This window comes from Nyctibius grandis, chromosome 9, assembly GCF_013368605.1.
Source record: "Nyctibius grandis isolate bNycGra1 chromosome 9, bNycGra1.pri, whole genome shotgun sequence".
Taxonomy (NCBI): domain Eukaryota; kingdom Metazoa; phylum Chordata; class Aves; order Nyctibiiformes; family Nyctibiidae; genus Nyctibius; species Nyctibius grandis.
The window spans coordinates 9,698,562-9,802,530 of NC_090666.1; the positions used below are offsets into that span (position 1 = coordinate 9,698,562).

General features: G+C 50.4%; 1 protein-coding gene across 3 annotated transcripts; it reads right to left on the bottom strand.

Annotated features, from left to right (window-relative positions):
• Window positions 1-1,123: 1,123 nt before the first annotated feature.
• On the bottom strand, window positions 1,124-91,025 carry NRP2 (neuropilin 2). 3 transcript variants are annotated; one of them, XM_068407447.1, is made up of 17 exons: window positions 90,823-91,025; window positions 78,668-78,845; window positions 61,670-61,851; window positions 57,082-57,312; window positions 56,352-56,507; window positions 54,298-54,467; window positions 53,097-53,252; window positions 44,788-44,932; window positions 44,090-44,439; window positions 42,822-42,966; window positions 39,000-39,116; window positions 36,346-36,498; window positions 26,276-26,538; window positions 24,237-24,333; window positions 21,768-21,788; window positions 5,232-5,300; window positions 1,124-4,559 (listed from the first exon to the last, which is right to left on the bottom strand). In XM_068407447.1, exons 1-17 carry the CDS (start codon window positions 90,893-90,895, stop codon window positions 4,306-4,308), a joined length of 2,760 nt encoding a protein of 919 aa, XP_068263548.1. In that variant the 5' UTR covers window positions 90,896-91,025; the 3' UTR covers window positions 1,124-4,305. The 3 variants fall into 3 exon arrangements, with proteins under 3 accessions (XP_068263548.1, XP_068263546.1, XP_068263549.1); XM_068407445.1 differs by having other exon boundaries at window positions 1,124-4,610; XM_068407448.1 differs by lacking the exons at window positions 1,124-4,559; window positions 5,232-5,300 and adding an exon at window positions 12,769-15,694.
• Window positions 91,026-103,969: the final 12,944 nt, after the last annotated feature.

Here is a 103,969-nt window from a genome sequence, read left to right on the forward strand (position 1 = left end):
GCTTAAAGACCCTCTTTAACACACGTGCGCTTCGGGAGGCAGCCACCGCCTCGGAGGGAAGGAGATGATGGCAGCAAGATTTCATTTGCTCTGGAGGTGCCCAGGGCTTGATGGATCGGCTCACTTTTGTCAGGGCACCCGTAAATAAACACGCGTTTCCATGCTGTAGGTTCAGCCCCACTGCTGCTCCAGCCGGATCCCTACAGCCCCGTGCTGGCTCCCGGCCAGGGTGCTGGGACCCCTGCGAGATGCGAGGTCTGCCCCGGGCCGGGGCCACCATCAGGGTGGTGGGACAGGGTGGAGGGAGGGTGCAGAAGACAAGTGTGTGGGGCAGGCTTGGCTTTGGGGTTTACTGTGAGTCCCTGCTGCCGGCTGCCTCTCGTGACAGCCAAGGATGGGGCTGAAGCCAGACCACGGAGGCTGTGGGACCAGGACAGGGGCATGCTGGCACCTGCACTCTGGTGAGCTGGCCGAGCTGGGACAGTCTGGGCCCCTGTGTGCCCCCGTGTGCCCCCGAGGCTGGCTGGAAGAAGGCAGAGAGGGTGCAGGTTGCTCCCTGCGTGATGCCTGTGCGGCCGTGCTTGGAGTCATCCCAGCCCTGTGCGCAGCCAGGGTGTCCCCACAGTGTCCCCCCCACCCCTCATCCCCCCAGCTGGCCATTGCCGCGCTACGTGTTGGCACTGCAAAGCCTTGACTGCACCTTTCTGCTCAGCACCGAGTTGTCTTACTCCTAAATGACGTTTTTCTTAGCCTAAAATCGTGCTCCTCGCTGGGATCGCCGGCAGCGGCGCAGGGTGGCAGGAAGGGACCCGTGTCCCCTTTTGGCTTTGTGCTCAGGTGCTGCTCTTGGGGGACAGCAGCTTCCAGCTGTCCCCGGCTCCAGGGGCAGAGGCCGTGTCCGAGCGGGGGGATGCGTGTGTGCAGGGTCTGCGTTACAGCCCGTCACCCCGGGGTGGCCTGCCCGGGGACGGGCAGCGTGCAGTGAAGGAGGGTGCGGGCATGGCCCCACGCACCTCCCGCCCTGCCGCGGTTTCCCTGGGGCTTGCTGGCTGCCCACAGCCCTCCCAGTTGGGTTTTCTTCTTGTTGCTCCTTCACAAATAAAAAAGCCACTGAAACATAACCTCTACCATAATGTTTATTAAATAGTAATTTTAAAAGGTTTTTATACAAATCATATAAACACAGTTTGGGTTTGGTTTTTTTTTTTTTTTTTTTTACACCAAAGAATCACAGTAAAAGCTCTTTAAGTCCATAAGTCCTGGCTCAGCCAGTGAACGGTCAAATACCTTGATCTGCAAACCCTGGAGAATTTCCATTTCTGCATATGATTTCTTAATGGTTTAATTCCCATGCTCACCCCCGGCACCTTCCCCCAAAATGAAATCACCCAGCACTACAGCCTGCCCGGTGGCAACACGTCCTCGCCATGGGAAGGGTGTGGAGGCAACAGCCCATTTCAGCAATGGCATTAACACCAACGTCTTGTCTCTTTTTCCTTTCTGAATTTCACAGAGGGAATTGCGACCAGCAAACCTAATCTATCTGCAGAGGAGGATGCAACGAATTGAATGCACAGACAGCTTTTTTTTTTTTTCCCCTGTTGAAGTTACAATCAAACACAGTTTTCTGTAGAACAGTAAAGCACCCAGCAGAGGTAAGTGAGGTATCGGCTTTGCAGCATTTTTGGCCTGCTCCTGCCTGGCAAGCGCACGCACATGTGCCCGGCCCCGTCTGGAAGGGGCAAGTGGGACACGCAGGGTGGACGCTTCGCCGGGCCCATGCCAAGCTAGTGCCAAGATCAGCAGTACTCTCCTGCCCCCGATCAAGAGATATAGTAACACGAGTCAGTCCCACGGAATAAGTCACATACACGATACATACAGAGAATTCACGCGCGTGTGCAAACACACTGTTTCTGAATAAATGTATATACCAACTCTTCTCTCTGTACGCCTACTAGACACCATAACGTCACCTTTTTAATTATCTATTTTCACCTATTGTTTGCCTAAGTTGACTTTTCTACTGTATGGTCCTTTTCCATTCATCCTTCCCCTCACCTGTGATTTGAAGGGGACAAAATCATCGAGCGGCAGCAATCCAGCTTTGAAATGGTCTGGTACATTTCCTCTTACCGCCTCCATTTCTTTTGTACAGTAAAATAACACCCCTGTGGAATTTGTCCATGAAGAATGCAAAAAGAAATAAGGTGATTCGAAAGGAGAATCTGAGATACATTTACTGCTGTTTCTGTTGGGTGCACAGCGTGAATCAAAAAAATGAAGGTCTTTGTGTGTGCGCATCTCTGTGTGTTCGTGTGTCAACCGTGGATGTTTTGACGACACAGCTGCTGGTAGCTGCTTCCCCAGTAACACACGTGTCTGTCTTACAGTGGAGAAGGCTTTTTTCCTCCTAAAAGCTTACTGTCTGATGGAGCTTTTCATGAAACACTAAACAAATGTTCCTATTCCCACCACACTGAGGAGCAGCTGTGGCACTGTCCGTGCTCATCTCCTCTCCAGATGTTGCTCGTCTCCCCGAACACCTGGCCTCCTGCAGGATGTGTTTGCAGGGGCTGTGCAAACTGAGCTTCACAGCACATCACACCTTCGGCGCTCTGCAGTTAGTGAGGAAAAAAAAATTCATCCTCAACCCAAACTATTTGCTAGGCAAAATGTATAATCAGGACTTGTGAGGTCCAAAGAGCCCCTGGAAAAGCAAACTCAATGTGCTGCGAAGGTTTCTTGCTTATATATGTGCAAGCTGACAGGGGCAATCTGTCTGTACTGAACTGAAAATGAAGGCATCGGTTTGGGGCCCCGCATTTGAACTTTTTTTTTCCACTACCTTGTTTTCATAACACTCCTCTCCCATGGCACAGTGGTAAGTGGAGAGGTATCATCAGCTGCTAGACAATGTGGCCAGACCACTTGAAAGTAGAAGGATGACACTTCTTCAGCTGGGCTCTACCCGGTGGAGAGCGGTGAAGAGGAGCGTTTTGCCAGGGAAGGATGAAGGGCTCACTTCTTGTTTGATACAGCACTGATCATCAGATGGAGGAAAAATACTTCTTCTAAGGCACTTGTTCAAAGTAAAACAAAACACAGCTCATAAATAAAACTTCGGGGTTTTGCTGCTGGTCAGGAGCAGCGCAGCTTTGCTCTGAAGGGGATACTATGGCAGCCATTTGGTCCACTGGCGCTGGTGGCACCAGCTCGCGCCCACCAGCTCCAGGGAGAAGGGGAGCACCATGAAGGCCAGCAGGTGCCACGGCCAGGCTCCCGGGGCTCTGGGCATGGCTCCAGCCCCCTTCCCTGTTCATCTTCCCTCCCTGGCACTTCGGAGAGGCCTCGGCTCTGTGCCTCAAGTCAAACCCCGAGCGAAGCCCCCTTCCCAAAGCTGTCGCCTGAGTGACGGCAGCCTGACAGACTCTATCTTTTGTTTGCTGCAATTTTCCCATTATAGCAAAAAAAAAAAAAAGGGGGGGGGGCAGGATCAAGAGGCGTGGGAGATTCAAAGAAAAGCCTTCCTGATGAAGGACTCAGCTTTTGCAATCCAAGATCTGGATTTAATAAATGGCTCTTATTCACAAATCATGTTAAGGCTGTTGAGCTTCTCTCAAAGAGGTGCTTCTACACATAGGATTTCCTTTCTATTTTTTTTCTTAATGACTTCAGAAAGCGCTGCTGTTACCATTGACACTAAACCCAGTATTCCACCTTTCCCCCCTACCAGGAGAAGGAAAGTTGCAGGTAACAACAAGCTTCCATTTTCAGGACTGGAAACTGCACCTTCCAGGACTTAGTGTGAGGTGCACGAATCACTACACCAAAACGGTATCTGGACAGGGTCTAAAATGGACAGGGTCTCTGTGTGTGTGTGTGTTTGTGTTATTTCTAAAGACAGGGTGGCCGAAGAAATCCCTCAGCCTTCTCAGCAACTCACCAGAGAAAGGAGGTGGGAAATAACGATCAACATTTAGTTTCTCACATCCAAAAGGTAAACCAGTCTCCCTCGCCACATCCCAGCCACTCACATCAGCAGAAAATGAAGATGAACCAACAAACAAGGGTCTCGGTCCCCCCTCGCCCGGCACAGTCCGGTTTGCGGGAATGCCCACTTGGTCCTGGCGGAGTGCAGCCCGCCAGTGGGACCTGGCTGCAGGAGCAGCACCTCCCCTCGCTCCTCCTGTGCCCCTTGTTCCCCGTTACAGCATTCAGTTCCCATAGAAAACAGCAAAAAAGTAACCCCCTGCCAGCCCACTTCACTGGGCGCAACACCAAGGGTGATCCCCAGGGCACCCGTCAGGCCTCCGAGCAGCACTTCTGGTGGTTCATCTTGACCTTGTGCTTGATGCCGTCATACAGCTCGAAGTTGTAGTTCTCCAGCGTGGTGGAGCTCCGCGAGGACAGCCCGGCGTATGAACATGTGCAGTAGAGGAGCAGACTGGCGCAGATGGCCCCGAGGAGGACGCCGAGGGAGCTCATCGCTATGATGGTCACCAGGATGGGATCCAGGGTGTAGAGCCAGTTTTTTTCTTTGTCCAGCTTCGAGGTTCCTGGAGAGTTAGTAGAGAACAGTGTGTCGTTCCTATCCGATCCAAAGTAATCTGCAGTGGAATGGGCACTTATTACACAGGGATCACTTTTTTTTGCCTCCCATCTTTATGCATTTCTCACTTGGAGTTGTGATGGCCTTACAAGAGTAAAAGCCCCGCTATGGGTATATCTCAGCAGGATTCCCTAACTCAGGTCTAGAAGCAATGAGAAGCACTGAACTACCAAGAAAGGTAGGTGCCCTAATTCACTTTTACATCTCAGGCTACATAAATGGCATGCTAGCATTTTACACCCACTGAAACTCTGGCCCTTCAAGTGCCATTGGGTTCAAAACTATGGAAACAATCTGTCACAGCTCCCAGACTTAATTTTCTCCATTTACAAGTCAAAATGCCACACAAGCAGCAATTAATGCTTGAAAGATCAGTTCCACTTGTCCTAACACAAATACAATATATTGACTTTGCAAGGATGCTGGCTGTTGAAAAAGGGAAACAAGAAAAGAAAACTAATGTCTTTGTCCAGGCACTGAGCCACCACTTGAGTATGTTCTCAAGCGTATTCTACCTCCTAACTCCCAATAAAGCTGAGGTTTGTGAGTAATTGTAGCATCTGATACTGAAACACAAGCTCCCCCAGATAAATTGCCCATGTGGCATTCGGGTACCAACCTGTATCATCGTTGTCTTCAAAGTCTTGCTCAGAGATTGGAAAATCATCCTCCATTCTTGGGAAGTTCACTAGAACAACAAAATGGGAAGCACTGTTTGTTTAAAGAGGCCTTTTGGGGGCATTATTGCCACTGGTCACTGGATTGCAAGATCAGACAGAGGAAAGCAATAGTTGAACTACTGCAAGGCTCTTCCTCATGGAAGGAGGAAGAACTCTTCCTCTTCTTCCTTTGGCCAAAGTCAATGAAGACTCTTGCACACTCGAGACAACAGGATCTGCCCACTACATCACATTTCATGACCATAAATGACCAGCTTTTAAGAAGAAAAGAAAGCAAGTGAAAAGCAAAGAAACCAGATAACTTGAATAGCACTAAAATATTGTCATTGGTGCCTGCATAATGGCCGTAATTCACTATTAACATGCTCATGGGTATTATCCTTACAACTTTGAAAAGGATCTTAGTGCCTGTCATTACTTGTCACTAATGCTACATCCATTTAGCACACTCTACTTTTCACCTTTTCCCATACATCTTACTGGACACAGAGCTTCTATGACCCAGTTTCTCTTTGGGTTTCAGACAAATTCATAGTAATTTGAGGAAGTCATGTATCATCATTATATGTTTTAATGCAAAAGCTGGTTGAAATGGGGAGAGCGGCAAATGGGTGTCCATATCTAGGCATTTATGTTAACATTTCTCTGATCCAAACTCCTTTTAGTGGTGACATTTCTTTTTATCGTTCAGCACAGATCAAGCACTAGTAACCAAATGCATATGCTGTAATCTGAGCAGAAGCAAGTTATTTTCCTGTGCAGTCTTCCTAGCATTATCTCTATGTATAGTTACCATGGCTCTTTTTCAGTTTGCCAAAAGAGTCATTTCAATCTGCTTAGATTTTTTTCAAAGCTAACTGTAACTTGGGGCGCCCAACTGGGAAGGCACCTTGAAATGATCAGGAGCGCAGAAAATCAGGGACTACTAGAAAGCAGTAGAAGTCACACCCTTGAAATAGTTGTGGTTGCAAACCAAGGCTACTTCGCATCTTGTGCAAGAATGGCAAGAAGAGTTTAAAGAGGTTATTTATAAACAACCAAAACCAAAGCATGTAACTTGTGCCTAAAAAAGCCACGTGCAAAGAAATTATTCAAAACCTTATAAAAGTATACTTGTGCATATTTGCACAGAGATTTAGGACTTGAAAAGGCCTCCTGAATTGTCAAATCCGTTTTTTTGGTACCATGGGCAACAGTATCAGGCAACCCCCGCCAGTGACATTTCAAGGTTCACTCCCAGAGCAGGGGGCTCTGCTGAATGCCACGCTGCCCCACCACCACCTTACACCTGACTGCAGCGATCCCCTGTGCTGGTACTAATGATACCTTCCCAAATACCCGTTCTTTGGGCAGAATTGTCTTCTGCCCTCTGCACTCAAGGGATTTCTTTGAATTTTCAAGTGAACCTGGCAACAGGAACACATGAAACCCAACACTTGCCCCTTCTGATGACGAGCTCTGTGTCTAGTTAGCCAGGTAATTAAGCTGACTCCAGGCTGCTGGTAGCTTGTTGAAGAAACATAGGTGCACACCATCTTCTGTAAATCCTCACTTTAGCAGCGAGTTCACATAATTTCTCAACACTTCTGGAACTGACAGGCCCAGATGGCAACATCTTAGGGCTAGGAGAACTGCCTGAGGGCCTCTTGCAAACATTTAGAACCGAACATGTGGAAAAATAATTTGCAAAGCAGCTCACATGTGGAGATGTCTGCTTTGCTAGTCCTCCGTCAGAAGACAAGCAGTGAAATTTGCCACCCATGTCACCCACACAACCCTGCGGGAACTGTAGGTTGCTTGAACACGAGCAAAGGAGGAAACTGGACCGCAGTCTGCCCAAGGAGCCCATGTGTGGACAAGGCCATTGGAAGTCTTTTGCCTTTCCATATTGTAGCTCCTCTACATTTTGTGTGAGAACAAGCTAGCAATTTGGTGCTTTTTTATTTCCCGGGGTAGCCTTGAGGGAAAAGCCAGAAAAAACAAAGTATCAGTTAATCAACACTTTCAAAAGAACACCAGTTCTTCCAGTCTGAAAGGAAGCAGCGCTGGGAAAACTTGAAAAGAGAGAACATTTGCACAAAAAGCCGAGCCCAAAATCTATTTACTCTTCTAGCAATTTTCTCAATTCCCCATGCTAATATGACTCCAAGTCCTGCTTAAATGATATCTTGCTCCTCGCCCATTCTCCTTCCTCGAGCCTGTGGTAGGCCCTCATTCTTCTGTTCCCCACACACCATTTCATTGCTATCAGATCATATGTTGTCACGCAGGGCTCTACGCTGGCTTTGGAAAAATATAACTTGACGTTTCTTTTTCCGTACTGGGGTTTCTCGAGTCATTAACAAAATCAGCTCTGGCTGTGCGGCTGTCTGTGGGAATTGAAACTGGTGGTCTCAGTTCAGTTCCTAGTGGAGACGATTTCCCGTCCCAGAGACCAGCCTGCTATTTGTCATCAATTAGGCTCCTTTGTGACAAATCTCAGCAATATTGTCACAAGTGGAGCAGACCATGGAAAGTGACCCCCTTGGAAAGCGCTCCCCAGAAAAGCCCTGCAAGCTGCTGGGCAGAACAGGAGAAACATGCATCGTCCTGTGCTGTGGAGGGCTGCTTCCTTGAAGGGCAGCTTTCAAGCACAATTTACTTTGCATTTTGAAAGGAAAAAAAATATACTGTTAATATACAGTTAGGGGGAACTGTATCTAAACAGGAGGAGCACTTTCTCCTGAGTGAAAGGCCCTTTTTAAAGCGTGGGTGCTCAATGATGGCGGTGAGCACCTAGCCCGTCATGCTGAAAAGATGATGTTAGCGATGCTGTTGGGAACGGCCGGATGCCCAGAAAAGGCTGTTATCTGCTGGATCTGAGAGCACTGCCAGCTAAAAGGCTAATTTTTGGGACCTGAAAAAAGAAAGATGAGATTCTAATCAAAGACAAGGAGGAACTTAAGTACCACATTAGTATGAACTCACATGGAGGGAGAGCAGGAGAGAATTAGTATTTGCAGATATTAAGGAGCTTTAATGTACATCTGTTTTAAAATAGTAGCAGGGGCAGGAGGGATTGGGACAGGGAGGGGGTTACTGGAAGCAGGGGGTGATGTGCTCGATATGCCTTGCCAGAGCGGACGGGGAAGGCACAAGAGCAGACAAGGTTCCCTAGTGTTCCACCACAGACATACGTGTGCCTCTTGCACGACAGCCCTCCCAACCTGCCCACGGCAGCTCACCTCTGGAAAGCTGAGGTCAGTGCACCATATGGACTTCCCGGCACCACACACGCTCAACGCCAGCCTGCCTGCACGGGCTTACCAGCAGCGCCCACCGCCTCAGGCAGAGACCTTTGCACTAAGCCAAGAGCTATTGCTTTGGAGAGGGCACCCAGTCCCAATTGCTGGAGCCTAGACACATCCCTTCAAGGCAAATGACCACCATCGAGAGAAAAAACTGCTGTTTCCTTCTAGACTGACTTTGTCTGGCTTAACTCCGCTGCCTCCTGCAAGGTCCCTCCATCCCAGGGCAGAGCTCTGTCTATCACCACACCTCTCTGCACACAGGCATTTGCAGACAGTGGCTGTGGTGCCTTTTGGGCTCTTTCTAGGTGAACAAAATGAGCCTCTCAGTAAGAGGTGCCTGTCTCAAACGATATATCAAACTTGCAGCAATTTCCAGCCCTTTTTGTTGCCTGCCTCCAGCCTCTCTGGAACAGGGAGCCTGGCCTGGAGAGCACCTGGGATGTGCTCCTGCCTTCCCCGTGCTCCTGCTCCCCACTTCCCACAGGGGTCTGCGGGCTCTGGGGCCGACTGGGGATGCACCAGGTGATGGTGGCTTGTGGGCTTGGCTACCTACAGTCTTTTACTCCCCAGTAACATCTGCGGCTGTGCCCCCTGGTACAAAAGAGGGGTAGCCGGCTGCCCTCTGGTCCTTTCCACAGCGGGGCAACAACCGTGTGCTGCTCACTTCCCCCAGAACAGCAAGCGCCCTCCTATGTGCTCACCCCTCGCTTCTGCTGCCCCAACAGCCATCTCAGCTGGTGCTACCCCGCTCGGCAAGGGGACCGTCGGAGGGGCACCGCTGCTCTGCTGCCAAACAGAGCCCACGAGGGCCTGAAACATTAAACCCAGCAAAGCCCAGGAACACAGGGTCAGAAATTATCGCTCCCCAGCCTTGGCAGAGAGAGGCAGAGCTGCAGCTCTGCTCTGCTCCTTGCCTTTCTCCCTTTGCTCGTTCCCAGCCCTTTTCTCTCCACGGCAATAGCGTGACTCCAACACACATCATTTTGTTTTGACAGAGCAGAGAAGCTGCCGTGGCCTCGCCTCGACACAGCTCTGTTTGGCAATGGTGGCAGCGCAGCGCGGCTCCTCCGGCTGGGAGCCCCGGGGCTGGGGGCAACACCTCCCACCCTCGGTGAACAGGGAAGTGCTTCCCAAAGCACTAGCACAGGCACCAGGCACAAACACTCCCTCTGAATCCCCCACCGCTCTATTTCCAGCCAAAAATCCATCTCACTTCTCTCCTCCCCACTCCTCCAGAAACACAGAATGATTTCAGTTTACAAAAGGACTAAATCCCGGCCAAATTTCAAATTAAAACAGTGCTTTGGCTACAGCTGAGCCTTAAAGAAAGCAAACACGCAGCCTCTCCCCTGGTCCAGCCACCCTCCACAGCATGGGAACCCCAGGACCTTATCCTCAGATCGCCCTGGGGCGGCGCCGGCAGCGGGGCATGGTGCACACCGTGGCACCATCTTCAAACTGGGGGGCACTGGGGAGCCTCTCGGGCCTGCCGTGCGCAGAAGCAGCGTAGCTGGGCAGGTGAAAACCCCCACCGACAGCACTCAGGAGACATGAAGCCCAGGCTGGGTGCCTGTGCAGAGGCAAACGCGAGGAGGCAGCTATTTCCAGCCCCAGCACTGCCCTCTGAGGTGTGGAGCCCTGCCCTCGCCCCACACGCGGCACCTCCCCGGCATGTCCTGCTTTTGTGCCTGTCATCACCGGCACAAGGACAGAGAAATGGTGGTGGCAACGTGCAGGCGTACGGCCTTACAGCGGCATTACACAGCATGGCTTTCCTCTCCCTCTTCCTTAGCGCTGGAACACCCAGGTATGCAGCTGCCCCTCGGGTTCAGCGCTCCGTGCCAGAGCTCACCCGTCCCAAACCCAGCAGCTCGCTGGTGCCAGGGTAGCGCTGCCAGCCCATCGCCGCCGCGCGAGGGCTCAGAGCCCGGGGAGAAGCCGGCAGCTCTGCAGCACCCTGGTACATGTAACGCTCTCCCCGTTGTTGCTGTTTGTTTTTACAGCGGCGATGGCTAACGACACCATTCCTCACACTGGCACTCACGCCTGCAACGGCTGCTAAGAGCTGCCAAAGCCACTGATGGAGGAGCTGTGGCGGAGAGCCAAGAGGCTGTCCAAGCTTGCCTCGGGGCCCTCGCCTGCTGTCTGCGTGCCAAGCTGTGCTGCCCTGACACAGGGCAAGCTGCGGCCGGCCCCGATAATGGCAGCAGGTTTTCACAGGGTTTCCAGAGGGGCAAAAATCCCAGCACAGCCCTGTGCACAGTCCGGTTTGTACCTCATTCCTTCGCATTCAGCAGCAGAGGGATTTCAACCCTGCCCAGGAAAAAGCCAGCCTCGCCCTTACAGCCCAGGAGAAGCAGCTCTGGGTTCCCCGTGCCAAGTGTCATCTTGCAGGCGCTTGCCGGGGCAGGAGGCTGGCCAGACTGTGTGTCCAGGCCCCAGGCTGGGTGAACAAGCACTGTGCTTTGCAGCCTGTTCCTAAGCGACCATCCATCTCGGGCACGCTGACATTGCCTGGACATTGCAGTGCAGCCCTTCCCATGGCACCCTTTGCCTTCCCAGGTCACCGCTCCCTCTTGTACAGCCCCGTCTGCCACCGGCTTTGCCCCGGGGCTTACAGAGAGTGCCCATGGGCCCTCTCCTGCCAACCGCCATGGAGCTGCTTTCCCTACAACATGGCAGTAACGGCAGAGATGATAAAAAGACCGACACCACGATCCCACATACAACCAGGGGATCCATGTCCGGACCCTTCCCACGGCACACAGGAGACATCAGGCTTCCGCGACTAATGCCACTTGCTGAAACATGGAGCCCCTGCTGCTGCCCCAGAACATTTACCCCTTCTTTTTTTTTTTCAAGTAGAGTCTTAAACCTGCAGAGGAGGTTGCATCAAAATCACGCTAAGTTGCATTTATTTTTTCAAACAAAGCACGCTAATTTTAGCTGCTTTCTTCCCCATGATGTGCTACAGGCTGAGCAGCACCCAACTCTCCGGTCAATCTGGCGCGCATACGGAATAATCAAACACTGAATGATTCCTCCCTTTTCGTCTGTTTACTTAACAAAATTTTTTTCTTCCTCTTTGGGAAGCCATCAGCCAGTCTCTCCCTCCCTGTTTTTTGCATGTGCGTATTTGTTTTGAATTTTGCTTGGACAGTCACTGAAGTGTACAAAATGCAAATTACAAGTGTACGGGCTTTGCTGTACAATTAGAGAAAAATAAAAATGTGGCGGCATGGGTCCTCAGTTTTGCCTGTGTTTGAACAGCCAAAGTGAGGGACCACATTTGAATTATTTTTTTGCTGATGACCTGAATTCCTGGTAAAGCCAGGAAGTTTCATTGCAAAGCTGAGCTGTATGCCAGGGTAAAGAGTATGACAGAAGGAAAATAAATGCAGGAATGAAAGGAAAACCTCTCAAACTGGCAGGAAAATATATTTCACATGAAATGTGATGCTGCTGACTCCTCTAAAGGGGTGAAAGGTGCACCCGAAGAAGATGGGAAGGACAAATGCTGCAGCAAAGGCCCCTGTAAGAAGCTGGGAGGACGCGGGTGGAGGGAAGGCAGCGGACGCACACCTCCCCTAACCCTCGGTGCTGCGGCACCCGGGCCGCTCCTGCGCAGCTCTCCTCCGCAGCCCGATATGCCCGGCAAGGATCTTACAGAAGAGGAACGCATTAGCCAGTTTCATTATTAATTTTGGTAATGGCTTACCCGGTTTTTGCTGTGCTGGGGGACGGAGCGCACGGCTCAGCTGAGCTGGCAGCCGAGCTGGCCCCCGGGGCCCGGGAAGTCGGATGTCCTGTCTCCAGGGGCCCCGGCCAGAGAAATTCTGCATAATCACATTGGGCAATTTAGCACTTAAGCAACGTTAGCGAAATCCCCAAGCAATCCTAAGTGTCAGTCCAGCCGCCCAAAACTCCCACTAAGGACTGGTACAAACGTAATGGATCTAAAAGCCGCTGTTAATGGCTGGATGCTGAGGGCAGCGAGGCAGGGTGTGCACACCAGCTGTGCTGCCCGGAGCTGGGGTCTGCACGTAGCAGGAACAGCAGCTTCGCTTGCCTAAAGGATACAGCCCTGATGCTCCGAAAGGAAATGTGGAGCTCTGGAACACCACTTTGCTTCAACTGACAGCGTTCTTGTTAGCAAAGAAAGAAGAAGGAAGAAAAAACCCAGATATTTGTATAAAAATATCATCATTTTATTACATTCCACACAATACATCTTCAAAGAGTTTCAAATTTCCACAAGATACTTTTCACACACAGGCAACTGGGCAACGCTGGGGATGTCAGGACTCGAGGAGTGGGGGAGAACTGGGAATAAAAACCTCGAAGTGACCTTCTGTTTTGTCTTTGGTGATTTTGGTTTGAAAGACAGGGTGCCACATTCTCCTCTCTGACACACCGATGCACACTTGCTAAAGTCCATGGGGGTGAACCCGGTCGAAGCGAGGGGATCGTCTGACCTAGGGAGATTGAACTGACTGTGAAAACGTGACGGTATCATCTGCTGACATGGCTTGGGCTGACCTGCAAACACAGCGAGCGCAGGCCAGTATTTCACATCTGTTTAATTTGCAGCTGGCTGAGGGGGGGTGGGATTTCACATCACAAACCATATGCACCGTAGCACCAGTGCTGTGTAACGAGCAGGCTCGCGGAGAAAGCACCCCAGCCCTGGGAGCCCCTCTCTGGGGACCTCTGGGCGGCACTGCCCACAAGGTGACAGGAGCCCCCTCGGGTCCTTCACAGCTCTGCTGGGACAGGCACATCCCTGCCGCCCTCAAAAAGCTTGTGGGAGCCAGGCCCCAGCGGGACGCTGCCCTGAGCACCCACCACCCCTAACGTGCTCACCATGCCAAATCACCCTGGGTTTTCCTGCACTCCCTGCATGTTTTAGACACTTGCTCCTGCAGCTGAGAGGGTCCTGCTGAAATCTGTTGAGTAAACAGCACGAGGAGCTGAAACAGGCTGCATGAATAAAGGCAGGGAGGGAGGGGAGAGTGACACCCCCATCGACAGAGATCCCCTGGGGAGAGGGCTCCGCTGCAACAGAAGCCAATACCACGTACGCACAGCACCGTTTGTGTTTCTACTTTTTCCCTCAGACCAAAAGGAAGCTCAAGACTGCAGGGCAGTTAGCAGAGCTGCTCGCCTTGATTCGTTTTATGCAATATTCATGGGCACAGGAGGGGTGGGGAGCACTAGCCAGTTTAGGAGGGAGGAGGGAATCTGATCACTCATCACAAATGAACACAAGATGGAGAGCCTTGCTCACTGGAGGTACTTTTTTTGCCTGCAAACAGATTAGAGTTAAGGATTCAAACCACTTTTGCATGTCACCATTCAGTAATTTATATAAGGCATTTCCACTACAATACGCTGGGCCATTCAACAGTCGGAGGCATGCTGGAGGCTCCATCTTGCCTCCCCAGTTAAAGCAGCAGCAATAGCTGGGCCCCCCAGGCGCGCCTGCTAGGCTTTGCTTGCTAGATGTTACTGACGCTTTAAGAAGCAGAACATTAGCAAACGCAAAACTAATTGACATTCTAGAAAGTCAACTGGCAATTTTTATGATTCAGCAGCTATGAATTGGGCAGAGGAAAAAAAAACAAACCCAAAACCCAGAAAGGGGAATTACACTTGTCCTTTTAACATTTCTAGCAGAAAGACAAGGAGGAGCCCTCTCCCCCTTTCCCCGTGTAAAAGCAAAACCATCAGCACCCAGAGCGAGGATACTTACAAAATAAATAAACCTTCATTTCTCAAGAAACTACAGTATTTAGCATCCACCTTAGACCTGCTCAAGTCTATGTGTTACCCTAAGGCTGGCTTTAACAGATACAAACAAAACATTCATTATGAACTTCTTTGATATAAGGCAACTTTAAATAGATTCACTTGCGGGTGGGGGAAGAGGAGGGTACCACCCCCCCCCCCTTCCAAACAATGGCTGTGTTATCATGTTGGCTGCAGAAAGAATAAGATGGAGAGATCTTACTTTTTGGATGTCTATGAACCTCTCTGGATTCTTCTAGCCATCTGAGGTGGACATTCCTACTGTCCAGCCTGGCCTCCTCTTCTCATTTTGCACCCGAGACATTAACGCTATCAAACAAGAAACCCAGCCAAAGCTAGATAAGGCAACAAAAAAGCATTGCTCTCTTCCCCAAGTAAACAAATCAGGGCATTTATCATAAACGTGTCCCAGACCTTCCAGAGGGGAGGCGGGAAGGGGGGGAAATTTAAAAGAAAAAAAAAAAAGCGCATTCCCTGTGCAAGTAGAAGCAATAACAAGCAAATAAAAAAGGGGCTGTTCCTAAATATACATTCAGTCAGTCAGACGCACGTGCTCCCATGCACACTCGCACACACAGATTTAGCACACACGCGCACGAGCCGCGCACACAAGCTTCCAGGCTCGCCATCAGGTTTCCTTGCGGGTTGCCTACCAGGAGGAGAAAAAAACCAAACCAAACAAGCCTACCAACAAAAAGTACTCCCCAAACAAACAAACACAACGAAACAAAAAAAAACCCACTCGACACCCCAAGAGTCCTCGAAAAGTAATCGAAAGGGAGCGTTCACTTCTGAAGGGAAGGGGCGGTGTGTCTCTTCTGGCGATCCAAGATGCAGCATTAGTTTAGAGTTTGTAAAAGATTCGGGGAGGGCTGGGGGGGACGGAGAAGGGACGGAGATGTCTAAGAGTTCACACGTATGCTAGGTAAGGAAAAAAGTGCAAAACTGAGGCAACGTATCTGAAGTCTTAGTTTCTGTCTGTCTGTTTTGTGTTTTGTTTGCTCTCTCGTTCCTGTTCGGCTCTCAGCAGCGTGAGCTGGGGTCTTGCTCTAGTTTTATGGTTAGGGTGGGCTCCACGGCCACGGGGGCCCCGTTGGCATAGTGGGAGGTTTTGTAGGTGATGGAGTGATCGCTCTTCTTGGCCGCATAGCGGAACCGGTGGTAGTGGAGCACAAGGGCCAGCGCGACGGAGACCAGCACCACAACAGCACCTCCGGCGGCAATAACGTAATACCAGTAGGCTGGGATGGGCTGCACTGACACCGTGTCCACTGTGGGCTCGGTCCCTGGCAGGAGGGTTGCCCCTGCGGAGGAGACACAGAACAGGGTTGCTAGGTGGGAGGCATGCAGACGCACAAAAAGAAACACACATGCTTTCAAGAGTTAGAGCACGGAGTAACACGAGGTCCCGGGGCCACCTCCGGATGCGGGGTGTGCTCAGCCTGGGGTGTGCTGAGCCCGCATATTCAAGTGCCTTTTTCTTCCCTTTTAATTAATCAGGCTGCCTGGATCGCAATACAAATTCCATATGCATGCTATTATTACTGTTATTTCTGGCATCAACAAATGTTTTTTTCCCCTTTTTTTTTGGCCTTCTCCAGCTCAGCCCCCTGGTTTTGTCTCCGCATGGCAGATGTTGCCAAGCAGTGACAAAACACATCACGTTCCTAACTGGAGGAAGTGCATAATCTCAGATGGCCAAGGAAGTTACTGCAGGAGACTGCGAAAGAAATTACAGGGAGAAACATTTTGTTGTTCTTAAGGAAAAGACAGAGAAGATCTCTGTCTGATAGTGCTCTGCACACAGATCTGGTCTCACTAGGTGCCCCATTCACAGATTTACAAATCCCCTTATTATTTTTTAAAGCGAGAAAGGATGGTTATGATTATTTACATGGCACAGGCTGCAAAATTCAACCCAACGTTCATGGAAGAAACTCATGCTCTGCAGCTTAAGCAAGCCAGGACTATGAATTCATGCCAATAAAGCAAAAACACCTGGGGAGGGCTGTAAAGCACCTGCCTCTCTCGAATCCAAGGGCAGGCAGGGCCCAGGCTCAGCCCGGCGATGGGTAACCCTCCCTACCCCTGCAGCTGCAGCGCGTTGGGAGGCAGGGCACGGCTGTAAGGCACTGCTCCTGCGTCCCAGGTCATCCCAGGACAGCTCGGCACACATCTGGTGATCAGACAGGCGTGGGACCTCACTGACTGTCCGCAGGAGCACGCACACACCCACGCCTCCGGCAGGCACCGAGGCGAGGAGCACCAGTGTCTGTGCTGGTGCCCACGGCCCGAGAGCGGCTCTGCGCTATTCCTCCTGTGCACGCTGTGCCCACCTCCCCAACTCCGCTCGTGGGGCCGAGCTGCAAGTAACTCGGGAGAGAGGCACTTTTGCACCACATCTATTTAATGGCTACTTCAAGGGGGACAAAGTCCCTGGGGAAACTCTCTGAAGGGTTCGCTCTGCTGCTGGACACATCTGACCCCCCCACTCCGCTCACCCTCTCCCCTTGCCCCCAGCCCGCTGGCAGTTCTGCTAGGCAAGCAGAATTCTGGGGGCTCCTACAGTTTGGTGTCAGCATGTCATAGAGCTCTGCGCTAACCAAACTCCGTGTAGTTTCCTGAGCAGGCTCGGAGGATGCCAAGGGGAAAAAAAGAAACAGTGCAGGACGCACCCAGCTTTGCTAGCAGCAAGGGTGTCTTGCAGCACGGCCTCTGCCCTCCCCTCCGAACACTGCCCTGCCAGCAGAGCCATCGGCTGGCAGCTTCGGGATGGAGACGGCTTTTCTGCTGCCGGTGGTACCGGAGATGGAGCAAAATGACGCCCCAAAACCCGAACATAAGGAGTAAAAATAAGAATGCAACTGCACCAGATGCATAGCTACAACAAAAAACCCCTCAAAACTAAGAAAAAAGCCCCATGCAGGCAAGACAAATCCTGCTTTTACAGAGCAGGAGGCTGGGAACCATCCATTTGTCATTGTAGGCAAGAAGTTGGATGACTCAGGAGAAGCCTACCTGCTAGATATGCCGCCCTTGCCCTGTCTCACTCCAGGCGCCCCTCGCTGCCAGAAATGGGGGTGGCCCTGTCCCTCCTGCCCCCTGACTGCACCTGGGGAAGGGGGGTCCAGGCTGGGCTGTGTGTTGCAGGTGGCGAAGGCAGGGAGCAGGCAGCCCTCCGATGTCCCTGTCTACCTCCACCGGCCACACTGGCACAGGGAAGGAAAGCGGCGCATCCCTGTGCCTCCTCGAGCAGCTGCTGGCCCTCGTGTGGGACACCCCACGGGAGCCACTGCCAGCCCCCGCTGGAGTGAGCATGTTCAACATCACCCTGAGCTTCACTGATAACCAGCCACTGTCTCCCACCGCAGATCCAGCCAGCTGAGCCGCCCCAGACCCGTACGTGTCCCACTGCCAGCCCCAACAGATCAGCAACACCTCATCTGTGCCTGACAGCACCGGGGCACGGGGCTGACCCCCGGGAAGATCGCAGGGCTGCTTGTTGCGCAGAGGCCACTCGTGTTTACACTTGGTGACAGTCTCTGCTTACATGCCTTGCTCCAGCAAGAGATTTACAGGCGAACAGCCTCTCACACCACTGATATGCACTGGGACCCGCCAGTGGAAACTGGGGTGGGGAGAGGAGGGCAGGTGTCAGGGATGCCTGAGGCTCCCAAGCCTGCAGGGAAACTGTGCTCCCCTCTGAAAAACAGAGGGCAGGAAGGTTTCCATGGACTCCTGATGGCTGTACATTGCCTGGTGCAGCGCTGAGAGTATAAAGGGTGGGTCTGGCTGTAGAGGGGCACGTGCCGTGGTGTCCAGCCTGCATCCCCTACCCCTTCCCCACACACCTCTGCCCTCTGCCTGCCCGGCGATGGAGGGAGGCAGCGTGACGTGCCCCAGATGATCCTGCTTGTGGGAAGGATCCCTGGGGGATCTCGAGGCTGCTGTGGGTTCAAGAGAACCTCTGCTTGGCTCTGACCCACTCCAGATGTTCCCGTGCAGCAGCGAGGGCTGCAAGTGTGAGGGGTGGTGCAGAGCCCCTCCTTGGCCCCTGTTTCCACACTTCACAGCCCTGCTGAGGAGACAGCAGAAGTCTGGAGAGTTCACTTAGCAACTGAAGTCATTAAGGAATCACACTCAGTTGTCTCTAAGCCCTAACGAAGCCAATTCCCAACATTAATGATTGGTTTTCCTTACACTGTCAGCCACTAAATATAGCTGCCCATCCACTCAGCACACAGCGCTGATGTTATCTGCTCTGTTTTTACTGGCTCTTCTGCTCTCTGCAAGTTTTCTCTTATATCAGTGGAAAAGTTCTCTGCTCAGGGAGATGGAAAAAAAATCCATCTTCTTAACTTAATAATTTTTCCACTCCCCTTTGCCTTCCGCCACACACACACACACACACACACTTGTCCTTCCTCATGTATTCTCTAGGGCTCTCGTCTTAATAAGGAAATGCCTCCTGCTGCTGCTGTCAGGTTTGCGGGTGCTGTGTTTATGTGCGGCTTGGGACATCGGTCAGTGGAAAGCCAGTTTAGTCTGGACAATTTCATGTGGGTGTGCTGCTGCACTCACACCTCCAACATAGCCAGGTACAGTCCCCTCCTCTTCGCAACAGGGAATACTTTACAGGGACCAGTTTTAGAGCTGTGTAGCAGAAATTAGAACCCGAAAGCAGCAAGAGCAAAAGTCATCTGGGGAAAAAAAAGGAGAAAATCCTTTGCAGAGAGCCTCTTAGAGGGCTGCGTGCCTTGCTCTGCCACTGCCGTGTCACAGCTTGTGTTCCTCTCCAAAATCGCTGACGTTAACCACTGTGGACAAGCAACACAGCTGGACTTTTCATAGATGGCACAGATGAAAGCGAATATTACACTCATCTAAAAGGAATGCCGCAAAATCAGTGTCAGCCTCGACCCCTTAATTGCTACCTGTCATTTCTCCAGGAAGATATCCCTGTCTTGATTTCAGGATACCCAGTGTGGGAGAATCCACCAGTCCCAAAGCCAAATTCTCCCCACGGTTTGTCTCCACGCTGCTTGGAATATGTCTCTTATTTTTAACCTGATATTTATCTAACTCCTTGCTTCCAGCCACTTGTTATACCTTTTCTTTATGGGTAAGATGCATCAACTCTCAAATGCAGCACAGTTTAAGCACACTTGACTGGTCTTGTAGGATCCCGACCTCCTAGCTGAAAGATATTCCACCCACACAATTCTCTTCTTATTATTTGCTTTGTGATCCTGGAGCCTGTAAGGTGCATATTTTCAGCTTTGCTCCCAAGCCAGGAGAGGAAGGATTTGCTATTATTTTTAATGGCACCTGACTTTTTCAGCTCATTGTGTAATTGCAGGAGTGGGGGCTACAGAACATCTCAATACTTTCTGCACAGTCTTTCCTCTTGAACTCCCTTTTTTTCTCCAGCCAGGGACTTCTCCCCTTCCTTTTGCCCTCTCCTTCTGTTGGGCATCTCTGTCTTCCCCTCATTTGAATTGCTGAATCTGGCTTTCTCCAATCTTCATCTTCACTTCTTCATGTTTTCCCTTTGCATTTTGCTCCTTCCCTGGTCACTCCCTCCCTCTGCCCCATCTATTCCTGCCTGGCAGTCAGGGAAACTTTTTCAACCTTTTGCTGCCATTGCTCCCCTGTTGTGAGCAGTGCTAGGATGTCCTCCAGGGAGCTAGCAATGGGCAGGAGCCCACTGGCACAAGCTGGTGAGCTCCTGTGTGAAGGGGAGCTGTGCCTGCAACAGCATCTGCCTGTGGTGTTCAGGGACCTCACTGTGCTGGGCACAGCAAATGCTGTCCCTACCCAGCCAGCATGCCCTGGGGAATATGACAGGGAAATGGAGGCATACAGGCAGCAGGGTATGGGGTGAAGGGCAAAAGAAACAACACAACTTTGGGACAGACTCAATGTGAGAACTCAGAATAAGGTTCAAACTGAATATGACCCATATGTTACAAGCCCCAAAAGACAAGGACGCTGTTCGCAAAATAGGTACCAGATCAGGCCCAGGAGAATATAGAGAGATGGTGTAAGTGAGAAAGGGTTGTGAGGCTTTAACTGTCAGCTGAGAATATTGCAGCAGCTTTTCAGTAACACCACAAGCCTGAGTAGCAGATAAATAAGCAGCCTACAAACAAGCAAGCCCAAATTCCTAGTTGTTACACTATGGGTATGACTGTGAAATATGGTGTTATGCCCTGCGCATGTCCCTCCCGTTGGTAATGCTCCACAGCCTGCGTCACACCCCAGGGATGGAATCGGGCACGTGACTTCAGTCTCAGTGTGTACTTTCCTTTACCACTACAGCTCCCACCACACATACCTACCAGAGACAGCTTTGCCCTGCACAGAAATACAGTTGCTGCTAGGGTAGAGCCCAGCCATATCTCACAGCCCACCAGCAGAGCAGGGGATGGGAAAAGTACAGACATCATGTCCAAGTGAAAGCAAAGGGCGCATTGACTGAACTGGCAAAACAACTTTCAGAGTTAAGGGGAGCTCCAGGTTTGCTCTTCATCACAACACAACCCCCAGACGCATTCCTGAAGAGGCAGGCAGGACTACAAAATCCAAAATCAAAACAGGGGAAAAAAACCTCTCAAACAGACTAAACTGATCTTCCCCACAAAAGCAGATAGCTTCTCTCACCCCAGAGCAAGACAAACAGCATCCCCAGTGACTGCTCAAAGAGCAAGGCAGCTTTTCTGAGTTCCTCACCTTTTGTCTTACTCTGTAGGCTTGATCAGAGAAATGCCGGTTTCTACCCTTCAGGCTAGTATTAAGCTATTAAATGCACCATTTCACCTTGTTTTCCTTTTATTGACTGTCACCTTCAGAGCTCCTCATGGCAGTTTGCTCTCCCACTTCTACCTCCCAACTCCCTTCCCCTTCCAAGCAGTAGAGCCCCACCCTCCTTCACCAGCAGCTCGAACACCACCACTGCCAGAGTGTCTATAAACTAGAGAACAACCTTCCCCCATGCTAACGTTAGTCATTGCCACCTCATTTAATCTGTAATCAGCTACTGTATTTTTGTTTAGTCAGTTGATAACCACCCTTTGCTCCTCAGCCTTCCCATTTTTGGGCTCAGCTGCTCTTCAGGAGGCCGGGTGCCTCATGATGGCAGGTAATGCCCCAAGACAGTGGGACTGTCTGCCTGCTCGGTGTCACCTAGCAGGAGTCAGAGGGTGCCACCTCCTGCTCCTGCGGCGGGGGAGCTTTAGCACACGCTTGCCATTTCACTGCTCAGAACATTTGCTGTTTGTACAAGCACGCACATCGCCTTCCTTCAATGCAAAAGCCCATGCCAGCAGAAAGAAACCACCGAGAGAAGTGCAGTTTTACCTGGAAAGTAGTTCTCACCTGGGAAAGCTGTGATGGGTTCTGCAAAGGAAAAAACAAACCTAGTATTAGAGAGGAGAATATTACACACAAGGCCACAGTTCATGTCTTTGTTGATTTGCATTGGCCAAGCAGAGCAGGTGTGTGGCTGTGCCCCAAAGAAGGCATTTGCTGGAAACAGCACGGGGTGCCAGCCACCCTCACCAGGACGGGGAGACCCCCTGTCTCAGCTGACGAGTGACCACACGCAATAAGCTTCAACTCAGAGAAAAATACGTCTGAAGTTGAGGGTCATTTGGATTCAGCTGGCTGGCCTGAGTCATCTGAAGACAAAGCCCCACCTGGCCCAGTGATGAACCCCTGAAACCCCCTAAAATTTCCAAGAGCAGTTTGGTTTCTGGCTCAACTCAGACATCGTTATTCACATGGGAACTCTGTTACTCCTGGGCATCAATGTCGTGCTCCTCTCCTTCTCACAGTGCCAATAAACAAAGGCAAGTGATTTTTTTCTTCTTTCCAGACACTTTGAAGTAATCTATTACAAATTACTGGATCTGAAGAGCAATAATCAGTACTTATTACTGATTACTTTCTCGCAGAAGCAATAGACTTCTGATTATTTTTAGATTACTTCTGCATTATGCCTGTGAGTCACAGAAGCAGACTGGCTCTACTGAGCGCTATGAAATCATCACTCAAGTTCAGAATGCGAATGACACATCTGTCAAAAGAAAAAATTATTGTGACTTATTAGCGTTCTTTCACGCTAAAAAGGAATCAGATTACTTCTCAGGATTACATTTGGAAAAACAGTAGCCTGTGCTGGAGTCAGCTATTCTCATGGCCCTGAAAGAGAGAGCGCAGCACTGTATCTCTACCGTTTCATTATTATTTTGGTGACATTGGAAATGACCCGTGAGTTATGTTAAAGTTTGCAGTGGGAGTTCTTTGTTAGAAATTATCTGAAACAAACTATCCTTATCGGCTTTAAGATTCCCATTCAACTTCCTAGAATGGGACAAATAATTTTTTGTCCCAGTTTGGTGTTATTTTTAGGGCTGGCAACGCTTCAAACTTCGTAATTTATTAATGCTTTTGTTTTGAAACACTAAGCTTTAGGCTCATGAGGCCCAAGATACAGTAACGCTGGAGCTAGGTGACTTGCTGAGCTCAAAAGAAGTTAGATAGGAAATGCTATTAGTGTTAATCATCCAGTCTTGCTTCTCTTTAACGCCATAGAAGGCAAGGGATTAAAACACCACTGTCAAGCCTTAAATACAGGGAATTTGACATATGGAGTATTAGCTCCTTTGGCAGATGAGAGACTGGCAGAGTTCAAAGCATCAAAGAAACTGGGACCGACGGCGCTCAAGAGCATCTCTGGGGCAGACCCGGTACTCTGTTCTATTATTAATGCTGCTTCCTGCACCATCTTCACCATCTCCTGCCTACACAGGGTGGCAAGCCACATGACCAGCCCTTCCCAGGCACAATTTGGCCTATGCCTTCTCCCCTCCGCCTCGGAAGAAAGCATCGGTCCTGCTGGGCTAGCAGGCACTGGGATCCTTCCCCTCCCTTGGTGGGAGAAAGGAGAGCAGCTTCACTGAACGGGGCCTTTCAAAGCCCAAAGCGGAGAGAGGCTCTGCTCCACCTGACTCTTTCCACTAACTTCAGGATGGGTCAGACACTTTGCAGGTGTTTAACAGTGAAATGTGCCTCCCCCAGGTCACGCAGAACAGCAGGGCCTTGCTACTGTGGGCAGCTCTCAGCACAGACCCCACTAATTGAATACTGCTGGTCCCATCCTCAAGTGGGACGGCTCTAAATCCACATCCAAGCTAGATGGTGACCAGAACCACCAGAGTGTGTGCATGGATATGCCAGCTAGAGGAACAGGGCAGGGCAACAGCTCCACCAGCAAACTGCTAAAACACACTTTTTTCTCTTTTTTTTAAAGTCTTCTCTGCTTTCACACTGAATGAATCCACCTGGCTTTTGGCCTGGTTTGGGGAACGGTGAATTCTAGGACAAAAATTCCTTTTGTTATTCTGTTAACATTGCTGTAAACCCCCTCTGCTATTCTATTTCTTATTAGAGAAGACTCCTTTTGAACTCAACGGCCCCTCTAAGCGTGTAATACTGACTGACAGCTGGTTTCTTTTGTCCAGCACTTTCCTTTTAAATTTGGTGTATGTTCTTATCACATAGAATACTCCTCAGTAACCCTCAGCTGCTCTTTCAGCTTTGCACGGCAGAGACATGTGCTTCCTGCCTCTCACACCAACACGGTCAGAGCCCCCATCCCTCAGAGACTGTGTCCCCCTCGTTTCTTTCATGGGCAAGGAAAGTCCCAGTCTGGGAGATCCAGCAACTCCCAGTAACTCACGCAGGGGAGAAGAAGTGGCCCACTGGCAGCCTGCAAGCGAAGGCTCTCCAGCCCCGGCTGTCCCCGCCGCCATCCCCAACCCTGCGGCTGGACACAGCACGTACCCATGCAGTTCTCCAGTGGGATGTCGGTGCCTAGCCGGATGTCATCGAGGGCGAGCTCTCCCGAGTGGCTGTTGCGTATAAATCCCTCAAACACAATCTGTAAGAAATTGGGACAGAAATGTCAATGCTAAGCTGGGAGGCAGAGAGTGCCTGCTGCTCCCAAGGGAAAGGGCAGGAGATCTGCTCCTGGCATTCCCTGCACACCTGTGGATGACCTGAGACTAGTCCTACTTCCTTGCCTTCCACCTGCCACCCCTTCCCCAGGGAAAGCTGCTCTGCAGGGATGGGTTTGGCAGAAAGGTTGTTACCTGGCCTGGCAGCACTTGGCTTGCAATTTGTTCAATTAAATGTCTCTCACATGGAATAAAGACTCAGTGAATCAATGTTCAGCATCGCAGGCCACCCTCTGGCCCTTGCACAACTGATGCAAGTGGCGTAACGCTAACTTACAGCAGCAGCAGATTGGGCCCGTGGTATTAACTCAGCTATGATCAGAAAAAGGAAGGGAAGGACACAAAATGCACAGCTACATTAACTGTAAAGTGCTGTTCCCATCAACATTACATAGGAAGTATTGAAATGTTAGAGGAGAAGGGTCAGCTTATTCCTACTTAATCACAGGCAAAATATATTTACAAAAATAAATAGTCGTTAGCTCTAAGAACTGCTGAGTGGAGAGACTGGCATTATTTACATAATGATGCTGTTATTTAGCTAATGTCAGTATATTCCTGTTTAATGGACAAAGCAGTCAGCCAGTGCCCATCATTCTTATCTGTACACATATTGCATTTACTGGTATTTTATTAAAGAGCCAAAAACACACACATGCAAACTAGTCATGCAGCTCCAGTGTAAAGCTTTTGCTTTCTGTCTCCCTGACTACTCTCGAGGGTCCAAATAATTTCCTAGGGCTATGTATTTTACAAACCTCCTCTCCCCATTTCAGGCGCCCCCTTTCTCTCGGGTGGCTGGGCAGCCCCATCCTATGCCTGCCTGCAAGGAGACCTTACTGAAGGGCCGGGTGTCTGTCTGCACACAGGACAGCGTGTCAGAGCTGCTGGTCCCGAGCATGAGCCATCGACCCACGCAGGAGGCAGCAGTTTGGAGGGGTCAGTGGCCTGAAAGCACCAGCTCCCTGGGTCAGGGTCAGGGCTGGGAGCCAGCCAGAGCAAGGTTCCCTGCCAGGGTGGTTGTCAAAGCGCTGCCTCTGGCCTGCAAGTGAGTGTTTCCTTCTGCTTCGGAGGGTGCTGGATGCCGTGCTGATGCTCATTAACAAGTGACAACAGCAGCCCTGGCTCCCTGGCGAACGGTGGCTGCCCGCAAGGGCTAACCATGCCAAAGGCACTCCTGGAACCAGCAGCCTCTCTGCGGGACGCCAGCACGGCCGTGCCAGAGGGGCTCAGGCGGCTGCGGCGACCCGCACGGCTCCCTCCAGCTCATCCCTTCTCTTCCGCTCATCTCCTGACAGTGGGACAGGGCCTTGATCCCACAGCGCTGCACCCAGCTCTCTGATCTGGTCTAAAGTATCTGAGAAGCGGATTCACAAACGAGCTCGCGTTCCCTCTTCCTCCTCCCATGTCAGCACTTGCAGCTGAGGCTGGAGATGGGCTGTTTGCTGCCTACCCTGAAGAGCTGGCTGTGCCCCCTCCCAGCTTCCCTCTTCTCCTGGCTGCAGGGTTTGGGTTTGCTCCCTGGAGCTGCACACTTGCCTGTGGTCAAACAATCTGATGACCATCAGCTGGGGGGGGGGGGAAATGCACAAAATAAAATGAAAAAAAAAAAAGAAGGGAAAATATTTGCAAGGTGGGAGATTTGAGGAATATAAAAGGCAACAGGCTGAACAAAGGCCCAAGTCTGTGCAGAAGACAGGCACTCTCTGAATAACAAACAGTGTCGTTTAGTTACTATAGTAACTCGAGAAACACAATGAAAACAGCCACATTCCCTGATGATGAATGGGCCCTGGCTCTGAAACACTGGAATGAAGATGCTGGAGATGCCTGCCTGGCCCAGTACACCTTCCCCGAGCATCTTACCCGGTACTCCATGTCGTAACTCGGCAAGATGATGCGGCCTTCCCTCCACTCCTCCCCTTGGTCCTCCGTGATGACCCACAGCGCCTTGTGCTCCTGGCTGGCTTCCCGCCAGACCCGCAGCATCACCCCGTTGCTGCCCCGCGCCTGGTACTGGAAGACCATGCAGACAGCGCTCCGGGGCAGGTAGATGGTGGGGCTGATGAGCCGGGCTCGCTGGCCTTCCCTCCTTCTGCTGCTCTGCAGCTGCAGGTAATTCTTGCCGTCTGTTCAAAGAGGAAAACACCATTACATTATTTTCTGCGGCCACTTGCAACAAGTGTCTTGCCTCCTGCCAGGTGGCTTTGGCAGTGCTGGGCAGGCTCTCGCACCCAGGCCTGCAGGAGTGGGGTCTCACACCAGCACCCTCCGTGTGCACAGCAACCCGTGCCACTCCTGCGCCCTGCGCAGCCTGGGCAGGGCATCGAGCAGCATGCTTTCCTCACCAGCCACGACCGTCTGGCAGGAGACTGACAGCAAAACCAGAAAGCGGTAAGCCGAAGATGGATATAATTAGGAGAAGTTAAACTATTGTCAGAAGAAGCAACACCATGTTAATGACATTGGGGGGTGGGCGTGTGTGTTTATTCTGCTGGGAGCTTGCGCAGTGAACAAGCCTGACGTGGGTTTTTCTAACTGCTGGTGCTGAAAACTCATCTGGGGATCTCAAGCTGTGTTCATCCTGCCTCTTTTCATCCCCAGCGGTAAATACTCCACAATCAGGGTCTAGCTGACAATTTTGTTTCGAGGATACGCACGACAAAATGAAAGCCTGGCTCTCGTTTTTTCTGTAATGCAGCAAAACAGCCCCTAAAGCACAGCACAGAGGAAGCACATGGTCCCAGTGAGTGAAGTATGCACAGGTGACAACCGGGTAGCTGCAAACTTGAAGGTAGCTGGAATACATACAGCAGGGGATTCACTTGCTTTAATATTACATTTTAAATTGTGCCATGCTTTTTGTCAGTCCTCAGGGAGGAGATTTGGTACATTTGATATCCCAGGAGAAGTTCAAGGTTGAGACCGGAATTGGAGATACTTGAGCTGAATACCAATAGCAGCAAAAGCCCGTGGATACAAATCCCTGGGCATGGCTGATTTGGTCCGGAATCAGTGGTTTCCAGCCCTGTCTGATGAGAAGCCTCCTCAAGGAGTTCCCCATTTGCAGCTTGGATGCCTGAAGTCCCTTAGCACAGACTGAAAGCCAAGCGTGTAGCTGATCTGATCCTTACCTGCCCCCTCCCATCATGACACTGGTGGGACAGAGTCCCTTGGGTTGCTCCGACTGCAGCGCCTGCAGTACATGGTGACACAGACAGGCCAATGACAGATACTGCTGTATCTGGCGTTTCACTCAACAGAGGGATGAACGCGCTTGCTCTTGCTACATGGTGGGCAAGCGTCACTGGTGCTTCATGCCAGCACGTGCGAGCCTGTCTGCAGCCCAGCTGGGTTACCTCTGCCCCAGGACCACACCTAAGGGTCTGTTGCTTCCTTTCCCCACATCTTAGCTCGCAGCGCTTGACTGGCAGAGCTCTGACCAACAGCCTGCCTCCTGCTTGCCCTGCTCCCTCTGCGGCTTCCATGCCCACAGCAACGGCAGATGAGCAGCATCTGCACTGAGAATGTTTGCAAAGTGCACCCAGGACACCTCCAAAACTTAAACCAGAGAGACCTGAACTTAGAGCCCAGTTCCCAAGCACTGAAAGGCAGGTCCTACCCAGAAAACAGCAGCTGACCTCGCTGCCGCTCAGCAATCCAGTGACATCCCAGCTCACAGGAGATGTATCAGTGGTTGCACAGCCACTAGCCCTGCCGCAAGTTTGTCACTGCCAGAAAGCTGGGCTGAAACCAACCACCGTGAGCTACACAGCTTTCTAAAATAAATTTAGGTCACGACAGCAGAAAGATTTGCCATCACTCTACTCCTGGGATGTATGATCAAAATACTGCAAAAGCGTATCCACTCCATATGAACTTTCACTGATTTTGCTGCGTGAAGGACAAATCTGTCCCTGACCAGCTACATAAAGAAAGAGCAACATTTTCCAGCAATATTTTCCAGCACCTATGAAATGTAGTTGGGCCACTTAGCACTTTAAGCCAACAAACAGTAGCAGAAAAAAAGATGAAACTATGTTTGCCCACTCCTGCTTGAGTGAATCACTTGAAAAAGTACCATGCCGTTCTGTAATGTAAGTGTTCTTGTGATTTACCTTGGAGTGGTAGTGGTGGTGGAGGAGACGTGGGAGATAAACAAGTGGAGGAAGAAAAAAGAACAAGCTGTACTCCATGCCTAAGGAGCAATAAGGCATAGAAAGTCATCAAGGTCTCCTGAATTAAAATCCTCTTTTTGTAATTCACTACAAGCCTCTTCAAAGAAAAAAGCAACAAGAAAAAAGCAGCAACAACAAACAAGGCAGAAGAGCAAATCAGACTATGATCATACAATTATCTCACAGCTGAAATGATCTCACAGGCAAATCCTTAATAAAAGCACCAGCCAGGCTCAAGAAGGATCAAATCCAGATCCTCAAAGTTCAGGACTGACCTTTGATGCCAGCATCTAGGCAGCCTGATAGAGTGCAGGGATGCGAGCCACCCTTGGATCTACCAAAGCCCACAGCTGACCAGAGGGGACTATGTTAGTTGTGCAGCTGGACACCCCCCACGATCCGCACCCCTCACTGGGAGCTGGTGGTACCCAGCGTCGCTGCCTCTGCCGCTTCAGCAAAAGAGCCTGTGTGCCTCCGAGTCACATCCCTCCCACTAGCGATGACACTGACCTCCGATTTGTTCCCGTTCCTATCAGGCTGTGAAGTCAAAGAAACTCCTGAACCGCAGCCAAAACCAATGCCCTCCCCAATCACATCAGCTCTTTCAGAGCCGCAGGAGCCTTCCCAAACCCTGCATCTTCTGTGCTCTGTGCCCAGCGCTTGCTGGGGCCCACAGAGCTCTGGAGGACCTGCTGGCAATCCCCAGGGCTGAGGGCAAGCCCAGTCTTTGGGTGATGAACCCAGCTGCTCCCCTGCAAGTGGAAGTGGGTTTGGCTATCACATGCTCCTGCTCCCGGTAACAGGAGCTTCTGGAATGAAGAGTGGACTGCAAGCAGACACAACTTTCTGTGTCATTTGAAGATGAAATGGCTGGATCACTCTGATGGCTAGTTGGACCTTTTGAAAAGCCCCGCAAATTTGCTGAGATTGACTGAACAAGGGCACTGTGGAGCTAATTGTTGGAACAGCATGTGGGAGCCCCGTCATTCCAGTAGTTGCTCTGTTTGATACAGTAAATGGAAGCCTTTGGCACAGAAAGCACCTGAAAGGCTGATTTCCCATGCTAAAACACTTGAAGGGAGCCTTGCAACAATGAGCTGATCAATTCTTCCAGGATCAGAAATGCGTTTTAATCTCTTTCCCAGAACTTTGCTTTGCAGCCTCTATTCCAGCTAACACGGCAGCTGCATCCCCCACCGAACTGGCACTGGTAGTTCAAAGCGCCAGCTCAAAAAAGGCAGGACAAACCTGCTCAGGCATTTTAAACTACCGCTGTTTTTGCAACTGATGCTATGGCATAAATCTCACGGAAGATTTATGGGATCATCTGGATGTAGGGGAGCCAGAGGAGTGTGAATATGCAACCATCCCCAGCCAGACAATGGCAGAGTCGCTTGTATGTGCACAGCAGTGAGTCCGGATAAATCACCAGCCGGCCCCTGTAAACAAACCATCTGGCCAACGCGGTTTCCTCTTGGCATGTGTGCCCCCTCCTGCTAGCAAGCCATCTGAGAGGACATTACGGGCAGAAGGGGATGAAGCCTCGCAGTTCGGGTCAGGCTGCAAGCTCGAGCCATGGCAGCCGCCCCCTCTGCAAGGTCAGCCTGTCTGTGCTTGGGTCCTGCACGTCTCACTCCTCTCCCAAGAAAAGCACCTTCCCTCAGCGGTCTCAGCAGCACATCTGGAGGTTTTCCAGCAAAACATGTCAGGCAGGATGTACACAAGCAATTACTGAGATTTCAGATTCCCCCCACATTTCCCCCTCGCTGGATATCGTTGAGTTACAGCTGCTGCTCCTATGGAGGACCCATGCTGAACTGCCTTCACTTACATCCCTCCAAAGGTCACTGCAGTCTTCCTCATTGCAGAGCTTGTTTCATGGTGTGTTTCAGTGGCAGTGCCACAGCCCACCGGCAGCCACCTCTGGTCTGCCAAATCCCATAGGTGACATCTCTGCTCTGGGCCCTGCCTGCTGCCTGCACGGCCCCAAATGCCACCCCTGACTGTGCTGTGTCAGGGCTGGGGAGACGTCCCAGCGGGGTCAGATCCTGCCCTCCTGGGGCGTGTGAGCTGGAGGCTGCATCAGCCCTTTCCCTTCCCGGAGAGTGGATCAGCTCAGATCCCTCACGACTGCAGGGTGCTCTGGTAGCAGGGGGATGGCAGCTGTATGAATATGCAGATTGAAATTGGATAGTTATTATATTTTTTTTTTTTTTTAGCAAATCATGCAAATTCACCTCAAAAGGCTGCCGTGGTAATTTCAGTGACAGGCCTCTCCTCAATGACAGACTTTCATTTACGAAGGGAAATCAATCCTCCGTAAAACTAATATTTATATTAACTAGCTCACTGCGTCTGCTGGAAAATCCCCTCAATTTTGATTATGTGTTAATTAGCCTGCCAAGTCCTTGCCATTTCAGTCTCTAAATCAGTCCAGGAAAAGGCATAAAACCCCACACCTGCCCAGAACCAAGCCCTCCGCCTGCTCTCCCGAGCCTTTCTAATGGATGGGCCATTACATCCTCTCTCTTAATTAAGCCTCACGTCCTCAACAGCGTGGTGAAGTTGTGAGTCCCACTGCCCCCCCCGGGAGCGCAGGGAGGGCGCGGTGTCCCTGACAAACCAAATGCCAATTAGAGCCTGACATTTACGCTAAGTGAGCTGCTTGCCACCGCGCCGCGTCCACCGCCAGCCTGGCAGGCACCCTGCGTGCCCTTACATGAAAGGATGTGCGCAGACCCACCCGCGCCCGGCGTTTGTGCATGCACAATTAACGGCATTAACCCGCGGAGCCGGCGCTCCCACCGCACGGGCTGCACGTTGAGGCTCAGCTCGCGCACGCGCAGGCTTTGCCAAACCGGGCTCAGTGACTCACAGGCTGCTACGGCACCGCTGCGAGGCGATGGAGTGATGCACGTGCTGAGATTTGAGAGACAGTGCCTTGCTTTGCAGAGAGCATTCCAGCCCAGGGTTATAGGCAGTGTGTGTCACTGGCGTTTGGGTCCAAAAAGTGACTAAGGACCCAGACAGGCGAGCAGTGAGGAAACGGGCGAGCCCCAGAGGAATGGTTTCTTCTCTGCCTCCAGCCCAGCCCAAGTGAGCGGGAGCTTTGCTGGCAATGCAAGGACAGACCATGGCCGTGTCCCTTCTCTCATGAAAGACAGTATGTGCACAAGGACAACCACAGCCTGGCCTTAGCCTGTGGCCAGGGTACTCACACAGCCCAGCCAACACTCAGCAAACCTCCCATGATCCAGGTGCTGGGACATCCCAGCTCCACCGTGCTGTGGGCAGCCAAGGCATGAATGACTTTTTAGGGTTTGCTGTCCTCACTGTGCAAACGAGGGTCAGGAGAGCCGCGTATAACGTTGCTGAGAAGCAATCTGCACCACACATGGGGGGAGTGGGGAAAGACAGAGCTGGGTATGTAGTCTCCTTCCCACAGCATGCAGCTGCTCACGCATTGCACAGAAGTGCTTGACTTTCACACCACCCCACATGCAAAACTCCCTCCTACTTCAAAGGAGACAGGATTGACCCTTGAGGTCTAAATGTGACCCCAAGGCACAAGCCCTGAGAGCACGTCTCATGAGAGTTAAGTGCAGACCCAGTTCTGTCCAGCCCTGCTCCATTAACACCACGAAAACCTTTCTGTTGGTTTGGACAGAGTAGGATCAAGGCCTTCAGGCAGAAGTTCTCATGGATTGCAGGAAAAATATGAAACGTTCCCTTTAAAAGGTCCCATGGGAAAAACACAGGAATGGTAAAGGGTCACCATCAGCTTAAAAACAGCTCAACATTTGTTTTCCTTAAAAAATAAGCTCTTATGAAACTTCAGAGCACTACAGACATTCCTCTGCTGGCAACGCTTTGAAACAAATAAACCTTTCCCTGCAGCGCCTGCAACCCCAATGAGCAGCATTCCTGACCCTCAAAGCCAGCGAGGCCACGGCCCACAACACAGGCTCTCGGTGGGTTTTTGCAGCCCAGCCCAAGAGCTATGCGGTCAAGAGAGCTGCAAGGCTAAAATCGCTTCCTTTTCTGCGTGCCTGTGCAGCTTCCAACATCCGAACACGGGGTTCACAATGCTGCTGGGGCTCTGACCCTGCTGCCATGTCCACGTGAATGAGAAGCAGCGTGTCATAGAAGTGCAGACCCCACAGTGCTTTTCTAGGACCACAAGGTATTTACTTAATGACTACAAGAAAAGGGGAGGGGAAAAATGGACAAAACATACTGATTCCAGCTTTTCAGTGCTGGCTTATTAGCATAGCATCACTGAGAGCAATGCAACTGCACCTACCAGCTAAGGATATGACCCAGGATCTTTACACCCTTCAGGATCAAGACCCCAGTGAAATTCAAAGATGGTGAAGAGCTGAAGTGCCCAACTTACCCACCCAGATTTATTTTCTGGTCTTAAGACTATCTTGACACCAATGGCACATTGCCATTGCATGCAGCAGGAGGAGGGATGAAACCTCATTGAAACCTGAACTTGTTGCTCCTTGAAGCTTGCTAGGTGCAGTTAAGGGGAATCTTTCCACAGATGAGAAGCATCTGAAAATCCATAGAGGGAAAAATCCTGGCAATCTCTCATGGGGGGCATGGAAAAGGGAGCAACAGTATTTTTTAGGCTTGCAAAGGGCAGGGTAACAGCTGGAACCAAGCTGGGTTTCTGCTGAGTTGGGCACTTTGGGCCCGCTTCCACCAACGGGGTCCCCAGACATGTAATGGGAGCCTGCAAGAGAGGACGTGGAGCTAATCCATGGTGCGAAGAGCCCAAGGAACACAGGGCTAAAAAAAGAAATGCAGAGCTGCCTGAAAGAGTATCTTGGAAATAAAAATAGTGGAATGAGAGCAGTGGGTGTCTTGTCAGTTTTGAGAAGAAGTTCTCCACGCCAAAGACAAGGAGGAATTGCATGCAGTGCATAAAATGAATCTTGCATATAAAATGATATCAGGAGATATCTGAGGAATTCAGGCCTGTCTCTCAGCAGACTCTTCTCATCAAGGGCCTCACAGAGGATATTTCACCATGGTCATTTCCTTCCCCCCCCCTCATGCAGACTGAGCCAGGGCTCCTCCTTTCATTATTATTTTTTTCCCTTTTAATTTTAATTTTTGTTTTGCCATTTTCAGAAGAAATAGAAACACATCCCACACGGCTCTTAAAGGCACAGTGCATTTCCTTGCTACTGTGGAGCAGCTATGTCCTCTAGCCCAGGCCAGCACTTTAAAATCAGAGTAAATTGGGCTCCAGTGGCTTTGAGTTCCCGTTAGCTTTTGCCCTGCCCCTAAACCAAGCACAGCTGCTCTCCTTCACCCAACTGCTCACCCCGGGGTGGGGAATTCACAAGAAAAGACCACCCCGAACAACAGCTTTTCATTCCTTGCTCCCTGGAGTCTGAGGATGAATTTTCTAAGTAGAAACAAAGTGCTGGAAGGAGCGCAAGGAAAAGGCAGGGGAAGAATAGGGGAGTGTGAACCAAACAATGCTTCGATTCTGTCCCCGCCGAGGGGCCGGCATCGCCTCTTTTTCATGTTTCTTGAGTTGCTTTTAAAAGCTGTGCAGGGAAGAAAAAAGCAAATAGTTGTTTCCTTTTGTGTCATGTCTTCTTAATTTCTAAGAGCAGGACCAAAGCGAGGCGCCGCAGCGATGTCTTTGCATGCTGGCCCCTCTGCAGCCCTGTGCTGCACAGGCTGGGCAGTGGCACGGTCACCGGGAGGGCACATCCCCGCCCGACCCAGCTGGGAGGCTGACCCCATGGCAGTGCCAACAACCGTCCCTCAGCCTGTGCCTGGTGTCTGCTGGCTTCCTCCGCTGCCGTGGGCAATTCACTTCAAGCCCCTGGAGCTGCCACCTCCTGCCCTTCCTCTGCCCGTACAGCCCGTGACTTGCTGGCTGCCTGACTGCACTCCGACGGTGCCTCGGTGCCTGGCTCCGCACAGCGCTGTAAGGGAGAGCCCTCCACGCTGGCACAAAACCAGATCACTGAACTCAGCAGGAAAACATCCCCCAGGCCACATTGATGAGGTTTTTGCAACTCACAACTAAGAAAGAGAAGAAAAGGTAGAAGAACGGTAAAAACCAGAACTGTGTGCTGAGCTGACTGAGGCAGCACCAGGCTCTCCCGGGCTGTGCACGCACACACACACGCGTGCGCACATGCAACAGAGTCTTCTAAGAAACTATGGCCAACTAATTGTAGGGAGACTCGGGGGAGAGGAAATGAAATGAAAAATTGAGTCTGAGTTATAAAAATAAGTAATTTTTATCCTACTTGCAGGAGGCTTATATTAATTAAACATTATTATAGCGAATGAGATGGGGAGGGTTATTAAGTCTGGGGCTGGCTGTAAGTGTTCTCTCCTGTTGCCTGAGGCTCCACTGAGCTCCAGATATTAATCTTCTAAAGCACTCAAATACTGAAGAGATAAACACTTGAAATATGAAAATGTTTTTCTCCATAGCAGACACTCTGACCCTATGTCACGCCAAAGAATTTGTCAGATGTCCATATAGGCTGCACTTACAGCATTACTGTGTCTCTTAGAAAAATGCCGGGCACCTCAGGAGCTGAAGAGAAATGATGTGTGCATTTGTGTGGGGGTGATTTGTGTGTGGAGATGTAGCAGATTCTCCTCTTCCCATATGTTTCTGGAATACATATTTTCCTCTTTAGCACTGCCTACCAGGTGTTGGCTGCACGGCTTTCCAACTGGCTGGCGGCACTGCCAATCTGGCCAGCGCCTCTGCCAGGTGGCTAACAGGTTTGCCTGAAATGTTTGCATCTCGAAGACTCAACCTTACTAGAAGGAGGGCGAGGAGGAGCCTGCAGCATGCACAGCTCCCTGGGCGCACGGCATGCAGACACTGGAGTCACCTGGGCATCAGGGCAGAGCCAAAGCCAGGTTAAGATCAGCCAGCTCTCCCTGGGGGAGCCCTGAGTTTCATAAGCAATGAATGATAGTGAAGAGAAGGTGATGTAATCTGTTACAAGGAAACTGGCAAATGTTCTTTGTGCCACCAGAGCCACAAAGTCAACGAGGGTATGGAAAGGGCACTAGTCCCGGGGCGAGTTCCAAGATGTGAAGCTTAAGAACTTGATCCATCAACGACACTGCCAGAGGCAGGCTCCCTTCCAACCCATGCCAGCACATCTCAGTGAGGTCCTCCATAAATTAGGCTCTGCTACGCTCATGCAAATCTTCTGCTTCCAAAGCACAGAAGAGAAAAAGAGCAAAAGTCAAACAGCAAGAAGCTGGCATATTTCTGCATTCTTAGGGCTTAGCTCATCTTTCACTTGCTTGAGGCTGAAATCCAGCCTATGCAAGCGCAGAGTGCAGAATAGCTGAAGACTGTAAGCAATCTGAGCAACATACGGGAGGAAGAAATGCATCTCTAACAAAAGAGGAAATGCATTCTGGGGAAAACGCATTGGGCCCTACGGAGGACATTTGGATCAGGATGTGGAACAAAGCCTGGACTAACCTACATGGTCACAGGGGATTCAAAGCCCAGTGTTCGATCTCGAGAGGACAGTTAGTATAATTCAGTGCCAGCGGTCACAGTCCTATAAATAAGGCATGAATCCATAAAGCAAAGCATCTGAAATCTTCCACAAAAGAAACAGTTCAGCTCTGCACAGCCTTCACAACTCTTGATAGCTGTGCAATAATCAGTCATACTGTTCATACGGAGAAAGCCTCATCAGCTTCCTCTTCCCTGCTTTGGTATGGTATTAACTATCTTACCAGGCACAGTCTCAGGGCTTGCTTCAGAGTTGCCAATCCAGGTGCTTGTAGGCTGAAAAGACCACGTGTAACCTGTTGCCAAGTCGTGTGACCAACCACAGAGGTCTTCAGGGAGATCAAAGTTGCAGTTGAAGTTTGCAGGGAGATGAAAATCTTACAAAAAGAAATAGAAGCAAAATAAAGTTGGATTAAAAAAAGACCTAGCCATGAAGGGTTGCTACTAAAAAACAACCCAAACCCAAAATAGTTGGCAAGCCACAAATACTGAAGAAAGCATGAAATCTCACTTGCACTGATGCTTTTAACCTATCTCACATTTCATGAGACCCAGGGATCAGCCTTAAGTTCTGCATCATCAAAATGCTCACACCACGTCCTGCAGCTAATCCACCAAACCAAGCAAATATAAAAGCAAGTACTAAATGCTTCCATACTCTAATCAGCACCTTCTCTTCGTTCCCTAGAGCGGTCAACTATTAAACACCTTCTTAAATGTCAGGGAAGAGAGCTTCCTGAGTGCCCTATGCTCATCAGATCCTGCTCTGGCTCCAAAAGGAGAATCTCAAGTGCTCCAGAAACCTAGCTCGTGAGTGACAGATCTAGCCACTTGCACCAGACGGGAGCTGTCTGTCAACGTGGTGAGCTGTCATTCACCGCTTCCTACCTTCTCGTGGAAATGCTACCAGGGGAAACATGGGGCCACCATGAGTTCAAGCTTTTGGATTCTGAGTGAAAGGAGCCAGCCTCTATTTCTAGCTCCGCTACGGACTCACCACACGGTCTTTGGGCGGGTTATTTAACTTTTCATCTGTGAAACAGGAGCAGAGCTAATTCCTCTGTGTCAACAGCTTTAAAAGCTCTGGAGAGCCTTCCTGCAGAGACAGGTCTGTGGGCAGGAGGGCACATGCCAGGGGCTGCACGTAGCAGTGAGGCAGCTGCTGGCTCCTTCGGACAGAGAAGCAGCCATAAGGCACGGAGGCTGCAGAAATGGTCTGAGACCGTCCCAAGTACTCAGCAGACGTGCACGTCAGAGCCCAATTATAGGCTGGGTTTTTCCTGAGCAAAGAGGAAGTTTTAAATCACAGTGCCCACAAAGTGAGTGATAGCCAGAAGGAGGTGAGTGACTCAAGCGATAGGCATCAGGGGAACTTTGCTGCAAGGGGCAGAGAGCTTTCTTTACATGCTCCCACTTCGAAATATAACAATGCAGATCATGGATCCTTTTATTCCAGTCTAATCTCATACCCTGGAGAGCAGCATTGTTTCTATTTGGCTGTCATAAATCTGATTGTCCAGAGAAACACACTCATTGTTTACGGAGTATGAGAATGAAAATTGTTGCTAAATCTGAGGGAAGCTGACAGGGAGGCTGGTTCCACGCTCCACGGCATACTCCGCTCGCTCTCTTGCCCTGGACTGCACCCAGGAATCGTGTTGTTGCAGAGACTATTACTGGCCTAAATTTCCTCTCGGCAGCTTCCCAAGTGCCTCAATGGTAGCAGGGTTGCACAGGCTTATCACTGAGGCAAAGCAATGAGAATCAGTCCCTTTGAGCTACTTCTGCAACTTACATTTCCAGAACTGAACTACAGCAGAATCCCGACAGGAGGTGTGAAAAAGCCAATTAATTCTTTTTTTTAATTTATGTATTTTAAAACCCATTAATTTTTTCTCTGGGACTGGAAGCTGAAGTGACAGAAGTCCCAGGAGCTATCTCAAAGGATAGCTTTTCCTCCTGAGATTTCTTGTTGAAGTCCTTGTGTAAATGCCCACGCCCCAGTGCTGAGGCCCAGGCTCTGCTGTCATGCCCAGGGGTGTGCGTCTCCTGCCCACCCCCCTTAATCTGGACCTGTCACAAGCTTTAGGTGCTCACATCCCCCTTGCAAGAAGCAGAAGAATATGACATCTGCTTTTACAGGTAGGAATCTGAGGCAGAGAGGATTAGTCCCCCCCAGGATTGGCTCTTTACAAGCACAGCATGTAGTCGAAACTAACATTCAGCCTCTTCTTTACTCGGCTGTGGCAAGCCCCACAGCTACCAAACCATTCCCTGTACATCTGACAGCCATCTAAAACGAGGAGGGACGAATTACTGCCTGGAATTAGTGTTCCCCTTGCTCTGTTGCCTGCACAAGGAACCCACAGTGTCCTCCTAAATTTTAAGCAGCTGATATTAGGGAAGATGATCCTTAACAGATAGGTCTTCAGGAGATCAGCCTTCTCTACGTGCCGTGATTTACTCCCACAGTTGTGACCTCTGCAAAAGGAGCCCTGCATACCAGGCAGTCTGAATCTCTTCTGAATTTATGACACCCAGCCAAGGGGATCTGGAATGGAGGTGGCTCTAAACAGGACACTAAGTGAGTCGCTTCAGGTCACGTAAGGAAGTTGAGAGAGCAGCTCTTCAAGTCTCGTACCCTAGGAACTGAATTAGCTGCTATCTCTTGCTCTTGCATCCTTCCTTGATATAATTTATCAGATGTTGGCAGGTTTTGTTTGTTTTTTTTTTTTAATCTTGGCCTATCGCTAATAATATTACTCTAAGCTTTCCAGGAATCAGCCCCATGTATAGGAGCAAATGGGAAGATAAGAGTATTTGCTTAGTTCTTAACCCATCATTTATTGAGATAAAGATGTGCTGCTCTGATACATACCCTCCTCTTCTCCACAGCTATCACCACACTCGGTTGCCTCTTCATCAGTTGGGTATGGGGTGGTGGTCTCCTCACTCTTCAAAGTGGGCACCAGCGTCTCCGCAGTGGGCTTTACATCTGAAAAAAATGGAGTAGAGATGCTATTTGCAGCAGACAGTACAAAAAGCCCAGGTAGGGGGAAACAAAGCAAAAAATTTTTTTCTCATATTCTTATAATGGCAAGAAGACATAGAACAAGAATACCATAAAATTTCCATTTGCTACAAATGTCAGCATGGTTTGAACTTCAAGTGAACTGGCTATTTCCATATGGGAGTTCCTTTGATTTAGAGTTCCCATTGGTCAAGGCATGTATGCCTCCTCTAGACATACAGGCTACTTTTTCCTCTTAATTTTTTAATCTACACTGGTGTTGGCAATCTGCTTTGCTGTCATTACTGGATAAGAGAGATCACAGGCAGGACGTCTTTTTCTTTCATAAAGGCATATGACACGTTAAAAAAACACACAACATTCCCACCAATTGTGCCAATTTATAGAACAAGTCACTCAAACCCACAAATGACGTAACCGCAAACGGACCCAGAGGATCCCCTAGCGCGCTTTGGCTCGCTGCAGAAAGCATCTGGTTTCACACTCCAGGCTCCTGACTACTCTTTCAAAGGGTCTCTGTCCAATTTCCCTCTCTCCAACATGGCCCGTGTGAAACAACCTCCAAGCAGGTGTCAGGGGAAATTTAAGCAAGAAAGGGAAGGATATTAAGATCAACAGTAAACGACATTAGGTTCCAGCAGTCTCCCCTTTTATGAGTACGGCAGGCTTGATTCTTTCCACTTTTAAAAAGAGGCTGCTTTGCTCAGTTATGTGTGATTGTGTTTCTTTGTTGGCACCCTTCAGGATATCATTTAATAAAGCCAGAAGCAGGAGGAAATGGCTAAATACATTGAATATTTTCCATAGGCTCCTTTCTGCCCTTTTATTTTCCTGTTATTAAACATGTTGCACAGAAACTCTCAGGGTTTTTTTTTTTTAACCTTTTTTTTTTTTCCAGTGGCTGTCTTTTGTTCAGGATAAAATACCAAACAACCTCAAAGTCTTTTAATTTGTAAGTTCAAATTTGTTACAACCCCATAAAACTCCAAACGCAACCAAGAAGCAAATTGCAAGCAGCCAGGCACAGAAAATGTCATAAAAAGGAAAAGAAAAAAAAAAAGCAGCAGGTGAAGGCAACATATCAAAAGCTGCAAGTTATTTAGAGCTGGTACATTTTTTTAGTTGTTGTTCTTGTATATTGAGATTTATAGCTGAAATGTGACAATGTGGAAGGACCTTGAAAGCCAAGTCCCATACGGGACACAGATGCTGAACGGATGTAAATCAACAGTGTTGCATTGCCCTGGACAAGCCGCAGAAATGGATCTTGAAAAATCAGTTACCATGGCAGAGCCGCAACACGATGGTTACAAGAGATAATGAAAATAGCAGGGAGGACAGCGTGATGTGTGAAATGGAAAGTGAAAAAGAGAGGTCTTGCTTGCTCGCTTTCTCTCTCCCTGGCCCAGCAAGTGTCTGTGCGACTGGTGGTAACTGCTGATCAAAATGCAAAGTCACTGAGCAATTGAAACCAGATGTTTGGAACTTCAAAGGAGAGAAAACCAGCTGCAAGTGAACATTCATCAATCTCCACTCTTCAGAGGAAAAATTCTGGCAGGTCTTTGAAAGAAGTCAATTGCTGACTGCCTGCTTCCCGATTTTTGAGCTACTAGCCAACTAGTTTGTGAGCCCAGTTGCTGTTAAGCTACCTGTTTGACTCAGTAATTAAGATGCTCATTGTTGATAAGAAATAAAAGCAGCTGGGCAGGGTATACATGAGCACAGGCCCCCACTTGAAAATATTTTCTATCAGCTTGTTTTAATCCTTCTCTTAATCTTGTTCCCAAGCAAGTGCAATTGCCTGGGTTTTCACAGCCAGTTCTGTAATGTGCCTGGGTCCTCCCAGTAAAGGAGGGCTGTATCTTGGCATTGTCAAGGACTGCTGCATGGAGCCAGCCTGGATTTAGCATGCAGATAATGCCATGGGCTATCTCTGCTCCCCAGGCTGCATCAGGGATTTTTATAACATGGTGAATCCACGAGATTACAAGCCCTGCTCTGATTACAAATCTGAATGCCTCTAGATCAATAAAGCTACGAATATTTATGACTTGGCAGTTGAGTTTTAAACATTACAATGTGCAAATGATTAGACAGCCACACTGGGAAATGACCATAAAGCACCCTGCCTAGAAAAAGGATGGGCTGTTGCTGCTGATATTGAAACTGAACGTGGACATAGCTGTAAAAGAAAATTTGGACCAAAAATAGCACAAAAAGTTGAGGATGCCAAACTCCTCTTCTTCTCTAATTTGGAGGAGTGCAATGGAGGGGCTGACATGTACACGGTCGGAGGTCTTGTGCGACTGCCTCCCTTTGCGGCAGTGATGCAGCGCTGTGATGCACCAGCCAGCAACTGTCTGCGGAGATCTGGCAGCTGGAGATTCCTGGGAGCTGCCAGAAGTAGGGATGTGGGAGCTGCCTGACCACTTCTGCACGGAGTCTCAGCTCCCACTGCCTGCATGAAAGCCACGGCGCCTGCTTCTCCTACAACATCCCAAAGATGTTGTAAGATTTAAATTAAGATCTAATCTTGATTTAAAGTTTAGATCATTTACAAAGGATTCCCAGTCCAGGGGGAGATTTGCCATCGACTTCAAAGGTGACAAATTATCATTATTAATTGTGTGTACGTGTGTTCTGTGATTTGCTGTTAAGTGTTTGTAATGCATCTCACAGCACATCACAGGAGGAAAGGGTAGTAAAGACTCCACAAAAGGGTGGAAAAAAGCTCTGTGTCTTTTAAGTTTCCTAGAATGGGAATTCTTACAAGAAAATGCCTTCTACAGATGTGTTTATAAAATGGAAATCATACCTCTTTATCACTGACATCTGGACACCAGATTCAGATTTAAGCAGATTATTAAAAAATAAAATAAATTTTAAAAAGGGACAACTAGCCCCTGGCATTGAAAAGCTATCATCAGTCACAATGAGCTCTTGGGTGCATTTTTGGCTCTTGGGGATGAAACTATGGAGCAGTCAGTCACCACTGAGCCTCGAAAGGGTCAGAGGCACAACCTCTACTGATCTCAGTGAGTGTGTTAAGACAGTTTTCACCTCTGTATTAAAAGTAACGGTGACTGCAAGGCATACCACTTGTGAAAAATGTAGGGATGTTATAGAGTTGTTGTAGAGTTAAATCCCCAACCTTGTCTGCAAAAAGGATTTCCACATGGGGTTCAATGAGAGAGGAACAGTTGTTCTTACAGCAAAACCTTATTGTGGTAGTGGAAGATACCTGTACTGGTCACTGCACCCCTCTTCTGCACCTCTGCTTCTCTTCCTACTTTCTATCTTATCCATTTGGATTAAAAAGCCCAAATGTTATCTAACACGGTGAGTGGGAAAGCCTGCACAACATCCAGATAAAAGATCTGAAAGGAGGGAGAAGGGAGCTGGGGACAAATCCCACATGGGGCTCTACGCAAAAGCTTGGACTGGGGTCCAAACATTGCTGTGTCAAGGCCAGCTCTTTTTAAGGTGGAAATAAAAAGATGGGCTCAGGCCACACTGCAGGTCCTGCCCTCTTGGCTGCAGTCTCCCTTCCACAGTGTGGCCCTGAGGGGGGACAGTAGGGAGAGAAATAACCTTACACTTGCACCTTGCTGGTTTAGCGCCCACTGCAGCCCCGATGGAGCCGGTGGGCAGAGGCGCAGGGGCTCCTACCTGTCCAGTCACAGCCCAGCACCTCCAGGCGCATTCCTATTCCCGCTGGGGACCACCTCTCTGGGTGCACTCGGACATACTGGGCAGGAACAGGGTCAAACCTCCGGACTTCAGGGATATCGTAGTGGATGTTGCCTTCAAAAAGCTACAGAGAGAGAGACAGAGACAGAGTAAAGGCAAGTGATGTGTGCATCCCACATGCTCTCCACCAGACTTGATAATTTGGGTCTAGCAGGACACAGCCACAGTTTGAAATAGTTTAGCTGTCTGACTCCGGGCCATTAAGTCCAGCTGAGGAGAAACTGGGCTGTTCCTCCTCTGCTTCAAGAGGACCAGACAGGCTATTTCTAAGAAACTTGCACAATCGCTCTTGGGCTCTGCTTTATATCCAGGGGTCAGATTCTGATCCAAGCCACGCAGGGGAAGCCTGGGGAACATCCACTAACTTCACATATAAATAAGATCAGATTTGTTCTTTGGCAAATAAAGAAGCTACTGCATGTTCTGGAATAGTGTAAACGCTCAGTTTTCCTCACAGTCCAAGTACTGCTGCTTTTCAGCTTACGTGCACGAACTCAAGTCTGTGGGGAATAAACAGAGGGCTATAGATAGCATCAGGCCTTCTAAGACTCATTCGTAGGATCAGGAAAAATTAAAACTTACCCGAGTTTTCAGAAGCAGATGAGTTGCGTAAAAACAGAACAGGCAATAGCAGAAAATTCATTTATTTCTCAAGCCCCCTGCACTCCCATACTGCTAAGCTGAAAGATTATGGGGAACTCCAATGATACAGGAAAATCATGGGGAATTTCAGAGTCACACCAGTGTGGCAAAAGGGACTTCAGACATAGTAAATTTCCCACAAAGTAGTTGTGATTCATCTTCCTCCTCCAGAGGTGCAGGCCACAACAGCAACACCCTTCCCCTTAAAATATGTAATTAGTTTGCATCAAACATGATCGAACACACCTTCTTGTGGACTTCAACCTGCAGGAGCTGGGAGGAGCAGAAGATGATATCAACATCCCCAGGTCTGGTGGACAATAAGAAATGAAGGGAAATTGCCATCCCTGGGGCAAGGTGGAACCTACACCCTCTAGAACAGCTTAGGAGCAGGACCAGGGGACACAACCCAGGATTTCGTGGTGACAACCCAAACTCCCAAGGTCTCTGTGGGGAGAGACAGCTAATTTCCCAAGACCCCATGAGGCAGATTCAAGAGAGCCAGAAACATATCTCGTTTTGCAGCTGCTCCAGGCAGTACCTACCTTGGCTTGCATTGTTTTCGGGTCCTGGATGAAGTCCCAGTCCTTTCCATTCATGCTGTAGGCCACTTTAAACTTCTTCACAAAGGAGCGGGACTCACCGGTGGTCACACTGTCCCCTCCACGAGCCCCCTGGATAATGACGCCTTTGATATTCTTCGGGACGCCAAGGTCCACCTGCAGCCACTCCTCCCCAGGCTGGGCTTGGGGGATGCGGGGAAACCAGCCTGAGCGGCTGCTCACCAGGCGGGCCATGCTGGGAGACCAGTCGTAGCCTCTGATGGAAGAGGCCGAGATCTGCGAGTCAGGGATGAGGCCGGAAAGCATTCCCAGCAAGTTGGAGCAGGGCGAATCTGCAGGGAAACAAAGGGCATGAACAGCCATGGCGGCTGAAGGGAGTGCTTGTGTCTCTCCCTGCAGGTTTAAGCTCTAGGCACTAAACCAGCACCAGCACTGGGCACTTCCCCCTTGCCTCTGAGGCCAGGGTGCCTGTCCCCCCAAGTGCATCCCCCCTTGCCTCTGAGGCCAGGGTGCCTGTCCCCCCAAGTGCATCCCTTGGGATGGGTGCCTCCATGCTGCTCAGAGTGTCATCGTTCCTCCCCCCCAAGAAGCCATGACAGCTGCGGGGGACAGCACCCCGGGACAGGCTGTCGGAGGGACAGAGAGTAGGGCTGAGACGGAGGGGAGGAGGCGACCCTCACCAGTGATGCGGCAGCCATACAGCTCCAGCCTCAGGGCGATGCCATTGTGCCAGCTCTGGGGACGGATGCGCACAAAGCGTGTGAGCACTGGGCTGTGGATCTTGTTGAGAACCACCTCCGTGGCGTCCTCGTTGGCCTGAAATGTCTGCAAGGGAGAGGGGGGCACAAATATGGTTATGTCCTCTCAAGGCAGAAAGAAAGAACCAGATCAGCAGTCGAAATCATCTCAGCAGAGAAAACCCAGGAGAGGCTTTTTGGACAGGGCCATCCTCCAGCCAGGGCAAGCACCCAGGGGCAGGCAGGGAGAGCTGAGCTGCTGGCAGGACAGCATGGTGGATGGATTCGCCCATTAGGCAGGAGACCCAGGAGCTTGCTGCCCCGCTGCCTCTCACAGTACCCCGAGGCACCTCAGACTATCAGGTCACCGCTGCTTTGAGCTCGCCCCCAAACCCAGAGCCGCTCCAACACAAAAGGCCAGATGTCCCCAAATGCCACGCGAGATCTTGCCTCCCCTCCGCGGGTAAACGGGCTGACATCCTGACACATCCTCACACCGAGCTCCACCGGGCAACACTGTGCCCAAGCGGCGGCACGAGCAGGGAGGGTGCTGCCTCTGCCCGGGGTGACAGGCCGCTGTCCCAGCTAGCCCCTCACTCCTGCCCCTCCGGCACACACGCAGCCCACCACACAGAGACAGCTTTTCGGGGGAGTTTATGATCCGACATGATGTGAGAAGGCTGCTGCCTTACCAGATGGCCGTAATCAATAACCACCAGATGGACGCTAGATCTACCCCTCCTTCCCATTATTGTAATGGGCTGGTCCAGGACTGGATACTTCTGTTTCAGGCTGCAGAGCCACAGTGGGGAAGAAAAGGGGGAAAAAAGGAAATTTTCAACCCTTTCTCTGCCCCCAGCATAAAGCACTAAAGCTCACAGACTGAGGCTGCTGGCATTGCCCACTTTCCCTCCAAGCACGCAGGCTCTCAGGACAGGGCTAGAGCATCCTCCGATCTCAGCCAGGAGCTGCATCCACACTGAGATGTTGGCTGGGCTCTTCTGCAGGCTCCTGCCCTGCATATGCTGTGCTCGAGCACAGGAGCTCCCATTAAGTTTGTCTCAGAACAAAGCAGCAGAATGTAACCTCTGGCATTGATCTCCTTCTGTTGGAGGCAAGACTCAAACTATTCAACTACAGAGCCCTGTGATCCAGGACAGAAAAAGGGGTGAGGCTGAATCCTGGCCTCTCGCCTTGAATAGCAGTTAAGAAGCATTTTATAAGCCTCCCACTGCTCTAGGCCTGCAGACAGCACGTGTTTCAGCTCTCCTCCCAGGATCCAGCATGACAGGATGCACAGAGGGTGTTCGCAGAGAGGGACAGTGGCTGTTCGCAGCACCACAACCAGCACCGGGCTGCCCCTGTGCATCACCATCCTGCCCAGGACGGCGGCACTCCCAGCAGGGCAGGGAGCAGCCACCCCGCAGAGGGCTTTGGCTGCAAATCTGGCTGGTAATTGGGATTTGGGGTTGACGTGAACTTGAGCAGAAATGCTAATCTGGAGAATACACATCATGCTGCTACCGTTTAGCAACACAGCATGGTTTATGTGTTTTTAATATCCTATTTTATCCTGTCTGACCCCACTTCCCATCCTTTTCCTTGCTCAGCAGACACCAAATACCCTTTTTTCCAGCAGGAGGCCTATAAGAAGAGTGGTTACTGTGAAACCCTCCCCAGGCATGCGTGTGTGTGCATCTTGTAAGCCTGTGGGAACACACGGGCTGAAAGGATACATTTCCACACCACAGCAAAGCCTCCAGCTTTATGTCAACACAGGAGCTGACACACAACACCTTACCTCTGAACCTAACACCGGAGGACAGGAAATGTTTATCTGAGCTGCCGCAACTATTTTAGCACAAGAAGCAGCATGTCAGGTCAGCCCAAAGGTCCCTCTGCCCCAGGGGGCAGATCCTGATGGTGGCCCCAGCAGATGCCCAGGGGCAGCAAGCCCAGAGGAGTCTTCTCCTGGCAACCCCTCTTCGCTTCCCACAATCAGCAGTTTGAAGACTCCATGAGCCAAAGGTTGCATATGGACCAGCATGTTTAACAGTCACTGATGAGGTTTGCTGCTCTTTTTGGTTTAACATATTTCCAGTTTTGTTCTTTTTTAGCTCACTTCGCACATATGAGCATCAGGGGCCAGAATCCAAATTTACACCAGTGTAATTTGTTGCTGACTTCTGCAAAGTCAAGCTTCACAGAAAGCAGAAGCAGGACTGAGCCCAAAAACTTTAGCACTACCACATGCGTTGCTGAAAGCGTCTCTTACACGACCCTAGTCCCAACCACCTGCTTCCAAGGAGAGCAACCTCAATTCTGCTTTACATTTGTGACCCAGTAATTTCCTCAGACTAGATCACATTGAACAAGCTACGCAACTCTGAATCGGGGCCTTGACACTCTGGACTGCCAGTTTATGATGGCAGAAACAGCACCTGACTTCCAGCTCTAGTATCAGCTGCATTGGCAGGATCTGCCCCAGTGAACCTTGTTTCTGAAAAGCCCCAACTGATAGTAGAGTGTCATTGCTTCACACCCTGTTCAGCGTAACAGAAAGGGACCATTTTCAGAAGGCAGGTGCTTAGTGCTGTTAGAAAAGCGGGGTCCTCCTGCGTGCCTGGCCTTTCAGCCTCCTGTATCGTGAGCCCGCAGGTCCCGACGCTGCTGAGCAGGGTCCGAGCCTGAGCGTACGGTTTCTCTGCACTGAAAATGCCGACCCCAGAGCCCAAGCACACCGTGGAGAGAGTCCCATTGACTTGAACAGGCTCTACATCCTGCCTCAAATTAGCACTCATGGCATGGGAAGAACTAGCAGGAAAATGTGTGAAATTGGGAGCGCCAAGAAAGCAAAGATTTCTTCCCCCTTACCAAAATAGAACATTGCTATTCCTCCCATCCTATCTGCTTCTCATCCCACTCAGCACATATTTTGAGCCAAGTCTTCAAATGGTGTAAATCAACATATTGCCATTGAAGTATAAGAAGTCACAGTAATTTACACCAGCAGAAAAAAAAAAAAATCTGGCTGTGATCTAGGGAGAAAGATATATACACACTCAGCAGAGAGCACGCATGCACACGCACACGCACTGAAGGGTGACGGAGACAGAAGACGAATGGGAAAACCATTAACAAATTAAAAGCACCTTCCAAGAAGCAGTCAAGGGAACTCATTTTCACTGCTGCATCAAAAAGCTGCCCATCCCCTCCCCATACACTTTATGTTTATTCCCATTTTAGTCCAGTTGGCAGGTCTACATGTAAAATTACACTGATAATCAATGAGAGCTGAACTGCTTAATTAATTTGCTGCAGAAACCAAGTGGTGGGAGATCATGTCTAGGCTAAAGGAGAATTGGGCAAGCTTTCCATGGGCATACACATGCAGGCTCCACATTGACACTCACAAGTCGCATTTCTGACACATTGGAACTGTTGTGGGGTGATGGGGCTATTTCTGAAGCTGCATTAGTTCCAGTGGGTATGGGAATTGTGCCAACGGCAGAGTTTGGAGTGAAGAACAGGGAGACAAAAAGCGCCGTGAAGTTGCAGCAGTGAGTCGGGGAGAGGCAGGAGGTAACCTCTCTCCTGCTTTATTTATTGTGCTGCTTGGCTGCTACACAATTTCTGGGGGAGCTAAAGAAAGCTGCTGGGGGAGGCAGAGGAGAAGGCCAAGGATGGCAGCAGCCCTGCCTTCGTCCGTATGTATGTGTCTCTCTGGACCCACTAGATTTACTGCAGGATTATGTTACTCCCATGGAGACAGAGCCCTGGAACAGAGCATGCTAACAGGATTAGGGCTTCAGGATTTAGACAGAGAAGCATGAAGGAGAAAAGTAGGGGAGATTATTTTCCTTGTCAGATAGGGAAGGCATAAAATGGGGCATGTTTGATGGTGGGAGGATTCTGGCTCGAGTGGAGGGTGGATAGTTCTGGATTTATTAAATCCAGGAACAAGGAGGTAAAAGAAAAATGATACTTGGCAACACTCAACAAAGCACAGCCGTCTGGGCAAGGCACAGCATGCTGGGCTGGGCTTGCCAGCACCGTGTCTTTGAGAGGCTCCACTCAGATCTGGGAGTCACCAGGGACACGAGGAGTGGCACTCTGTTAGCCTGCAAAGGAGATACCAGGCCCAGAAGTATGAAGCTGCAGCCTCACTAGGAAAGCCAGGGCTGTAATTCTCCCCTGGTACTGCACCAAGGGTAAATGCCTGGAGCTGCCTTTCCCAAAGCCTGACATCTTTGTCCTGCCTGTGAAAGCAGCAGAAGCAGGCTGGGACCTGGGGATGCTTCTGGGCAAACCCTCTGTACCTTGATGTCTCTGTGCAGAAGCACTTGTGGCCTTCTGGCTGATTATGCAAGCTTTTCCAGATAAAGAGTTTTCCAGATAGAGCAGCCACAGGACTGAAAGCTTTTCTCTCCTTCCCCAGGTGAATGAAAACAGGAGACCTCATTAAGAACTGAAAGGACAGAGGAATGCTCCTAAGGGAAGGCACAAGGGTGTCCAAAGAGTCATCCTCAATATTCCCTGTCAGCACCAAACACCTTCGACGTCCCCAGCTCCATGCACAGCCGAGATATTCGGCTCTCCAGCAATTCAACCTGCCTTCTTGCATCCACCTGAAATACCACCCGGGAAGGTTAGCTGATAAGCACAAAGCCATCAAAATGAGTAGGAAATGGAAAACGCACATCAGTTGGATCCTGCTGCCATTTCTCATCCATTGACTTCTGCAGGTTCTCAAAGCAAATGTTTCAGTTTCATCCTTCCATTTTACACACAGAGCAATGGAGGCAGTGAGAGCACCCATCACATTCCCAATCCACCCCGAATCCTGAAACCCATCCCATCCCCCAGTCCCTTGTCACACTTGATGATCCCCATGGGCTGATCTCTTCAGTTACTAAGATGGAGAAGCTCAGACCACACAGGAGGTGGAACCCGAGACCCTACAAAGAAGGAAGTGGATCAGAATGGATGAGCACTTTGTTTTCCAATAAAATTCTCCTAGTTGAATTTGTCCAAAGAAAATGGCCAAAAACAAAAGGTCAAATCCTGCCAGGTGCTCTTTTCCTTCCTTAGGTTCAAGAACGAGTTGTTGTTTTCTAAAGACATTTGCAAACTGCTAGATAAGATCTCGGCACACACACCAGGGTCGGTGCCTGGAAGATAACCTCTGGGGCCATCCAGCACGGATGACACAGTGGGGGATGCAACAGGGAGGGCAAGAGCCAGAGCAGCCTTTCCAGGGCAGGGGTTGTTTGGCCCTGTCCCATGGGGATGCACTGGTGGGTAGTAAGGGGACAGTGTGGGGCAACACGTGGTGGTGGCTGTTCTCCTCCCCGTCTCCTCTCTCGGGGGACACACAGAAGAGAGCTCTGCACCTTTGGCCAGGTCACTGGGGTAGCCTCTCCCCCTGGTCCCACCCCCTGGACAGGGGGACATCCAGGGTGTGCTGGGCTGGGCTTTGTGGGGAGTGGGCTGCCAGGTACAGGGAAAAGCCTTTCCCATCTCCCTCACTGGGAGCACTAGCGGCTGAGGACTCCAAGGTGAACCATCATGTTTTGCAGGGAAACACCCTGGCCCCACTCTCCTCCAAAACACTGGAGGGAGAAGGTCAGAGCTCCCCATCCTCTGCAGAGAGCACGCTCCCCACCCCTCCTGCACTCACTCATCTTCTCTTGCTTTAGTTCCCTGCAGAAGATGTAGATGTTAGCTGACCTGCCTATAACATGGCAGAGCTTTGCTTTTGGCCCACACAGTCAGCAGAAATTCAGAGCAGTGTTTGATACACCCCATATGCCTATGTGTGCATGTGCATATATATATATACATACGTGTGTATATATATATATGTATATATATGCATGTATATAGAGGAATAGCGTCCCTGTCTGTTCACCCCCTCCCCTCCCTCCCCGCTCCGCATGGCACCAAATCAAGCTGCGGCAGACTTGACAAATCTATTTGGCACGGCTCGCTCCACCGTTGCAGCGTGAACCGCGCAGAGCGCCGCGCTGACGCAGGGAGGAACCTGCACCTTGAACACAGACATCTGGGAGCTTGCCTAACGCAGGAACGGCGGAGATGCCAGAGCCCCCCGGCACCAGGCCCGTGAGTGAGGGGCTTCGCCCTGGCCCCGCTGTGGCTCAGTGGCTGGTGGCCAGTTGTTTGGTGTGGGGGGGGAAGCAGTCACTCGGATGCAAGGGGTAGGCAAGCCACCAAAAAGCAATTACTTATCCTCCAGCCTCGGGAGGTGTCTGCTAAATTGAGGCCAGAATATGGGAATGAAGTGAGATTGGAATAAAGGAGTGAAAAAGGAGAGGTTTGATTTTTCCTCTTTTTTTATGGACAGAGAAAACAGAGCAGAAAAAAGCTGACAGGACTCAAGGGCCAAATCCCGAAATGGTGGCAATTCACGTGGCTATGGAACTGCTTTGGGCTGATACCAGTCAGGCTTTAGGGTCTTGCTGGAGCGATGTAAATTAGCCCAGCAGCACTGAAACCAGCTGTGCTGTACTGCTCCACCCTGGCTGAGGACCCAGTGTCCAATGCCTGGGACTGCAAGGAGAGGACATCTACTCTCCCCTGCCACTAAAACCACCCTCCAGGCCAGATTCCCACTACAGTTAGACTCCGAAAGGTAAATTTATTACCAGTGGTTATTCGAAACACTCAACTGTGCATTTAGCCCATCTCTCTGCCCGGCGTGTTGCCAATCTCCTGTCTGCCTCGGCTTGCAGTAACGGTCCCAGCGAGACCTCAAACTCACCCGTTTCCACAGGGTGCCCAGAGTGAGGAGAGACGGCCCTGGATCACAGAAAGGTCTGCCATGGCCAGTCGGTCCTGGGAGAGCACAGAGCCTCCACACCAGCACACAGCCACCGCATTAGGTTTATACGTGAGCTCTATCATGAGCTGCGGCCCCGGAGTCAGCCCACTCGAGGTCTGGGAGAGCCGGGCTGCTGACTCTCCTACGAGGTGTTGGGCTGCCCTGTGCCTCCATTTCCCTACCTCTAAAACAGGACTAACACCACCTCACTGGCATGCAAGGAGCTTAAATACTCCAAATATTGGAGGTATGAGACCTTGCTAGGGGCCTCTGCACAGAGGACACTCATTCTGGGAAGCAGAGTGAATTTGAACCGTGAGACACGCTGATGGGGAAGAGGAAATCACGCGGCCCGGAAGGGAAGGAAATGTCTGGATGAATCCTGGACAAGGCAGGCTACTGCATTTCATGCCAGCAGCATCTGTGCCAGCAAAGGGAGGGGACAGCTCATTTAACAGAGGCGCTGAGCAAGCAGAAATTGCTGGGACGTGTGTGCGGGGGGAGGTGTGTGGGACCCCAGCCACCAAGTTCACGCAGACAGATTATGGCACATCAATGGGGAGGATGTGAGCCATGGCAGCCGTGCTGGTGGGCACCACAGAAGAGTAGGGAAGGGCTTTCCCAAGGTGCCCTTAACCAGGGGACAACACAAAGCAAGTGACGGAGCAGGACCAGCCCGGCACTGTGGCTGCCTTAACCCCTATCCCCATGTGCCAAGCTCCCATGCAGACCACCTCGAGCTTGCCTTGCCTGGCTACGCAGCAGCACCTGCAAGGCTAGGAAGGGCTGAACACCCATATCTACCCTCCCCTCCATGCTCCCATCTCTGCGTGCCTCCCAGAAACACGGCGAGAGCGTGCAGCAGCTCCCAGCACTCAACGCATTCTTGCTGACCGCTCCTGCTAGTGCAGATCCCACAGCTCTGGCAGCCTGAATTGCTCCTCATTATTTATTGTTCATTTTGTTCTCTGGGATGGTGTGATCCCCTCTTAGGATTTGCGCCCTTTCATTTCCAGGCCTCAATAACTCCTGATCTACAGTTTCATGTGGTTTTGTGATTGTTAACCCAGCATGCAGACAGGGCTACGGCCATAAAAGCTCAATGAATCTTGTACGGCAAAACACAGGCTGTGAAAGCATTTTCTCCTTCATTTGCAGTCAAATACATACTCTCACCACCACGAAAGATGCAACAGCAGCCAGGTTTTCCAAGGAACAGTGTTTCCTCACTGCTGTGCAGAGGAGAAAGGACTATTTCTGCTCAGAGCATCATCAGTCTTCCAGCCCTCATCAGAAAAAGGGTCCCTCACAGATTAAACCCTCCGTGCCTGTAAAATCTCTCTGTTCTATTCCCTCCCATCGTCTGCAAGACTCGCCAAGGTGCACGCAAAAGAGACAAAAAGGCCTTTACCTTGTGGTTTTTCCCATGTCGGTACATCATCCAGTCCTCCCCATTGGTGCTGACCTCCAGCTTGTAGGTACGGACATAGTAGCCATTCTGGGTTTCTCTGGAGATGGCACCCTGTGTGGCAATGGCTGTGAGCACAGTCAGGAAGTGGAGGTCCACCTTTCCAGGGGAAAAAGGGACAAGAGAGAGAACAGTGACCACCTGAGAGCCCAGGCTGGCTAGTTAGTTCCTCCCTCTGTCTCTGAAATACAAAACCACACCAATTCAGTTTGTTCCACTCCATCTGTGGGCACACATTTCAACAGGCACAAACCCCCTGGGCTGACTTCAGCAAGACACTTGCAAATAGGACCACGGGACAAGAGTAACTAAGGATCTTGATGTTTATCCATATGGGATCATCACAAAGCCTTCTTCCTGCCTCAGACCAAGCAACAGGATCTGCACAGAAGCTCATGTCCATTAAAGCAGGACAGAGGCTGACTTTTTCCATGTAAAATAAAAGCATGATGTCCAATTAGCAAGTGCTGCAGTTCCTGGTTTTCACTTGCTCTTTTTTTTTTTTTTTTTTTTTTTTACAATGTGGGTTGAGAAAGGTCATCAGAGCTGGCTTGGTAGCACTGCCATGAATGAAGAATGAGACGTCTGCTAGAGGCAATGACATTCACCACCTCCCGTTCCTAATGCCCTTTAGCAAGCAGTGTCTCACGGCGATGTGACACAGCCAGAAGCCCTGTGCGGACAGAGACTGTGGATCTAACCAGCTCCCAGGGAAAGCCTTTGCTCTGTCAGTCCGCTACCTGACATTAGCCCGCTCACGCTCCCTGCATCGCTGATGAGATAAATATTATTCTAGTTGTCTTTCCACGCGCCTCCTGGAGGCTTTGGTCCTCAGGCCAGCGGCGGAGTCAGTGGCCCTTGTAAGTGGCAGAGGCCCCTCAGTCTCTGTCAGTGTGCTGGGAAGTCCATCAAGGTTTTGGGCAGGAAGGAGGGGGTGGGAGGGGGACAGCCCTCGTGCAGGCGTGCTAATGGGAGAGCCAGCCTGTCGCATTTCACGGAGGCACTGCAGCTCCCACGCTGCTCGCTCCCCATGGGCCACAGAGGCAATAAAAAATTCAACAAGCCTTATGGTCAAGGGTCAGTTTAACAGCGTGACACTCCATTTGGCGGGGGAAGAGGCGAGGGGGCTGGAAAGCGTGCGTACCTGGAGGTACTCTTTGTTGCTGTCTACATTGGGGGTCCAGCCGTTGTCATCACTGTTGAGCCGGCTCTGTTGAGGGGTCCATCGCCCATCAGAGTAGGTGGAGGAGGCACTGATCTGCATGTTGGAGATCCTGCCAGACTCCATCCCCAGCGGCACGTTGCACTGGAAGTCTGGAGAGGACACACACGCGCAGATCAGCTTACAGTCTCTGTACTTCACTCCCAAGTGGAAGGCAGCCCTGAACTATCCTCCCCAGCTAACCTCAAGCAAAGCTGCCTGCCTGGAACAATGAACAGATCTGCACCATCTTGCAGGTTGTCTGTGCTCACAGATGGCACTGGACAATTAAAGATGGGGCAGCTTTATGTTTGCATGGCCCTCTGAAAACTAAGACAGTCCAGATCTTTCTCCTTTTCTCTATCTCCTTCACCGTTGCACAGTTTTGACACAACTCTGTCCCTTCCCTCCCTCCATCTCCCCCAAGATGTCCCAAGTCCCCTTGCCACAAAGTTCCCCATCTTCTTGAAGGCTGGAGGTGAAATCTAAGCACCGAGAAGGCAAGGAGTATGGGCAGGCACAACGGGAGGGTGCTTACTGCTGTGCTGCTGGCACGAACGTCAAGGCCTGGAACGGGAAGGTCTAAAGGTTTTGTGTGTGTGTGATAGTATGGAAGCACGTGTGTATGTGTCTGTGTATATGTGCATGCGCTATATGTGATGTCAGACCCATAGGAATTAACCAGCTCAGAATATGAAAGACTCCTGTACGCTTTCATTTGGGTTTCCTCATTTCTAAGGCTTTAAAAGTCACAATTAGCTCAATCTTATTGCACATCTCATATATTTTATGGCAGTTGTCCTGTAAAAACAATAGCAAAGAAAACATTGATAGGAAATAGTGCATAGGCCCAAGCGTGCCGCTGCTGCAAATCAACGGGGCTCTACCAAACTGTCTGTGTTTTTTATGTGGCCAAGTCAACCCCGGTGGAAATGATGAGCCAAGTTAAGATCTCAGTGGTATTGCTAAAGTTTCAGTTTTACACCAGCACAAATCAAAACAGGCCTGGCCCTTTAACAGCTCTTACGCTTGACTTCTCAGGCTTTGTGTGTCATTAACATTTTATTTCCCAGTCCTTTTAAAGAACAGAATAGAAAAGGGATTAAAGAAGAGACCAGCTGAGTGTGGATATAGGTAATGGTGAAGAGCTCATGCTTGTCTGTAACTCTAACGGCCTCAGCAGAACACCCCTAACTCAATCACAGAGCAAGAACCTGTAACCCAGATGCCCTAGCACTGCACAACCCCTACTGTACCCTGCCCTCCGTCATGGCTTTTCAGTGTCGGGTCAGGGACCCTCTCTCTTTCTCTGGGACTGAGGGGTGTCCTGAAGGCTTCTGTTGTATCACAGGTTCACTGCTAACAGAGGTTGAGAACTGTAGCTCTGATGTAAAAATACCATGGGAAAACAAACTGAATCTTTCTTCGCCTGCAAGCATTATCACAAAAAATCAAAATGCTCTTCATTCTCAAAACACACATCTTACTTCCTCGCTCCACATCAATTTACCATCCTTAATAGGGGATCTAAAACAAATTTTGGTTTGAAATTCTTAGAGCTTTAGGCATTTTTTAATTAGACAGCCAAGAAATTCCAATTTGTAGTTCAGCGCTGCGAATTTTTGGAAAACCAGAGAGAGGGAGCAAGTATTTTCCCCCATGCTTTAATGAATCTGCTGCACCCGCCGGGCTGAAGTCTTCCCCTAAATCCTTTGGGCTGAGCACATACATGAAGGACTCTATCCCAAAAGGTATTGAAAAGACTTCACAAGCAAGTGAAAAGTCAAAGCAAGGTCAGAAAGCGTGATTCCTACTGAAATCTCACTTCTATGAGAAACAGAGAACACACCTAGTGTAACTGCTGTCTGCATGGCCAGTGGGGGACCAGCCCCTGGACACACTCCTGCCTGCCTCATTCTCTCATGTGCCAAGAGAAAGATTTGGGAAAAACAGGTGACATGACTGCCCAAAGCCATACACACATGTTTCCAACTTACTTTCTGGAACTTCCTGCTGGATCAAGTAGTACTGAGCAGAGAAACCATCTTTAGCCACTGCCAGGTCCGTGTGGAAGGTGAGCGAGAGGACGCCGGTGGTTGAGCGGATGTCCGACGGCACCTTGGTGCCACAGTACCTGCCTATCAAGGGGCCGACTGCAAAAGAAAGAGCAGCAAAGGTAATGCCTGCTTTTCCACCGGCCTCCTGCGTCACCAGCAGATTGGCATCACTCAGCAGGGATGCCTTAGCAGGACCGAATGGAATAAAAGAAAGGCTTTGGGGATGGGCTATTTTTTACATCCGTTGGCCCAGTGCCATGCAGTGCGCTGTGCAGAAATATCCACTGCAGCAGGCGTTGCTCTGCAATTGCTGGGAAATGCTCCAATCTGCTCTGTTTCTCAGTGTTGGGACGTGGTAGCGAGGTCCTCCCAGCACTGCATGAACGCACTGCCCTTCCCTGAGGGAGGCCCAGTGGTATCTTGGAGTGTCTCATGGGGCTTTTCAGATCAGTGGTTACAACAGAGCAGTAGTTTGGGGTTTAACGCATGCACCCTTCTGCAAGTGCACCATCCCCATAGCTGGCCACGGAGTACCCCGATGGCAGGCTGCATGCTGTAGCCACGTCTGAGGTTAGGCACCTTTGGTGTTCAGACACAGACTGCACAGTTTTGGAGCTTTGAGAGATGCCAAGAGAGGCTGAGGACAGCAGCGCAGCACCCCATGGCTTACCCTGAGGGATGCCATCCCAGATGTCCAGCCAGTCGTACTTGCAGTCTCCTTCCCCTGCCTGCAGTGGGTCGTGCTCGAGGTCGAAGAGCAGGAAGTGTAGGAGGATTTCTGTCTTTGGCTTGGCTATGATGGTGAAGATGCAGTCCAGGTTGTGTGGGTACTTGTCAGGGAAACCTGGAGACTCAATAGTGCCATTGGAGGCAGTGAAGTTTCTGGAGCAGTCCTCAGAGCCTGTAGTGGCAGGAAAAAACCCGCAGCCTTAGCAACAATGCAGCTTAATGCCAACAGCTTGACACTCTGTGGAAATCCCATTTTGAGCTTAGAGGGGTTGTCTATTAATTTCTGGAAATGTCCTGTAACCCAAGAGCTGTGTGAATTCCTGCAAGGACCAAGACAGGGATTTTTCACAGCTTTCCACAGGTGGAGAGACACGGTCCGTGCATTCACTGGAGTGGACAGCAAGTGTCTAAATCCCTCAGATATCTTGGCAAATGCAACCCATATGCCACTGCTGATCCCTCTGCCAATTACTCCAAAAACAGGACTAAGAGAGTGATCCCATCCAAAGCCACCCAAAGCCACAGCTGAGATTTGGCAGGTCAGCACCCTGCCGTGTCCCCTGAGGCAGTGATGGTGGCCCAGGTGGGGAAGGGAGGTCATGCCGAGCAGGGCTGAGCTTCCCCTGCCATCCCTACCCACTGTCTGCTGGACTTCCCAAACAGCGACCTGCCAGGAGACCCGTCCCCACCACTCCAAAGCCTGCAGAGGGGCTGGCCAGTGCACAGGGGACTGTCCTATGTGGTCCTCACTGCCACAGCTGCCACTTGATGGCCCCGCCGGCAAAGGGCCACAGCAGCTCCAGGTCTGATGGAGGAGCCCCTGTTCAGGGAGGGGGCTGCCTGGGAAGGGGAAGAGAGGAGTAATGGGGATGTCATCTCTTTGGAAAAAGCTGTCCCAGGAGCTGGGCTCCTGCAACCTCTCCCTGTCCAGCATGGACATCTGTGCCTCAGTTTCCTCTTGAGGGTATCCAGAAGCACAAATATTTACACAGTGAAAGGGCCCGGGGGAGGGTGCCAATGTCTCCACTGTTAGCTGGAAACCCTCGGAAACCCTCGGGAAGCACGCAGTTAGCCTGCAGACCCCTGAGTCCCACGCAAAGGATGAGGGCCAGCTCCAGCATACGACCCTGCTCCACGGCCGTGGCAAGAGCGGGGGTAATGGGGGGCACCTCTGCTGAGAGGAGGAACAGAGCCTTCTTTCTTACAGACGGAGCCGTCCGCACCAGAAATGCAAGTTATTTCTATCCTTAAGGAAGACCTTTGCGTGGCGAGGAGGGCAGACAATGTTGCCTCTTATTTATTGCTGACCTCAGCACTGGCCTCGGCTGCAGCCGGCCAGCCCCATGCTGCCTCTCACACAGGCAAGGTGCCTCGGGGTGGCCGAGGAAAGGGGAATTTGTGTCATATTCATACCACGGTGACTTTGAAACCACTGTGCCTGGAGACAGGACAATAGGCAACAGAAATCTGCAGCCTGAAGCTATCAGAGGCAAAAGGGTTTGTTAGAGAGGCTGCCGGCTGCTGCTGCAACCCGGCGTTAGCATTCGCAAAGGTTTCTGCTTCGGTTTTACTGGGACACCCCCCTTCTCCTCTACAAACCCTTCTGCTCCGGCTCTTCCAAGCAGCACGAGCCTTCCTGGGACTAATGGGAGACTTGTTATTCAATTCAGCATTAACCTACAGGAGTCAGGCCAGCAGCCCGCACTAATAGCAGGATCCCGGCACTGCATTATGCACTGCCTAGCTGGAGAGCTACTCAGGAGAGGCTCTTAATTGACTACCTAATGAAGCAGCCAGCTTTTCTGGTGTGAACCTGTGGGGTAAAACACAGAGGCAAAAAATAAGGCCAAACACAAATTACAGCATAATGCCACAAACAGGGATAAGGGTGTACTTCGTTCCAAACAGCTCGAAAGACAAATAGATAAATAGGGAAAATAACACAAGCTCTGAGCTAGGGAGAAAATCAAAGGCTAAACCCAGAGTCAGGGACGGTCCTCTAGAGACAGGAGAGAGACATAACTATGTCGCTGCATTAGACAACAGCAGTTTCCTCATGTGGGGCTCTTACCGCATTTGGCGTCTTTGTCTACAGTTTGGCTGATACCAGCAAACACAATGATGAGTTTTTTTACAAGGAAGCTGCAGATAATCAACGGGAGTCATGCTGGCTTCGGCAGCACGGACCAGCCCGAGAGGAGACTTTGATGCCCGGAGATGGAGAGCTCAGGCCAGCTCTGCCAAAGTGACTCACAAAGTGAGCAGCAGGGAGGCTGGACCAGCCAGGGCAGGCGGCTCTTTTGTCAGCCCACAGACCGCTGACTGATGCCCATCAGGGGATTCAAAGACCGGTATGCAGTTGTTTGTATGCAGATTGCTCCTCTCTCACACCGTGATAAGGGAAATTTAGCACAAGGTGTGGAAATAAATGTTCAGCTGAAAAGAGTTGCTTTTTTAGGTCACCTTTAAGAAAGAAAGAAGCTGCAGCCACACTGCCTTTGCTGATGTGGACAATGACCATCTTTAAAGCTGGTGACACCCTTGCTGGCTATGCTGACAGCTCAGAAGGTGACTTTGCCCGTGCCGGCCTGCCTGCAAACAAAAGGCAGGGTTTGCTTGTACTGCGGTGGCCCCGCAGCCAGCAATGTCCACCGCCCTCCCTGGGAGCCCCGCAGGTGGGTGGGCTGGGGGTGCTCCCGGATCACAGGCTCATCCCCTCTTCGCTGTGAAAACCTGCCATGCTGGCCTGGATTTCGTGGGCTGTGGCTGGAAGGAAGTGTGGCTATATCTGCAGAGGATGGCTGCCTGTGGCAGGGTGGGGTGGCTAAAGGAGCCCAAACACCACTTCAGACCTGAAGGCAGCTCTGCATGGACCTACACAGAGGGACACAAACTCGGCTCCAGTCTCCGTCCAACAGCCGCTCTCTCCCAGAGCAGCTCTTGCTCCCCCTCCCTCCCTACCAGCAGCAACAAAATCTCCTTTTCCCATGAACTGAGCCCTCGCTGGCTCCCAGCCAGGCAGACAGGGTTCCTGCACGCCATCCCTGCCCACCAGCCATGCTCAGCCTGGCCTGGCCACCTCAGCCAGCTGGACCAGTCCACATTGCCCTGTGCCTGACTCGGGGCATGGGCCCAATGTGAGGACAAGCACAACCCAGCACAGTCTGCTGGGCTCAGAGGGGGTGTATACAGTGAGGGAGAGGCAAGGGAGGATGAGGCGGGTTGGCAGTCTTCCCACCTGAACACAGGCGTTCTTTGCCATCCTTTGTGCTGGCAACTGGCCTCAGCAAACCCCAACAGCCGGGTGAACAACTAAACTTTCACAACTAATTTGCATCCTAACCATTAACAAACAGTGGTAGAGAGCTGGCTGCACCACAACAGCTCCATGGCCAGTTATAGAGCCCAGGCAACCACCAGCAACAGCACTTTCCTCATCCACCTGAACGTCCAGACACCTCCTGTCCTCACCGTTTCACAATGAATTTGGGGAATCCCATTCTCCTCCTCTTGCAGCAGGGTCTCCACATTCATATCTACCTGTGACCGGGTTGTGGGCTGCCTGCGCACCTCTGCCTGCCGCACAGCTGGGCCAGGGCCCCTGGGCCCTGCTGCCTGTGCTCCCCCCGCCTTCCCTTTGAAGAGGCTGGGTAAGTGACCCTGTTGTGCTCATTTCTGGTTCTTCACCAGCCACGGGCATTTTTTTTCATGCTGGATGCAATGATGTGAAAGCCGCATGTGTGTTTTCTTCCAACACACCACCAAAGGAATGTGGGCACAGGGCGGGCACCCACATCCCTGCGCAAAACACACTCTTGTCCCTCGGCATGCAGGCACACCTCTCTTACCCGCGCACAGAGAGCACACACAGAGCAGGTTTTATTTTCTCAAGCCTCCTTCTTCCTAGACACACAATTCTGGCAAATATTTAGACAGAAACACTATTAAAAGGCCTTTGAGCAGCTTTTCCTTTCTTCAATAATAGCTCGGTATTAAACAGAATTATGAATAGTTCCTCTTATATCTGCCTGGAAAGGCACCGTCTCAGCCCTTGACAGCACTACTGACAGCAGTCCCTTGAAAACCAGAGCTCCCAGTTACAAACCCCGCTTCCAGGGAGAGAAAACACAGCGCCATTGATCAACCCTGAATCACAGCTCCACAGGAGGGGGAGCTCCATGCGCTCCTAAATGGGGGACAATCCCCACTTAGCCCTAACAAGCTCCACACATGCCAAGGAGATAAGATATATGTTTCTAGTCCTCAAATACAAGAGAGCATTTAAGGAGGAACCCTGCTTTTGATACCACTCTGTGATCCCAAAGTGCACTATCATGAGCCACTAACATCTTTACCATCTTGGAAATGTGATGCAACAGACTTCCTTAAATTAAAAAAAAAAAAAAAAAGAGCCCTTTATCTCTGGAGAACATGCTAAAAATCATACTGAAAAGGTGGCCAAAGACATCTCCTTGTGAAGATCATCGTGGCAAACAGCCTGTGAGACAGGCACTGACTCAGCCACTCACCTGTCTTGTAGATCTCGTAGCGCAGGGAGAAGCCGGCACCTTGCCGTGCGTAGTCCGAGGTGAACTTGATATAGAGAGAGGGGCCAGAAGAATGATTGGTAGGAGGTGCTATGTTGCCACAGTGCTTGCCCAGCAGGTCTGCCGCTTCACTGTCCCCATCTCGGATCTCGATGTAGTCGTACCTGTGGAGGCAGGTGAAATGGCAGTCAAACCATCTGTCAGGGAGATGCTTCAGAATGCCAGGAACAACACAAAACATTTCTTTACATCTGCATATTTCACAGAACACCTTCCAGACAGGTACCTGGGACTCTGTCACTCACATGACACCACACACACCTCAATACGTTTTTCCCTTTTGTCTGTCTGACTACTTTTAAGTCCCTTCCCCTGTTGCTCCTCACATCATCAATTTATTGCAGCCACATCCATTTCAACTTCAGAGCCAACATGCAAAATCTAGGACGCAATTTGCCTCCATTTCCACAAGACTCCTTCGGCATGGGGAGAAGCTCAGACACAGCTCTCCTGGGGTTGCTCTCCTTCCCTTACCTCTCTCCTTAGCACAGCTCAGTTTATTCCACTATCCAGGAGGGATGCACCAAGCATTAAACAAATATCAATGTCCAATCCACGTGAGCAGGTAGCTATTTTGTGCACTGTCTGACACCGCACTGGTCTTTTACCAAGAGTGGCTGGTACACTCAGCACTTGGACAGTAACACTGATCCTCTTCTATTAAGTGCTATCGAAGATTTCTGTGGATGAGAAGTGCTGCATAAGAGCTGGGTGACCACATTCACTATTGCCTGATCCTTGTACACCCTGTAACTGCAACCTGCCTTTGCTAAACCCCACCTGGCGATGCCCCACTTGCGCACCGGCATGGCTCCTGGGCATCTCAACCATCTGGGGGAGGAATCTGTAGGTTTGGAAGATTTGCCTCCTGGTGCAGAGACAAAAGCTTGTTGCAAGGTCTGGCTGGAAGGTGAAACTCCCACAGAGTCCTTCATATTTTCTAGGCCATGACTAATGGCAAGGTAGTATCAAGCTCTGTGTGCTGCTAAGAAACAAACAGCTTTTACGCGAACATCTTGTTCTTCAGCTGCCTGCTAACACCCGCGCTCTCCCGCCCCTCTTCTCCTCTCTGGCCAGCACGCTGCTATTTACAGAAACTGCCCATCTCTCTGCAACTGTTTATTCGCTTTGTATCAACCTGTTTGAACAACGTGCTACAGCTCTTCTCGCGGGGCACGGAGGGGAAAAAGCATTTCCAGGCTGCCAGGAATCTGCCTTTCTTCTTTGTCACGAGATCCCCTGTTTGGGAATGGGGAGCTGAAAGGAGAAGTAGCTTGCTGGATACAGAATGATCCTCATGTGACTCATTCCTGTTCTGCAAAGCACACATCGGCAGGCAACAACCTCAAAACGAACTCACAGGGACTCAGAGTGCTCCTCCACAAAGAAAGATGGCCCGGACGGCTTCGGTTTCACTCCTTTCTGGGACTAAATCAGGCCGAGAGCCAGAAGCAAAATGCCTGCAGATAAAATCCTGTCCACGCTGGACCAAGCACTCAGCTATCTGCAATCACCCAGCCTTTAACTTTGTTACAGCCTCAACTGGCTTGGCCAAGGTGAAATCCAAGCGGGTTTGAGAAGAGGCGCTGGCACAGGAAGGGCATTGCCTTAGCTGGTGGGTGGACACACAGCAATGTAAATGAAGATCCGTCCCCTCTGCTCTCTCCCCAGCTCTGTGTGGCTCCCGATCACCTTGTGACCCCTCATTACCCTGACACTGTCCAGCAGCACCCTGTGTGACCCCACTAATGTCCACATGTGTGGCTTGACCCCACCGTCTCCCCAGGGAGAAGGAACACAGAGGGAAGCCTTAGTGCTTCTTTTAAGTAGAACTTTTTTTCTCCTTGTTTGTCTATTTGTTTAAAGTAGTGCTGAGCAAACAGCGGGGACATTTTGTTCTCTAAATAACTACTTGCTCTCAGTGTGCTTGTAGCCCTTCCACATCTGAGGTACACATCTGTGCTGCAGGCTAGTAGTGAAATTGTGAATATGTGGCAAAAAATTAATTTGGCAAAAACATGAATGTTGGCAAAACCCAGTTAACAGCGAGGACTGTAAAAGCTGCCATTTGCATGGCACAGGCAGAGGTTAGCTGCATCCCAGGGAATCACATCTGTTTGTGTCCTCGTGGGGTTATAACTCGCCAACACAGTATGCGGCTTCAACTACTTGACTGTAATGATCACAGCTTCTGCTGTAGCCAACACACCAAACACCCTAGCGCTGTCCACATGGCTCCTCAAACCACCCAGTGCTGTAGGAGCCCTGGCAATTTCAGAAGCAAATTCTGGACCAAGAAATATTTGCTTATTGAATGGGTGAATAACTTCCAATAATACATACAATTTGGGAATATTGCAATCTGCTCGTGGGCAATCTGCAAATGGAAAATTAAAAGAATGAATCTAGTAAGTAAATCATCAGGAAATATTTGCTTCTCTGAATTAAACCCTGTTTGGCTTCATCCAAGCATCTAACTGAGCCTTCTCCTACTGGAGCTAATCCTTAATAAATCAAATGTTACAAACAACTAAACAAGCCCCTAGGAGAAGGTCAGGGAAACATTTTTGCCAAATGTAAAATGAATATAAATGCATAAGAGATTTCTTCCCTAGTTAAAAAAATCTTGGCCCAAGCCCTCTGCTCCTCATGAGGCAAAACTCTCTTTCTTCAGGACATATAAACAGAGTGTGAATTGGGAGAGTATTACACTCAGGAAATAACTCCTGCCCAGATGAGCAGGAGCACCTACTTCCTCTCCAACACAGCAATTAAGCTTTAGGCTTTCAAAATGAAACACCAAAGACATCCAATCCACAAGACAAAACTTTCAAACTTCAGCAAGAACACTGGCTAATCCCCACCACAGACTCTTCTGGCATCATGTGTTTCAGTCATGTCCATGCCTTGGCCCACAATCAAACAAGCTGATAAACCCCATTCTCCTCAGGTTGGGTCTCTGGCCATGTTAAAACCTAGCTTGGCCAGACCTTTGCTTCTGTTAAGCTTAAGCATGGTTTCCAGACTTTGTTCTTCCCGTGTGAAAAGAAGAAAAATTTGAAGGAAGAAAACCCAACCCTGGGGATGCTTTCTACTCTAACCATTTCATTTCCAGATAATTACAGACTATGGCACCGCTGGGTGGGACATGTTTATGCAATGATGGCATCCAAACTGTCTTGACCAGTGCCCAGCAATTTGCATTTCACTCATATAACCAAATCCATTGTTTCAGTCAATGTGCACCAGCATCCTTGTGGGCTGACCTCTCTGGCATTACCTCCACTGGGCAAGCTGCCATCTCCAAGCTCATTTCATGGCCATTTCTCCCCATCTAGGCACTGCTCCAACGAGCCAACCATAAATATGCAAGGGCAGGGTGCAGCACCCGTAACCCTCAAGTATAATCCATGGATCAACCAAGTCTTCTTGCAGAGGAGGTGACTGCAGTTGGCTGCTCCTTCTGCAGCAGGGTATTTTCAGCTGTTGCTGGAGTGGGAAGCCCAGCCATTTGGTTTGAAACCACCTCAAACAGAGGTTTCCACCAGGGAGCTTTAAGATAGGCAGGCAAAGCTGAAGTGCTTTTAACTGCCCAGACAATGTGGGTTGAGAAAGGAGGGAAATGCATTGCTTAGATGCTTTTCTTGGAGCTGTTTAACAGAACTAAATGGAAAACGTACAATGCTTACAAATATTGCTGCATTTTTATTAAAGATTTTTAGTAGAAAGTGCTTTGCTGATGTTAAGAGAGCTTTTATAAACTAATTATAAAGCACTTCTAATGCCTATATTACTCATGCTTGCTTGCTTTTTCCTCGTCAACCCTGTCTGCTTCCCAGTCTTTCCTTTCTCTCTACTTTACCTCAGTCACTTTGCTGCTGGCTCTCCAAACAAGGCTGTGAGGCATAATGAAGGCAAACAAGCCCCAATTGCAGTGATTATGAGAAGACATCCACCTTCTCAGTCCTTTTCTGTTGTGAAATAGCTAATCTGCTCCCTGGCCATTGAGCTGTGCTCCATTGTCCCTCGAGGCCAGCACAGACCTCCCAGGTGCCCACCCAGGCACTGGTGAGCTCCAGAAATGCTGCGACCCAACTGAGGAGCAGCACCAGAGAGCCTGCGCCATTCCTCTGGGTGCTCCTCTCCTGAAGCACACAACTCAGCACAAAGCACAGTTTTGGGACTCGTACAGCTCCACGCATAATCAACAAACCTATTACCCCTCAGCCCCAAATCCTAAGAGACGCTGAGTCCTTCCCCACTGAAACATGCTTCAAGGACATTACAGGGACGTTAGCTTAGGATGGAGAGAAACACGAACAATAAATCATGTATATGTTCACAGCCATAATGTAAGTCCTCCTGATACATAAACTTGTGCAAGCCTTGCTCCAAAGCCCGAGGAGGGCTGGCTCCCCAGTCCAAGCCCTGACCTAGCTGGCAGCTTTCTCGGTCTCTTCCCAGAGCTATGATTTGGAGTAGGTGAGGGCTCGCACGCAGCTAAGCCCAGTTTCCAGTGCTTGCCAGGGCCAGAGAGTCGCAACGCTCTAACCCAAACTTCCCTGATGCTTAATTTTGAGCTGTTATTTATAGGCATTTCCATGGGGCTCATGACTGCACCTGGCAAACAGTAATGATGGGATCCTCACGAGACCGTGAGAGGTGGGAAGGCAGAGAGGAGCAGCGTCTGGCCCAAGGTCACACAGGAAGTTTGCAGCACAGCCAAGAATAGAAGCCAGCCGTGATTAGACAAATTATATTATATCGGAGGAGTCTGGCCTAGATAGACAGAGAGACAAATAGGAACTGACTACATGCCAACAGCCCCAAATTTGGGAATGCCCAGTGTTGACCTGAGCCTTCGAGACCTCTGGTCTGTTTGAACCATATGTCATGGCACCTCGAATGCATCTGCTGAGAACCGGAAGAGAAACTGCAATTCTAGTGAAATTCAGCAGGTGTTAATACTCTGCGGGTAGCTGGGGGAAGGCGTGGGGAACCTGCTTAGCCATAATGTCAGCTGGTAAATGCAATTGTTCCCTTTGAAAACATGGCAGGCAGTTTGTTTCTCAGAAACTGTTATAAAAAGCATAAGGTTTTTTAAACATCCTTTAAGAAAAGGCTGTTTCTTGAGAATGAAATAGCAGCTGCAGTATAGAGATGGTTAACAAATGGTGAACCAGAAGCTCTGTGCTTGTTTTGCAATCAAGGGGTGGCTAGAATTAATGTCCATTACATGCTAGCTGGCTTAGTCGATTTTTCTGTGCCACCACCCATCTTCACGCTCTTTCATACGCCACCTTCAAACCAAGTCCTTATTTCATGGGTGGTTACATTGTGAAAGACAAGAAAACTTCTCTGTGATGTTTATACAGTCTTGAGTAACTGCAGGACATACCCTTCAAAGATTAAATTGCTGCAGAAACTACTGGCGACTTTTAAATGGTACTTTTTTATAGCCATGATAGCAGAGTCAAGCACCTCTGCTGTCTGATGAAACAAGAGCAATGAAGTTTGATCTTAGCTGCCAGCCCTTAATCAGAGTAATTAATTATAAATACAGCAGATGAATTGGATTCTCCTTTGACTTGAACTGGTTTTACACATGTGTAACTCACCATTTTAAGGGTAATCACTCCTAATTTATCCTGGGGTGAGAAGAGAATCAGTCCTCATAGACACAGATCCTGATACAGGTTTGTGCACAGACCTAAAAAGCTTGTATCACATCTAGCTTTAGCCAACTAAACCTCTGCTCTCGGTGGAAGCAGACTCCTCACACCCAGCTTGGGATGGGATTAACCGCTCTTCCGCACTAATGACAGAGGTATTTTAAATCACTCTTGCTGACTGGACCTGGACTTTAGGTGGCTGAACACAGGAGAGATGAATCTGGTCTCAGTCTGCAGCTTGTGGGGCCGTTTTTGCTCATGCTGAGGCAAAAGATGCACACAGAGCAGGCACAGCTTGCCCTTGTCTTGCCCTGATGGAAATAAATGCCCCTGGCAAAAGCAGAGAGGAATAGGCTATCATTGCTCTGAATCTGGAGGGGTTTCACTGGATTTCAGTGACTAAAGTGACCAAAATCTGGCGGCAGCAGGGGGAGAGCCAGGCCTTGGGGAAGTGTAATTGCTCAGGATTTCTCAGAAGTTTGCTTTGAATTTGTTGCATCCAATTCCATCTTGTGTAATCACAGTATTGTGGGGTTTTGTAATCATTCCACTGTCCTTTGGATTATTTTCTTATCTCCTCAAAAATCTGACCAGAATTTCTGAGAAATAAGAAAAATCCAGTCATCAGTCAAAAAAAACAAAAAGAAAAAAAAGAAAAAAGAGAGACACAGAGAGAGAGAAAATAACCCTAACAGATTGGAAAACTTCTTCAAAAATGCCTTGAAGACAAAAAATGGAAACTACAAGTAGCCTCTATTTATACTCCTTGGGTTGTTTTCACCCCCGTATGAGCACTGCTGATGGGAAGAGTCTTTCAGCAGTTAGTGTTAACTTATGCGGGGGAAAAAAAAAGGTAGCCAAAATACATCTTGCAAAGGGAAGAATAAAACATAGCTGCAAACTGCTCCTGTTGCAAGTTCTGATTCAGGAGGGAATTTCAGCTCCTAGCGTGCTGCTGCCCCTCCCGAGACGGGAGAGCAAAGGCTCCCCTGCGCTTTGCCGTTCGTCCTCGGGCTGCCTTCTTCAAGCTGTGTTGCCAGATCGCTGCGGAAAGGCGCGTTGGAGTAGAGAAGTGCTCTCATCTGGGGCATGTCTGGAAAACCGTTCATTATATAAGAAAACAAGATGTGCTAATGTGCACTTTAGGGGTTTTCTGCAGGCTGTTGTTCAGGAGTTACACATGGCTGTTTAATTTTATTTCTGTTTCCAAAACCATCTCTATAAATTCCTCACCCTTCTATCTTTAGCTGCAGGGGTCTTTTGTTGCAAGATGTCTTTGGTATTCTTTGGGGGGAAAAATCATGATGAAACCAGGAATAAAATATATAAAGCATGTTAAGAATAGCCTCCCTTTCCATGGCATTCTGCCTTCTGTTGCTGCTCTAAGGGAACTGAAGCAACTCACAACCTTTTCATACCCCAAAACGCAGGACACTTGAGAAACTGCATTTGCACTTTCCTCCTTCTGCTACAATCCATCTGTGGAAAAAATTAGACTTTGGTTTCTATGTCATTTTACTGTCACCACTCACAGGCACTTGATCACTAAGAGAAAGAAAAAAATGTATATAATAGAAGATAACAACCACAAGAGGAAAATTTACTGCTGAAAGCAGCAGAGCATGCAGAAGGCAGGGGTCAAATGCTCACCTTGCTTGCTCTGCAGTGGGGGGAACAGGTGAACAGGCTCCCATCTTCTGATGGGATCCAGCGCCAACAGCCCAGGCAATAGATGGAGACCACTTTGGGCCAGGCTGGCGCTGGTGGCTGAAGGTCTGGGGACTGGCTGGCAGGTGCTAATGAGGATTAGGGGACACTCACATGCTCTGCTGTGCCAGCCCTGTTCCCAGAGGAAAACACCCTCCACAGAGCCGTAGCGAGGGATATCCCATCGCACCTCACCAGCATGGTATCAGTCATGGCCTTAGATGCAACATGCCATGAAGACCGAAAGAGCTGGTAATAACTGGGATCAGATGGGAGCTTTGCAGCTTGGCTTTCCACATATCACTCATTTGCACTGGCTTTTTTCAGCACAAAACCGAAACAAACACCTCATTAAGCACCAATTGTACAAAGAAGGTTGCAAGAGCAGAGCCCTGACCAGCCCACCCTCGTGCTCCTGGCTGCCTGCGTCCCTCCTTAATGACGGATGGTCACCCCAGGACCAGACCACCATGGGATGGCTTTCTGACCCCACAGTTTCTCAGACACAGCCTGTTCACAGCCCAGCTCCTGCCTTAGCCGATGCACAAGTAAGCAAAGCTTTGCCGCCAAGGCTGGCCTGCAGCCTCCACTATTTGGGCACTTCCACAACAACCTGACCGTGCCAGCTTATAGTAAGAGTGGTTTCTGGGCCAAATAACACACCAAACCTGCCTGATCCCTCCTTGCATGCTGTGTATGGGCACTTGCAGCTCAACAGCCATCTGAACTGAGCCTCGTCGAGGGTCTGAGCACAATCAATGCCTGGATGAGGGCAAGTGCTGTGCCATGCACACATCACATCTTGCTGTGCGTTCGCAGCAGCGGTGGCCTCCCACCCGGGCCTCGGAGGCAGCAGTATCTGTCTGGGGATGTGGGAGGAATTAGCCACTTGCAGGGGCCGGTCAGTACCCCTGAAGTGAGCTCAGCCCTGCCTGTGACAGCAGGTTGGAGAGGCAGCCATGCTGAGACGGGAGAGGGAGACAGAGACAAAGGAGTGGGCTACTGCATGAAGCTGGTTGGTACCTTTTCTCTTTAATGTACTCTGGGAACAGGGGGATGGGAGCGTCCCTGTTTCTCCCACAAACAAGGGCCCTGACACTGCTTTGTTCGGGAAGATTTTCTTTGAAGCAACCCTTTGTGTCACCCTCTCGCTCAGCCGCGGCGGTGCGTCTGCTTTGTCCTGCCAGCTCAGCCATGGAGTGTTTACAAGCCTCCCTCACCCTTCCAGGCTGTGGTTCAGCTCCATTGACACTGAAGGCAACAGACTCCTCTCTCGGCGTGTGATCAATCAATTACTTCCTCTGACACTCTGTTACTATAGCCCTTACATCTCCAGATTGCAGATGAAAAGACAGGCTGAGAAGGGGGACAGGGAAGGGGAGAGGTCTCCTGAGGTCTCCTTCAATTGAGTTGTTGGACATCTGAAGAAATCCCCATCTGCCATATTTAAAGACACAGAGAGATGTTTTGCTCCTGAACGGCAGAAAAATCAGAGGGTTTTCACAAAAGAAAAACCTAAGAAATCAAATGGGTCAAAAAACTTCAACAAGATGCAGTGAACACAGATCAATGGTGAGTCAGTCCTCTCTGCTGATGGAGATCCCAGACTTTGTTCCTGCCCATGATTATCAGCCAAACACCAGCATTACCAAAGGCACAACGTGCGAGAGCCAGCCATCACACCTTTCCTTTTCACTGCAAAATAACAACATAAATGAAACCCCACACCAGCACTCGCAGAAGAGGAAGGAAGCTGAGCACATGCCTCAAACTCTTGCACTGCTGGCAGGGGAGTCCTACTCCTTGTTGGACATCCGTCAACAACCCCATCTCCGAGGGTTCCCTGGAGGTTTCTAATACGTTGAGCACTTCCCATGCAAACACCCTGCACGCGGCGCAGCCTTGGCAGGCACAGGGCTGAGTGCAGGGGCTCTCCCACCGCCAGCGGATGAGGGCTGCCTGTCTCAGCAAAGGGGGACCCCACCTCAAAAAAAACAGGTGCGCCCTTCCTCATACCAACTGCGATGTCTTCTGTACCTCTGCAAGAAGTGACATTTGGGGCAGCCGCAGCACACACACACACAGACCTGCTGCCCTGCCAGTTTCTGTGCCATTTGTAACAGGACTAAGTCTTTGGCGTAGGATTTCTGCTGTCAGACCCCATTGCTTCAGGCTCTGCTTCTAGCAATATATTACACACTAGTATCTCCATGTCCGACCCAGTGCTACTTTAAAAACCACCACCATACTACTGGACTGTGATTGCTCAGCAACGCTGTACGTAGATCCCAAGAATTCCTTGGGATTCAGAGGGGAAAAAGACCCCAACAAGAAACCCCAGGCTATTCACTCTTTCTAATGATCTACTGATCTACTTCCTAAGCCAGCATAAGGAAGGCTTTCTGTGGTGTGTTTGAACTGATATATCAAAGACAGTTGCTTAAAACATCCTAGCTGTGATTAGTGGACCATGACTGCTATTAACTTATAAGGAATTCCAGGATCACCAGACTGTGGTTTGCAACATATTATTACATTGCCATTCAACGGTGGTGTGCAGCCGCCTGATTTAAAGAAAAAGGGAGAACTAGTCTCAGACTAAAAACTAACCTCCCCCAATTCGTTCAAATAAGCTCTTGTGCTGAGCTCTGGCCAAAAGCAGCCAGAAATTTCTTCTGTTTTCAGTCTGCTCTTTGCAGTCTGTTCTTTTTTATTTTGCATTCATATTTAATTGCAGAATTCACACCCAGCCAGAAAAGGCTGGGAACGAACCAATCATCATCTGCAGCGCTCTGACCTGCTCCTGTGCGATGCTGCTACGCAGCAGCCTTCGGAGGGGAGCGTGCGATGCGCTGTTGCTATCTAGACAGGGTTTTATGCCTGAAGATGCCCAGGTCTTCTCTTCTTTATAGGGCGGGGAATTTAAAGTGATTCGCCAAAGCAGGAAATCAATAGCGGGGAGCCCAAATCTCACAACTCCCAGCCCTAATATTGCTGGTGAATCTGCCACTCCCCCGTTACCGCCTGACAATAGGGATGATAACCATTAAAAAGGCTGTGTGTAGCTAAGGCAAACAGTTGCTCATTAAAAGCATAAACCAGTTCCTACGGAAATCAAGGTAAAACCTCCCGCTGCCTTTACTGGGCTTTGCATCTGGTCCTTAACACAAAAAGGGTAATTTTAAAAATATCATTCTGGCACTCTCCTTACATTCACTAAACCTTCTAACTCCCGCATCCAGACAGCAAACCCGTAACACGGAAGAGCACTGCTATCCCCGCTATGTGACGCGAAAAAAGTGACCGAGGCTCATATCCCCATAGACACGTAGGCTCCTGAGGCCCACCTGTTTGGGATGAGCCTCTGTGAACAGTGTCACCCACTGAGCTGGAGCACTGTCGCAAAGACAGCCAAGGGCTTTGGGCTCTTTGCTGAAAGCACGATCATCTCAGTGCTGTGGTTATCATCAGGCTGTTTCAGCGGGATTGCTCTACTATTGTCCTATGGCATCTGCGCTAAGCGGGGTCAGCAGAGATGCAAGGGACTTAGAGCTGGAGCACAGCTTGCACTGCACGTTCAAAACAGGCACAGGTTTCTGACGCTTTTAGCTGGATCCTGAACCCAGTTAGTGAGGAGTCACCACAGCCAGCCCTGTGCTCGCTCCCTCTTCAGACGCTGTGGGGGAGCCATGGGTCCTGCTCCCTCCCTCACTGTCCACAGAGGCTGAGTAAGAAGCGAGTACACCACCACCTCCTCCTCCTTGCTAGGAGGAAGGAGGGGGAGAGGTCTCTATCTCTAATGCTATTGTTCCCAGTGTCACCAGCTGGCCCTCAATTTGTCATCATGCCAGCAGGAAACAAGGTGCAAAACCAGATCTGACTCCTACGCACCGGATGCTGGTGAGCTGGCGGGACGCAGGAAACCCCAGGGGAGTGCCTTTGAGGCCATCACCTTCTGCAGACCCTGGACTTGGCCTGTCCCCTCAGGGAATGGCTCTGGGGGCACGGGGAAGCGCAGCCGCGGAGTGAGCTAAGCTCTCACAGCTCTGCAGATGGGCAGCAGAGAAGAAAGATGTGGACAACCTTGAGCTGTTAACTCATGTGCCGGTCTAACGCCGTCACAGCTAACCTATTCACTGATGTTTCATTTCGGAAAATGACCTGGGCTTGACGGGAATTACGAACCATACAGCGGATGCTGCACAGACCTAAAAACCAGCAGAAGCTCATTTGAAGACAAGTTGAGCTGCCGTGTCGTGTTACCCAGACTGAACTATTTCCTGTACGTTAGAAATGTTGCTTCTGGCTACCCATGCCACAAATGTATGAGCAAGCAAATGCCTTCCTTAACATCTCATCTTTGACTTCCCCTCTCTGCAAAGTTAAAGCTTGACTCCCCCAGTGTTGCAGGAGATGCAGTCACTTCCCCTTGCATCCCAGCGAAGAACCCCCCCAAGCCCTGGCATTCTGTAGTGCTCCAAATGCGCTTCTCTTTTCTAAGCATTTTCCCAATCTCAAGATGAACTGCACCGTTTCTAATATGTTTACTAATAAGCTTATTATGCATACTTTTCAAAGGATTTACTAATTAGCTGTCCATAATTGATGCCTTGTCTACTCTTAACCTTTGCTGATGGAAGGACGGCTTCTTGCAATATTATGCTCTTGTTTGAAGGAGACTGTCAAGAGAGCCAGGCTGAATACTGCAGCCACCAGCTGCCTGCCTGTCTGAGGGCACTGGGGCTGGCTGCAGCTCCCCCCACTGCCTGAGCAAGGGACTGGGGCTAGCCTCTCTGCTGCTCTCTAGGAAGGATGCAGAGCTGTTTAGTTCTAGTGCCCAGCTTCCTGGAAGCACAGGAGATGGCCATGCTGCTATAAGAGACCTTCACTGGCTAGCCGAGCCCGCATGCCTCGCCCATTGTACTGTGGCCTGGGAACACCAGCATGTTGCTGCCAGTGTCCCCTGGCAGGCAGCGCTCTGCGAGACAGGTGCTGGGAATGTGGTGTCTTCCCTGGCCAAACCTTGGTCCCCTCTGCCTTTCAGGCTGGGAGCAGGGACATCTCCTGCCATGCCTGTCTGGTATCCAGCACACACCAGGATGCTGAACTTGGTTCAACTCTCTTGGCACCACTGTGGCACTTACAAGGTCACAGTGATGACCGCATAAGTTTCTTCATTACAGTGGCCCCAGTCCCTTTTTCTGGAAACCCCCAGGGTTTGACATGGGGAGCCAAAGTCAGAAGGAAGAGCCTGACTGTGTGGCTCCAAGCTGTCTCCAATTTGGCGGCTCCTGCACGTTTTTGGAGCCCTGGGTCCCTGTCTCGAGAGTCCTTCACCAGGATTTGGCATGTGCCACCAGAGGGGGCTGCGAGCCACGGCAGCAGTCTCCCAAATCCTCCCCAGGCAGGAATCCCACCCATCGAAGCCCAGTTGTGCTGTGTGTCAGAAAGGGCTACAAAAAAACCCACTGGCACGGTCTAATTGTCAGTCAGGCCTTTTTTTTCTAAATAACGTTCCTCTGGTGCAGATGTTATGACTCAGCTGAAAGGTCTTCTGCTTGCAGAGGGAGCACAAGCCCATCCGCTGCAGTGTGGAGGGAGCATGGCTCTGCTGTGTGTGTACAGCAACGTCCTGGCACCCAACGGCAGCTCTGCCCAGCCTAATCCTCCGGCAGAGTCAGTAGCCAGTCTTGGGAGGGAGCTTTTAATGGTCCAAAGAGAAGCCCAGCAGTGGGAGGGAGGCAAGAATGGAAAAGGTGGTTATAAATGCAGTGATTCACACAGAGCTGAGGTTTCTGACTTGGATTTTCCAAGCAAGCAGCACAGAGAGAACAGTGAAATGGCAATTAGGAAGGAGGGGGCAGCTCAACGACGTGACCGCGAGCCAAGGGACAGCCACCTCTATTCCACACCTATTGCAAATGGTTCAGTTTGCTCCTGGGATCACAAATAAACCCTGGCAGCACAAGGCTGCCCAGCTACCACCATGCCACGTGGGGAGTGGAAAAATTTCGCCACAGCAGCAGCAGAGTGCTCTTTTCCACTGGATGCCACTTCCCTATTGAGAGAGCAGACACTGACGGCGCAGGGCCGCACTGCCCGAGCAACAGCTGTGCTCGCAGCACGGAGGGGAAGAAACGGCGAGCAGACAGGCTATTACAATTATTTCCGAATCGTTTGGCACGTCTTTTACTGGAGCATCACACTTCCCTTTTTGGCTCTGCCATTACTGCTGTGGCCCCACGGCTGCAGGACGGCATGAACAATGGCCTGGGTCCCATGCTCCCTATCACAGCGTGCCCACCCTCCCGCAACAGGGATCCCTGCCGTGCTGGTGCGCAAGAGCCACAACACCAGGAGAAGGCAAATTTTCTTAACCTGAAGTGCCTTCCCAAAGCAGGGCGCTTCCTCAGAGCACGGACGAAGCACAGAGAGAGAGGGAGGAGTATGTTCTGGGGCTTCAGTTACTCCTTCCATGATGGTGGTGGTAGGGGTGCAGTTACTTCTTAATGCAGCTGGACACAGTCGAAAAATAAAAGCCCAGATGTGCCTCCAGAAAAACAATAGCAACACTCAGCACCGAGCAGCCGCCCCTGGCTGCCACCTCCGGGCGTCCATCCCCGGCTGACGCTCCCGCCTCCGTGCAGGGAGAGCCGGCTGCCGAAGCCGCTCTCTGCAGCCAGCTCTCACTCCGGCGTCCGGGCAGCACCAGGTACGCAGGCCCTTTCCGGCCAGCTGCCCGGCGAGGGGAAATCACCGACCTTTCCGCAGAGGTCCCCAGGGTGCCGGGCACTGTACAAAACACAGGAGGAAACGCCTCCCGTCCCAAGGGAAAGCCTAAGGCAGATATAAGGAAGGCCAGAAAGGACACAGTAAAACTAGAAAGACTTTTGCAGATATTTTTGTAGGCCTTAGTATGGGTTTTAGGAATGTAAATGTTATGCTTTATGATGGAGAAATTTTAGCCTAATAAGGTAAAATGAAATGTCGAATGAAGAAGCTACAGAGGAAGCGGCTACGGTGTTTACCTCTTGCAGCTGGAAGCACAGACTGGCCCTGCTCCCACTCCGATAGCTACCAGGTAGCAATACCAGAGTAGGGGGAACTTTGTCTGCCCAGCGACAGAGTGCCACAATGGGGTTCATCAGCCTGTCACCTCTGTGTGAACATGCTCTATATTAATGATCAGACATCAAAAGAAGGGCTCTGCCCTGACACTATGTTTCTTTGATGCTGAACTGTTCCTCTTAAGGTTCCCACCTGCAGCTGCAACGAGGCCTTTGTTTCTTCATAAAATACCCTCTGACACTCAGACAGATATTACTACCTACTAGTACTGCTTAATGCCCAAGCATTACACAGTGTTAATACTTGTCTCCTTCTGGTAGGTCACAAAAAAAAAAAAATCTCCCTCCTATCATTTTCTTCCAGGCAGTGCTTATTGTGCACTGTTTTCATTTCTTTAGTTATGCTTCCTTTCAACCACTGTCCATGAAGTTTTCTTTCAAACCCACTACTTTGCAGTGCTGGCTCTGGGGAGCAGGGACCCAAAGTCAGCTTGGCTCCCAGCTCATACCTGTGGCTAGCAGAAGCCTAAGTGCACTGTGGATGAACCCTGTTTCACTTGCACACAGGTGGTAGCTGAGGGGATAAAGGTGCAGGCGGACTTCACTTTCAGGAGAGGTTTGATATTAATACCTGGTTTCTCGAGAGCAATGTTGCCGCAGGAGCTGAACTAAATCAGAGACCCTGACAAACTCTCCACCATTCATGTCCCACATGGGGGAGGAAACCCCTCCAACTCAAAACTTTCTGCTTTAACTAAAGGCTCCCTGCATGCATGTGCACGCAGAAAAGGAAAGGGTGAGACCATGTAGCAGCCACTCAGATCTGCCACAGTAAAGTAGAAAGCAGCAAAGGGACAACATCTCCAGCGCTCAGGCAGCCCCTCCAGCACACACCACCTGCAGCTCAGGACCAGACCCTGCTCTCTCACAGGGAGCAAAACATGGCAAAAGTTGTCCAAGGTGCTCAGATCTAAAACTGACAGCTTCCTACACGTGGAGGAAAAGTCAGGTGCCCACTGGGGTTTCTGGCTCTGACCAACCTGGTTTTGCTTGCCCGAGACCTTAAAGAGGCAGAAGCTGGAGTCCCTCCTGCCCAGCTCAACCTCTACCCTGCCCGATACCTATTGCATACTCTGCAGACTACAAATATAGGCCTATAAAGCTTCTATTACTGTGAATTTGGGGCAACTGCATTAGCTATGAGAAGGCAATACAATCCAGCCTGTACAAGCAATAATAAAATCTGAGAGCAACCATCATTCTCACATGCACTGCTGAGGCCTTGTTGTGTTCATCTATGCCCACATTAAGCCTTTCTCTGCCTTCTCCCCTCTCTAAACACAGGACTGATCCTGCAAAGTGCTGAGCAACTTGCATACACAGTGACTTCAGGGAGAGTTCATGGTGCTCGAAGCCTTATTAACCCAGGCTTTATCTGTAGGGGGTGATGAGATCCCCAATGACATCAATCAGTACACCTTCATTAGAGAAGCTATGCTGATTTATGTTAGCTGAGGATCCAGCTCTACACTTCATAACTTTCAGTACATCACACCCGTGCAGAATTCTTTGTTCTCCACAGGACTGATTCTACAGCCCCATAAATGCTTCCCCTGTCCCTCTGTCCTTTTTGCAAACAGAGTTCCCCTCTCCATATATAACCCCCTTTTAATCAACAGGATCAGCATGTCTGGCAAGACTGCTGTGTCAGGCCTGTTTTAGGAGACCCCAAGCTCCTTCACAGCTCAGGCATCCCTCTAGTTGGCTGTGGATTCCAGATTAAACACACAGGTTTATATGTCTGCTGAGACCATGTTATTAACTCAGCCTTTTATGGTGCCCTTTGATGCTGTTAATTATTCTTTACTAGCTGTTAATTGTTTTTCCTGGACATTCAGTTTCCAAGTCCCTTCTTAGAAGAGAAAAAAAAAAAGCAAACAAAACCAATCCCCAGTTTACCAAACACAGCAGAATGAGCACCGTGGAGAGTCAGATCCAGCCCAAACAGCTCGGACCCCCAAGCCCCCAGCCTCCCGTGGCCCGAGCCGGGGTCTCCAGCCTTAGGGCTCTCTATGCCATACCTCTGCCTAGTTACATGCCAGGAAATTGCTCTGCTCTCCCAGCGCAGTTTAAAAGGACAGTGAGGCCACTTCGACACCGAGAAAAACAAGCTGCCTTTTAACCAAAGTCAAACTCAGGTTGAAAGTGAGTTAGCTCTTGCTTTCAGGGGATATCAGGCTTAGTTAAGAACCACCAATTCAGTGCAGAGAAGGCTCATCCTATGTGTCCAAACCAGCATCTTATAACCACCCAGTCAGTAAAGGCACACTTGCCCCTGAAAGGCAACAAGACAGAGTGCTATGGGGGCTCAGGACAATGCTTGTTTTCACGTGCAAGGAAACATAAGGCCCACACTGCTAGGCAAAAGTAGGAAGAAGTGACTATGTACTAGAGAGGAAGAGGAAGGCTCTTACTTGCAGTCGTGTTTTTCGATTTCGAAGTGAGGGTTGAAGTTGAGGATAATCTTCTGGTTGGATTCAGGGGCATAGATGACCCACTCGCAGTTCTGGTGGGAAGGGTAGTCATTGGGGTACCCCGGGGAGGTGATGTACCCGGCATCCTTGGAGTTCAGGCGGCCCCCGCACGGCTGAGCTGCAGAGACACAGAAAGGAACAAGGCATTGAAACGGGTTCTGGGCATCAGCCGCACATAGCCGGTCCCTCTGGGCCACTGCTAGGGGTGGTCTGATAAAGGCCATTCTCCAGGCTGTTGACATCTGTTTGGTACTCTAATATTTCATATTAATCTCTGGGCAAGGGCAATTATTCTATGCAAAAAGCCTACTACTTTTCCCCTCCACCTCCTGCCACACTTACATACCACATTTCACACAGACCAGAAAAGAGAAATAAACGCTCTTGCCGAGGCAATTACAAAGCCATAAATAAGAGACAGATGATATCAGATCATCTGGAGCTGCCTCATCTTTATCCCTTCTTTGCAAGCTGCTGTGTGGCAGTCTCCCACAGGTGCCTCGAGAGGCACCAAAAATTTGGAGGCGTACGACCTTTGTACAGCTGCAGGAGTGCAGAAAGTTTTGCTGGTCCCAAGGAAGGAAACTGAGGCACGGTGGGGCTGATGGCAAGACCAGGCCACCTGCATGGCTGGTGGCAGAGATGAGGACAGCCCTTCTCTGCTTGTTGTGCCTCCCTCCCCAACCCCACCTGCCCCCCCCCACCCCATCTTGGGCAGACTGGCCTCCACGAAACCTTTCAAGCTAACACAGCCGTTGGAATTGCAGACACAGATAATCAGCAGCGGTGGTTTTGTGGGGCTCGCCCGCAAATGGCTGGCAACAGCTGCGTGGTGAGCTGAGGAAGCACTCTCAGCTTGGGGTTAGAACAGGCCCTAGAGGGTGATTTTCATCTTCAAAAAAACATTTAATCTCATGAAACGCTGCAAATCAGATTTATTATTGCATTACTTGCTGGGAGGAAAATCTGCATCACAGGGTCAATTGATAACGCGCTAACAAATCCCAACCAAAGTCCCTTTCTCCATGGGGCCCCTATCGTGTGCCTCTCGCTGCCCCCCCTCCCCTGCCACCGCCCTGTCCCAGCGCCACGGCCCCACGGGCTGTCACAGCTGCCCCTGGAAGACAGCATTGCCTCCCCACACCCAGGAAAATGGGCAAGAAAGAGCAAAATGGGCAAAAACCCAGCAAACCCCTAAGATCCCTTCACAGGGCAGGGCTGGCAGGCATATAGGATGACCCCGGTCCCTGCACTGCAGAAAGGCTTTCCCCTCCCTGACAATAAGCAATGGGATGCAAACCCTCGCGGGCTGTCCCCACTGCGAGGCTGTCCCCACAGCCTCCCCACGGCCCCGGAGGGCTCTGGTCCTGCGAGAGGGTGCGGGTGGGCTCTCATGGGGCCCCATGTGCACACCTTGCAATGGGGCCTGAGGCACATCCCCTGCCCCCAAGGGAGCCGAGGCACAGGAGGAGCATCACCCTCGGTGTAGGAGAGTAACCACACGTCCCACACCCCTTTGGCTTCACGGGCCGAGGGTCTCCGCGGTGCTCCCCACTGCCCTGGCCCTGAGGGCTGTTCCCGTCCCTCCCGCAGCGGCACTCGCTGCAAAGCCCCGGGACTGCCTGGGAGAAAAGCAAAGCAGCACAGCCTATGTGTGGGCTCAACCATGCTGCGGGTCTGGCTCTGCCCCTCTGCCATGGGGTCCGCCAGGCCCCAGGGGTGTCCCCTGACAGGGCTGTCCACCAGTCTGCCCACTCTCGGTGGGGACATCCCAGCCCACCTTCGAACCGCCACTCTTGCACGGCAAGGCAAGCAGCAGAAGCGAGGCCGGATCCCTCGGCGGCAACGCTTCCTGGAAAAAAACACTCTGAACAAACAACCTGCTGCCTGCACGCTGCCTGCAGAGAATGCACATGCCCTGTGCGGGATCAAGGGCAGCAGGAGGGCCCTTTGTGGGGGAGCGAGGTTTCCTTCACCATGAAAAAGCACTGTCTCCGTTTCCCCCATTTTTCATGCCATCTAACACATTGAATTTTTCAAAATAACTTTCTTCTCACACACCCAAAGGCAGCTCTGCAGCCTTCCCTTTTATTTTCTTAAAATAATCCTGTAAGTATCCTGAAACATACGAGGGGGAAAATCGCAACACTACCACGGAAGAGCTGAGAATACCAAAAAACATCTGGTTTTGTTCCACGGATGAGCTTGCTCAACACACAAACATTTACAAACCTATGTTCTTGCACAAATCTCTTCTCTCAGCAAAGCATATTTGCCCACACACGTGCCTATGCGGGTTTGGGGACAGAGAGAAAGACAGACATTCACGTGGAAGGAAGAAATTCACGGACTTGTTGACATCAACGTACAAATAGACGTGTAATTCACACTTCACTCATGTACGCACTTTCACACCTTCTCATAAAAATTCACACCTCGTTTGCACACATGTCCACCCCCTCCAGCAAAGAGAAATATTCAAGCTGCAGATTATTTTTCTTGGAAAGGGCAAAGTCTCGAAGCAATGAAAATACAGTCAATCCTTCTGCACCTCGTCATCCCCTCCCCGTCCTCTCCAGCTTTAACACACGTGCTACCCGCTAGGCTGATACCACCAACATCACCACCACTCAGGAGCTGCTAGCCCCTTACTTGTGCTGGATACTATGAACGCTCTGTGAGCCCGTTGGCAACTCAACCAGTTGGAGGGGAACTGCAATGTGAACAGGGGTGTGAGGCTCCAGCTTGCCCAGCTCTTCCCTGACAAATGAACTCAGGAGCAGAAACCCAGGTTTACCCTGATCTTAAAACTTTCTTCGCCCTGCAAGGCCATCACAGGTCAGTGGGACTGAGCTAAGGAAATCCCTGGGCTTGGTCCTGATTTCAGGTCAGCTCGGTGCCCAAGTTAAACTGCTGGTGCCAGTGAGGACACCCTGAGTTAGAGGGGCTGGAGCCCAACTCTCTGCGACTGTGGTCTCTGCACCAAATCGGGGCAAGCAGATGAAACCGCTGAACGGACAGGAGCACCAGCCACATCCCTCAGGTGTTGAGATACCACCAGGAAAATTCTACCGTCTTGCTGCAGCAGGGAAGGCCTTCCCCCTGCAGGAAAGCTTAACTGTGTCTCTCAGAGGAACAGGTTTTGTCCTCTCATTCACCCCTTTCCAAGAACATCCAGAGAAATGAAGGGGGCTGCTTCAGTACAGCGCTGCCTTGTCCATGCACAGCACCAGGCCACGTGGTGGGCAATGGCGTACCAGGGAACCTGCGGCTTCTTGGAGTTATCTGAAGAGGCAAAATTACTTTAATATCTTTGTAATTGTTCTGTCAGGCTTTTTCTCTTTTGATTCACTGGTATCTAGCATATAAACACCTGCAACAAAAAAAAAAAAATCTATCACTGTGCCCACTGACGTGCAAAGGGTTTGCCTCAGCAGACATGCCAACATTTGCTTCTGTATAAAATCAGGCCTGTTTGTACACAGTAGAGGGTCAAGCTTCTACATAATGTGTCCTTTCAAACTGATGCATTGAATCCACACAAAAATAAAAACAAAAAGAAGAAAAAAAGGTGAGTGGCATGGCTGCTGCCCAGGCTGTGTACTTTGGAAGCAAGACGTGCTCCACAGCTAATGGGCTCTGGCAGCTTTTGCCAGCCCTGAATTCACTTAATAAAATTAAAATTAAATTCTGAAGTATAAAGCCAAGCCTGCCAGGTGCGTGGGGACATCCGTGCTCAGTAAGCAAAATGCAAGACGTTGAAAGCAAACTGCTTGGGGCCCCTGCCAGCCCACGTGGTAGAAGGGGCCAGTGGAGCGCTGTGCTGATGGCGGAAGCCATGGGAGAGCAGCCGGGCTCCTCAACGGAGGCTACAGAGGTCAAGCACTCCCCGGCCACTGTCAGAGCAGGCTGTCTTCAGGATGGCAAATCCCCAGATCCCCTCACTTCGTTAAGGCCCACCACATGACTTACATTATCCCAGCAACCCTCTCCTTGCAGGACCACCCCAACAGGGGAACTACACCCAGAGGATGACTGCCAAGCCATAGGGAAGGGAAAGAAAGACCTGGAGAGGCTCACCAGGGCAGACTCCTGCAAATGCCGCAGCGTATGGCAGGCAACTCCAGAGTTTCCAACAGAGATGGGTATCAGCACTTAAGCTCCTCCCCCTTTGTGAGGGGCAGAGCCCTTTTTCCCTCCTCTGACCTCCTGGAGACATCCAGGCTGACAAAGCCTCCTTCAGGCTGCAACAAGCAATCATCACTCAGGGGACCCAAAAACAAGAGCCAGGCCCCGGGAACCTCCACCCACACTTGGGTTTTTCAGCTATGCAGCCTCATCAGCACACACTGAAACCTTAGGCCGGGAGCAGAGCGTTCCCCTACTTGAATTTCCTGCCGATTAAACCCCTCTGGATTTCCCTCACCCCAGGAGAGCAGGGCTCACTATTATTGTTGGACCTTCAACACAGAAACTAAAGCCAACTCTGCCTGTAACAAAAATAATCATCACCAGAGAGGCTCGTTTCACAACAAACACACATACTACAGCCTCTCAGAGCTTGTAGCGTCCAGCAGAAAACTATCATGTGTTTTGATCTGCTGGGTTCAGTTTACTTTGGGGATGTAACTCGGCGCTTGCGCACAAAATTTAAGGCATTCTTGTTGCCTTAGGGGCAAGCATAGCAGCATCGGTGTCTGTGCATGCTTGGAAAGAGCAGCACTTCGAGGGCAGCAAAGGTGCAAGGGAGAGAGATCCTGGAGTCCCACAGCAGAGGGGTGCACTGCCTGGCCTCGTTACTTATTTCTCTTCCTCACATGAGGCCCTCACAGCCCAGCTCCACACTCTCACCCAACCACCGCAGAAGATCTCTACATCCCAGGATTCAGCACTGGGCAGAGATTTGCCCTGCCGACCCTCCGACAGTGCAGCAAAAAGCGGGTCCTGGCATGCACAACCTTCTGCTCTCAGAGCTGCTGAACTTGGCGTGAGCCCTTGTGCAGCAAACCCTGTGTTTCAGGCCTGTTAGAGTCAAACAGCTCTTCAAGAAGCAATGTTTTTCAAGGTCTATGTGCGTCCAAGCACTTTGCCAAACCCTGCCATGGTGGGGAGAAACAGATCTCTTCTGCTGAGGATTCATTACCATTAACGTTCATCCTGCCCCATTCCCCAGGCTCTGGCCCTGGGGGAGAGTCTGGGCATGCCTAACATGGCTGGGGCTCTCACCCCAAACCGTACAGCACAACTTCACATCAGGCAGGAACACAAATGCAAACTTGTATTTAAATGATACAGCTTAGCCATTGGCCAAGGAGAGAGACATAGTGCAGAGGAAGCTAATAAGATTAAATATTTTATCCCCAGTAGCACAGATCATTTTAGCAGAAGCATGTTTGCTTTGGATTGCGAGATAAAGCTTCAAAGGCTTCCTGAGCAAATTAATGGACAAACACACCCAAGCAACACAAAGAACTTACACGCACGTTTCATCCCAGAGCGGTACCCACATCCACATCTTGGGATTTAACACAACCAGGGAAAGTCCCCTGAACATTTCATCAAGGGCCTTTACCAGTTTAACTAAGATTTCACTTAAAAATAGAGGCACAGCAAAGCAGAATTTAAAGACTGCTTTTGTGATCTGAACTAGGAATTTGTTTGATTCAAAGTGTCTCAAGCCTGTCACGAGACAGGCTCATAAAAACACTGTCTGGGCTTAAGCAAGAAAGGAACGCGCCAATCCATCAGTTGAGGAATGCAGCCGTTTGACCACTTCCTAAGGCAACTGGGGAGGGATGCAATATATTCACTTTATAGCGCTGGACAGCAGTGAGAGGGGAACGCCAGACAGCTCAGCAAATGGAACATTTTAGCTGTGAGCCTTTGCAAAAAGAGATCATTTAAAAATATTTTTAAATAAGAAGGGGTGTTGGAGGGAGGAAGAGAGAGAAGGAGATTTGGAGATTTCTGATACCTGCACTTTCTTTGTGTTAATCCACAGAAGAATTAAGTGGAAACCTGAAATAGAGACCTACTGAATCTTCACCATGGAAAATGAGAGGGCCAAATCCTGCACGCAAATCCAGGTAATTTGCTTTGAAATCCCTGACATTCAGCTGATTTCCACACCTGTGGTTCTGGATAGCCATCTTCCAGGGGCTGGCACCGCTTTGTACCACTTGAGTCAGTGGCAACCTTGACCTTTAAATGTCACCACTTTGGGGTGTTGGTGGTTCCCCCCCACCCCAACCCTTGTCTCTTTCATGAGATTTCATATCCTGGTTTTACATGGTGCCACCTCTGCTAACTTCATTATTTGTCATCTTATATCACAGGCAAATGCAATTTCAATAGGGCAACCGGCTTAATAGTGTTAGTTTTTATATAGATATGTGTGCATGCAATTCTCCCAGCTTGCCTGCGAATGTAATCGGTGGGTCTGGAATTACAACTCCTGGCTACTCCGGTAATCATTCGAGAGAGCGCCTGTGTGCATGCACGTGCAAGGGAGGGGGATAATTGCATACTGAAATTGCAGGAATCATGCCTGTTTCTCCTGCCTCTGTGTTAGGCTCCCAAGGGTTTGAAGTCTCGTGGAAACACACTGCCACCTCCCAGGAACAGGTGGCAGCTTCAGGAGACCTTCAAGCTGCAGATCAGGCAGTTTCTGAGGAAACCTTGCCAGTACCGCAGGTGGGGAAACACAGACTCGTGGAAGCTTGAAGGCTCACAGCAAAGGCAGAAATAAAGCAGAGGCTTCCTGCATGGCAGCCTGCCACCCTACCTAGTAGGTTACACTAGGAAATAATACAAGTATGAAACAATTTGCCTACCTGCCACCCCCATGAATGCTATCAATAACAGGCTGGTTTGAGCGCCAGGAAAAAGTGAGAGATATTTCCAGTTCCACACATTAAAGAAAAGAGCCATGGATTCACCTAGGATTCCTCTCTAAAGAGCCTCAGGCTTGATGAAAGGTGTTCAGTGCCTCTCTGAAATACTAATTAGTATTGTTATTACGACAATTCCAAGAAGAAAAAAAGCCTGTCTCATCTCTCATCTCACCCTGTGCCCTCCCAGCTCCCTCACACTTTTCAAATCCATCTGTCAGGGTCCATTCTTCTCAAAAACTGAATCCCGCCTTTCCCCACCGGGCAATGGCAGTTTATTCCTGGCTCTTCCCAAAGTGCTGGCAGAGCCTCTCGGAATCCCACACCACCCCTGGCTCAGCCCTCCGTCCCAAGGGTCCTGTTGGAGCTGCAGAGCAAAACTCAGTGCCTCGGCAGCGGGTGGCCCCATGGATGTGAGGGGATGGGAGGAGAAGCAGCTCCTCTGGAGCCATCCGGAGGGAGGCCCTGCCGCAGCTCCCTCCGTGCACGCTGCTGAGCAGCAGCGGCTTCAGCCTTTACGATGGCTTCCTCAAATCCAGCTACTGCTGAGCCTCACTACTAGTGCCGAAGTTATTACACATTCTGGCGAGTGCCTTAAACACATTGTTTCCTGCTGAGCACATATTCAGCGGTCAAACAGAATGAGAGGAAAGCAGGAGCGAGCCTGGGGTGTGCACGAGGGACAAAGCTGACTAGTGGCTCTGGGCACACGAGGATGAGCGCGGAAAAGGGAATGACGCAGGAGTGCGTGTGGCAGGCAGCGAGGTGGGGGGGACCAGAGGGGCTTCGTGTGTAAGAGAAAAGGTAGAGACTTGTGTGCTTGTGAAGAAAGAGAAGGAACCAGGGAGATGAGTAAGTGTGTGCATATGTGTCTACATGCACAAGGGGTTGGGGTTTTCCTCCCTCCTCTCCCCACATGCATCCCCTAAAAATCAGGGTCCAAAGGAACCTTTCAACAGAACATAAGCAGAGTGAAAGGACGGTGTCCTTTTGGCTTCACCATCTTCCCAGGAGGGGCGTAGAGAAAGGCAGGCATTCAAGCCCCACACAGACAGCACTTCACAGCTAGGGGTGACCCACCAGAACAGCTGGGGCAGATGTCTCGCCTTTGTCTCAAATGCATGGGGAGAAATCAGGGTAGGTTTCAAAGACTCGGAGCCCAGCACTTCATCTCTGGAGCCCATTTTCTTTGACCCATCAAGTATGAAGAGACAGGGAGAAGCATTCAGACAGAAAGTCCCTGCAGTCATCCATCCCTGCAAGTAATACTTTGGGCTATTCTGCATGCTAACTCACCACTTGTACCCCTTTCCCCAACCAGTTTGGGAAGAGGCTGCCTCACCAAGGCTGCGGTCGGGGCCCTGGCCCCCCGGCGTTACCCTAGCTGTCCTCCCCCATGTGATCCACAGGCAGCACTTGCACATAGAAAGGGTTACAGATCCGAGTTGTGATTTCGAGTGTTTGGCCCTGTGCCTGCCGACCTCGTGCTGACAAACCTCTCCTCCGTGTCTGTGCTTGTGTCTTTTCACTGCACAGGCATCAAGCCTGGCTCAGGATCCGGCCTTCTGAGATTGCGATTTGGCTCAGGCAGGGAGAAGGCTGACCCTTTGATTTTGAGTATGATTAAAACCATGCTACTGTAGCGCTAAGCCGTGTGCAACACTGCTAGCAACAGCCCTGATTTATGTTGTTGCTAGTATTGCAGTTTCCACCAGGGTGTAGACAGGGATTTCGAAAATAGCCCTGCTACCTCTTTGTCTGTGTGTGTATTATAATTAGAAATGTGTCAAAGGGCTGTTACAGAGTGAGGCTAGAGCTGGAAACGTTTCACACCCCACTTCTGCCCCCACCTCCATGCCGACACCGTCAGCCCAGCTTGGGTGTGTGCAGGCACATCAGCCCTCCACACTTCCCGGATTAGACAACTGTATTCCCGAGACCCCATGGGGACGTGGTGGCGGTGACTTCACCGCACAATGGAGAGCAAGTTTAGTGGCTTCCAGTTTGCTCTCAGGCTGCTGCAATCTGCCCCCACCATCGTGGCTAAATGACGACTTTTTCTATTTCGATTTCAGATAGGATCACGGGTCTCAGATATAGACGGTTTATTTTCCTAGCACAGCTGGTCTGTCAAAGGTCATATAATTTGGCAGAAATCCCAGTGCTTAAAAATTAATTTTTCCTTATTAATACAAGTGGGGGTCCCACAGGATAGGATCCCAGCCTTATCTGAACCTAACAGCTTCCTAAACCCCATGAAGGATGCTTTCTCCTCTTAGGCTATCCGTGATACAAGGCCACCGCGTCCTGGAGCCCGGCAGCACTGGAGGTTTCCGCTAGGAAACCAACCCACCCACCTGCCTGGAGTGGCACGCTGCTGGGACAGGGAGTGCTGCCTTCTCTGGTCCAGCAAAGCAGGCTGCTTTCTTGGTTTAACCTTCTAAGCCATGCATGAGATACCAAACACAGAGTAAATACCGGGAAGGGGGCTGGGGGGGAGTAGGAGCAGGGCAGGGAGATGGGAAGCGCCTCTGCAGAGCCCCCTGGGACCAATGTGCCCGCTTGTCACTACAGACACCACACACCGTGATTTTTCTGTGGCAGGAAAGTTAGGAAAACAAAATGCAGCATCCTAACTTGGGTCAGAACCCCCCACTGAGCTTGTATCAGTCGTTTTCAGTGATGCTCCTGACAACTGTCTGATTCCTAGGCTAAAAAAGCTTTTGCTCCCAGTAAGAGCCCAGTTAACAGCACAACGGGCAAAAGGCATTACACTCCATGGTTGCGTGGGTGTGTGCGCGTGTTTGTATGTGTGCGGCCATGTGCCTGCTTGGCAGCAATTTGTTTTGGTCCCCCTCCCCACCTTGCTACATCTCCTAAGTCATTACTAAAAATACTAGCTCTTAAGCAAACTATTTGGACGGCTTCAAGAGCTAGCTTTGCTTGGAGCTGCATAAACATCGTCTGAACGGCTCAGTACTTGGGTCACTCAAATCTGTTACTTCCTTACTTGATTGCTTTTTACGGGAAGATGAAAAACACACTGTCATCCAGCCTTCAGATTTATCTTCCAGGGTCTCCCACCCACTCCCCTCCATGGTTATCTCAGGGTTTGCTTGGCTACATACAAATTGGCAGCTGCACTGTTTATCTCTTACTGTAGAAATATTGCACGAGGGTTTTTTTCCATGTGGATTATCATATTATTGTCTATTAAAAACATCTCCCCTCTCTACTAACCTCCCTTAGGGAGCCTTAAGAGGGACTTTCATAATGGGGGAAGGCTTTCAGATACACCAGACTGAAACATAAATCCATCTACCTCTGGCATGTTTTTCTTACTAGACTGGCTAATTTACTGGAGCTGAGCGCAGCCTGATCGAGGTTCACGTCCCGTTACCCCACACCTTTGCTCGCTGGGGTAGCAATAAAGTCATCTGACCGGGTTTGCAGCACCACAACATCTCGGCAAACAGCCGCTGGTGTCAGCCGCAGGGAGACAACTTCCTTGCTGGCTCCAATGCCATGCGATGCTCCGCTTAGCCGGGAAAACCCCGCGTTCAAATAAACAGTTCTTACAGCAACTGAACGGCCTCAGAGACCCGGTTGGCTCATAAAACCCTTCCCAGCCAGCAGTCCTGATCCCCAAGCCCACCAGAGGATAGAAGGAGGTGCACACACAGACCCAGGCACCCACTCAGGCTGAGCAGCCCCAGGGATCGCAGCCAGGCTGGCCAATGCACCCTCAGGAGCCAGCCTCAGGTTACAGCCCCATCTGCCTCAGCACAATACCCACTCTGGGAGACCAGACACTGCCTCTGCAACAGGGACCACCCGAAAAGACTGTTTGTTGCACTTAGCAGGGGCCTCCCAGGACTTTGCCCTTTCTCTTTGCCTCATCGAGTGCTTATTCATTTGTTTTCCTATTTGAACAAAAGATGGGATTTTTTCCTTTCCTTTATAACCATAAGGAAGAAGGCGATGCCAGCCAGCAACTCAATGTACACAGAGCATGTTTGCCGGGAACATCTGTGCTTCGCTACTGCAAAAAAGACTTTCTCAGGCGGCAGAGACTCTCCGCTTCCCTTTCCAAGGAGGAGCTGGTGGCCATGCCACTCCGGGGCCGCGGGAAAGGCAGGGACCGATGCATGCACATCCCTCCTTACCATCTAACGCTGCCCGGGTCAGACTGCAGCTCAGGACCCTGTGTCCCCACGGGCTGTCTGAGGCATGTCCCGAGGCTCTGACTAACAGGAAGGGAAACCCACAGCTCAGCAGCTGATGGCTTGGCACCACCGTCCTGCCAGGCAGCTCCTGGGCTGCTGACTGCAGGAGGAGCCCCAAAGAGAGCAGCAAACGGCTGGGTGAGGCACACCTTTTCCTCCAGTGACTGTTCCAGGTGGGGACTCTGCTGTCCCCCTTGGCCAGACCCAAAGCCAGTGGCTGGGCAGCACAGGGCCCAGCCTCAGCCTGCCCTTGCCCCTCTCCTGTCCCCAAGCCGAAGCAACACCAAACTCCCGGGCTTCATCCCAGCGCCTCCTGACAGCCCCGCCGAGCTCCGAAGTGAAGACGAGACAAACACACTCGCGTCCCAAAACCTGCCACGACCCCGCCAGCTCCCGGGACACCCCGGCGTTTGCGAAGTAAGCGCGGGCCCCGCTCGTACGGCGGGCGGGCCCTCCCGGGGGCTGCTCGCAGGCTGCCTCCACCGGGCGGCTCCGCCGCAAGCCTCGCCTGCCCCAGCGCCGCCCCGCGCGGCTCCCGGCTGCCCGCTCCCCGCCACACGATGCTAATTTCCCACCTAAACTTTCCCCAGGTTGCAACCCGGCACGGGGCCGCGGGCATCCCGATGCGGGTGTCCGGGATGCGGCTGGTCCCTACCGCTTCCCCGCCCTTCCCTTCCCTGTGTCCCCCCCCCCCAAACCGACACGCAACTTTCCAATGCGGCTCCGTCCCCTCGCCCCCTCACGCCGGGCGACGGGAGCTGCGCGCCTTGCCGGGGGGCTGCGCCATCCCCGCCCCGCCACCCGCCCGACCCCCCAAAGCCCGTACTGCGAAAGCCCCGCGCCGCCGCCGATCCCTCGTTTATTCCCTCCGCGATGCCCGAGGCCGGGCACAGCCTCCGTGCGTGCGCCCGGGACCGCGCACGGGCACCCCAAAGTTGGGCGGGCGGGGAAGGACTCCCCCGCCCCGGGGGCGCCATACCTGTCTCCGCCGTGCCTCCGGAGCCGGGCAAGCACAGCCCTAGAAATCCCCACGCGAGAAGAAACGTATCCATCCTTCGGAAGAAATTAGGAGAAAAAAAAAAACAACCACCACCCGAGGCTACGGGGCCGGGCTTCGCCTCCCTGCCCCGGGCGCGCCGCGCCCCGCGTGGGCGCCCCACTCGCGACCGGCTCCGGCGGGGCTCAGCGGGGGGCGGCGGCGGCGGCCTCCCCCGGGCCGGGGCTGCGGGGCGGGCGGTGCCGGCGGAGCGTCTCTCCCCTAGGGCGACCCGCGGGGCCGGCGCCTCGGCATCCCCCGGGGCGCGCCGGCGGCAGCGGTGCGGGCTGGGGCGCCGTCTGCGCCTCCTCTCGCTCCCCGCCGGCGCCTCGCAGCCTTTTCAGGCAGGGCGGCATGTGGCTGTCAGCGCCCAGCGCCGGCGCCGCCCCCGCGCCCCCCCGCCCGCCCGCGCAACCGCCCCCTCGGGCCGCCCGCGCACCGCCCCGCGCCCGCGCCGCGCCCCGCCCGCAGCCGCGGGGAAAGACGGGGGCTCCGGCAGCGCCGGGGAGCGGGGCGGGGGGGGGGACACGGGCGCGGAGCGGTCTCCGCGGTGCGCGGGGCCGGGGACACCCCCGGCCGGTGCCGCGGCCGCGGTGCCGGCCGGCCCCTTTCCCGGGCGCTCACGGCCCGGCAGCGCAGGCAGGGACCGAAACACCCGGTGGAAACGGCTGCCGAAGAGCAGGGCTGCGCGAGGGGAGACACCCAGACACTGTCAGATGGGGGAGCATCAGGACAAGGATTGTCCCTGCTCCTGGGCTGCCGCCGCTGCCGGCCGAGACCCGGAGCCGCCGTGCCGGAGCGGGAGCGGGGAGCGCACGCTCCCTCGCCTCTGACACCCATGTTGCGGTGTAAAGGCTGCGACAAGGGACGAATGCAAACCCGCTCTTTAAAAACACAAGCCGGGAGCAGCGTTCACACAGTCACCTTAGGAGCGCTCAGAAAGTTTGTTCTCCTTTGGCCCTGGGAAGGTGAGGAGTCCCGGGGCTGGAACCACCGGGACCTTGCATTTACTTGCCACTTAAACCCACTGACCACAACAGGCTTAAAAGCCGCTACCTGGCAAAGTGGGGCTAACTCACACCTCCGTTCTGTTTGGGGTGAAATTTCAAAGCACACAAGTGAAATGAGCCCTAAAGCCCCGCACCAAAAAGCTACTTAAAAACTAATTCTTTGTGTTGTCGATTAGTCCCTACATTATAGATTCAAACTTCCAATTTTACAGTAGACAAAGGGATTAAAACTACGTTACCTCAGTTTTTTTTAGTAATTTAGTTGGTAATTAGTGAAGAGATAGTGGCATGTGGCAGAAGTGAGATACATCATTGTGTGGGTGAGAGGGAAAGTACAAACGTTTCACTGGTATTCGTTTAGGGTGATGAGACTAATTATTTTGTACTCTGCTGTCTATCAGTTACGGGTAGCATCACCAGCTCATGTCAATAAAATCACGATGCCAACTTGTTTGAGCACATTCACACCACACGAACGCACTGAGTTCCTCCGAGGCCGGTGGAAGTTCATTGACAGCAACAGATTTGGCCTGACAGATAGAACTGATATTTTAGCTGTTACCCCGAGGGCTGCAGCATCCCTCTTCCTTCTGTGTGTTTTGATACCTGATTTTGCATCTTCCATGGCTCAAATGTGCTCCAACACCTGTTGAAGTCAAGACAAAGCCAGTGGCAACTGAGTCTACTGCCTTGTTTATTGTATTTTGATGTGGAATTATGCAACTATTATTTACTACTTGTTCATAGTTAGACTACTATCAAGCTAGCAAAGTGTGATTTTTTTGTGTGTATAAATAGCCCTCACAAACCGTAACACAGATATCGGAGCGTAATATAAACCCACAGCATGAATCATTCCCCTCTTGAGATGTGCATGGAAAAGGAAGAGGTTACCAAGCCCTAATCAGAGATGGCCCCATCTCACACACTATACAGCACAGGGGCAATTTTCCTCCCATTACATTCAGTCAGTTTCCCCTGGTGAAGGTCAATAGAAGAGTGCAAACACGACCTTGAACTGATATCAGCTCTGATCTGCTACTGAGTGAAGAGAAGATAACCCTAGGAAAGTAAATGGTGATGGGAAATGAAGTTACCTGCTGCTCCACAGAGGTTTCTCTCAGGTGCTTTTCAATAGCTCTCCACAAATCCAGCCCTGTGTTTAGTGTCAGATCTCAAGTCTCCTCTCCACAACACGCTGCTGTCAGGAAAGGAAAAGCACAATTAAAATACCAGGCTGTGCTACTGCAGTTTCTACCACTGCAGGTGTTCAGGACAGGATGACAACCAAGCTGGTGACACCTGCTAGTCCAGCTCAGGTAAAAAAGAGTCAAAAACACTTCTTCTGGGAGCATTTAAGACTCAGATCCTCTCTCAGGTTTGAAGCTATGCGCCTTGAACTTACCTCTGCCTGTTTCCAGGGGCAGCTGCTACTGCTGTGGGCATTGCTCCTTGCCCCAAGCAAGCCTGGACCTCATCGGCTCTCCATGCCAGGGAAGCCCCACTTCTGCCAAAGGGCTCAGGGCTCTGCTCTCCGTTCAGTCCTCCTGTGGGTATTTAAAACTCATGAGTGAGCACTCGCCAAACCCATCGGGAACTGCAGCATTTTTCCATATCTGTATGTCAGAAACATCCACAAAACCTCACTGAGACAATATGTGATTTAATGGTACTGTAATATTTCACGTACCATCTGCATTAAATTTGGTTGAAGGAATTTTGCAGCCCAAGCTTTAGTCAGAGCTGTGATGCAGTGAAATTTCCCCCATCTCTCTCCTCCCCTCCAGCAGAAAGCCTTTGCTTCCTCAAACACTGCCTAGTTCCCTGCTGCTGACCCAAGGGCCCCGCGTACCCAGGGTTTTCCCTGGCGCTCTTCAGCTCTGCTCTTCCCTCTAATTGCAGCTCCTTTTCCATATTGATCATACAGCCTCATTTATTTTCAATCACAGCTTCCCCTTTCTAAATGAATCCTTCTCACCCCATGAACTGACCATCAGGAGGTGTCTGTAAAGCAGGAAACCCCCCAGCTTTTCCTTAGAGCCTTTCTCAATCGTGATTTAAAAGAAAATAAAATTAAAACCAAGGCGTCATGTGTTCCTGTAACCTTCTCTGGGCTCCAGAGTAGCTGGACAAACAGGGTCTCTTCCCCAGTTTTATGTCAAAACACACTATTTCCAGGGCAGAACTTGACAGCCTTCCAGAGAAAACAACACGGCAGGACTGAAACAGGGTTAGGAATGAGAGGGGAGAAAAACGATACCCGGCCTAGATAAAACCGTAAGTACTGTCAGTCGGCAGGAGGGCAGGGACTCAAACGTTTTTGGCAGGATACCCGAGGAGTGGGAGCGCGGGGCATGGGGGCAGACGGCGTGGGTTGTCTCCCCGACTCCTTGCAGGAACGCAGACTTCTTGCTGCAGTTTTCCTCCTCCAGACAGTGCTTTGAGATCCCCAGCTAAAAAGCTCTAAGTGCATCATATAAAATGTTTTTATTAGTCTATCAGGTGCATGATTACGAGATCTCATTTTATAGCTACAAATAGCCAATAATTACCTTAGCATCCCATTAGCCCTAGTCTTCAGCCAGACTATTCCCTTGGGAATTCGTCCGTATTCAAAAAGCAGGCCAATACCCCAACTCAGAGAAAGCAGTTTGGCACGTTGCATTCAAGTCCATAAACTTCCAGTGTAGAGGTGGCTTGATTAGCAAGCTGCCTGGTTAATTTTTCATGGGGAGTACCATGGCTGCTAACCTGCGGCTGAAAGCAGCGGCTGCAGGGTGAGCCCAGAGGCTGCCCCTTTGGCTCTGTGGGTGCTGTAACAGGTCAGCACTTGCCCACCCACCCCACTCCTGCCCACCCCGTTACTGCTCGCCTCCTCCTAACATGTCCCCCCACCATTTTTCCAGCTGCCAGCCCAAGTGCAGGGCGGCACAGAGCTGCTTTCTCCTGCTCATGGGTATTTCGTACAGGAGGAGTGTTGCTGGCGTGCAGAGGCTACTCCAGCCTTCATGCTGCCCGGCTGCAGCGTGGCCTGAAGCTCAGGCGGCCACCGCGGGCCCTGGGCCAGTACTGCCCTGCCGTTGGGCCTGGAGCTGGCAGAGGGCTGCGGGGAGAGCCAGGGAGCAACATCCACTGCAGGGGAAATGAGGGGAGTGCTGAGGCAGCTGGGAAAGAAGAAAAGAAACAAGGGAGGGGGAAAAAAAAACAGAGGAAAAAGGAGCGAAGAGCAGAGAAGGGAGGTGGTGAAAGAAACAAAGAGACAGAACAAGGGGACAGGGGAAAATGAATAAAAGGCAGAAAACAGGGAAGAGAACAGAGGAAGCAAACTAATGGAGTTAAAATCCATCATCGGATTAGCGGAGAGGAGAGCGATTCCTTGCGGCTCGGGAGGTGCTCAGCTGCGGAGGGGTGCAGGCGTGCTGCTGGGGGCCTGCTCTGAGCAGCAGCCTGTGCGGCGGGGTCGGCGGCGCTGGCTGGAGGGAGGAAAGCCCCTGCATCTCCAGAGTTAATAAAAAAAAGCTTTCAGACTTCAGCAGGCTGACTAAATTAGGTTGAATATAAAGGTGCTGTATTATTTCTCAATACGGCAGCGGTATGAAAGGAGGCAATGGGTTTCTTTTGAAGCAGCTGCTGTGTAATCCAGGGCTTTCAGGTGTACTTCAACCAAACGCTCTCCTGGTTTCAGCAGGTTAACTTCATTAAAGCCTCCACCTACCGCTTTAATGTTCACTGAAATCCCACTGGGTGGGTACATTAGGCAGAAATAACCCCCACAAGATGATTGCATGCTGTTGTTTGGCACAGTGAATGGACCTGGAAGGGGAAAGGGAGGAGGGGAAGGGGTCACACAGTGACCTGGGCTGGAGAGGGCAGACCCTGAACCACTGTAACACGCCAACTGGCCTGGCCCTTTGCTAACAGCAGCGGAAGCCGCTGCAGCAAAACCCCAAGCCTGCAGGGAGCCATCCCTCCTGACCCCACCTCCATGAATAACCTGCTTGGTTCCCGCTTCGCTTTGGTATCCTCCTTCTCCACACAGCCACTGATGCTGGTCCTCAGCTTGCGAGGAAGGCGCCGATCCCCCACAGCTTCTCTTCACCTGCAAAGAGTGGAGCTGTGAAGGCCATCTGTCCCTCCAACAGACCCTGGCAATCCTGTTGGCTTTGCTACTGAGGGCTTTGAATTGGGCTTGAGTTTCTCACCCCACTGTAACTGTGGGGTGCTGGTAGGACTCTTGAAAAATCAAATAACCTTTTGCTAGTGTGAGGTGACCCAGGCTCTGCATGTTCATCTCCTAAAAGCACCCAAAATGGCCCACTGACCGTGGTCTCTGCAAGTCCCTACCCACAGAGCAGCAGCCAGTCAGCTTCATGCTGGAGAAGCTCCAGTTGGACCACACTCCAGCAAGGGTCAACAGCAAATTTTTCACAGACAGAATTAGAGGGGCACATTTGTGGACCCCTACCCAGTTACAGTCACAAACCAAGGGCCTCATTTAAAGCTTGCTGAGGCTGGTTGGAGTTCATCCATCAACTTCACTGACGTCTGGATGTGACCCAAGTGGCTGAGCCCTGCAAAGCCAGCATGACGACTTTAACTGTAAGTGCTGCCCATTGACTTCCGCCGGGCTGGCTTCCACGGTGTAAGTGTCACGCTCTGTAGTAAGTACTTACAGGGCTGTGTGCTCAGTGTTATAAAGGGCCACGCCAGCAATCTTATTAAAACACCTCCTTAAAAATACACAAATTCTTAAACCAACAAGTCATTTAGACACTCCCTTGCCTGAAGCTTGGCAAACAAATTCTTAGGCCAAAAATTATTTCTTTTTCCTTATAAACAAAATGCCATTACCATGCTTTGGCTCTTGGCTTGATAGATCCTGGAAAAAGAATGCGTGTGTATATTTTAAAGGGCTTTCTCCTTCGCTTATCATGCTTTAGCTTTCGACATCTCCCCTGTCCCCCCATGCCCAGGCGCATTCCGACGTTGGCTCCCGTGGCAGTAAGTCTCACAGCCCTCCCAGCAACTGGGGTTAGACACTCCCTCCAGCAGATAGCACATTCTTCTTCAGCACTGTCACGGGGGGAAGCCTTGAGCTATGAAAGGTTTCCTTTCCCTTTTAATCTTTTCTTTGATGTTCATTTTAAAATAAATTATTGTGCCTTATTTGTATTACGGTACCTGGCTCTGCAAGGACTGGGACCCCTCTGCTATCCAAACACAGAGTCAAAGACAGTTCTTGCCTCAAACAGTTTACAATCTGAAGAGACAAAGCAGACAAAAACCAAAAGCCAGATACAACATGGATGACAAGCCTGTGGATTACTTTTGCATTTAGTTAAGTTGTAAACTGTTCAGAGAGAGACTGCCATTTGGCTATGTCTGTGCAGTATCAGAGGTGAGAACTTTCTTCTGATGCTGCTGGATACCCAGTTGTTTGGAGATGGGTTTTCAACACGTAGCACTTAGGTGAGGATGTCCCAGAAAGTCAGTGATTCCTAAGGGAGCCACTGCTTTTCACCTGACGTCACCCAGCATGTGTCAGTGACCCCAAAAAGCAATCTCATAACAGAAAAAGCCACGTATGTTCTGCTAATAAAAGACAGATGAGGACAGGAAAGGGAACAGATCTAGAGGATCCCAGCTGATAGCTGGAAGCAAGGCTGAGCTGTGTCTTCATCATAGCCAAACACTCCTGTGTTTTGAGAACATTTCAAAGCATGTTTGGCACAAAACTCACATACATGCTTACCTTCCTAAAAATTCATAGTGGTGCTATGATCTTGCTGGAGACAGCTCTGCTGGATGTATCAGGCTGAAGATTGTCTTCATACTCCTCCGTTTGACATACGTGCACATCTCACGTCAGACCTTGAATTTACACTGCTATCCTAGACAAGAAATCCATACTCTCAGAGGAGCTCTACCCTGCTTCCTTTCCCTTTCTGTGAATGTTTTGAGTCATCACCCTTTACCTCTGGGGATGGGGCTGCTTCCTTATCATTACAGAGTAGCTCTTTTTCCCAAGAGGTGTCTTCCCTCTCTCCCCAGAATCCTGCACACAGACCCCATTGGTTTTTCAGTGTAACTTCTCATGGAAATCAATGGTGCTAAGGCTGCTTCACAGTCACTAGGATGGCTCTGAGGTCCATGCCTCAAATAACTACACTGGATGGTCCTCCAGGGAACTGGGACCTGCAGAGCAACAGTCAGGAAGCTGCCCATTTTCTGGGCAGCTCATACAGTAGGGCAGTGTTTTTGCTCTTGTGCTCAGCTGCCTTCACAGGACATTAGGAGCATGTGGCCCTCTGCAAATTCAGGCTGTGCTTCTCAGAAGTTCAAACGTAGGGCTTAGCACCAAGAATTTGCTGAAGAGACGCACTAGAATAATGACTATCAGGCACTCTGGAACGAGGGGTGGTTTTGTGGCCATGCAGCCACAGATTAGGAGAATCAGTAGGGTCTTTTGGTCTTCCTGAGCCAGACAAGTGACCCAGGACCCAACCCAGTGTAAGCCTGTGGGCAGTACCGGACCTTTACCATACTTTGTTTCTTTTCCACATTAGAAAAATGGAAAAAATTAGAAAAATTAGAAAAATTTCATTAGAAAAATTCCACACGCTGCTAATACGTTTTCTCTTCCACCCCTTGTCTGACTTCTCTGCTCAATTTTGAACTCCTGAATGGTCTCTCCCCATATGCAGCACAGTCGGTCCAGTGGCTACTGTAATACAAACAATCCTCAGTTGCAGGTTTTTCTTTTTCCTCCTCAGTGTGCTACACTTATCAGCATCAACCATGAGCCCAGCACAGTTGGTCTTTCCCTTGCTCTCAGTGTCTCAGAGCATTTGGGTTCACGAATCTTGCTATTAATAATCCACTGTGCGAAGTTGGTACAGAGCTCAAAGTTTTCCATGTGTGTGCTGGAGTTTGATTTTAACTGTGGGTATCATTATCATCAAAGAGACTGAGGAATGGCAGCTTTTAGTTAAACAAATGGAAAGCTGTATTTAGTCTCTTTTGCCACATTGTGATAGGAAAGAATAAAGGCTCTTAAATATATTTTACAGCTGCCGTTTCTTAGGTTTTTCTGCCTTACAATAGTCTCTGTGGTTCTGACTGGGAAGTTGTTGCAAAAGCTTTTTGTTTTTAAGCCTCCTATTGAAATAATACATATTAATTGCCTCATTCCTGAGTTTTTTGTTGTGGTGGAAATTTCGGATGGGGAGGGTGGAGGGACGAGCTGTAAAGCATCAACAGCTGAGAGGGGGTGCCCTGGGTGAGTAACGAGAGAGAAGGCTTACATGACACACTGCTAGCAGAGAGCGAAGGAGAAGAAATGTCTCCCTGGAAAGTGAGAAGACAACTGGCAGAGGAGCCCAGGGCTCTTTGTGGGGAGCAGGGCAGAGGCAGAGCTGGGAAGGGGGAGCTGAAAGTGCTCAGCAAGGAAGCCAGGTGGGAGCAGGGACAATGCTAGAAAGGAGCAGCATGAGAGTGTACTCTTTTAAGAGGAAAATAAAGAGCTGGATTTGCCATATTATGGCCACCAAAAATGAATATCAATGAAGCAATTAGCTCTGTGAGCAGTGGAACAAATGAATACTGCTTTCCTAGAGATGCTTAGCATGTGGTTGGATCCATGGGTGTATAATAAAGGTTGAGCTCAGGTTTTTCCTGTCGTGACGGCACTAACATGGTCTTTGTGTCCTATTTCTCCAGCTGTTTTTACAAACCTTGCAGGAGATTTGTATTTCTCATGAAATTGCCCAATAGTTCAAAAGTTACTGTGGCAGCAGCAGAGAAACACATGGTCATATACCATATATAAGCCTCTTCTTTTCCTTACAAACTTAAGCTAAAAGTATATATGTATATCCCAATACTTGCAACACAGTGGTATCCCAAAGGGCTACAGGCAGTTTAGGAAAGCCACAGTGATTGCAATTACCTCCATTTTACATGACACAACACGGAGTTACCAGACCCATTCTGGGCAGAGCAGGGGCCTGCATGCTCCTCATCACCACTCACCTCTCCCCTCTGTGCTCTAAGAAATATTTTGGCCTTTCACCTGCTGAAAAATATGGAGGCAGTGGCTTTCTCTTCAAAGTGCTCTAACAAGTTTGGACCAAAGGTGCCCAGGGAAGGCAATGTGAGCCCACTCCTTCTCTTGGCTCAGTCCCACAGCACAGCCACGGGTCCTGTGCGTGCCAGGTCCTAGGTGGCCGTCACCCAGAAGAGACCGGTTACAGTGCTGACACCAAACAGAAGGTAAGCAGCAAAGAAGCCCTATCTGTTAAACACATGAAAGGTGAACTGACAGGAGTTCAAGGCAAGTACTGAAATGTAGCTGTGAATCTGAAAGCTTTGTTCCAAAAAAACAAAGTCCCACTTAAAAACAAGTCCAAAAATCCCATCCTGCTTCCATTGAAGTCAATGGCAAAATTCCCACTGGTTTAACCAGGAACAGGATCAGGCCACTTCCAGACAGATTTACAGCCAACACATGCTGTAACGCTCGCATACTGCATGCGCTTACTTCTATTTCCAGCCATGTTCAAAAATTATAGCAAATGCCTATGGATTTGTGTATATGAGTTATTGTGCTGCTAATGAGAGGAAGAATTACCCGAACATGGTTTAGATGGTCATCCGTTGCCAGCATAGATGAAATTGCTGGGTCATTCACTGGCTTCGTGTCTCTGTTCATCCCATTAGCATTTCCATTAGAATTATTGCAAAATGTAACTCAATTTCTCTTTTTTTTGGCCGATGTGGGGAGGGACACAGGCTGCGTTTGCAATTAGAGCTGCTAAGGAGTTGGAACTGAAACCATAGGCACACTCTTGTGCCACACTGCAGCCACTAACGGGACGCTCCTCTGACAGGACCACTTCTGCTTAACCAGGGGAGTAGGAGAGGTTCTAGGTAATGAAACAAACCAAAATGACTTCTTACAGCTGAAGGCCTCTACATATAATGCATGCATGCTCATGCACTAGAAAGATTTGCCTAATTCATTCCCACATGCTCCTTGGTTTGAGCAGCTGAATCCAATATGAATATCCAATATATCCTCTTAAATATGAAGAAGTTTGCAGCCTAAACCCCACACAGATCTTGTTTTTCTGCTGAGAGCCAGCAACTAGTGGATTTCCCAGAAGCTGCTGTTTGCCAGTCCCTTCAGTAACTAGTCCCCATGTTCTCTGCAGCTATCATTACAAAAAAAAAGAAGAAAATAATCTCATGGCTGAAGTCTCCCTCCCCTCACTCCTCCCACTTGGAAAAAAACCCTCTCTATTGTTTTCCTGTAATTGATCAAGCATAAACATCCAGCTCTACGGTTTTACGACTAATCACTCTACTTCTAAGACACGTGTTCACAGCTATGCAAGGCACCAGCTGCTGTCATTCCAATGGATATTAATTTATATTGTCTCCCGCTCCCGTCCTCCCTGTGCTGACACACAAAGGGAGTGGGGTGGCGGCGGGAGCTTTAGATGAAGACATCTGCTTGAAAGGCAGACAGTAGCCGCGCTGCCGAGAATGCACCTGGACTTTCACTGGAAAATCAGACACACCAGTTGCTTCCTGGCACTCCAGGCTTCAGTACACACACAGGGTTTTGACTACCATTTACCTCACTCCAAAGGAAATGAAATGTCGGGACAGAGGGAGGGAGGCAGATTTCAGGAGTAAAACTGAGCTGACTGAAATAAAACATCACAGATGTGCAGTGCAGTGCGGGGAGGGGTGCGGAGGAGGAAAGCTGGAGCCTCTAATTTTGACCCCTAAAAAGGTTCTCTCATGATGTTTGGCTATGCTCAGCTCCTCTCCAGAGAGGCCAGCAGATGCCCAGGCTCATGTGCAGGCTGAATCCAGCCACCTGCAGCCTTGGGAGGAAGAGGTGGAAGAGAAGACTTGTTGGTTGTCCCTCTGTGAGATCCCACAGAGAAAGAGTGAGCACGACCCTAGTAGCTTGAGCCTCTGACTCCCACTGAAGCATACAAAGTTGGTGTCCCCCTCACCGCCCCCAGGCCAGCTCCCAATAACTGAGCTTAAAAGCATCACACACAAATTCACAAGCTCTCCCTATCTGCGGTGTGACAGCCACAGCCCTGCAACCAGTGGGCACATGGGAGGCTCACAAACCACTGCAGAGTCTGCCACAGACCTCCTCTGGGACCTCCACAAGCCACCTCTCCTTCAGCCAGCACCCCTGAGGGGAAGTCCTGTGCACAGGGACATGCAGGGACTAACGCGCTCTGGTAGAACAGCCTGTTCTGCTAAAGCACTCAGATACCATCTCCCAGATAAAACAAAGCTGAGGGCCTGACTATAGGGGATATGAAAGATTTCTTTCTCCTAAGAGCAGGGCTGTTTCCCAATCCCTTCGGGTTCGCTAATCAAATACCAATGTGACTGGGGTCACGTTACGTTATGGCTGTCAGCTCTAAGCGCATACTGTATTTTTCACGTCCTCTCCTGGTCTGCTGTGCTGTGTTGCTGTTTCAGCCCCAGAGGCAGCACTAGATGACTTTTCCTTATTAGTCACCTTGTGGATTTGCTTGGAAGCCCTGAGCCAGGCTCGGACCCTGTGCTGCCACATCCCATGCAAATGACTAGTGAAAAGTTTATTAAGCAAAGTTGTTGGTGAAGCAGTTGCTCTGTGCGATTTGATTACACTAGCAAAGAGCTGAGGGATAGTAATGTCCAGTTCAGATGTGAGGTGCTGTTTGCCCATGTTTACTGCAGCAATTTTTAAAAATTGAGAACTTGGCTCAAACTGGGGACGTATTTCACTCTTTTTAAGATGCAGATGGACATGAAGGTTTGGGATTCTTTTCTATAACATCTGAGCTAGCAGGGTTCCTGAGACAAATCTAAAAATTCTTTCTCGTTATTACATTACGTGCCTGAATTCCCACTGCTGTATACCACACGAAGTCACTTACCCTCTGCGAGTGGGTATAAAATACTGCTTCTGGTGGAGAATTCATATCCAGGCATGTTTTATTTTGCTTTTTACCCAAGGTAAATGAGAATGTGGGTGCAGGCTGGGGAGGGCATCTTTCTTCCCTGTTTTTTTTTATCAGCTTAAGCTGAACCTATTGAATCTTTTGGTAATCGCCCCAGAGCTTGTAGTCACGGGAAGGAAACACAAACATCTCTTTTTGCTCTGCAAGATTTTCCCTGTTCCCTAGGCTCATGGTTTCACTCCTCTACTCTCTCTGCAGGTCTCCAGAAAGCTCTGCTTCCCCAGGGATGCGCAGGTCACGTGGCACCAGTCATGTGAAATATTAGTGCTCCCTCTATACATACACCCTTGAATAGGTCAAGATATTTTGGGACAGAAATGTTATTTTTAGCATCCCTGTCCTTCTGCCACAGCCACTATGAGGAAGAAGCTAAGGAGCACTGACCATTGTGCCATTAGACAGTTTTGATTGACAAGTCCCACCAAAATATATGACTCCCCAAAGATGATGTCAGGAAGCAATACATTTTAACAGACGCTCGCCACCCCCTTCTTTTCTATAAACAGGGACGACACCTCCAAGGGGCAGGCTGCAGATGGTATTGTTTGTCTCTTAACGACACGCATAACCCAAGTTGAAGTTTCATGGGGAATTGCACCCAGGCCACTGGTAAGTCAATATCTCTGAAGTATGTCCATTTAAAGGGCTGCTTTCTAGCGGCACTCATAGGCAGAGACCTAAGGTCTCGAAGCAGATCAGGGAAGAGTCATCTCTTACAGTCTCATGTTCCCCAAAACCCTTCTGCTGGATTTCTCAGCCCATTACCCATGCTTTCTGTCAAGGTTGTCCAGATTCCTAGAGCTCTGAGCCAGTTGATATTGGGATAATTTACTGAGGGTGTGAGATGACAAACAGACTGTGGCAAACCTGTCCTTGTGCCCTTGGCCACTAAGATAGCTTGGAAAGACCTTGGGCAGTGAGAGAGGCTATGAAGCATGCACAGCTGAAACTTCTGCCCTGGGCTATTCCATACCACGTCCACACGGAAATCCTCAGAGAGTACACACGCACTGAAGGGAGAAACAATATGTGCTTTTTTTT

Bases quoted from the DNA above. Each gene is read 5' to 3' on its own strand.
- NRP2 (XM_068407445.1), bottom strand. From the start codon at position 90,895: ATGGATACGTTTCTTCTCGCGTGGGGATTTCTAGGGCTGTGCTTGCCC. The intron at 57,313-61,669 runs GTGAGTGGCTGA...CTGCCACTACAG, and splicing joins CTACGAGATCTACAAGACAG to GCTCTGAGGACTGCTCCAGA. The intron at 21,789-24,236 runs GTACGTGCTGTG...TTTCCTTTGCAG, and splicing joins CCCACTGGAGAACTGCATGG to AACCCATCACAGCTTTCCCA.